At 49.7% G+C, this 142,680-nt stretch overlaps 1 protein-coding gene and 1 non-coding gene across 4 annotated transcripts; both read left to right on the forward strand.

The window, feature by feature from the left end:
• Positions 1-21,881: 21,881 nt before the first annotated feature.
• On the forward strand, positions 21,882-110,573 carry CRTC3 (CREB regulated transcription coactivator 3). Of its 3 annotated transcripts, none has more exons than XM_040969840.1 (15): positions 21,882-22,172; positions 30,081-30,179; positions 75,713-75,832; positions 86,268-86,329; positions 87,834-87,896; positions 90,374-90,474; positions 95,949-95,984; positions 99,723-99,808; positions 101,787-101,836; positions 105,292-105,509; positions 105,735-106,033; positions 107,490-107,678; positions 107,770-107,850; positions 108,205-108,310; positions 108,609-110,573. In XM_040969840.1, the coding sequence occupies exons 1-15, from the start codon at positions 22,041-22,043 to the stop codon at positions 108,815-108,817; spliced, it is 1,851 nt and encodes a 616-aa protein (XP_040825774.1). In that variant the 5' UTR covers positions 21,882-22,040; the 3' UTR covers positions 108,818-110,573. The 3 variants fall into 3 exon arrangements, with proteins under 3 accessions (XP_040825774.1, XP_040825775.1, XP_040825776.1); XM_040969841.1 differs by having other exon boundaries at positions 108,612-110,573; XM_040969842.1 differs by lacking the exon at positions 95,949-95,984.
• Positions 110,574-132,283: 21,710 nt separating this feature from the next.
• LOC121149704 lies at positions 132,284-132,408 on the forward strand. The gene has a single exon (XR_005882836.1). It is a non-coding gene; the product is annotated as a small nucleolar RNA ACA64 (small nucleolar RNA).
• The last annotated feature ends 10,272 nt before the right edge of the window (positions 132,409-142,680 follow it).

Here is a 142,680-nt window from a genome sequence, read left to right on the forward strand (position 1 = left end):
CATGGGAGGGTGAGATGACGGGTGCACAGTGAAAGGTCTCATCCTGAAATGGAGATGGTTCCATCTGCATGGTCGCTCAACCCCGCTGCATAATTTCACATTGTCTTACAAAGCAATTAGTTGCTTTCTGAGGCTGGCACTATAACTCAATTGGCTAATCCTCTGCCCACAAGCATCAGGATCCCATATGGGCACCAGTCTGTATCCCGGCTGTTCCACTTCTCTAGTTCCCTGCTTGTGGTCTAGGAAAGCAGTAGAGGTTTTTAAAAAAGTATCAAGGAAGCCAGAGAACTAAAGGGGCAGCCAGGGCAGGGAGGTAAGCGCCACGGGTGAAGCTGGCAGCTGGGACACCGCAGCGCTGCTTGGCACTGCTTGGTCCATTTAAGGCTGAAAAAAAGCTGTGAGAACTTGGGCATTGTTCTACACTAATAAATTGTGTTGAAAATTGTGCAGTGGTACTCCAAAATGTAAATGGGAAAATGAAACAAAGATTAGCTGGGCACGAAGATTTTTTTGAAATCCATATGTAGTTTTTTTCTAAAGATTTATTTTTATTGGAAAGGCAAATGTACAGAGAAGAGACAGAAAGGAAGATCTTTCATCTTTGGCTCACTCCCCAAGTGGCCACAACAGCTGGAGCTGAGCCTATCCGAAGCCAGGAGCTTCTTCCGGGTCTCCCACACAGCTGCAGGTTCCCAAGGCATTGGGCTGTCCTTGACTGCTTTCCCAGGCTACAAGCAGGTAGCTGGATGGGAAGCTGGGCTGCTGGGACACGAACTGGTGCCCATATGGGATCTCGGCGCATGCAAGGTGAGGACTTTAGCTGCTAGGCTATCTCAGTGGGCCCCGTTCATAGTTTTAAAAAATATTTGCAAGAGTAACCTAGAGGGTGACATCCTTGGTTTGGTGAAATCGGCAGCAGAACCCTCGGATAATGTACACATTGAGTCCTGGGATGATATGAGATGGTGGTTCCTCATCCCTGGGTACTGGAATGTGTGGAAAGTCATGAGTGGTTTCCTCCTTTATTTCTCCCCTTGTCCCAGTAACAACAAGAAGATATAGCCAATTGGGAAGCAATGAATTCACCCAATTTTCCCTAAACCTTGATCCTTCCCTCCCTGATCAACCCTGTAATTATAACTTTTAAACAATAATTCATTTTTTTTTTAAAGTAACAGAGGGAGAGGTGGAGAGAACTTCCATCTCCTGGTTCACCTCCCTAGTGGCCAAGTACAGCCAGGTGCATCAACAGGGGGCTGGAGCAGCAATGAAGGTGGGCCTTGATGCCAGGCACATCAGGATGGTTGTGGGCATCCAGGAACAGCTCAGCCTCGTGCCTGTCCTACAGGTTTTTCCTAAATGCATTTCCATGTATGTATCAAGGGAAAACACTATCCATTTTTAATGGTACCTGGGCCAAGTCCATTGTTAGCTGGAGCACTAAGCCAAACCCCACCCTCCTGGTGTCATTAAAATTCTAAAACATGTCCTTCTTAGGATCATTCTGTTGTAAAAGAATAATGAAATTCAAACTTGTCTTCTGGGGCCAGTGCAGTGGTATAGCACGTTAATCCCCAAAGGGATACTGGTTTGTATCCTGGCTGCTTCAATTCCCATCCAACTCCCTGCTTGTGGCCTGGGAAAGCAGCGGAGGATAGCCCAAGGCCTTGGGACCTTGCACCTGCATGGGAGATTTGGAAGAAGCTGCTGGTTTCTGGCTTCAGCCTGATTCAACTTGGCCGTTGTGGCTATTTGGGGAGTGAACCAGCAGACGCAAGATCCCACTCAGGTTCAATGGGTAAATCTTTAAAAAAAAAAAAAAAGCTTTCTGTGACTATAAGGCTATGATCAGCTCAATCCAGAAAAATATTTTGTGTCATTATCACTGTTAGTACTTATGGGATCATAATAATGTAATCTGTTGTCTTGACAAAGGATTCTAAAAGGTAACTGAAATGTATTTCTTGAGGTAAGATTTTTTTTTCAAAGTTGTAAGCAGGTGGTTGTGATACAATGGGCTGAGCTGCTGCTGCACACCGACCCCTCTGCTTTTGGTGCCCTGATCCTATAGCAGAGCGCCCGGGCACTGGTCCTGAAGCAGCTCCCTTCTGGTGCACACCCTGGGAGGCAGCAATGATGGCTGCCACCCACATGGGCGACCCTGGCTCCTGGCTCCAGCATGAGCCAGACCCAGACGCTGCATGTGTTTGGAAAGTCAAGCAAATATTTCTGTAACCAAGAGAAATTGATCTCATTCGCTCTGAATGTCAAGTGAATAAAAACAAACTTGAAAAATGGAGGTTTACAATGCTGGTGTTGTGGCATAGTGGGTTAAACCAAAGGCAGCAATACCAGCTGTTCCACTTGCAACCAGCTCCCTGCTAATACACCTGAGAAAGCAGCAGAGAATGGTCCTAGTGCTTGGGCTCCTGCATGCATGTGGGAGACCTGGACAGAGTTCAGGACCCTGATTTCAGCCTTGCCTAGCCTTGGCTGTTATAGTCATCTGGAGAGTGAACCAGAGAAAGGAAGAGCTCTCTCTCTTTCCCTCTGTAACTCTGCCTTTCAAATAACTATTTGTATAAGGTTTTTAAACATTATACATACTCTTAGTACAATGAAATAGGGCATGTGGCCAATCTTCTTTTGTATGTTTTGTAATTGTGTGAAAGGCAGAGATAAATCTGCTAGTTCACTCCCCAGAGGCTCACGGGGCCTGAATCAGACTGGAGCCAGGAGCCAGGGGCTCCTCCCAGCAGCTCACATGGGTGGCAGGGGCCCAAGGACCAGAGCCCTCACTGCTGCTTCCCAGGCACATTACCAGGAAGCTAGATGGGAATCCCACTGGAACCAGGCACTGCTGTGTGGGGTACAGGTGTCCCAGGTGGTGGCTTCCCTGTGTTGAAGCGCCTGCCCCTGCACCCCCCAGCTTTCCTGTTCAGTAGTGTACATTGTGAGAGCCCTGGAGGGTGTTGTACAGCAGTGCCAGCCATGCCCTAAGACTCCTCATTTTAATAAAGACTACAACAAAAAAACTTGTAACATGTTAGATTAGATCCTATGGTTTTACTAAAAGAAGACAATTTCCTGATTTGGAAAAGCAAGTATCACTTAAATATCAGATCATTTGCTTTCTCAGAATTTTGAAAACAAACAGGGAGCTTTGCCATCACTTTTTAAGAAGGTTTATTTATTCCCCAAGATAGGAGAGACAAATGGAGACTGTCCACTCTTGTTCACTCCCCCAGAAGGCCACAATGGTGGGAGCTGGGCTGATCCAAAGTCAGGAGGAGCTTCTAATGGAGCTCCCACATGGGTGCAGGAGCCCAAGCACTTGGTCCATCCTCCACTGCTTTCCCAGGAACATTAGCAGAGAGCTGGACCAGAAGTGGAGCAGCTGGAACTCGAACCAGCACTCCCATGGGATGCTGGTATCACAAGCAGTGACTTTATCTGCTTCCTTACAGTGCTGGCCCCTCTTACCATGACTTTTTTGCATGACTGTTATAACCCTTCGACTTTAAAAGATGTTTAACCTAAATGCCAAAAGACACTTTGAGGAAGTAGAAATATTTTACTACTCCTTTGGCCCTGTAATTTTTTTTTTTTTTTTTTACTTTTTGTTTTGTTTTCATTCTGAAACAGTTCCAGCAGGCGTGTGCAACAGAAAGATGGCTGCAATAAACTCCCTTGTGCCCACCTAACAGCCTCAATTATCCACACAGGGTCCAACTTGCTTCCCCCTCCCTCCACCCACGCGCCCCTTGGGTTATTTGGACTAATCCCAGGGCGGATGCCATTTCAACCGTAAAGACGAGGATGCATCTCAGCCCGGAGCAGAGCTGCCGCCCCGAGACATTTGGCCAGCTTTAGAACTGGGCTTTATTGGCCTGATGATGAAGGGGTAGCTGCCAGACACAATCTGCAGACCCATGCACTCTGTGAGACGTTCTCCAGCCCCCAATACTAACCATGTCTGCAAGGATACTGCTCTTCCAGGTGAGAGCTTCAGGAAAAAAAAAAAAAAAAACAAATTCCCAGCACCATGATGATAACATCTAAACAACATTCTAAGGGGCTGAGGTGGTGCAGTTTAGGGGTAGGCCGCTACTTTCAACACCAGCATCCCACAGTCCAGAGTGAGTTCGAGTCCTGGCTGCTCTGCTGATAATGTGCCCAGCTCCCCTGAGAATGTGTCTGGGAGAACAGTGAATAATGACCCACGTACGTGGCTCCTACCATCCACATGGGTGACAAGAACACAGTTCCAGGCTCCTGGCTTTGGCCTGGTCCAGTCCTGGCTATTTGGGGCTTTTGGAGAATAAAACAGTAGGTAGAAGATTTCTTTATCTCTCTCTCTCTAACTCTACCTTTCACACACATACATAAATACATACATACATACATAAATCTAAAGTGGCAACTTTATAATAAATAGATAGATCAATAGATAGATAGATAGATCTAAAGCACCAAACATGGCAGTGTTTAAACTTCCTCATTCCTCTTACAACTGCTTAAATTTTTTTATATTTAGGACTGACACCATGGCAGTACCAAGCTAATCCTTTAACTGCAGTGCTGACATCTATATGGGTACCAGATTGAGTCCTGGCTGCTCCATTCCACTTCCAATCCAGCTGTCTGCTAATGGCCTTGGAAAACAGCAGAAGATGGCTCAAGGCCTTGGGACCCTGCACCCACGTGGGAGACCCCAAAGAAGCTCATGGCTCCTGGCTTTGGATTAGCTCTGCTCTAGCCATTGCAACCACTTGGGAAGTGAACCAGTAGATGCTTCTCTCTCTGTTTCTGTCACTATTATTCTTTCAAAATCATTCAAATTAAGATAAATACATTTTTTTAAAGTTTTTATGTTTGGGGCCCGGTGTGATGGTTTAGAAGCTAAATCCTCACCTTGCAAATTCTAGGATCCCATATGGGTGCTGGTTCATGTCCTGACTGCTCCACTTCCCATCAGTCTCCCTGCTTGTGGCCTGGAAAAGTAATAGAGGACAGCCCAAGAACTTGGAACCCTACACCTGCATAGGAGACCTGGAAGAAGCTCTTGGCTCCTGGCTTTGAATCAGCTCGGTTCCAGCTATTGCCACCACTTGGGGAGTGAACGAACAGATGGAAGATAGTTTTCTCTGCAAAGCTGCCTTTCCAACAACAACAACAAAAATATTAAAAAGAAGAAGAAGCAAGTACATTTGTTTAAAAAGCAGAGATAGCTGCCATTCACCAGTTCTCCAGAGTCTGCAGCAGCTAGGGCTGGGTGGGAGCAGGAGCCTGGATCTCCATCCTGCTCTCCTATATGGGTGGCAGGATAGCCTGTGCTGTGGGCATTTCCTGCTGCCTCCCAGCATGATGAGCAGGAAACTGGATGGAAAGTGGAGTGGTTGGGATTGGAACTGGTGCTCCCACTGATATGGTGAGAGGTGTTCCAAGTAACAGCTTAACCTGTGCTGTAACACCTGCCCCAACATTTTTTTTCTCCTCATGATCGTGTAATACTTTACAGGGCATCATGTAGCAGTTCAACACGCATGTGCAGAGGGACATGATGGGGTCAGGCAGTCAGCACCTCCATTTCCTTCTCTTTGTGTTTGGAGCTAGCCAACTCTCCCCGTGGTGCAGAACGCCTGACTGGGAATAGGGGCTGCCCCCCTGCACTGTGCCCAAAGCCAACTTCTCCTAGCTGACTAGGTTTCAGATCCCTCATCCAAACTCCCTCTTCTTGCTCCTCCTACCCTGCCCTGTTTCTTGTCATTCCTATTCCAAATTCTGATGGGGACCCTGTGGCATCTGCCCCCTGTGCGTGCCTGGTTTCACTCAGTGCCCACCCTCCAGCCCAGTGAGGCCCCATTGTGTGTATGTACTGCATTTCCCTTATCCACTCCTCGTTCGGTGGAGGCCTGGGCAGAGCCCACATCTGGGCCATTGGGAAGGGTGCTGGCGTGAGCATGGCAAGGCAGGTGTTAACTCTTTGGCTTGGTTGGTTTCATTTCCTTTGGCTGTGTACCTCAATGTGGGAGAGGTGGCCACAGTTTAAGTAAAAACATTTCCTGAGTTTGTACCAAAACAATCTTAATATAGAATGTATTTACTGGAGTGGGTGCCTTGACATAGGAGGCTAAGCTTCTACCTGTGGCACTGGCATCCCATATGGGCACAATCTTAGTCCTGGCTGCTCCACTTCCCATCCAGCAAATAGCCTGGGAAAACAGTAAAGGATGGCCCAAATACTCGGGCCCCTGCCCTCATGTGGGAGACCCAGAAGAGGTTCCTGGTTCCTGGCTTCACATCAACTCAGCTCCAACCATCACAACCACTTGGGAAGTGAACCAGCACATAGAAGGTCTCTCCCTCCCTCCCTCTCTCCTTCTGTCTCTTTCTCTCTCCTTCTTCCTGTGAAATCTGCTTTTCAACTAAAAATAAACACACATTTTAAAAAAAAGAATATATTTGGTCCTGGCATGATGGCTCATTTGGCTAATCCTTCCCCTTCAAGTGCCAGAATCCCAAATGTCCCAACAGCCCTGCTTCCCATCCAGCTCCCTGCTTGTGGCCTGGGAAAGGAGCTCAAGTCCTTGGGACCATGCACCCACATGGATCCCAGAAGCTCCTGGATCCTGGCTTCAGATAAACTCATCTCTGGCATTGCAGCCACTTGGGGAGTGAACCAGCAGATGGAAGATTTTTTTCTCTCCCTCCCTAGATCTGCCTTTCCAATAGAAGGGAAAAGATCGTGTTTACTCTATGTGGTACGCTGAAAGCAAACTGACCTTCTGATTTGTAGCTTTGGCCAATTCCATGGTGTGCATACAGTGCTTTAAACTGCAGATCTGTCCACTCCATCTCTATATGCAAGAGAGATCACCTGCTTTCCTGAATAAGCACCAAACCGCTGACTTAGTCCCAAGCCAGGTGGGGAGCAGGGGATGGACCTAAAGAGTGAGAAAGGGCGAGGGGGTGGATGGGAGTTGGGGTGGAACTGGGAGGAGTGAGCTTCAGAAGCAAGCAGAATGGGGGCAGGATGAAAACAGGGTGAACTACCACTTGGGATCCTGCATGCCACATCCCAACTGTTCCACAAGTGTGAACCAGCTTCCTGCTTATGTACCTGAGAGGCAGCAGGAAATGGCCCAAGTGCCACTCATGTGGGAGACCAGGATGGCCTTCCTGGCTTTGATATGGCTTATCCCTGGCTACTGGGGGTATCTGGGGGGATGAACCAATGGATGGAAACTCTGTTAATATTTCAAACAAATAAATACACCTTTAAAGAATTAAAAAGAAGTATGTTGGGGATGGGAGTGGGGAGGCTGAGTATCTTCTATCTGTGCTGCGAGACCCAATCTCTCTCCCCTGCTCCCTGCCCCGGCCACAACTGCATTGCTCTCCAGTCTCTAGCTTCTACTTGGGTTTGGCGAATGGGAGGCATCTGCAGGAGACGCGCTGTCTGGAGGAAAGTGAAGTTAGGGTTTGTTTGTGAGCAGGCTCCTCTCTGCCTAAGGCCGGGGCTCCACAGGGGCCACTCTCTCCAAACAAGCCCTCCCCAGGGCCCAGCTCCCATGGGCCGGAACTAACAAGTCCTCCTGGAACTGGCCCCAGCCTCTTCCCTGGCTCTTAATGAGCAGCTCCTCAAATTGCTCGGATTGAGCCAGGCCCAGCAAAGATGCAGGCTTGCACCAATTAAGGTTTGTGTCAGAAATCTGCTGGCCTGGGCTGCAGAGAGGTGGTGGGTTGGGAAAGAGGTGTGGGAGTTCTAGAAATACTTAAGTGGAACTGGCTTTCTTTCCATTGGGCTAGGGCAGCCAGGAGCAGCTCTCTGCTCCAGATCCCAAGTGCTTTTGCCCACCACACAAAGCCTGAGCTGGCCATAGCAGGAGCCACCCTGCATTTTCCTAAGAGAGCAGCCCCCCCCCCCCGCCAGGTGGACACGTGGGCGGGGCAGGGTGGGGCACAGTGCTGCTTTTCGTTATTCCTTTTGCAGATCACAGGGCACACTCAAGTCCTATGGGGTCTCCTCCAGCTGAGACACCTGCTGAAACCTCCCTCCTGGCCTTTCGCAGCCTTGCTAGAGGTCCCTATTAACCAGCTAGGAAACTCACATGCTGGGAGCACACTCTGTGGAAGGCAGGAGAGAGAGGAGGCTTGAATAGAATTCGAGTTGAAGTTTCCCTTTTTATTGATTTTTATTGGAAAAGGCAAAGTTGCAGAGAGGAGAGAGAGAGTGAGAGGGAGAGAGAACGAATCAATATTCCATCTGCTGGTTCACTCCCCAAATGACTGCAATGGTCGAGGCCAGGCCAGTATGAAGGCAGGAACCAGGAATTTCTTTTCTCCCACATGAGTGCAGGGGTTCAGGCACTTGGGCCATCCTCTACTGGTTTGCCAGGTGCATTAGCCAGGACTAACCAGTACCCATATAAGATGACAGTGCTGGGCCCGGCACGATGGCACAGTGGTTAAGTCCTCGCCTTGCATGCCCGGGATCCCATATGGGTGCCGGTTCTAATCCCGGCAGCCCCGCTTCCCATCCAGCTCCCTGCTTGTGGCCTGGGAAAGCAGTCGAGGACGGCCCAAAGCTTTGAGACCCTGAACCCACGTGGGAAACCCGGAAGAGGCTCCTGGCTTCAGATTGGCTCAGCTCCAGCCGTTGCAGCCTCCTGGTGAGTGAATCATGGGATGGAAGATCTTCCTCTCTGTCTCTTCTCTCTGTATATCCGCCTTTCCAATAAAAATAAAATAAATCTTAAAAAAAAAAAAAAAGATGACAGTGCTGCAGGTAGAGACTTCACTTGCTATACCATGTCTGTAATAGTTCTCATTTGCCCAAGAATTCTGAATTCCATTCCATAGCTAGTCAGATCAGTTTGTGGAAAACTTTGGTCTTCCACTGCAGGTATTTGTTCTAATGCAATTATGCACCTGCAGCCCTATAACTGCGAACCTGAGGACTTTAGCTGCAGTGGCCCTGCATAGGAAGACCACACTCAAGGATTCTGGAGGGACAGAGACCCAGAGGACTGAGACAGAATTCGGGGGTGGGAGCTGAAGAGGCACAGCACAGGAAGACGACACAAGGAGGAGGACTCAAGAGCAGCCCTCAAGGTGGGCACTTGATCTGACAGGTGAAACCCCAGACCCTGACATCAGAGGACTTGGACCTGGCTTCTGGCTTAACTCCTGACCCTGGCCTCCATGGGCACACATCCTGGGAGGCTGCAGTGCTGGCTTGCCCCTCAGTGGCTCACAGGTGATGGCCCCTGTCACCCACACAGGACACCTAGATGGAGTTTCCAGCTCCTGGTTTTGGTCCAGCCAAGCCCTGGCCATTGCAGACATTTGGGGAGTAAACCAGCCGATGGAAGATTCTCTCTCTCCTTCTCTTTATATATAACTCATTTTTCAAATAAAATAAACTAAATCCTTTAAAAAGAGAGGATAAGGCAGATTCTCATCCTATGTCCAGTGGACTCAATCCGGAGATTACAAGTGCAGGTTTGGCCTGTGGGTCTCTACTGCTGCCCAGTGATGCCAAGGGGGTGATGTCTGGGGACCAATTCTCTGTTGTGTTGTGTTGGGCATGGGGCTCTCGGGCCTCTGGGGGTGGCCAGGTGAATAGAGGTGTTCCCTGGTATACATACAAAAGGGAGAGGGTATGGCGGCCCTGAGACGGTCTCCCAGGGAGGCAGAGCATTTCCGGAGGAACCTCTTCCTCTCACCTCGCTTTCTCTTTCAGCTGGATGTGCAGCCCCTTGCCCTGAAGATGGCAGAGCAAGGGGCTGGAGCTGTGCTTTAGTTAATTAATTAATTTTGGAAGGCAGATTTTACAGAGAAAAAGAGAGACATTCCATCCACCGGTTCACTTCCCAAATGGCTGCAAAATGACCGGAGCTGACCTAATTCAATCCAAAGACAGGAGCCAGGAACTTCTTCTGGATCTTCCACATGGGTGCAAGGATCCAAGGACTTGGGCCATCCTCTTCTGGCTCTCCCAGGCCATCACCAGGGAGCTGGATCAAAAGTCAAGACTTAAATAGAACATAGGCAGAGGATTAACTTGATAAGCCACTGGACTGGCCCTGGGGCAGTACCTTTTACATAATAGAAGAAGTGCTTTGTCTTCTGAAGGTCACGTGGGGACAGGTTTTTCTGACAGCTCTGCAAGTTGAAATGTACTCTAAGTTCTAAAGGAGATAAAGGAAGTCTCCCGCACATTGTTAACAAAACTGCAAAGTAAGCAAGGAGAAGAAGCAGGTGGCCCACAAAGGAACAAGTCAGATGGCAGGGACAAAGGTGAGGGAACAAGAGAAAAAAAAAAATCCCTGTTTGGAGTCTTGCTGAAAATGAATGAACATTACACATTTGGAGCCCATTCTCTTCCCAGCTTCATGATGAAGCATGAAAAAAATCTGAGAACAGCTTCACAGCGGACTTCAGTCAATGGGTCCCGTAAGCCCCTGGTTTTATTGGGGAGTGAACCAGCAGGCTGAAGATCTTTCTCTGTTGTCTCTCCTCTCTGTAGATATGCCTTTGCAATAAAAATGAATATTTAAGGGGAAAAATAGGAGGTGTATTTACTTTGCTTGAAAGAGTCATGGAGAGGGAGAGGGAGAAGCAGAGAAAGACCTTCAGTGTGCTGGTTCACTCCCCAAATGGCTGCAACACTGGAGTTGGGTGGGTCTGAAGCCAGGAACCAGGAGCTTCTTCCAGATGTCCCATATGGGTGCAAGGTCCCAAGGCTTTGGACCATTTTTTGCTGCTTTCCCAGGCCTCATGCAGGGAACTGGAAGGGAAGTGGAACAGCTGGATACAAACCAGCACCCTTATGGAATGCTGAATTCACAGACCAAGCATTAGCTTACTGCACCATGGTGCCAGGCCCTCCACCCTTGCCAAGCCCCACCTCTATGTCTGACTTTTTAACTTCTTTCTAGGTGGGAACTTTCCCAGAGCAGGCCCAGCCACAGCCCAATGTCAGGCAGCAAAGCAGAGGCCAGAAAACTGAAACCAAGGTGTCTGCAGCCCCCAGGATGACAACAGGAACGGCAAGCTAAGTTAACTGCACTGAAGAGCTTGGGAAAGATGATTGGGGCTGCAGAAACAGGGTGCGCAAGGCTGTGATGCAGAGGCTGCTGGGAAGATGTGCAGTGGGCAGCTGGTGGGCTGCTCGGAGCTGGGCGGCTTTCCACCCGGCGGCAGACTGCAGCCTCGCTGTGCACCAGGGTGATGGGAGGGTTCTGGACTTGGGGTGGGACAGCAGCACGCTCAGGGGAGAGAGGATCTACGAGGGAGTGCACCTGAAGGGTGGAGATGGCCCCAGCTTCTCCTCTGCTCCTGCTGGTTGCACTGCAGCCAGGATTCCTCAGACAGAAACGGACAGGAGACCTCATCTTTGGAGATGCTGATACCAGAGGTGCGTGAGGAAAAGGCTGTGCGTGCTCTTACTGAACCTGCACACAGAGCTTCCACTCAGCTGCTGAGGACTCAGTGGCTCTCTTGCTCTCTCTCATCTTTGTCTGATTTAAAAAAATAATATAGATACTTCGAAAAGCCTAGAAAAAGTGGAATTTGAAAATGTTTCTTTTGGTGCAAAACATTTCAAATCAACACATTTGTTTCATAATATACATCGTCTATGAACATTTTTTTAATACAGAAGTTTCTTTTTCCAATGATTTGTTTTATGTGAAAGTCTGAGTTACAGAGAGGAGAGAGAGAGAGAGATCTTCTATTTGTTGGTTCACACCGCCAGATGGGGCCACAACAGTTGGAGCTGAGCTAGACTGAAGCCAGGAGCCTATAGCTTATTCCAGGTCTCCCATGTGGGCACCAGGGTCCAAATCATCCTCTGCCTCATTTCCAGGCACATTAGTAAGGAGCTGGGTCAGGCGTGTAGCAGCAAAAACTGAAATTAGTGCCCACATGGGGTGCCAGCACCACAGGCAGCAGTCTAACCCACTATACACCATAATAATGCCAACCCCAGAATATTTTTGTTATCTATTTTTTTTATAGAAAAAAATTTTAAATAAAGGGGGAAAGGGGAAGGGGCCCAGCGTGGTGGCCTAGTGGCTAAAGTCATTGCCAGTTCTAATCCCAGTAGCTCCACTTCCCATCCAGCCGCCTGCTTTTGGCCTGGGAAAGCAGTTGAGGACAGCCCAAAGCCTTAGGACACTGCATCCGCATGGGAGACCCAGAAGAAGTTCCTGGCTCCTGGCTTCGGATCAGCTCAGCTCCAGCCTTTGCAGTCACTTGGGGAGTGGATGATTGGACAGCAGATCTTCCTCTCTGTCTCTTCTCTCTGTATATCTGACTTTGTAATAAAAATAAAAATAAAAAAATAGGGGGGGAGGGCGGCAGCATGGCCTAGTGGCTAAAATCCTCACCTTGAACATGCCGGGATCCCATATGGGCACTAGTTCTAATCCTGGCAGCTCCACTTCCCATCTAGCTCCCTGCTTGTGGCCTGGGAAAGTAGTCGAGGACCGCCCAAAACTTTGGGACCCTGCATCAGTGTGGGAGACCCAGAAGAGGTTCCTGGTTTCCGGCTTCGGATCGGCGAAGTGCCGGCCGTTGCGGCCTCTTGGTGAGTGAATCATCGGACGGAAGATCTTCCTCTCTGTCTCTTCTCCTCTCTGTATATCTGGCTTTTTAATAAACATAAATAAATCTTTAAAAAAAATAGAGGGGGAAGGAATGTTCCTAATTGAATCATTTCCCAAATGTTTTCCATAAACTTTATTTTTAAAATTATTTTTGCTTTTTCTTTAAACACTATTTTTAAAAGTCCTTTTAAAAAGGATTTATTTATTTGAATGGCAGAGTGACAGAAAGGAAGGAAGCCCGTGCATGCATGGGAGAGACTGCTAATTAATTCTCCAGAGGCTCACAGAAGCTGTCTGGGCCAGGCTGGAGCCAGGAGCTCTTGTATGGCAGGAACCCAAGTAGCTGAGCCACCATCTGGCATCTCCCAGGAGCATTAACAGGAAGCTAATCAGAAGCAGGGGTGGGGCCCATGCTGTGATATGGTATGTTAGGCTGCTATCTGTGGCACTGACATCCCATAGGGGCACCAGTTCAAGACCCGGCTGCTCCACTTTCAACCCAGCTCCTTACTCATGTACCTGGGAAAGAAGCAGAGGATGGCGCAAGTGCATGTGTCCCTGCACCCATGTGGGACACCTGCATTTTGGCCTGGACAGCTGGTGTGTTGTGGCTATTTGGGGAGCAAAACAGAAAAGTGTGTGTGTGTGTGTGCCCTTCTCTCTCTCTCTGTAATACTACCTTTCAATACAAATAAATAAGTAAAGAAGCAAGTGGGACTTGATCCTGGGCCCTCTGCAGTGGGATGCAGGTGTCCCAAGCAGTGGCTTATCCGCTGTACCACATTCCTATTCCCTCCATGGATTCTTTGAAGATCTCCCTCATACTTGCTTTAAAAAAAAAAAAAAAGGTGAAAAGTAATAATAATAATAAAGAAAATAACATTAAAAAAGAAAGTGAAAATGGTTAAACAAAGTGTAAGGTAGAAGACCCAAGTCTCCCATCATAACAAAGGCCACAGGTATTAGCACATCATGATGTGTTGAGAAATATGCCTCAGTACGCTAGATCTTGGCCCAGTTCCTGTGATAAACACTTCCAGCAAGGCTGATGTTTATGACTCGATCTTGGAGTCACCCAGAGACAACTGGAGGCTATGTAGGGCCACCGTCCTGGGGGCCCAGGCCCCATGGCTGCTCCTGATGTGTCACTCTCAATTCACTTTTCCTCTAATGGCTAGTATGGCTGCTTCTAATCTTGCCAACACAGCTGAATCCCAGATGGTATGAAGGCAAGAAGAGAGGAAAGAATGTTATTTTCCTTTCCCTTAAGGCCATCATCCCAAAGTTACCTGTGTTTCTACTTCTTCTTGCAGCCCATGAGGCAGGGCAAGGTCACTCACCTGCCCCTCTGTTTTAGGGACAGCAGGAAATGGTGGTCTTCAGATGGCTGTGGTTGGCCCAGATGTGCCCATCTGCTTTTGGAATTTCTCTCAGTAATGGAAGAAGATGCATCTGGATGCTAGTACCCCATGCAGCTGCTCCACTTCACATCCAGTTCCTTACTAATGCACCTAGGAAAGCAACAGTGAATGGCTCCAGTCTTTGGGTCCCTGCATGTATGTAGAAGACCCAGAAGAAGCTCCTGGCTCCTGGCTTTGTACGGCTGTTGTGGTCATTTGGGGAGTGAGCTAGCAAGTGGAAAAATCTCTTTCTTTTCTCTCCCTGTAGCTCTGCCCAATTAAATCAATTTTTTAATTTCAATTTTATTTTTAATATTGTTTATATAGTTGAGAGGGATACACACCCATGTGGGTCTCTGATTAGGGTGGGGAGGGTCAAGGTATGGAGGAAGGAGGGTGAGATAAATATTTTTTTTCCCTTTTTCTTATTCCTGTGTCTGTTGGGTGGGGGCAGGGAGGGGGCACCCCTTGCACCACCTGATGGTGAAGACAATCATTTGATGTCACCTTACAGACCCCGGTATTGGGGAAAATGTTTGAGGGTGCTGCTTGAACGGTCTTGATAATGTTGGCTTCAAAGCACCGAGGCTGAGAAAATCCTCCCAGGATTCTATTGCCTGACCAGGTCTACTTCCATGTATCCACAGACCTAGACGTTTGCTGCAAAGCCTGGCCAGGAGAGTTGTTTAACCTGCTCTGTTTTCCATCTTTTGATTAGATACTTAACATCATCTACTAGTTTAGATGAGCTGGCTGTCATCTCTTAAGTGTGCATCTGGGTATGTTCTCTATTACATGAGCGTCAGCAACTGAGGAGTCCCAGTCCTAATACATGCACTTTAAGGTCAGATCACATGTTTTGTGATCTTCCCTGTGGCCAGGGTTTGAGTCCAGCAGTGGGGAGTCCCTCAAGAAACCTCACCCAAGCTGACTTGATTTGACTCTTGGGTGTGCCAGCCAGTGCAGGATCAGGTTTGGTCTGTCACCTGCACCAGCCAATGCACATACTGGTGGATGCAGTTGCCCTGTTAGTTTGACCCCCAGCCCCATCTGTCACATGAATGGGCAGTTGCTGGTTTTTGTGTGTGCCAGCAAGTGCCGTTGCCTAGCCTGGTCCATCTGTATCCCATCTGGCTCCTGTGTGCACCATGGGTTCTGCGATTTAGCTCAGCCTATCTCACCCCTAGACCCAGCCCACATGTGTGCCAGTGGGTGCTGCAGCTTTGCCCAGCCTGGCCTACTCCTGGCCCTGGCTCTCTTATTCACCAGTGGGAGCTATAGCTTAGCAGGAAAGTCCCCAGAGTTTCCCTACCAGGTCTGCTTTCACTAGGGAGAGCTGCAGCCTTGTAGGGGAGTTCCCAGAGTTCCCCTACCAGACCCAGATCTTGAACATACCTGTTGGTTCTTCAACCCAGCCTGGCATGGCCTGCTCCAAGCCTTGGCATTCTCTGGTAGCTGCTGCAGCCTGGCATACCCAAGCTTGCCCCCAGACTCAGCTTTCCTGTGAATCGTTGACTTCTGCAACACAGCTGAGCATAGCCTACTTGCTGTCCTGAGTCTCACATGTGCCAGTAGGTGCTGCAGCCCAACCCAGCCTAGTAAGCCCCAAAACCTGCCAATGAGCACTGCAGCCTTGCCTGGCCTGGGCTTCCTATGTGTGCTGTGGCACAGGTTGACATGGTCCTCCCTCTGACCAGGTACCTACTACCAGTGGGGAATGCTAGCTAGCTCAACCCAGGTCTGCCACGTGGGTGGGTGCCTTCTGATCCAGATATGTCTTTCTGATTCCCCTTTCTAAATCACCCTGTCCCTTAGTGACCTCCTATTCTAATTATGTCCCCAAGTAATATGTAGCCCTCACATGCTGTATGGCCTGGTGTACTCTGAGGCCAAGATGGCATGCTCTAGCCTAGAACCCAGGCCCTCTGTGCCAGGCGGTACCACATAGCTCACCTGGGCTGCCCAAATCTTGAAATAATAATAATAATGGCAAGAAGGAAGAATGAGCAGCAGCCTATGCTACAGAATAGACAGTGGGGTGTATTAAAAACCATTTTAATTGTAGAACCAAGGGAACTCTACACAACCTGGTGTAGAGTTATAAATGGAGAGTCCAAAATCACTAGAACACAGGGCTGTGATGTGGTGTTGTGGGTGAAGCCACTACTTGCACTGCTGACATCTGCTGCCAGAGTGCTGGTTCCTGCTTCTGACCAGTTGCCTGTTAATGTACATGGGAGGCAGTGGATGAGGGCCCAAAAGCAGGTTGGAGCTCCTGGCTTCAGCCTGTTCCTGCTCTGGATGTTTGGGTTATTTGAGGGAGTGAACCAGTAGATGGAAACTCACTCTGTCTCTCTCCAGCTTTGGGTTTCAAATCAATGCAATCATGTAGAGGCTAGAATCTCTAAACAAACAACCACGAACTTAGAACACAGGCACACAATGGAAGGAGTGGGAAAAAAATAGAAAAATAGAAATAATTTACCCAGGAAGAAATAGCCAGGGGAAAGGACGGAGTTGTTTGAAATATGACGGGATGGCAAAACTCAAAGTCCAGCCAGAGTTGGGAGACACAGTTGAGAAAAGAAATTCTTGGGGGAACAGGACAAGGGTGGACAAAAGGAGACAGAGCAGGAGGGACACTACCAGAAAATCAGAAGGGCAATCCCAGAAGCCTAATAACCAATGGCCGGAAGTTCCAGAAAGAAAAGAAGAAAATGATGGAGACAGTGAGACGAACATGCCTGACATGGCCAAAAACAAAAGACCCACACTGAGGCGCAGGGTCATAAACCATGAGAACACCATGTCTTCAGAGAATGGGAGGAAAAGCAAAAATAAATAACAACCTTCAAAAAAATCCCACTTACCCACAAAGGAAGAGGAAAGAGAATGGAGGGGCCTGCCCAGTCACTGAGCTGGCAGTGAGGAACCTGTGAGGCCAGGGCATCTTGCCAGGCCAGCCAAGACTCGGGGTGCAGGAAAAAGGGGGCACCCCCTCAAGGGTCCCAGGCTTCTGAGATTGCACCTTTCAGACGTCCCTTTTGTACCCACAGGAGATTCATGGAGATGGTGCCCCACCTCGTGAAGACACACACAGAGCCAAAGGTGGGTGCAGGGTGATGGGATGGAGGAGACTGGGCAGAGCCAAGGCTGAGGACAGCCAGGACCAGAGGGAGCAGGCAGGCCAAGACCACTCCAGGAAAAGCCACTCTCTGGACCACTTGTCTGCAATTTCATCAGCAAGTGTGGAAAGAGGTTCAAAGTGGCTGAAGGGCAAGCTCATCCCATCAGCCATTGAGACCATCTATAGCTCCAGAAGAAAACCTGGACCAAACCACAGCTACAGTACTCTGTGTAAACATTTATTGTTGACTTAGCAAGAATGATGGTAAAGTTAGGTTGAGAGAGTGAGCGCAGAGGAAATACATTTTTGGGGGGGCTGGGGGCATAAAATAGCTCAATCATTCTCTTCCACAATGGAAAATGAGCAGTAGCGTTGATGTCTCATATTGAGATGTATCATAAAACAGCAGGACGAACATATGGTGGGGATTATTGTTCCCTAAAATGATAAATCTGGAGAACCTGCATGTGAGGCAGAAGTTCAGCTGCCACACGGCACACCCACAACCCATTATTGCGGTGCCTGGTTCGAGGCTAAGCTACTCCACTTCTGATCCAACTTCCTGCTGGGAGACAGGAGACAATGACTAACTACTTGGCTTCCTGCCACACACAAGGAAGACACAGATTGTGCGCTGGGCTTCTGGCTTTGGCCTGGCCTAGTTCAGGATGTTGTGGACATTTCAAACATATAAATTTCAATGAATAAGTAAATAACTCATTAAACCTCTAAGTCTGTAAGACTACTTCATATCTTAAGCAATTCACATCCACTGATCTCATTAAAAATGTAATTTGAAATGATCAAGTTATAGTGAGAATAGATGCAGACTCATGGATGGGGGACAAGGTCCTAGGATGCAGCCACTTTGGACGCTGAGGGACATGTGGGTGCTGTGGCCCACTATATATATTTGTTTCCTATTCATTTTACCATGTTTTTCAGCAGTTTAGTATACAATATTGTCCTTTTCAAAATATTTATTTATTTAAAAACAGAGTTACAGACACATAGAGAGAGGTGAAGAGACAGAGAGAAAGACCTCTTCCATTCGCTGTTTCACTCCCCAGATGGCTGCAAGGACCAGAGCTAGGCGAGGCCAACGCCAGGAGCCAGGAGCTTCCTCCAGGCTTCCCATGTGAATGCTGAGGCCCAGAGACTTGGGGGCCCTCCTCTGCTGCTTTCCTAGGCCATAAGCATGGAGCTGGATCAGGAGTGAAACAGTTGGGTCTTAAACTAGTGCTCATATGGGATGCTTAAGTGAATCTTAAGCTACTAAGCCACAATGCTGGTCTCTTTCTTTCCTTCTCTTCAGCCTTTTCACTTATAGGAATTTGACACATTTGAACTGCCAGCATCACTACTCCTGAGCTTTGGGGGCTATTTCTAAGTAACACAAGGGTTACTTGAAAATAAATATGAATACAACAAATATCATGGTCAGTCTAATAAAGGGCAGCACTGTGGTGTAGTGGGATACCAGCATATTTTATAGGAACCAGTTTGTGTCCTGGCTGCTCCACTTCTGATCCAGCTTCCTGCTGTGGCCCGAGAAAGCAGCAGAGGATGACTTAAGTCATTGGGTCCTGTACCATGCACATAGGAGACCTGGAGGAAGCACTTGGCTCCTGTCTTCTGGTTGGCCCAGCTCCAGCCACTGTGGCTATTAGGAGAGTGAATTAGTGGGTGAAAAAATGTCCCTCTTCTTATATCTCACTCTCTCTTACTCTGCTCTGTAACTCTGCCTATCAGATAAGTAAATATATCTTTTTTAAAAAGACTAATATGTGCCCAATTTCTATAATTTTTCATTTAATATTGTTGGAGCTCAATTGACTGCAGGCAACTGAAACCTGTGAAAGAGATTCCAGGTAAGGGAAGAGGGGCTAGTGTGTCTGAAGAGTTCAACAGCTGGTCAGTATAGATACAATTTTCCAATTCAGTAGGTAGCTTCCTGATCTTACAAGAGGTGGATGTTGCCCTAAGATGCCAGCATCTTCTATGAACCCCAGCTCAAGTCCTGGCTGCTCCACTTCCCATCCAGCTCCCTGCTAATGCATCTGGGAAAGCAGCTGAGAATGGCCCAAGTGCCTAGGTCCCTGCACCCATGTGGGAGATCTGGATGGAGTTCCTGGCTCTTGGCCATGCTCCAGTCATCACGGTCACTTAGGGAGTGACCAGGTCAATAGGAAATTACTTTGTGTCTTTGTTTCCCCCGCAAATAAATAATTAAAACTTTAAAAAGAAGAGGAGGCTCTTTGCACTGGCCCTGACCAGTCAGCTCATAGCTGGCTTCTTCAGCATGCCCCAAAGCCCTTTCACTGTTTTTATAGTCTGCACTGAGTCCTTTTACATTTGAAGTCCCTGGAATGGACTTTATTCTCGGAAACTGAACTGAGACAATATGACAGGAAAGCAGAAAATAAACTAAATAAAAAGTGTGGTAGAGCCCAGTGCAGGAGCCTAGTGGCTAAAGTTCTTGCCTTGTATGCGCTGTTGGGATCCCATGTGGGCACCAGTTCTAATCCCAGCAGCTCTGCTTCCCAAGCAGCTCTCTGCTTGTGGCCTGGGAAAGCAGTCAAGGACAGCCCAAAGCCTTAGGACACTGCATCCGCGTGGGAGACCCAGAAGAAGCTTGGGCTCCTGGCTTTGGATCAGCTCAGCTCCGGCCTTTGTGGTCACCTGGGAAGTGAATCATCTGATGGAATATCTTCCTCTCAGTCTCTCCTCCTCTGTATACCTGACTTTCCAATAGAAATAAATACATATGTTTTTTAAAGCATGGTAAATAGCACAAAATGAAACTGAAGATGGTCACTTCTAAAACAGCCTAAACTGCCTGCTCATGTGAATTCACTCTCAGAAGGCCTCAGAATAACCCAGCCTGCTGCCCCTTATCAGAAACCCACGTAAAATCTAACAAGATACCACACAGCAGCTTAAAGTCAATCAACCAACACCAGTAAGCTTCAAAACAGTCTCCACAAGTGAAAAGTTTGCAAAAAGATTATTCAACAGGATCATGAAATTTAAAGACACAGAATCTGGTGTTCTACTTGTAGTGCTGATCATATATACATATACATATACACATAAATGGTAATGATTTTCATTCACCTGAACACAGTGGCTTTTCTCTGGGCAGAAAGAAAGGTTTTCTTGGGCCCTGCACAGTGGCCTAGTGGCTAAAGCCCTCGCCTTGAACGCGCATCCCATAGGGGCACCGGTTCTAATCCCGGCAGCTCCACTCCCATGCAGTTAGTTCCCTGCTTGTGGCCTGGGAAAACAGTTGAGGACGACCCAAAGGCTTGAGTTCCTGCACCCGCGTGGGAGACCCGAAGGAAGTTCCTGGCTCCTGGCTTCGGATTGACACAGCATCAGCCCTTGCAGCCACTTGGGGAGTGAATCAACAGACAGAAGATCTTCCTCTCTGTCTTTCTTCCTCTTTGTATATCTGACTTTGCAATAAAAAGACAAATCTGTTTTTTTTAAAAAAAGGTTTTCTTGTCTAGATTTACAAACATGGAATAAGTCACAACTATTTTGAGTAAATTACAATTTATTGGAGGGGCCAGCACAATGACTCAACTGGCTAACCCTCTACATGCACCAGTATTCCATATGGGCACTGGTTTGAGTCCTAGCTGCTCCACTTCCCATCCAGCTCCTTGCTTATGGCCTGGAAAAGCAGTAGAGGATGGACCAGGTGCTTGGGTCCCTTGTACCCACATGGGAGATCCAGAAGAGGCTTTCTGGCTTCAGACCAGTTCAGCTCCAGCACTGAACTGGCAGATGGAAGAGCTCTTGGTCTCTCTGCCTCTCCTCTCTGTAAATCTGATTTGCCTTTCCAATAAAAATAAATCTTAAAAAAAAAATATTGGAGATTGCCAAGAGACACAGAGAGGGAGAACAGGGTGCTTGCTTTCTTTTTGGGTTCACACTCCAAAGACCAGAAAAGGCTGCAGCTGAGCTAGGCTGAAGCTTGGAGCCTGGAACGAAGCCAGGTTGAAGCGAGCTCAGGCACCCCCAGCATGGGAGTCCGCCCCCAGCAGCGTGTTGTGATAAGGTTTAATCTTGATCGTGTGTGGGGTGTTATGAATGTCACTTCATGTTCACGTCTCCACCGTGATTCCTGTTTCCTAATGGACTCGAAGGGAAAAGCTCCTGAAGCTGCCTGGCTGGTTTTAAAAGATGAGGTGGCCCCTTGCTGAAGGTGGGGTTCCGAGAGGCCGTCCCCCACCCCCAGGGGAGGTCTGGAAGACGGGTCGGGGCTGTGTGGCCATGAGGTTGCCCAGAACTTCAGTGCGTTATCTCCAGCCGGTGCCAAACAGGACCGTTTAAAACTGGGCTCCAAGTGTAGGTCCTCTGGGCAGGGGTGGGGGGAAGACCTGCAAGGAGCAGCTGGGCCCAAGTGACGGCCCCGAGGCGCCGTCTTCGGCCCTGAAGCAAATCGCCGCAGCCCGGAGGGGGCGGGGGCGCGAGCCGAGCCAGGGTCGCGCTGAGGCCGCGGCCGCGTCCCTCAGACCGGGCGACAAACCAGCTCCTCGTCCGGCCGCCGGGCCCTCCCGCTCAGCCGACCGTCTTCCTCCGGACCCCGACGCCCGGGCTCTGGCCCCGGGCCGGTTCCGGGGAGCCTCCGGCCCTCAGAGCCTCCCCCGCGGGCCGGCCGGGCGGGCCGTGCCGAGACCGGGGCGGGGCCGGGCGCGGGGGCGGACCTCGGCGCGCTCCCGGCCGCTCGCTGCCGCTGGGGCCGCCGCGGCTCCTCTGCCGGGTCGCGCCGGACGACGGGGCTTCGGGCGGCGGCCTGGGCGGCCTGAGGACCGACGGCTGGGCCGAGACGCAGGCCCCCCACGCCTGCCGTCTCCCCGGTGCTGCCAGCGCCGGGCCTGCGCCATGGCCGCCTCGCCAGGCTCCGGCAGCGCCAACCCGCGGAAGTTCAGTGAGAAGATCGCGCTACACACGCAGCGGCAGGCCGAGGAGACGCGGGCCTTCGAGCAGCTCATGACCGACCTCACCCTGTCGCGGGTGAGGACGCGGGCCGGGGCCGGGGCCGGGGTTGGGGGTGGCCGAGTGGCGGGCAGGACCCGCGATAGCGGCGGCGGATGAGAGAGGTCGCCGGGCCCCAGCGATGGCGGGGCCGGGCCAGGGCGGCGCCCCGGGGACCAGAGCCCGGGAGCGGGGCCGCAGCGGCCGCGGCCTCGACGCTCCCCACTGTCTTCCCACACCCGCTGACCGTTTGCCCACCTGGTAGAGATGGGAGGGTCTCCGCCCCCGGGTGTGCGAGGTGGCCTTACCGTGAGCACCCACAGCGGGGAGGCCAGACGGAGCCGCTCGGCGAGCCCAGGCAGTGCTGCTTCTCGTGGCTCGGGACACCCGCCCCCGGCGAGCCCTTCGGGGCTGCACGGAAGGCCGCGGGCGCTGCAACGGAGAGCTTGGCCCCGGCGTGGCTTGGCGTCTGTGGAGGAGCTCGGTGGCACGAGGCGATTGCATGTTGAGGGCCAGACTTTCCTCCCTGCCCTGCTTGGAGGTGCTGTCTCGGGTCCAGTTGACTTGGCTGGCTCAACTCCCGACGTGTCTTGTTGGGAACTGACAAGGTGCTGCAGGGTCGCTGGCGACCGAGGGCGCCAGCAGGGGACTGGCACCTGGCGAGGTCGGGCCAACTGCTGAGCAAGGCGATTGGAGGATGGAGCGCCCGTGGCAGTGGCCGCCGGGGCTGCCGCGTTGCGAGGGTCGGCGCGGGCTGGGCAGGCCTTGAGACACCCCCGAAGGCTGACCTTGAAGGACCATGGAGGAGCGTGGGAGGGTGGAGGAGGCTCCACCGGCCGGGAGACAGACAGGGAGCTAAGAGCTGAGGTCCCCTCCGCCGCCGAGCGGCAGACACGTTGTGGCTTGGCCATTGCAGACTTAGGAAAACTTTCTCGAATCTGTTGCAAGTAGAATTTCTTAATTGGGAGACATTGACGGAACCTCCAACTTTACACATTTGCTTGTTTATCTTAAGAGTCTGAGACCCGGTGGCATGCTCATCCTAAATTCCCGTTGGCCCGTTGGCGAGAGCGTTAAGTTTCCTGAGCAGAGCTTGTTTCTGTCCCCCACCCTGAGGCTAGGGCAGTCATTCTCTATGTACTGATTCAAGCTGGTGGCATTGAGAAAGTAGAGGGGGCAGTAAAAGGTTTATGGCTCCGTCACACGAGGGGGGAAGGGGAGGGGGGAATACGCAGAGATAAAAATAACTGAAGATTTCAAGAAAATGTTTTTTGCCCTCACCAGCTTCACTCATTCATCACCTGCTGCCATCCACATTGGCTTTCATGACCTTGATTAAGGCCAAGGAACTGATTGGCGAAATGGCCAACTAATATTGGGGGCCTGAGCTGCTGGGTATTGTTTAGATGCAATCGTTGTTTACACACATTTGTATGAGCTGTATAGGGTCTATCTTGAGTTGATCTGGTCTCGCCTAATTCATGAATCCCTTATAAAATAAGCTCTGCCAGGTGAGGGTGTGAGTAAAGTGCAAACTCTCTCAAAGATTTATTTTAAAGATTTATTTGATTGGAAAGGCAGAGTTACAGAGAGAACGCGAAACAGAAAAAGATCTTCAGTTTGCTGGTTCACTCCCCAAATGGTTGCAGTGGCCAGAGCTGGATCAATCTGAAGCAAGGAGCCCAAGGTTTGGGCCATTCTCTACTGTTTTCCCAGGCCATCTATTCCCAGGGAATGGAATGGGAAGTGGAGCAGCTGGGACAGTAACCTGCATCCATATGGAATGCCAGCACTTGCAAGTGGAGGATTAGACTATTGAATCATGGAGCTAGCCCCATGCAAAAGGGCAGAAAGGTTCACATAGGGTAAAGGTTCCAAGTGCTTGACCCGTGTAAACCGAAAGACGTGTGGAGGCTAAGCCCAAAGTTACAGATACAGGGAATACAACCGAATGTGTGCATTTGAACCGGGCAAATGCTGTTGAAGTGAATGGAGGTCCAGTGTAACTGGTACCGTGTGCCAGAGCTCAGTTTCTCCGAGCTTAGTGCAGTTCCTCCACAGCAGCCATAAAATGATGCAGTTGCTTACTTTACTCTGATTACTACAGAATATTCAGGTCCTCATGCTGCTTGCTTAGTGCAGGGAGGACATTTGCATGTTCCTTCCACCCACTTTTTTTTCTCCCAGGTCAATTGCAGGAACATTGATACTGTTGGGCTCCACTGTGCTCATAAACACGTATGAAATGATGACGTTGTATTTTGCTCACTAATGTTTGCTTGTTTAAGCATTCGAAGAGATCTTTTGGAACGTAAAGCATAAAATTCAAACACTTCTTGTAGGAAAAGCTCCCTCCAGGCATACAGGCGTGGGTGGCTGGAAGATGCTGGCAGAAGATCCCATTTACCTCTCGGAGGTAGCTGAGTGGCCCAGCACTGATGGCCTAGCAGGCCCCTCAGGCATGCTGACTGATGGCATAGATGTGGGTCATTGGTCTAGGCTGCCTGTTCTCCCTGTGACCACAGAGCCCTTTAGCGCTGTGAGTGAAATTCCTTCTGCCTGGTAATTAGAATGGGACTAGATTATGGAGAATTTTTCACTCTGGCTTTCAGAGATTCCTGAGGCAGTGGGAAAGCATAGAGAAGCCGGTGCTGGGAGGTTGTGTCGGGTCACAGTGCCTGAGACGGACAAGAGAAAGAAAAAAGTGAATGCGGGGATGTGTGTGTGTTTAGCTCTTGGACCACGCTCGAAGGCTTGTCATGTAGGCAGCAGATGGGAACTTGTGGGTAGCGGAGGGTGAAGGTGCTCTTTAAAGATTTTGTGAATGTGGTAAATACTTACTCAGTGTCCAGTATGTTAGGATGGACACTTGGGCATAGAGTAGTGACCAAGCAAAGCCCAGTCTCCCAAAAGGCTTTAGGGTTTAATGGAGAAGATGTTGGTATAACGAGTGAGGACATGTTTTTGGTGAATGTCCCAACAACAGAGTTCTGGGCATGTTTAGCCTCCTCTGGTAGCCTGAGGGTTTTGGTGGGAGTGGAAGAGACCTAAGAGGGCATCTGTGTGGGGGAGGGCACTGAGAACAGAGGTCAGCCGGGGTGGGGAATACGGGAGCCAGCCGAGCTCACCAGGATAAGGCTCAGAGGCAGGATTTGGGACTTGGTTGGAGGGACAATGGAAAGTCATTGAAGGGGCTGGACTGGGGGAGGGTGTGTGTGATATTTGCGTTTTGAGAAGATCCCTCTAACTGAGAAACAGGGTGGAGACTCTCAGGGAGAGTGTAGGGTATGGGGTGTTAACTAGGGAAGTAGCAACCAAGAGGCCTTGGTGTGAACAGGCTGATACTTGGCAGGTGTAGGGTATCAGAAAAGGGGGCATCAGGGGCCTGCTGGAGTGAGACCCTGGCAGGAGTGGGGGCTTGGCTGCGGGGATGTCAGGTTTCAGGTGCCTGTAAGGCATGCGGATTGAGGAGATGCTGCAGGCAGTCCTTGGAGCTCAGGAGGAAAGGCTGTGTCAACAGTATCAGTGTGGGGGTGTTTTATGTATAAACCACAGAAGTAGATTCGAGGGGGCCTTGGGAAGTTATGGAACAGATATTGCAGATTGGTGATCTGTGTTCTGTATTTGGCCCTCAGATGTGTGTTTTGGTGTTTGGCCTGGAATTAAAAAAAAAAAAAAAAGACGTAGGGCCCTCCATGGGGAGGAAGACTACTCCATCACAACCTGGACTGTGAGTTCTCCTGAAGAACCAGGTCGCCTGGCAGCTCTTACCCTGCTGGGCATGTAACTGGCCTTCAGGTCTCCACAGTCCGCAGGGTTCCTCACCCGGAGGCAAGGCCGATTTCGCTTACTTGTCTTCCCTATTCCACAACAGTTGGCATTTGCGTTCATGGTCCCTCCCAGAAAGCAAAAGGTGAAAGAGGGCCTGGGAGAAACCCAAGAAGTTCTGCTATTCCCAGGGGAGGGGAGAAGGGGGGTGCTGGTGAAGAAGACCAACTGACAAGCAGGGAGGCTGGGGAAAAGCCGGCGGGATATGAGGAGGAAGGAATGTGAACCCACCGAGCTCAGTGCTGCTGCCTGGCCAGACATGAGAAGGCTGTGTTCTTTGTTCTGGTCCTCTGGGGGTTCTTGGTAACCTTGGTAAACACAACACTGTCTTCATGGGGTGCTGGGGAGAGGGAAGGTTTGGGGCTTTGAGGGTGCATAGGAGGAAAAGGAGGCAGGGCCGGAAGCTGTTCCAGAAGTTTGGCCGTGATGGACAACCCATGTTGAGAAGCCACAGGATTGTTAGCCTGGAGGTTCATTTGGCTTGAACCAAATGGGCTTGGAAAACATCCATTATTTTTATTTAAAAATAGATGCAGAGTAGATATGTTACAGAACAGGGCCCCTGAGAGAAGCAGAGAGAGAGAGAGACTTCTAGAAAGACTAGATTGACGCTGTCCCTTTACAGGTGTTATCTAATGTGGTCCTCAGAATGAGCCCAGTGGCTGGTGACCCCACTGGCTGGATATGTAGAAGCTCCTTCACGTAACAGAGTGCAGGCTGGGGCTCCGACAGGCATGGTGATTTGCTGGAAGTTGGAGTTGGAGTTTGAATCGGGCTGTCAAGCCAAATGTCTGCATGCTAGCCCAACTTTTTTTCCATTAAGAAATCCCATTGTATCAGCAGCGTTTGTTGAAAAGACTTTTCTTTCCCTCTTGAGTTGCTATGGCATTATTGTTGAAAATCGGTCGGCTGTGTATGTGTGCATCCATTAATCTACACACTGCTGTTTTCGGCAGCAGCACCGTGCCCAAATTACCCTAGCTTCATGAAAGTCTTAAAGTCAAGTAGCAAGTCCACAAATTTAGTGCTGTGTGTGTGTGTAACTTGCTCTGGCTACTCCAGATGTTTTGCACACTCACATAATTTGGAATCATCTTGTTAATTTATGGTATAACACCTGCTAGAATTTTGACTGGATTTGTGTTCACTATTGTGTGAGCCTTTCCAAGAGGAATTAGTGAGTCATGGGTATCATTTCATAGTGGCATTGAAGAAATTCCACTAAGGTGTGTGATAGCTGGCTGAAGCTTCAGGGTGAGACCTGTGAGTGGAGGGGCTGGGATTAGATGATAAATGGCAGCTGACTTGGGCAGGTGAGAGAACTGAAGGCTTGTTGAAGAGTCAACCGCTTCTCTGCCCCACTCAGTATGGCTGTAGGAGAGCAGGCATTCAGTATGTTCAATCAAGAGAAGCTGGAATCCTAGGTTTTTATGTAAAGCTTTCCTCTCTCTCTTAAGCTTCTGAGGCAGAGGACAGGAAGAAAGAAAAAAAGATATGAAGGGGGAAGGGACTGCTCATCTGGCCTAAGCTGGGAGCCCACATGGGTAATTGGTACCTGGTTACTTGCACCATCCTTGCTGCCTTCCAGTATCTGCATTAGCAAGAAGCCGGAGGCAGGTATCAAATCCAGATTCTTCGAGAAAGGACATGAGCATCTTAACTACTAAGACAAATGCGCAACCATCATCTCCTACTTCTTAAAATTGAAATTTATCTTTGTTAAAAGAAGGTTAATTTTTATTTGGGAGACAGAGTTACAGAGAGAAGGTGAGGCAGACAGAAACCTTCATCTGCAAATGGCCGTAACAGCCGGAACATTTTTGGCCAATCCAAAGCCAGGGAGTCAGAAGCTTCTTCCGGGGTTTTCCATGCAGGGACAGGGTCCCAAAGCCTTGGGTCATCTTCTGCTGCTTTCCCAGGCCATAAGCAGGGAGCTGGATTGGAAGTGAAGCAGCCTGGACATGAACCTGCACCCATACAGGATGCCAATGTCATAGGCAGAGGCTTGGTTTACTATATCATGATGCCATCCACTAAAATTGAAATGTGAAACATTGAGTGGATCATTATCTTGTGGGCCAGAGCTGTCTGGAGGTCCCATGTGCCCCATGGGCTGCCTGTCTGTGCCCTATGCCCTAGGTTGTTCACTTGTTGGTACTCATTTTTATCTTCTGTAAATGTGAAGGTATGGAAGAAGGCTCAACTCTATTTCTGGTTCAATAATTCTGAATTTCTTGGAAGGAAAAGAAGTATTATAAGGTTTTTAGAGGTCTTTGAGAATACTCACCGTAAGGGTCATACCTGGAGACATTGTCCACAGCTTTCTCTTTCATCTGTCATTGGTGTGTTTGTTCATTCTTGATCCCTTATGCTGAGAGAAATGTGTCCAGCCATGTGAGAGTTCCAGTCACAGAGCCGGGCTTTTGATTTTAAATCTGGTGTCCTTCTGACTCTGCAGTCTCTGAAAGCTCCTTAAAGGGGGGCTTTGGTGAGGCGAGCAGTTCTAGGGCATTCCAACTTCACCTCCCTGGAGGTGGAGCCCTCTCTGTAACTGGTGCTTCTCCCAGTTGAAATAACAAAGCCTGCAGGTGAGCATGGAAGAAGCCCTGAAGGCAAGATCTCCAATTTGCACTCATCCTCGCTGGTGCCTGGCACACTCCTGACCAGCATCTGAGTTTGCGTGTAACAGAGTTGGTGTATGGGCTGCTGCTGGCCAGCAGTTTTGTCGAGAGAACTTCAAGACCAGAGTGTGAAATGCTGCTAAATGCTTTCAGAATGTTTTGATGGAAGGTGAAGACTCTTTTGGTTACTCCTCTTGGAGCTGGGGAAAATACCCCACATTCTCCTTCTCTCACACTGGACTCTGAGCTGTGGGGTTTGGTGACCAGGGAAGAATCGTGTCCCAAGATGATGTGTTTGAGAAATCAATGCTGCAGGGCTAAGGAAGTTGAGGCCTCCAAACAGATGGAGTCTGTTTAAGTGGGGGTGCTATGGTACTGTGGCACAGCACTTGGGTGCTGTGAAGAGGAATCAAGATTGAGCCAAAGTTGGAAATCATTGAACCCGGCAGAGGATGTGGGATTTCATGTTTGTGTCTCCTTTGCATGTATCGGGGATCTCCCACTCCCCCCCAGGAATAAATGTAAAAACCAAACAAAATCAGAGAGCTTTCTAGGCTTAGCAATGCATCTGTTCCACCAGCCTGAACTTTTTGTTGAGATCTCTGAGGAGAATTGGAGCAAAGGAAAAAGAATACAGCAAAAGTAGGAATGTGAGCCGAGAGCAGGACAGACAAGTGAGCTGTATGACTTTGTGCAAGTCACTGACCGTCTGTGCATCAGGGTCTCCAGGGTCTCGCGTGGCCAGGGGGCTGCATGGCCATAGTAAGCATCTGAGAACAGCACCTGGCCCAGAGCCTGAGAGAAGTGAGCAGGTGAAGATGAGCCTCTGAGATGAGTCTTTCCTCATGTGTAACCTTGAAGTTCATTTATTGATCCAGGAACAAAACTCATAAGGACCAGATTGGACCTCTTTGGGGGTCTACAAGACCTGTAGTCATATTTACTGCCTTTGGAAAGCTGCCATCAGGAAGAACTTCCCCAGGAAAAGGCAGATGGAAACAGCGGGGTGCCCTTTATAGTACTGGGGTGCTATATCCATATTCAGTGATCTCTCTTTGAAATACATTTTTTTTAAAGATTTAATTATTTTTATTGGAAAGGCAGAGTCGCAGAGAGAAGGAGACAAAGATCTTCCATCTGCTGATTCACTTCTCAAATGGCCACAACAGCCAGAGCTGAGCCAATCTAAAGCCAGGAGCCAGGAAGTTCTTCTAGGTCTCCGATGCTGGGTGCAGGGTCCCAAGGCTCTGGGCCATCCTCGACTGCTTTCCCAGGCCACAGGCATGGAGCTGTATGGGAAGTGGAGCACCTGGGACACGAACTGGCACCCGTATGGGATACCTGTGCTTGCAAGGGGGAGAATTAGCCAATTGAACTATTGTGCTGAGTTCAGAACTAAGACTGGCTCTTGGCCAAATCTGCTACTACAAAGTACTCTTTGATGCTCTTTGAGATCTTTGCTATCATCACTCAATGTTCTTGAAATGACTGTTTCTAGGTTCAATTCCAGAAGCTTCAGCAACTGCGCCTTACCCAGTACCACGGAGGATCCCTCCCCAATGTGAGTCAGCTGCGGAGCAACGCACCCGAGTTCCAGGTACTGCCACGTGTGTGCTTACTGAAGGCTGAATGCAGAGTGACAAAACAGCCAGCAAGTGTCCCCCCCACCCCACCCCCTGGTCCCCCAGCATCAGCCTCAGCATCAGGCCTCCCAGGATAAGCCGGTCTGAGGGAAGCTCAGTGGCTCAGGAAGTTCATGCGTATTCTGTGTCATGCTTCCTTCAGCACAGTGTTGTGCTTTTACCAGGCCAGCTGTGAACTAACACAACATAAGACACAGAGGTCATTGAGAATTTTCTAGTAGCCTTAGTAAAGAACATTAAACAGATGGAATTCACTTTAATAGCAATTAAATAATTTTAAAAATTGTTTGTGATCAACATAAGAAACATAATGAGCTACTTCACACACTTTTGTTGGCAACTTGGTTCATCTTGGTGACCCTGTGCTTTAAAAATACTCTCTCCTTCCTCAGCCTTAGAAACTGGGGTTCCTTGCTTGATGATGCCATTCTTTACACTGGAGACTTTGATTTTGAGAGTGCTCATAGGAACCATTACTGCAGGAGAGGTTAGGAAAAAGTAAAGTAGCAAAATACTTGTACCCGCCTACACTGGAATCTTGTCTGTAATGTAGTGGCGTTGAAATCTTACACAGTACTGCCCGTGTAAGAGATACCTTTGTAGACGAAGCAGTCTGTATATCGGCCAGTGGGACATTCAGTACAGTTTTGCTTTACATTGGATTTCATGCTTTGGAAGACAGGATGCCACTGTGGGTGTTGGTGTGGGGTAAGCTACCACTGGAGATGTCCACAGCCTATACGGCAGTGCCAGTTCCAGCCTCAGATCCTGTGTTGGGCCTCTTGTCCATCTTCCTGCTAAATGCATTCTGGGAGGCAGATGAGAATAGCTCAGGTGCTTGGGGTCCTGCCATGCAAATAAGGAACCCTGATGAAATTCTGTTCTGGCTTCAGCCCGGCCTGGCTCGGATTACAGGAGGCATTTGGGGAAATGAGAAATAACACATGGGGGATAGAAAATCTCCGTCTTTGTCTGTTTCTCTCTACCCCTCCTCTCTTTCGGTTGCTGTGACTTTCAAGTATGTGAAAATAAACATTAAAAAAGAAGAGGACATATTCTTGGTTTGCTGTGTTTAAGATGCCAGTTTTGCAATACTTTATTGTTATCTTTAGGAACATTTATTGTGATTCCCTCCCTGCTATTATGATGGGGAATGGAAGAAATTGATATTTCTTGGTTTTGCCAGGATTCTTTTTATTTTTTCCACAGGTTGAACATCCCTAATCCAAAAAAATGTAAACCCTGAAATGCTCTGAAATCCATTAGAGTGGCATTTCAAATTTTAAACTTTCAGTTCTAGTTACTCAACTGGTGAAGTCTATACAAATTTTCCAGAATCTGAAAAACTCTCAACTATGGGGTCACTTATGGTCTCAAGGCATTTTGGATGAGGGATACTCTGCCTTCACTGTTGACCTTGAATCAATCCCCAGGCCCACAGGGAAGTTGGTTGTATGACCCACGTAGCTTTCTTTTCCCTTGAGAGTAGGTGACTGGCCTGATGCCCTGGAGCCCCCACATATTGCAAGGAGCTTGCTGGCAGCCGACCCAAGGAGAGTATAGACATCAAGCGGGGAGCTGTTGACTCCCGCCCCTCTCCTTCCAGTGTCACCAAATGTCCCTCAATGGTGTCAAGAATTGCCTGTGGTTGGTCCCTTTCCACTTGGGATAGTTCCCGAGTCTCTTTTGACCCTATGATCTTGCCAATTTTGAGGATGATAGGCTGGTTGTATGTGCCCTGTACCTCAGGAGAGCTGCGTGGTGTATTTTCATGCTGGGATTCAGGAATAACACAGATGCAGTGTTTGCCTCTGTGTCCCGTCGGCTGTGTGCTGTTGACGTGGCCTGGTCCTGCTGGTGTTCCCCTTGCCGTTCAGTTGGCAGCTCAGTCCTAAGTGAAGGTTTGGTGAGGAAGAACTTTATTTTGACCTGCAGTAAATTTTCAGTTTCTACAATCTTTACTCACCTCTGTCCTTGGTTTTTATGGTTCCTGTTTAATTCAATGGGGTATACTGTATAGTCATTCTTTTTATTTCGTTGCTAACATTATCTCTGGTTATGCCATCTGAACTGAGGGGGGAAAAAACAAATCCTAGAAGCCACATTTTTAAAAAAGATTTTATTTTTTATTTGAAAGGTAGTTATAGAGACAGAAGGAGAAGCAGAAAGGGATCTCTCTCACCTACTAGTTCATTCCCTAAATGGCTGCCAGCAGCTGGGTCTGAATCAGGCCAAAGCCAGGAAACCTGGAACTGTATCTGCAACTCCCACGTGGCTGGCAGGGGGCCAGGCTCCTGGGCCTTCTTGGTCTTTCATTGCTTTCCCAGGCACATCAGCCAGCGGGGAGCTGGTTTAGAAGCAGAGCAGCTGGGACTCCAACCAGTGCTCATATGGGATGCTGGTGTCACAGGCAGTGCCACAACCTGGTGCACTACAACACTAGCACAGATATTTATTTTTAGATTTAATTTGCATAGCCTACATGTTAGGTTGTTCAGGCATGCAGCTGCATGCAATCACTGCTGCAATGCAGATCCAGGACTATTCCAACAGCCGAGAGAGTTTTCTTATGTCCCTTTGTAGGGGGTCTCCATCCTACTGCAGCCTCTGTAAAGCACTAATGTGTAGTTTTGCCCTCATCTGGAGTGTCCAGCATATGGACTTCCAAATATGTAGTCTCTGAGTTCTTCTCTTACTTAGCCCATCTCATCTGAGATGCATCTGCATTGTCCCAGGTCCCTTGCTGTGGGGACCCCCACATGCTCCGAGGCTCACCACAGACTTGCTTTCTGGGTTCTGAGCCCAGGAGTCTGAAACCAGGAGTTCCCCTCCACCTCTTCCCATTCTGTTATTCTGTCGCTGCTGGCAGGCCTTTGCTCCCAGCCCTGTTCTACCTCCCCTGCTCTTTTCACGGTTTGACCTTCCTCCCTGTTTGCATTTGTATCCAAATACCCCATCCCTTCTCTCTTTTAAGAAAATTTTGTTTTCACTCTTACTTGAAAGGTAAAGGGATAGAGAGAGCTCCCATTTGCTGATTCACTCCCTGAATGCCATGGCTCCAGACTGGGCCAAGCTGAAGCCAGACACAGGGAACTTACTGCAGATCTCCCACACGAGTGGCAGGGGCCCAACTCCTGGAACCATGGTGTGCTGCCTCCCAAGGTGCTCATTCGTGGGGAGCTAGATCAGAAGCGGAGCTTCTACACTGACCCTCACCACTACTCGCCCGCCTCCCCCCAGACCCTCCCTCTCTTACTCTAAGCTAACTCATGGTGATTGCCTTTGCCAAGATTCTTTTTCCAAATGAAGTTCACAATTTCTGGGAGTTGAGAACTGGAAAACCTCTTTCTAGGGGCACAAAATTCAACCTGTCCCATTGTATTTCCAGTAGTTCATTCCTCTTTATTGCTGAGTTGTGTTCCTGTGTATAGTGTATTTAATTGGTTCATGTGTTACGGGATCACTTGTTGGGAGCTTGGATTGTTTCCGCTTGGTGAATATTATGAATCAAGATGTGGCAAACATTCGCATGCAGTTTTTGTGCAGATACTTAGTGGTGGGATTGTTGGATTATATGATACATGTTGACTTAATTCCAACTTAATAAGAAACTTCCAAACTGTTTTCAAAAGTGGCTGTGCCATTTCCCACCAGCTAAGCATGAGAATTCCACAACGCCTAGCATTTGATATTTCAGACTTGTTGGTTTTAACATTTGTGGCTGAAACACACACACACACACACACACACACACACACACACACACGGTCAAACTTATGGTCTTTTTTTTTTTTAGGATTTTATTTATTTTTTATTGCAAAGTCAGATATACAGAGAAGAGGAGAGACAGAGAGAAGATCTTCCGTCTGATGATTCACTCCCCAAGTGACTGCTGGTGCTGCGCCGATCCGAAGCCAGGAGCCAGAAGTTTCTCCGGGTCTCCCATGTGGGTGCAGGGTGCCAAGGCTTTGGGCTGTCCTTGACTGCTTTCCCAGGCCACAAGCAGGGAGCTGGATGGGAATTGGAACTGCTGGGATACGAACTGGTGCCCATATGGGATCCTGGCACATTCAAGGCGAGGGCTTTAGCCACTAGGCCATCGCGCCAGGCCCCAAATTTATGGTCTTAACCCTTTTTATATACCCTGTTCAGTAGCATTAAGTACATTCACATTGCTGTGTGGCCAATTCCCAGGACTTTGTTACCTTGCAGAGCTCAAACTGGAGCCATTAAACAAAAATGCCCCATTTCCTTGTCTTGCAATGGCAAGCAGCCCCGTTTCATTCTCCATATCTATGAGTTTGTCTGCTATTGGTGCCTCTCCTAAATATAACAGCACATCGTTTATCTTTCTGTGACTGGCTCGTTTCTGTTAGTGTGGTGTCCCCAAGGGTCGTGCATGTTATAGTCTGTGACAGATCGTATATATGTTATGTACCACACTTTTGTGTCCACTCCCCCAGGAACTTGTGCTGCTTTTTCCCATAGGCTCTTGGGTATCAGGCTACCATGAATCTGATGCAGATATCTCTTCACGTCTCACTTGCAGGGTCTGGTGTGTGTTTTGGTGCATGCCTGCAGGGCCACACAGACATTCGGTTTTGAGGGGTGGACCTCTGCCATGCTGTTCTCGTGTTCCCACTAATAAGGCACCAGAATTCTGCCTTCCCCACAGCCTTACCAGCCCTTGTTATCTTATCTTTTAGGCATCCTAATGAGTGTGAGGTGGTGGTATTTCAAGCTTAAAAAGTGTTTGTCATCCTAGTACAGTTGTAACAATAGCCCAGTGGGATGTTAACTTGCATTCTCCCACTCATGTTGAGCATCTTCTTGTATGCTTACTGACATTGTTTTTATGTCTTCCTCAATGTATTCTTCCTCTGTATTCTTCTAAAGGTGTTAGAGTTGCAGGGTTTCCACTTACAGAAGTTTTTAAAAATATGGTGCCAAGTGTGGGTTCAAGGCCCATGTCTTTTTTCAGAGGAATTTTGGATTGTTCCAGAACCATGTGTTGGAAAGCCCGGCCTTTCCCTACTGACTGACTTCCCTGAAGCGTTTGTGGAAAACCAGTCGACCATGAATATGTAGATGTGTTTCTGGACCCTGTCTTCTGTTCCTTAGGTCTGTTAGTCTGTCATTTTGCTAAAACCAGCCTGTCCTGGAAGATTTGGAATCGGGTGATGAGAGCCCTCTTTTTTTTTTTTTTTTTTTTTCGAAAGTTGCTTCTGTTATGCATAAAACTTGAATTAGCATTTTGGACATTTAAACAGACTTGACTCCATGGATAGGTTGAGAATTAGCATCTTTCTAATATGGAGGCTTCTAACCCATCATCATGGCGTAGGGGCACAGATTTTGATTCAAGTTAAGTAATCCTCCCCCATTGTATGTTTTTCCTTTATGTGTTTTTAATTGACAAAATTCTATGTTTATTTATGACAAGTAACATAATGATTTATATACGTGGAGTTCTTCAAACATTCATGGAAAATGGAATTCAGAGGTAGGTGTATTTTGGTGCAAATGTTTGAAAGCCATACATAGTTTTCTCATGATACACATTTTTCATGAATGTTTAATAGATCCTTCCTATGGGGACCCTGTGTGATAGCTGACTCAGGCCAATTAACAAATGTCTTACCTCGTAGCCTCTGAGAGAGAGAGAGAGAGAGAGAGAGAGAGAGAGAGGGAGAGAGAGAAAGTAAGTGTGGTGAGAACCGAGGCTTTCTGGAACACAGTATTCTGTTACTAGCTATGTAATGACTGTGCTGTGCAAAAAGAATCTATTCTTCCTGTGTATTCCTTTTATGTTTTTAGATCAATGTGGAGTTTGTAAAAAAATGTTTCCACATCTGTCCTTTCGCTTAAGCCTTTTTGTGACACGGGTTGCAAAGTATAGAAGTGCTGTAATGGGGTAGGGACCAATTTTCTATCCTAGTGGAGAATCTCAAAGCACATTCTTTTCATCTAACTCAGTGAGGCCTTGTGCAGTGAATGCCACAGACTTTATCAGATGGGCAAACGCTAGCCAGCTTTTCAGGCTGCCTCTTGGTAATCCTCTGTGAGGGGGTGGGTTCTCCTTTCCGAGAAGGTGAGGAGGGCTGCAGGCCCCCTCACGTGTCAGGGCAATGCCTAGCACGTGGACCCCAGAGGCTGGGAGGAGGAAATGGGTTCATCTTCTTCTCTGAGGGCTGGGACTAGCTGATTCCAGGGCTGCATTGACAGTCACTGAGAGAGGGACTGATTATGACTTTTAAAATCCTATCATGCTAATCATGCTTGTTACATCTCGGAATTGCTACCTGATAGCAAAGTTGCATTGTCTTGTTTATAACCCAGGGTTTGTAAATTTAACCAATTTAGGAAACAGTCATGTGGCTGAGAGAGAAAGGCTTGTTGCATCACAGGCAAGGAAGGCCTGGAGGTGGGGCCAAAAGGGCCACTTTATCACAATACGAGTATATAGAACTGGATACAGTTTGTATGGCAAGTGGGTTAGAGAATCAGAACTTAGAAATCAAATGCTTGACTCCTTCTTCAATTTCAGTGGCTTTCCTTAGTGGCATATCCTTTTATATCTTCATATAATTCTTTTGAAGAATGATCGAAAGGTCACTTAACCAGAAACTACAAGTAGCAATATACACTCCAAGATATAACTACTACTAGCGAGCATTTATTGAGTTCATGTTATGTGCTAGACATCATGTCAAACTATATGGATTACTTAGTCTTAACACAGACCCCTTAGGGTTGGTATATGTAGCTGATGACATCACAAATTGTTTGACTTTATGTGATAAACTATTTTATCACATAATAACATATGTCAAAAAACCCAAAAGCCTATAGTAACCAAGAATGTAACAACAAGACAGCTGTGGGTTTTCAATTCACTATGATAGCTGAATCAATATTCAAAACAAAAATAACAGTGTTACATGAACAAGTCAGGAAAGTTACCAGATACAATTTATACTCTAAGATGGTAAATACCTTTTAAGATATTTACAAATGCTTGAAACTTTTTTTCTATTTAGGAATTTGATGCTTTCTTATTAGAGACAATAGTAGTATCTTTGCTTCATATTTTGTCTTTTCCTTTGGCTACTTTTGCCATGACTTAATATCGTGAACATCACTATCATTTTATGTGTGATTTAGTGGCTTCCTTTTTTGTTATCATGAGCATGTGTTTACGTGATCTAGGAGCATTGTATAGTGAATACACAGTAGTGTAGCACATAGTTATACCATTGCTTAAAGATTTGTTTATTTTTATTGGAAAGGCAGATTTACAGAGAGAAGGAGAGACAGATATAAACATCTCCCTTCCATGGTTCACTCTCCAAGTAGCTACAACAGCTGCAGCTGAGCCAATCTGAAGCCAGGAGCTTCTTTTGGGTCTCCCGTGCAGGTTCAGGGTCCCCAGGTTTTGAGCCATCCTCTGGTGCTTTCCCAGGTGTCATAGCAGGGAGCTGGAAGGGAAATGGAGCAACTAGGACATGAACTAGTGGCCCATATGGGATGCCAGCACTTGAAGGTGGATAGTTAAGCTATCATGCTGGCTCTACTATCACTTATTTAATTGCTCCTTTAGTGCTAGACAGGTCGGTTGTGTTCAGTATTTGTTCATTTTGTGTGTATATAAATTGACTGTTTACTAGGCTGAAGAGTCTCAATTAAAAAAGGGAAAATGGGTTCCGGTGCAGTAGCCTAGCAGCTAAAGTCCTCACTTTGAATGCGCCGGGATTCCATATAGCTGCCAGTTCTAATCCTGGTGGCCCTACTTCCCTTCAAGCTCCCTGTTTGTGGCCTGGGAAAGCAGTAGAGGACGGCTCAAAACCTTGGGACCCTGCACTTGCATGGGAGACCAGAGAAGGCTCCTGGCTCCTGACTTTGGATTGGCTCGACTCTGGTTGTTGTAGTCTCTTGTGGAGTGAGTCAGTGGGTGGAAGATCTTCCTCTCTTGTCTCACCTCTCAGTATATCTGGCTTTCCAATGAAAATAAATTTTTTTTTTTAAAAAAAGGTAAAATTAAATTTGAATTTAATTGATAAGATTATATTCAGTAACTAAATTAAAAACTAACCATTTGAAAATAACATCTTTCATCTTAAAAAAAAGAAAACCTATGACATGTTACCAATGGCCAGTCAGACTATCTAAAGCAGTTTGCATTTACCATGGCTTATGTGTTGATACCAAATATCAAATATGTAATACAAATACATGTAATATCTAATACATATTAACATATAGGTTTATTGTAAAACACTTGTTTGGCTTAGGAAACTTAGGAGAAATGCCTGGAAAATGGAGATTAGGTAAGGGGAGCAGGAGCAGGTTGCCAGGGACCCAAGCTCTGTGTACCCCCAGCCCAGCGAGCTGAGCTCACATGGGCGAGACCCTTGAGGCAGTATCAGAGAGACTGATCCTGGGATGGTGTAGGGCAGAGCCGGGGTGGACACAATCCTGGGCCATCTGTCCCTTTTCTGAAAGGAAGAGGTGCATTCCCTTGATGCCAGTCTGGCCAGCTTTGGCGTCAGTGACTGCCCCCACCTTCTACCCAGTCTCTTTAAGCAGATCCCAGCATTCTCTGAACCCCGTCTGTGAGTGATGGGGTGCCAGTTGCCTACTTAATCGGGATGTCATAAGGATCTAGTGAATGCAGATCACTCAAATATAGACATGAATATAGATTGATGTGAATCTATACGTAGCTATAGATTTCTTGCAAACCAAAGTGCTAAGCAAAAGTCAGCAGTGCTTAACCAATTGTAGTTATCCAAATGTATATTCATTACGGTTAAATATGGGGGCTGCTACAGTGGTATAGCAGGCTAATCTTTCTGCAGCACTTGCATCCCATATAGGCACTGGCTCCCTTCCTGGCTGTTCCACTTCTGATTCAGCTGCCTGCTTGTGGCCTGAGAAAGCAGTGGAGGATGGCCCAAGTCCTTGGGTCCCTGCACCAAGACTTGGAAGAGGCTCCTGGCTTCCTACAGGAAGCTCTGGCTGATGTGGCCTTTTGGAGAGTGAACCAGCAGATGAAGGGCCCTCTCTCTCTGACCCTCTGCTTCTCTGTAAATCTTTCAAGCAAAATAAACAAATCTTTCAAAAAAAAAAAGAGATTGAAAGCACGGAAGGTTTCAGTTCCTTGGTTGCATAGAGCACACGCCAAGGTCCCCATGGGCACATGTGGCTGGAGGCTGCCCTGCTTGCGGGGCCTTCTGCTGCTGCTGCACTCTGCTTCCCGATTTCAGCGCCTGTTGCGGCCTCACCTTCCCCTAGCAGCTTGGCTCTTTAAAGTCATCTTCCCCTCCCTTATCAGCCAGCCAAATTTTGGTGTCTTGGCTCAAGTGCTTAGTGGAATGATGAGAAAAGCACTTTGATTACATTTCCCAGCAGAGACTTCTGGCATCCATCAAACTGCTGTGAGGTACACGCATCTCCATGGATGGCATGTCAGTATAGACAGTGGCGGTGACTTGGAAATGCAGGTGGCAATGCTCATGGTCATCAGATGACAGCAGGCACCACTAAGGCCGTGTCTGACTGGATAAGGCCCACTGTGGCCTGGCTTTCTTCTGGTCTACTGACTGCTTCCCCTCTCTGGGAGGAGTTAACTTGCTAGTGGATAATCCAATAAACTCAGCCAGCTTTCCTAAGCAGCTACTGTAGTGACCTCTGCAGTAGGTGTAGGAAACACGGAAGGGAGCAAGACCACAGCCCCTCGGTCCCTGTGCGACACCAACAGCCTCGTGTCCGCAGCCCGGTCATTCCCTGTGCAACACAAGCAGAGGCCTCGTGTCCACAGCCCCTCAGTCCCTGTGTGACACAAGCAGAGGCCTTGTGTCCATAGCCCGGTCATTCCCTGTGCGACACAAGCAGAGGCCTCGTGTCCATAGCCCGGTCATTCCCTGTGCGACACAAGCAGAGGCCTTGTGTCCACAGCCCCTCAGTCCCTGTGTGACACAAGCAGAGGCCTTGTGTCCACAGCCCGGTCATTCCCTGTGCGACACAAGCAGAGGCCTTGTGTCCACAGCCCCTCAGTCCCTGTGCGACTCAAGCAGAGGCCTCGTGTCCACAGCCCGGTCATTCCCTGTGTGACACAAGCAGAGGCCTCATGTCCATAGCCCGGTCATTCCCTGTGCGACACAAGCAGAGGCCTTGTGTCCACAGCCCCTCAGTCCCTGTGTGACACAAGCAGAGGCCTTGTGTCCACAGCCCGGTCATTCCCTGTGCGACACAAGCAGAGGCCTTGTGTCCACAGCCCCTCAGTCCCTGTGTGACACAAGCAGAGGCCTTGTGTCCATAGCCCGGTCATTCCCTGTGCAACACAAGCAGAGGCCTCGTGTCCATAGCCCGGTCATTCCCTGTGCGACACAAGCAGAGGCCTTGTGTCCACAGCCCCTCAGTCCCTGTGTGACACAAGCAGAGGCCTTGTGTCCACAGCCCGGTCATTCCCTGTGCGACACAAGCAGAGGCCTTGTGTCCACAGCCCCTCAGTCCCTGTGCGACACAAGCAGAGGCCTCGTGTCCACAGCCCGGTCATTCCCTGTGTGACACAAGCAGAGGCCTCGGTCTCCTGCATCCGGCGAATGCCCTCGCTGAGGCTGGGCTGGGCTGCTGGAAGCCAGGAACGACCTTGCAGCTGCAGAAATGTTCCCACGTGCTTCTGTCTTGAGTCACAGATGAGAGGCTCCTGGAAATCTTGGAGTATGTTCTTGTGCTGTCGAAAGATCTTCCCAAATATCTCTGTCTTCAAGGCCATCTCTCGACGACTCCTTCTGCTAGACCTTCACTCTGGCTTCTGCCCGCTGATCCATGGGAAGCCTCTGTTTCCTCGGGCTCTGCCTGGGATGAGCTAGTGCCTGGTTGCCTAAAGGGGCCTGGGTTTGGGTCCTGCCGCTGCCACCCTTTTGATCTGGGACATTTTCTCAGCTTTCTCACAGCCGTGATAAAATAGTTATCCATGAGATAATCAGAGACATTGACCAAGGGTTTTGGGAACTAAGGTGTGTTAAAGGAACTATGGTGTAAAGATAACCAATTCCTTCCCAAGCCAGTGACTGCGTTCTGTTTGTGTGTGTTCGTTCATCATAGCCTGTGGCTTTTGTGGCCTAGTCATCTGCTCAAAACTTAAAAGCAAGAGGGAATTTTGTTCTCAAGGTCATCAACCTTAGCCAGCCCTACTCTTGGTACAGTCTGCTCTCTGCCAGCCCTGACACAATCTGGCTTCATCCCAGTACTGTTAGATAGAATGAGATAGGGCCGTGGCCTTGGGATCCTGCTTGGGATTTGGAAGATCACATTTAGAAATTATTTGAGCATGAACTATTTCCAGGAAAACTTCCCACTGATTGCTAGTATTGGTGGTGCTGCACGTTGCATCTTGTTTTCTTTTTCAGAGGATGACCTTGTTGTGACTTTGTCCATACCTCCCACACAACATGCACTTTGTGGCTGTGACTTTTTGCTCCGTGCTGGCTGACATGCCTGTGATGTTTGTCTTCCAGCAGTGTGTTCTTCTCTTCTGCCTAAGGAACTGACGAGAAGCACAGAAAGTTAGTGGGTGACTTCATAATTCTGGAATGTGCATCTGCCCCAAAATAGGAACTGTGACCAAGAATACGGTTGTTGTATTTTCAAATACAGATTTGAATTGTACTGTTTTCCCTTCCTTTTCATCTAACCACATGTGTTGAATAGACGACGTATCGCAAGAGGGAGGGAGGGAGGGAAGGGCAGCTTGTGAATCTCTGGAGTGAAGTCTTTGTTTGAAATCATAGAAGGGGTAAGACCACGTGTTACCCATGTACTGAAAGAAGCACAGCCGTGTTCACGAGAACTTGAACTTGAGTAGAGAATGAGGGTCTTGCCATTTCCATGTTGCCTTCTGCGTGCCTCCCTGCTGTGCGCACAGAGACCAGGGACCAGTGGAGGGATGCCTGAGGTCCCTAAATTCTGGTCTCTAAGAACGCTTCGGCAGATTGAGCTGTGCTCCTGCAATTCAGCGTTTTTGGGCCAGAGATGCCAGGTGAGATGGGCATTCCTGAGAGGCTTGTCCTGGGGCGGGGTGGGGGAGGACCAGGACCTTTTGGAAAAGAAATTCCATAAGGACCCAACGGACAACATTGGTTTTGCCTTAAACAAGAAGCTTTCGGGTAGCCTTGTGGTTTCAATGGGAAGAAGCTAGACCCTGAATTCCGACACAGCCTTGGTCACTTTCCAGCTATGTGACCTCGAGAGGTCACTGCACAGCTCCTTGCCTCAGTTTCCCCACCTTAAAGCAGAAATAGTTCTTTTAGCATCTTTGTTCTGTTGTGAGGTATACATTGTAGATAATACCCTGAGAATCCTGGGCTCATCCCTCTCCTTATCTTTACTATAACTGCTACCCCCACGGCCCTCCTTGCCACCTCTGCCCCAGCCTGGGTTTAAGTGCCACATATGTCGCTACTTTTCAGCAGGCTAAACCTTCCATTGGGCATTTGTAATGTAGCAGACATTAGTAACTCGTACTAACTGCTTTGTTCTCTGGGGAACTGTGTCACAAGTAATTTGTTCTTACTAATGGAGTGTCAGCAATAGAGAATTACATTTTAAAAAATAATTGGAGCTTTGGGCTCTGTGATGGCTCAATTGGCTAATCCTCCACCTGCCAGTGCCAGCAACCCATATAGGGCATCAGTTTGTGTCCTGGCTGTTCCATTTCCCCATTCAGCTCCCTGCTTATGACCTGGAAAGGTAGTAGAAGATGGCCCAAGTCAATGAGACCCTGTACCTCTGTGGGAGACCCAGAAGAAGCTTCTGGCTCCTAGCTTCCGATTGGCTCAGGTCTGGCCATTGTGGCCATTTGGGGAGTAAACCAGTAGATGAAAGATCTTTCTTGGGCCTGGCGTGGTGGCCTAGTGGCTAAAGTCATTGCTTTGAATGCGCCAGGATCCCGGAAGGGTTCCAGTTCTAATCTGGCAGCCCCACTTCCCATGCAGCTTCCTGCTTGAGGCCTGGGAAAGCAGGGGAGGACAGCCCAAAGCCTTGGGACCTTGCAGCCACGTGGAGACCCAGAAAAACCTTCTGGCTCCTGGCTTCAGATCAGCACAGCACTGGTCATTGTGGTCACTTGGGGATTGAATCATCGGATGGAAGATATTTCTCTCTGTCTCTCCTCCTCTCTCTATATATGTGACTTTGCAATAAAAATAAATAAATGTATTTGTTTAAAAGACCTTTCTCTCTGTCTCTCTTGCTCTCCATAAATCTTACTTGCCTTTCCAATGAAAATAAATAAGCCTTTTTAAAAAATAATTGAAGCTAATGCAGGGCTGCTCCCCCTCACCACCACCGTTTGCTTACATTTTGAGAAGTAGAGAATCCAGGAGGAGATAGGTGTGAGCCCCCACGACTAGGCATACACTGACCTGGCCTGAGGGGACCCAGGACCTTGAGCGTGAAGTGCCTGTGTTTTGTATGGGGACAGGAAACAAGTTTGAGAGTGGCTGGCCAGCAGGTGCAGTTGTTCTCCCGCTGGGTACCACCTGTGCCCTACATGTCCATACCCTTTTGTGGTCATGCCCTTCCACATGCCAGCTTGTGTGCTTTCTCAATGTGGACCCAGATGCCCTGGTCCCCAAGACTCCAGCTGTTCTTTTGCTGTCCAAAGCACTTGGGACTGTTCAGGTTGACTCTGTCACACCAACAGCAAGTGTAGCCTGTCCTGAATGTATTCATTAACAGACACATATTGAGAGCCTGCTATGTTATTTGGTTCATGATCATTCTGAGAATTGCCATTTGTTTAAGAAGCTTAATGAACTGTGATGGATCTGGCATGTACACAGTAGCTATTGACAAAACCATGGACTCTAAGGTTCTTTTTTCATGTTCAGCTTCCACTTTTTAGACTTGTGTATTTAGGAAAAACAGTACATTGTGTGTGTGCTTGTAGCTTTTATTCTTTGTTCTTCATTATAAAAAATAATACATGTCTATGATATACTATTTAGAAAATATGTCAAAATTTTTAAAAGATACATTTCATCAAGTAGATATTACCATTTAATTTTCATTGTGTTTTATTGCTTCATGTGCCTTTCTACAGTTGATATCACTCTTCATAGTCATATCCTGGATTCTTTTTTTTTTTTCTGTTGTTATATACTAACTGTTTCTCCATGTCATTGAAATACTTTTTAAGTATAACTGTAATGACTACGTAATATTCCATTGTATATGACTTACCATTTAAGGCCATTCCCCAAATGGCAAACATTTTTGTTGATTCTGCTTTTTCTATATTATTAATTATATAGAAACAAACATCTTACTATTATGAATCATAGATTTCTGTGAGTAGAATTACTCACAGGAGAACAATTTCTTTTTTAAATTTAAAGGCAGAGTTAAGGGCCTGGCAAAGTAACCTAGTGGCTAAAGTCCTCACCTTGCACATGCCAGGGTCCCATATAGGCGACGGTTCTAATCCCAATGACTCCACTTCCCATCTAGCTCCCTGCTTGTGGTGTGGGAAAGCAGTTGAGGACGGCCCAAAGCCTTGGGACCCTGCACCCACGTGGGAGACCCCAAAGAAGCTCATGGCTCCTGGCTTCGGATTGGCTCAGCTCCAGCCGTTGTAGCTGCTTGGGAAGTAAATCAATGGAAGAAAAACTTCCTCTCTGTCTCTCTTCCTCTCCGTATATCTGACTTTCCAATAAAAATAAAATAAATCTTAAAAGAAAAAAGGCAGAGATAAAAAACCAGCCCCTATCATGTGGGTTTACTTCCTAGATGCCTGCAACAGTTAGGGTTGTTTCAGGCCTAAACTGGAAGGAAGTAATTCAGGCCATTACCAGGAAGCTGGATCAGAAATGGAGCAGCCATGACATGAACCATATGTCCATGAGGGATGCAGCCATTGCAGTCTGCTGCTTAAGCCATTGTGCTACAGTGTTAGTCTCTGGAAGGGAGTAACTCAGTGCAGGTTTCCCACAGGAGTGGTAGGATCGAACTATTTGAGTATACCAGGGTTTGCATGAACAGTTAGCACCTAGCCACTCCTGTGCAGGACATGGGCATTCTAACTGGTGGCTCAGTCACTAAGCCAAATGCCTCGTATCAAAGAGTAGAAATATGTGTTGGCCATCCACAGGTGGTTTTATTGCTTTCTGGCAGTGATATTTAATGTAAAAAAAAAAATCTCACACTGATTGTTTTGAATGTTTATTACCTGAACTACAAGAGAACCTTAGTCTTTTCAAATCTAACATTCCAAGCATGTGTTGAGCGTTCAAGAATAACTCCAAAGTTCATCACGTAAAATAGTTTGTATTTTTACTGAAGCTTAGAATTAAATCAGCCACACAGCTGATGAGTGACCGCAGCTGCCTGGCAGGTGTTTCACCGGGGTCTCACGGCTTCCTAAGCAAGGCTTCTCATGTATTGACTTGGTAGCTTAGTATTTCTGAGTATAGAGAACTGGGTGAATATTGAAATCTGTGACTATCAGAGAAACAGGACTCAAGCAAGAGATAATAAAGTAGTGTGTATGGTTACATCTCTATTAAAAGCAAAGGTTTGCAAATGTCCACTGTTCTTTAGCTGCTTTATAATATCTGTCATTTCTAGAAACTAAATCACATTTGATTTTTAGCTCCAACTAAAAGAATTATCATTATGATAACATGTGGGAAGCAGATACGTTCAAGGACCTTGTCAGATAGCCAGCTGCTAGAGATGTCATCCCCCAGTGGCTTTTTCAATCCGTTCTTTGTACCTCGGTGGAAATGTCTTATCCTTTAGCTGGAAAAAAGTGTATGGAAAACAGTTTAATCAGTGTCTGGGGAGTCTGAGAACAAGTGACCCCCAGAGACCTCCATCACAAGTTTGCTGTAACGTCTGTCTCACCTGCTCTTCTAAGCAGCCCCACCCACTCTCCAGCTCCCTAACCCCACAGCAGGTTCTCCTTCTCCACTGGGTGCCTTGTCTTCCCTTACTTGTGGAGAGATGGTGGTAACTACAGTTACCACGCATCTGGACTGCACATCATTTTTTGTTTTCTCTCTCAGCTGCCCGGCAAAGTGGCAGCCCATCCCTTCTAATGGCAGACCTGCCTGCTTCCCACTCAGACACACTGAGACCTCCGCTGCTGCCTGTCTGGACTCTTCGTAGTGACCCGACAAGGGCATCATCTCGATGGGAGGGCCGAGGACTGCAGCTGCAGGCGGAGTCAGCCTTTCTGCTCTTTGGCTTCTGCTGTCACCGCCTTCCCAAGCACAGGACCACTGTAATCCTGTCAAGGCCAGCCTTTCCAATCCTCTAGATCCCAGCCTGGTCTAAGGCAGAAGGATGGAGGCCACTTCCCACCCTGTCACTTGGCCTCATTTCACCGTTGGCCTTGTGCCTCGGCTCTGATAATTGGACCTTTGTTTGCTCCCGGGTGCCAGGATCCTATGGTAACTTGTTGGAGTTCACTGTGCCTTGTTTTTTCTCTTATTTTTTTAAAATCCGCCTCCCTCCCAGGGACTGAAGTTCTGCCCTGAAATGCCAACTGTCAGGCCTGTCTGATCAGGGAGGGAGGAACCAGGGTGGGAAGGGGGTCCTGCTCTGGGGGCTCACCACCAGGCTCCGCCAGGAGCCTGTGTCCTGGATGCATAACTCAGAAAATAGACTCCCCTGGGACTAACACCTTGGTTTCACCCTTCTCTCCCCACCCAGCCTGGATGTACAGTGGATTCAACTGCCCTGGGCTCTCCTGCCACCATCCTGGCCCTCCTCAGGCTCCTGGTGGAAGAGTGCTTCCCCTTTCTGTGTGTCCCTTGAAATGGGAGCAGGTGGGATGGCTTCTCTCAGCCGGGGGCCACTGTCTGGGCTCTCACCTGGGGTGGCGCAGTGTCTGCAGCCTTCCCCCCTCACCTCACCCCAGCCACACTGGCCCTTTTCTCTGTTCCTCTTTGCCTGGCACGCTCTTCCTCCATACTTCCTCATTTGCCCTAGCTCTCCGTCTAGGCTCACCCATCCGTGAGGCCTCCCCTCTCTGAAACCACGTCCTCCCACCTTTCCTGCTTCATTTCTCTCCTTATCACTGATCATCGTCCAGTCTTCTATGGATTTTTGTTTATTTCTGTTCTCTCTCCTCCATGAGACTAAGAAAGCACTGCCAACATCTAGGAAGTCCCTGTCCAGGGTTTGAATTCAGCCACTTTCTGTTGAGTGGTTGTGTCAGATGGTGATTTGGTGCCAAGTCAGCAGCATTCCAAGCATTTTATGTGCATTACTGGATTCTAACAGTCATCTTATATGACAGTACTCATTGTGGTTCCCATTTTACCGATGTGCAAACTGAGCCTTAGAGAGGCTTGAGTCTTAAAGTCTTTGCCCTGGGGGACCTGTCTGAGCCAGCAGACGGACACTGAGACAGGAAACCATGTCAGCATGGACGAAAGGTTGCTGTTGAAACAGTCACATTCAGATTTGGGTGACTAAATCTATCTACATTTCAATCTCCTCTGCTACAAACACAGACTGTGAGTCCACCTCCCAGGTTGTTGAAAGAGTTAATGAAGCAGTGGGTGTGTTGTTTTTTTGTGTCTTATCTTCTTGATGGCTGGTGAGGTTGAGTTTGAGCCTTTGCTCAGTTTTCTTTTCCTCCCTTCGTTCTGTCCTTCCTTCCTTTCTTCCTTCTGTTCTTCCTTCCCTCCATTCCTTCCCTCCCTCCATCCCTCCCTCCCTCCCTCCCTCCCTGTCTCTTTGTTCCCTTCTTCTTTTCTCTCTTCCTCTCTCACTCCTGTGAAGTTGTAGGAGTTTATACCCATTGCCTTCTCATTATTAATAATGAAATACTTGAGAACACTAACTTCTTAGAGGGAGAAGGTTTATTTGGCTAACAGTTTTGGAAGTTCAGGTACAAGATCAGGCTGACCCACTGGTTTGGTTCTGACAGGGATCAGTGGTGGACCAAGGAGCCTGTGCAGGGGTCACATGACAGGCCAGGAAGTTGGAAAGCTGAACCCCCTCAGGCTTTCCTAAGCAGCCCTCTCAGGGAGCTGCTTTCAGAGGACCCATCCCGTGGCCACAGGACCTCTGGAGGCCTGCCTTCAAAACACCACAATCAGATGAAGTTTCCACTTTCTCAGAATTTAACTTGCAGGGCCCGGCAGTGTGGTCTAGTGGCTAAAGTCCTTGCTTTGCACGCCGGGATCCCAGATGGGTGCCAGTTCTAATCCTGGCAGCTCCACTTCCCATCCAGCTCCCTGCTTGTGGCCTGGGAAAGCAGTCGAGGATGGCCCAAAGCTTTGGGACCCTGCACCCACATGGGAGACCTGGAAGAGGTTCCTGGTTCCTGGATCGACCGTTGCGGTCACTTGGGGAGTAAATCACCGGGGGAAGATCTTCCTCTCTGTCTCTCCTCCTCTCTGTACATCTGTCTTTCCAATAAAAATAAATAAATCTTTGAAAGAAAAAAGAATTTAACTTGCAACTTTTTAGTTTAAGTCCTCTGTGAGTTTGGAAACCAAATCATATTCAAATTGCACTCATGGCTCTTTGAATGTTAGAGAAGCGTGCTTTCTTACAAATAGTTTTCCTCACTTCACCTGTTTTTGCTTGATGGTGTTTCCGGAATCCTCTTTCATCCATCCGGTGTTAGTGACTGATGGTGTGGATGAGAAGACGGATGGGTTCATGCCACATGTGTTCCTGGAGGACATGTCCTGCAGGATAGCTCTGAACCCTGCCTGCCAGTTCCTGTCACCTGTGGGGGCTCTCTGCTTTGGTTTTAGCAAATTCTTGAATAGGAGCATGTCTTGGAACCAAGTAGACCCAAACATATCCCAAACTTTGGCCATAGAATCAGAAATTTCAGAGGAGTTCTCGAACACATGGGCATGGCTCCCAGCTCTCAGACCTATGTTGTCCTTATAGATAGCCTACCTTCTACTTGCTCCACCCTCTGCACCATGTGGCACAGAGCGGCCAATGTGGAGGACTACAGATGTCCCCTTAGCAAATGTCAGACCCTCAATGCTCAGCAGGATAGCCAACTTGGCCCGGGTTCTGCAGGTGCTGGGGTCCTCTGCCTGAGCCACAGATCTTGTTTGGTGCTGAACAATGCATCCAGGCCCAAAAATGAAGTGTGATGGCTCTCATTCTCACTTTTTCAGTTCAAATGTCTTGTGTGGAAACATCCCACAAAGAAACTGTCCTTAAGCCATTCAACAAAATGGCTCTCAGAGGCCTTTAATATCACACACTTCTCATCCCTAATAAAGCAGCTTCAGCAAGTGTCCCCAGTAAATCTCTGCATCCCGCCATCCAGTACATTAAGGCGAACAAGGTGCCCACACCCTGCCCTGGCATGTCAGTTTGAGGGTCAAGGCATTGTCCCTGGACTCATACAACAGGGAAGTGTTAGCTGACTTTCTGCCGCCCAGCTCCATGACTGGAGTCGGAAACCTCAGCCCTCTGGCCCATGAGCTGTAGCTGCCTGTGGTACCCAGTTACAACCATGGGGAATAGAACAGTGAATGTGTGTCCATCCTTAGAGTGGCCTGCACATGGAAGTGGCTCAGTGAATGCCATGTAGTTCCTGGTACAGGCTCTTGGGCTGAGTGAAGTGGTGGAGGCTGGACCCACCTGCCACTGCCTGTGGCTCGGTGAATTGTGGCCTGCCTTTCCCCATGTCCCTGGTAAGACTTTACCTAGGGCTAGAGGACTATAATTTTGCAGGTCATTTTCATCCTAGTAGCTCTCCCTGATGGGCAGAAACACTCTTGCTGAGGTCTTAAACCAACCCGTCCTGAGGTCAGCCAGGCCTTAGGTTACTGCCCTGACCTAGCACAGACTCCCTGCTGGGCCCAGTCACTTCCCCAGATGCTACACATTTTGAACACATGTGAAATCCAGTCTGTTCATGACCTGCCACCAAGTGCTTGGGTCCCTGGCGTGAGGGAAGAGGTAGCACGCTGAAAGCAAGTGGTTGTGTCCAGTGAAGTCTTTAACATTCCCACGTGTTTTGGCCACAAAATCAGCCAAAGTTTTGTTCCAGTTCCCTACAAAATTTCACAATAGTCGGGTGTTAGAATTTGTCCCAGTGTTATGAAACAGTCCATTTTTATACTTTAAACTTAAAATGAAGCTGTAGTTGTTTATTAAGACTCTGGGCACTTTCCAGGAGTCAGAATCGCATCTGTGGAAGATTCTGTCTAGGGCCTTGGTGCCCAGAGGCTGCCAAGAACACCTTTCCCATTGGAAGACAGGAGTCTGTGTTTCAGGGAACTCCCTGGGTGTGCAAATCGGCCACCTTGACGACAACCAACGTGCACCTCCGCACCATCCCCCTAGGGGGAAACTCCAGAATGCTCTTCCCTCCCCAACTTCTGCCCTGATCTCTTCCCAGCCAGTCACCATGGTAATCACCACACTTCCCTGCAGACCTAAATAGGAGGCCAGGGACAGGGGCTGCACAGGGAAGCACTGAGGACCCCATGTACCTGTGCCCAGGGTCATACATGTGTCAAGTGGCAAGTTCATCTTTCCCAGGCTTTTGTTCTCATTGAGAAGATTAAACAAATAGAGATACAAAATCAATTTGTGTTAAGTGAAGAGATGTGTGTTAGTCTTCCCTTTTCTCACCCCGGGTAGATGTCCTTTTCTTCTTCCCACCCCTACTCTCACTGGGCTGTCCATTGCCCAATTGAGAGCCATATTTGCTGATTTTTTTTTAAGATTTTTTTTTTTTATTGCAAAGTCAGATATACAGAGAGGAGGAGAGATCTGTCTGATGATTCACTCTCCAAGTGACCACAACTGTTGGTGCTGTGCCAATCCGGAGCCAGAGCCAGGAACTTCTTCCAAATTTCCCACATGGGTGCAGGGTCCCAAAGTCTTGGGCCGTCCTCGACTGCTTTCCCAGGCCACAAGCAGGGAGCTGGATGGGAAGTGGAGCTGCCAGGACTAGAACCGGCCCTCACATGGGATCCCAGTGCTTTCAAGGCGACGACTTTAACTGCTATGCTATCACACTGGACCCTTGCTCATTTTTTTTTTTTAAGATTTATTTATTCTCATTGGAAAGGCAGATTTACAGAGATAAGGTGAGGCAGTGAAAAAGATCTTCCATCTGCTGATTCACTTCCCAAATGGCCTAAACAGCTGGAACTGAGCTGATCTGAAGCTGGGAGCCAGGAACTTCTTTTGAGTTTCCCAAGCAGGTGCAGGGCCCCAGCACTTTGGGTCATCATCCACTGCTTTCCCAGGCCATTATTAGGCAGCTAGATGAAAAGTGGAGCAGCCGGGACATGAACCAGCACCATATGGGATGCTGCACTTGGAGGTGGAGGATTAGCCAGTTGTTGAGCCAACACACTAGCCCTGTTGATGATTCCTTCTTAGAATACAATGTGGTTTCTTCACTCTCCCAGCCACCTGAGTTTTCTCTTTTGCCAATTTAACCCTACAGCCATCCAACACATGCTTCCCTTCGCTTTCCCTGGCTGCCAAGCCAACCAGTCTTTGGTCTAGACTTGCCCCTGGTCAGAGGGCTCCATACTGGAATTTGGTCAGGAAAGGCCAGAACCAGGAGGGGACAGGCCAGACCTGGAGGCAAGCTGGGTCCCAAGGGAGCAGACTGCCAGCAAGACGGGGGTTGGGGGTGGCCGGGGTTGTCGGCAGGAGGCGGCCACACAGGTCGGGAGGCTTCCCGGTTATCTGGCAATGACGTTCTTCTCTCTGTGCTTATCTCTGCTCTCCATCTCCCACCCCACCATCTTATCGTTTATGAAATTGCCCAAGAGGGCTTTCCACCAGTCAGGGCCTGTTTTGTCTCTAAAGTGGCTTTTTATTTTATTTATTTAGTTAGTTGGTTAGTTTTGGTGGTGATGGGATGGAGTTGATTTTGGATTACTTTAGAGCTATCATTTAACACACTACAAGCAGCATATAGTTTGACCTGTAACTCAGAACAAATCCAAAAGAAGACGATTACAAGGGAAATGAGTATTGGTATGCCGACTGCCTACCCTGGCACACAAATCAGAATTTGTAGGACCAGATGGAGCCTGGAGCTCTTCTGATGCAGCACTCCCACTGGAGAGGCCAGGAACCAGAAAGGATGATTGGGTGGTTCATGTGGAAGCTCCCCAGCTGGTGTGCAGCAAGTGCTAGCAGCAAATTCTGTTGGACTTGGTCTGAAGTTTTCAGCTGCTCCATCCCATGTGACCACCATCATCTGCCTTGCTTCTGAATGCATTGTGCCTTCTCTCCATTCCTTCCTCCTTCCCTCTTTCTTCTTGCCTCCCCTTCTCTCTCTCCTCTCCTTCCCTCTGTTCCTCCCTCTCACTCCCTCCCTCATTTCCCTCCTTCTCCTTTCACTCTTCTCTCTTTTTCCCCTCCCTCCCCCATTTTCCTCCCACCCTCCCTCCCTCCCCTTATCTTTCTCTTTTTCTCTCCCTTCCTCCCTCCTCTCTCTTCCTTCCTTCCTTTCAGGCAAGGTTTCTGTCATTAGCTTCAAGAACTGCTGTCACTTCTGTCATCACAACACTTGGCCAGTGTGTGTCATGGATGGGCCCTCTGCATGCGGGGTCAGTGCGGGCGGAGGGGGCAGACCTACAGCCCTAAGTAGGGAAACCCAATGGCAGCCTGGGCACTGTGATGACTGAGTCGGCGCTTGTGGCTGCATTACTGAAGCAGAGCTGTCTGTTCTGAAGGCAGAAGTTGAAACCTGTTGCGGAAACTCAACCAGAGTTGAGTTTCTTGAAGCAAAAAAAAAAAAAAAAAAAAAAAAAAAAAAAAAAAAAAAGACACCATTTCCTGATTTCTTCATTGCTTAACCGTATGACATCACCAGGGCGAGTGCTGGCTGTTCCCGTGCCCTCACACAGAGAACAAGGCAGAGGCAGCTTTTAGGAACGTCTGTAGCTGTTTGCAGGTGGGGATTCACCTTGCTTTGATTTTCTGCACCTCAGGTCTGGCTCTTCAAGCCTGAGGAGCTCACCATCCCAGCCAGCTGGGGTGGGGGAGGGACAGGCTGCCCGGGCCTTGGCACCAGGGCCTGCAGTTAGTGTCTCAATCCAGCCCTTCGTCCTGACCTGCTTTCACTGCAAACCATCTCTGTCTTGCCTTTTGTCCAAAACCTGTGCTTTTAAGCTGCCTCTGACCCTGGGGGTTTATTTGGATTTGCCATGGACAGAAAGAGAAGCATTAGAGAGTATGCTTGTGGTCACTGTAAACAGTTCCGTGTGGATTAAAGCCCGCAAGCACACAGGTCAGAGGTGGGCCCGTTTCCACCCAGCATGAACTTGGCACTCCCGGGCTGGAGCTTTGCAAGTCTGTTTCCTTGTCTGTAACTTGGGGCTGCTGCTGGTACCACCTCGGAGGAGCAAGCAAGATATTTGTAGGTGCGGAGTTTCAGAATTCCTAGCACTGTGCCTGCAGCATTATAAATGCAAATCCAGGTGTCATCCTGACGCTGTCTGACCCATCATGTCAGGGAGGAGTTTTTGAGCTGGTAATATTGGAGAGAGTGTTCTTCACCATCCTTTAGTACAGGCACTGGGAGGTGATATGTATCTTCCTGGAAGCAGCCTGGAAGCACATCTGAAGAACGTTAAGCTGTTTGTGCTCTTTGATGGTGCCTTGAGCCTCAGAGGGTGAGGGATGGGGTAGGGCTTGGAGGCCCCCAAGAATTCACTTGTGTCTTCTGTAGGTTTGCTCTGTGATTCTCTGTTTGGCCTCATTGTAGAGACTCAGGAAGAGCCCTGCTTCCTTACATCCACGAGGAACGTGGGAGCAGTGGTCTCAGTGATATGGGCACTGTACCGATTTCTAGTCACACTCCTTTATAATGATTGTGGGAGGAGATAATTTAAAAAAAAATTAAGCCACTGACACAATTGAATGTAAATGGAATCATTATTTTGTTGTTGTTTTTGTGAGGCAGAGATGGCACTCCCAACTGCTTGTCCACTCCTCCCTAGACATCTGTAATGGCTGAGGCTGAGCTGAGCCAAAGCTGGAAGCCAGGAACCCAGTCCAGGCTCCCACGTGTAAGGCAGGGACCCAGCTCCTTGAGCCCTCGCCTGCTGCCCCGCCTCCCTCTGGAGTCTCCTGTTAACAGGAAGCTGGAAGCAGGAGCAGATCCAGGATTCCCATCCAGACACTTTGGCATGGGCTGTGGGCATCCTAACTGTCTTCCTCACTGCTAGGTCAAATGCTCACCCCTCATTACGTTTTCAAAACTAGAGAAGCAATCCATCCTCTTAGTGAAGAACAGAGTGAAAGTCCCCAGGAAAGAGAGAGAGGTTAGTGACATGCAGGGGTCTGGAATGCCTGTGGCCTGCTGTACATAGTCCTTGCTAATGGAAACAGTGGGCCACTCTGCTGGGGCTTACAAAAGGCCCATGCTCTGACAGGGTGCAACACAATGGTCCCTGACTGAACAGCTGTGTCCCAAAAAGGCTTTGCTGAAATGCCCAGCACAGGAGCAAAACCCCTGAATGCCAAGAGTGGTTGTGTGTGGATGGGACGCTCAGAACCCAACCACCCTTTTGTATGTTCCTAAATTGTCTATAATGCACTTACACTTTTGTTCATCAGTGAAAGTGTGTTCAACTAGTATTTCTTGAATACTGGCTCTGTGCCAATCCCTGAACTTGATGCCAGAGATATGACGATCACCCAGGCAGGTAGGGCATCAGTACAGGGAGGGACACAGAGGGTTTTTCTAGTCATGGTGACATTGTGGGATGAGCCTGTGGCTGTTGGAGTGAAGCTTGAGCCCAACAGCGTGGGTGAATGCCAGGAAGGCTTCCTCGGGGAAAAGGTGTATGAAGGTTGGAATGGGAAAAAGGAACAGCCTTGAACCAAACTGGAAGGCCAAAGAAACTGCAATGTGTCTGAGGAACTGAAAGTTTGGGGAGTATGAGGCGGGAGTGGTAAGAGGTGAGAGGAGGGAACCAGATCACAAGGGATGCGACTGACTGGCTTCTCAGGGGATGCGATTTGTCCCGCAGGCAGGGGATCCGCTGTGGGAACAGCATGACTTCCTTCCCTGTCTCCTTGTTTATTCATTCCTCCCAGGTTTTTGTATAAGATACACAGTTGCTTTTACAAAACAAAAAGCCTCAAACAATTTTGGAAGCATGATAAAGTGAACTTGGAGGCCTCCTTGTCTGTCCTGCACAGCCTGCTGGGGCCCTGACCCCCAGCAGGTTGCCCTGGGTACCCAGCGTTGTCCGTATTTTCTCTTCACGTGGAATTGCACCATAGAGAGCAGATTGGTACCTTACAGACAGGACGCGGCCATCTCAGCCCTCTGCCCTCATCTGTCTGTGACGTATGGTCTTTTCTAACAGCAGTGGCACCGTGTACTGCCTGCCTACAGGGCTAGCTTCAAAAGGCTCATGGAGGAGACAGACTGTGAAGACCCATACCGGGTAGTTAGCTTTTTGTTCTGTTTTCCCGTGGACTTCTTGGGGTGCCCCTGCAAGCTCTCGATTTTTTCCGAAGTGAACATCAGTGAACATTCATATTACAATGGTTTCTGGGTATTTATATAAGTGATTCCATGGAAGAGATTCCCTGAAGTAAAATGGCTAGGTAAGAGACTTGTACTTTTTTCAAACCGAGGTCAAAGTTTTCCAACACAGTAGGAGTGTCTGCCTCTTCATATCATCTTCACCCCTGGATAGATCCAGTTCTTAAAAATCTTGGTAAACGATGTAGCTTAAAATGGACCAGTTTTATTATTGCAAGTGCACAGTTCAGCAGTGTTGAGAATATACACATTGTTGTGCAGAAGGGATTTCCAGGACCCAGGACATGTTCACCTTACGAAATAGAAACTCGGTAGCCAGGAAACCACTGCCTCTCACCTGCAGCTTCAGCAGCCTCCTTTCTACTTTCTGTTTCTGTGAATCTTGCTGATCTGTTGAGGTGCCTTCAATCAGGGAAATGATAGGCTTTCTGTCTTTTCATGAGCAGCTGACTTCACATAGCTGCAAGTCCTCAAGGTTCGTCCCAGCCGCAGCATGTGACAGGATTTCCTTCCTTGGAGGCTCAGTGGTATTCCATTGTCTGCGTGCTCCACATTTGCTTTACCCATTCAGCAGCTGACGGACACTTGGGTGACTTCCACGTCTCCCACCCCTCCTCCACCCACTGCCCTGAATCACGCAGCTATGAACATGGGCATATACAAAACCTCTCGGGGACTCTGCTAAAATTCTTTCTTATTAAAGAAATGTATTAACTTATTTGTTTGTAAGGCAGTGTGGGTGACAGAGAAAAGATAGAGATCTTCCATTTGCTGGTTTGTTTCCTAAATGTCTGTGACAGCTAGGACTGGGCCTGGTTGAAGCCAGGAGCAAGAAGCTCGATCCAAATCTCCTGTGTGGGTATTAGGGACTCAAGAAGTTGAACGTTCCCAGGCATGTTAGCAGGAAACTAGGTTAGAAATCGAGTGGCCAGGACTTGAACCATTTGAACACCTCCCGTGTGAGTTGGAAACATCCCACACAGCAGCTTAATGAGCTGTGCTGCGATACCCTCCCCTGCTTTCAATTATTTTGGGCTGATACCTAGAATTAGGAGTGCTGGACTGCATTGCTGTTGCCACATTTCACATTCCCACCAGAAATGCACACACAGGCTGCTGCTGCTGCTGTTTATTTTAATAAATTTTATTTTTTTAAAAATGATTCCATGGTTGATCGGGGTGGGAACACACAGGCTTCTGATCTCTCATTATGCTCATTCACTATTATTTTCTTGTTTTTGCTAAAGAGCAGCCATTCTGATCGATCTGAGATGATACTTTGTTGTGGTTTTGATGTGGAATGCAGGCATCTTAATTGACATCCGAAAGTGCTAAGCCAAGCCCCCATCCCCTGGAATTAATTTTGACATGAGATTTGAGACAGAGATCCCACTTTTTTCTCCCTCTCTGTGACCAACTGTTATCTCAGTTCTTACTTTTTTTTTTTAATGTGTTTTGCCAGTTTCTTTTTCAGTTACTCCACCAATATAGCTCCACTTCCCTGTGAGTGTTTTTCTGTTGTTTTGTAACATGTCCTTTATTTCCGTTTCAGTGACTTGGTTTTTGGAGAGCTAGAGGTGAGCTCATATTCGTGTGGTTGGACTGTGTACAGTGTGGAGCATGCACCCCACCACCCCGTCCTGCCACCCGGCTCACCCCACAGGCAGCAGAGTTGCGGCCCTTGCTTGTCCTTTCAGGGGTGGCTTGTGTCCAGGTGGGTCACCGTGCCCCTGCCTGGGTGCTGGGGGACAGTATCGCTTCTACACTCTGCTTTTCTCACCTGATATGTTTCCCAAAAGCACCCTTAGCTTCCATATTCCGTAAGTCCACAGTATTGTTTATGTGTTTACTATAGTTTATTTAACTAGGTCCCTGTGTGCAGATTTTCCCAAGAAGTATAAACTGTGCTGTGGTGAACAGCATGCAGTGTCCAGTGTACACACACAGAGCTATCACTGCAGAGAGAGCTTCTGGAAGTGGATGGCTGCTGCCACAGCATGCTCGTCTGGTGTTTCGGTGGATGTTGTCAGTTCACCCCCCTAGAACCCACATTGGCTTACAGCCCTACCTGCTTGTCCCCATCCTTCCCAGCTCTGGAGTTTGTCAAGTCTTGTGATCTTTGTTAGTGTTACAGATAAAAAAAAATTCTGTCTCTGAATGGTTTTACTTTACATTTCTGTTACAAGTGGAGTATGTTGACACATCTGTTCAAATCTTTTCTTTTGAGCTGTTTCTTTTTCTTACTGATTTTCAAGGCATCTTCAATGAATATATTAGAAAAATAAGTCAGTTATCTGAACTGAGTGGGAAATACTCTCCCAGTTTGCCAGTTACCATTTGGCTTTATGATGGAATTTTCAAAATGCAGGCTTTAAGTTTTTTTGCATGTATATCAAAATTTAATGTCTTTTTACAATGTTTCTAGTTTTCTCATAGGAGGTTGTCTAGTTAGAAAGCTGTCTGCTGTTTCTTGTGAGACTTTTTGCTTTTGTTTTTAAATTTTAAATTTCTGGGGCCTGGCACAATGGCACAGTGGTTAAGGTCCTCGCCTTGCACGCCGGGATCCCATATGGGCACCGGTTCTAAACCTGGCAGCCCCACTTCCCATCCAGCTTCCTGCCTGTGGCCCGGGAAAGCAGTCGAGGACTGCCCAAAGCTTTGGAACCCTGCACCCGTGTGGGAGACCTGGAAGAGGCTCCTGGCTTCGGATTGGCTCAGCTCTAGCCGTGGCGGCCACCGGGAGAGTGAATCATGGGACGGAAGATCTTCCTCTCTGTCTCTTCTCTCTGTATATCTGCCTTTCCAATAAAAATAAAATAAATCTTTAAAAAAATTTAAAATTTCTTATCCATTAGAATTTTATGCTAATGTGAGATGTGCACTGTGGATCTGACTTAGGGGTTTCTCTCTCTCTCTTTTTTAATCTTTTTTTCATATTTTTTCTTTATTTTTGACATTCTTTACATAGTTATCAGGGCAAAAAGGTTCAAGGGCTACTGGAAAGTGGGTAACACTATTATTTCCACATTGTTTCTGTCATGTGTCTGAGGTAAAGGTGGAGATAAAAGGGAGAAGCCCCACCCAGTCTCCTACCCACCCCAGGTACCAGATGTGGGGCATGCTCCGAGGAATCTGCTCAAGTGGTTTTGATAGTTCAACAGTTATGATTTGCTGCCAGTTTTGCCATTCCAAGCACGATGAGGTCAGTAAAGAGTCCACTGATTGACATAGTACATCTTAGAGTCTCTGTTTGCCCAATTTTTCACTGCCAACATGTGGCTGAGGTAGTTGACTAACTTATTCTGTCCTCCGACTTTTCATGGTTAGGGTCCTAAGTCCGGCAGTTTGACTAGGGAGATCTCTAAAGAAACTGTCTGAGGTGTTCCCAGACCAGATTCAGGTGTTCCCAGACTTGTGTACTTTCAAGTACAGGGCCCGGTACAATCCATTGCCCCGATCAGCTGGTGGTTGCAATTACTGGGTTGGTTCTGTTTCCAATGCTGTCTTCCACTGGAACCAATGGGTGTTGCAGACAGGCCTGGTTCTGCCCAGTATACACTCGGCCCTCACATAAACCAGTAGGAGCTGTAGCCCAGTCAGAATGACCCACAATAACCCCCACCAGGCCCGCCCCCTATCCTGGTTTGCCAGTATGTGTGGCAGACTGCTCCAGTCTGTCCTACATCCCATTCAGCTCTCATACATGTCAATGGGCATTGAAGCCTAGTTCAACCCAACCAGCCCCACTATCCAGCCCACACACATGCTGATGGGTGCCTTTCTGTCTAGACACCCCAGCCCCAATCCTGGTTTTCATGCTCTCCAGTGGGAGTGGTAACCCAAGAGGGAGGAGCCCACTATTTCCCTTCTAGGCCTCTCTCACTCCCAGATTATGCACTCTCCAGGTGGTTCTGTAGTGTAACTTGACAGAACTAGCCCCCAGTGCCAACTTCGGCCAGCTGATGCTGAGGCTAAGCTCAGACAACCCTCATCCACTCTAATTTTTGTTTGCGCCAGGAGAAACAATCAGCCCAGCCTGGCTTTTCCCTGATCTAGTCCACATGAGGTCCACAGGTGTTGTAGCCCTGCCTAGTCTGGTCTGCCCCCATCCCAGCTCACACTGTCCAGTGGGAGTAGCTGTCCAGCAGGGGGGACCCCAAATTCCCCTTGCCAGGTCCACCCTCCCTCCCTGGTTCTCAAATGTGCTGGTTGGGTGCTGCAGTCACAAACAGGACAGTTCACTTCACCTTGGCCTTCCATAATGTGCACTGGTTTTTTGTTGCGACTGAACCTGGCCCAACCCACACTCTGTTCTGGTGCTCGTATTCTCCAGTGGGTGATGTGAACTGATTCAGCCTGGTCTGCTCCTGACCCATGCCAAATGTATGCCAGTGGGAAGCTTTCCATGGCCTGTTCTGGGCTATTTCCTATCATGTTTCTTGTGCTTACCTGCAGGGACAATGTCCTGCCAGAGGAGTTGCCCAGGCTCCTCCATCAGAACCTCTCCCAATGCCAGATTTTGCACATACCAGTGGGTCCATGAGCCAGCCCTACTCAGTTCACCTCCTGTCCTAGCAGGAATAGTGGCTTTTTCTGACTGGCCTTCAACCCAATCTGGTTCTTGCTATTGGATGTTTCAGCCCAGCCATGGCTCGTCCGTACCCACATACGGCTCACACATTGCTCAGCAGTGGCTGAGACCTAGCCTAGTCCGTCCCACATCTACCATGGTCCTCCAGAGCACCAGATGGTGTTGGAGTCTAGCCCAGCATGGTACGTCCAGTCCTAGCCCAAACTTGTGCCAAGGGAGACTACAACCGTATCCTGATTAGAACGCAGCCCCCATTCCAGTCCACATGTCCCTTGGTGGGAACCTCAACCCAGCTAGGGTGTCCTCTTAGCTCCCCATCTGGGCCTGTTCCCAGCCATAGATCACACGCATGCCAGTGGTTGCTCTGACTCAGCTTGGCACAGCCCCTCACCTGTCCCGACCCCTGCCTTAGACACTGTGGCTTAGCATCCCTGGCTTGGCTCACGCAGACCAGTAGGCCTAGCTCAGCATGACCTGTGCTCCATCCTGGTTTCTGTTTTTGCTTGTGTACTAAGGTTTGCTCAGTCCTGCCTGATTTACCCCATTCCATTACCAATTCACACATTAACCAACCATTGGAGCTACTTTGCCCAGCTTGTCCGACCCCCAGGTCTGGACCACATGTTGACCAGTTTGAGCTATGACTCGCCAGGAGAGTTTCCCAAGTTCCTCCACTTGATCCACTCCCAGACCCAGTTCTCATATATGCCATTGGGTTTTAGGCCAGTTCCCGTTGTAGTCTGGCTTTCCATTTGGCCTTATGTGAGCTGGTGAATGTTGCAGCCCATCGTACCTCACACCCTATTTAGGATGCACATTCAGGTGCTGCTGCCTTGACCAGTCCAGACTGTTGTTGGTTCCTTTACCTGTGATTGATGGCAGGCTCCTTGGTCACACCTAGCTTAGTCAATCACCACCCCAATTCTTCTTCTTTTTTTTTTTTTTAAAAAAAGATTTATTTATTTATTTATTGGAAAGTCAGATATACAGAGAGGAGGAGAGACAGGAAGATCTTCCGATGATTCAGTCCCCAAGTGAGTGCAATGGCCGATGCTATGCTGATCCTAAGCCAGGATCCAGGAACTTCTTCCGGGTATCCCACCTGGGTGCAGGGTCCCAAAGCTTTGGGCCGTCCTCGACTGCTTTCCCAAGCAACAAACAGGGAGCTGGATGGGAAGTGGAGCTGCTGGGATTAGGACCGGTGCCCATATGGGATCCTGGCGCATTCAAGGCGAGGAATTTAGCCACTAGGCCACGCTGCTGGGCCCACCACCCCAACTCTTTTTTTTTTTTTTTTTTTTTTTTTATTGGAAAGACAGATATATAGAGAGGAGAGACAGAGAGGAAGATCTTCCGTCCGATGATTCACTCCCCAAGTGAGCGCAACGGGCCGATACTATGCCGATCCGAAGCCAGGAGCCTCTTCCGGGTCTCCCACGCGGGTGCAGGGTCCCAAAGCTTTGGGCCGTCCTCGACTGCTTTCCCAGGCCACAGGCAGGGAGCTGGAAGGGAAGCGGGGCTGCCGGGATTAGAACCGGCGCCCATATGGGATCCCGGGCGTGCAAGGCGAGGACTTAACCACTTGCGCCACTGCGCCGGGCCCCACCACCCCTACTCTTGAGCTAACCAATGGGGCTAGAATTTCCACAGGGTTTGGCCCACACATCCCCTACAGAATCTAGCCCCAGATATGGTTCTCTGCTGTGCTAGTTAATGTCATGACCCTGCTTAATGAATCCTGTCTCCTGATCCATCATCATATCAGGTAATAGGATATGATCATGCTAAACAAGCCCTGAGCCTTAGCTTTTGCAAGGACTGGTGTTCGCTGGTCAGCATTGTTCAGTAATTACAAGTTCTACACAGGATTGATAGGAGGTTGGTGTATCAGACTTTTCCATAAAGACCATCTGGTCCCTCTCCTCAAACCTATCAGTTCTCATTAGCCTTGCTTACCTTCAAAGGAAAAGTTATTCTGTCGTTGGGGGTCTTTAGGATTGATTGACATCCCAGAAGTACAATGGGCTTAACATGGAGCTACCTAAGCAACAATTCAAAGCCCCAAAACCCCAGAAATGGCCGCCGGGCAGCCAGCAGGCAGAGCCTGGCACCAAATGGCACACTATCCGCCTGGGACAGGTCACTGCGTGTACTCGGTGGCTGGAATCAGGGCTCCAAGCATGGAGACAATCCTGGCCTGGCACCCACCAGCAGCCAATAGGCTGCTGGAAGTTTTAATTCCCATACCCCATCTCTCTCTATTTTTCATCCATTGTGCTTGTCAGGTGCTCCAGTACTATTTATTGAATTAGTATCTTCTCTCCATTGACTTAAAATGCTGCTTTAATCATACACTAAATTCTGACAAGGATTTGATTGTGTTTTGGGACTTCCTCTTCTGTCTATATGTGTGTCTTTTCCTGTATCATTGCCACATTATTTGAGTTACTGTAGCTTTATATTACATTTAAGGATCTGATAGGGCTGAGTCACTCATTTCCCTAGTGATTTTTCTAGGCTCCACTTGTGTTTGATTTTTCCAGAGGAACTTTAGTTTTAAAAATATCTTTTAAAGATGTCTTTATTTATTTGATAGGTAGAGTTAGTGGGAGAAACAGAGAGAGATCTTCCATTCACTAATTTAGTCCCCAAATGGCCGCAGCAGCCAAACACATAGTGGAAGCCAGGAGCTTCTTCTCAAATGAATTTTTTATTTTTAAGATTTATTTATACTTAAAAATCAGAATTATATAGAGAGAGTGAAAGGGAGAGAGAACAAGAGAGAGAGAGGCCCAGTGCTGGGCCCAGCTCAAAGCTGGGAGCCAAGAGCTTCTACCATGTCTCTCACATGGGTGCAGAGGCCCAAGGACATGAACATGCTCCACTGCTTTCCCAGACAGTTACCAGGGAGCTGGATCGGAAATGGAGCAGCCAAGACTCAAACCAGTGTCCATATGGGATGCTGGTGCTGCGGGTAGAGGATTCGCTTGCTTGCCACTTTGCCCCTTCCCAGATGGATTTTAAAATTGTTTCATTATGGTCTTATTGTGTTCTGCACAGCTAAGTGGTGTGGTCAGATCTGGGTGTGAATATTTCTCTGACTGGTGTGGGGATTTGATTGGTGAAGCCTAGACCAAAGGACCAGTGACCACGTTATTAGAGTGGCTCCAGGGGAGCAGTGGATAAGGAGATTAGGGGGAGAGATTGGAGATCTCTTAGGGAGATTGGAGGAGTTAAAGGGTTCAGGAGATGGCAGTGACCAGGCCTGGTGACTGGGAAGGAGAGAGCATCCAAGGATGACCACCAAACTGTCTAGTCTGGTCAGTGGGGTGGTGACTCTCCAGGGACTCCAAATGCAGAGATGGGCTAGTTCGGGAGCTTCCGACAGCGAGCCAGTGGCTTTTCTAGTGCCTATGGGCAGCACTGGGGGGGGGAAGGAGCCTGGTGTGAGACATAGTTTTCATGGGACAGCCTTGAGGACCATGACATTGAAAGGACAGTCAGGCGCTCTGGGCTTTGATGTAGTAGGTTACACACCTGCGGCAGCAGGGCATCCAATAAGGGCACCAGTTTATGTTTCAGCTGCTTTACTTCTAATCCAGCTCCTCATGTATGGCCTGGGAATGCAGCAGAGGATGGCCCCAAGGCCTGGGGACCTTGCACCGATCACCAGGTGAGTGTGGGCTGAGCTGAGCCTCTGGAGGGGTACAGAAAGAGGACCGGGCAATCTAAGCAGGGCAGAAGGGGCAGCAAGGGTTGCAGGCTTCCTCATCACTGTCCATCTTTTCATTTGTTAGACAGTTTCACAGGTTACTTGTTCAGATAATTGGGTCTCAGTTGCTTGGCTATCTTTACAAGTAGGATTCCAGCAGGGCCTGGATCTCCCCAGTGACCGAGGGCGCTCAGGACCTGTGACTCGCCCGTCCTGTGCCTGTGAACCACTGACTTGGAAGCCCCTTGCCTTGTGTCTGTGGGGCAGATCGCGCCTGTCTCCACTCTCTCCAACTGGGTCCCACTGGGACCAGTGGTCTGGGGGAGCAAATGATGGCCTGGAAGGTTGGGGACTTCAAAGGAAGTAAGGATCAGGGGGCAGTCACTGGCCAGGCCCAGGCAAGAACTTCACATGGCTCTCCCCTTCCAGTATGGCACATCCCGGAAGCAGCCTTGCTTTTTTCAGTCCCTTCATTACCATTATGAATTATTTCCAGAAATTACAGAAATTTTGGTGTTTCCCCCAAGAAGAGGTAAAATACACAGAAAAAGGAAAAAATTCTTCAGGATTTATTAGGAAGTTTCATTATGGGTTTATAGCAAATACCTGAATTTTTTAAAATGTTATATATTTGAAGATCAAAGTGGCAGAGAAAGGGAGAGGGGCAAAAGGGAGTAAAGAGAGATCTTCCCTCCAATGGCTTTCTCCCTAGATGGCTATAATAGCCAGCATTGGACAATCTGGAGCCAGGAACCCCATCCAGGTCTCCCACGTGTGTGTGGCTCCAAGTACTTGGACCATCTTCTGCTGCTTTCCCAGGCACATTAGCAGAGAGCTGAATCAGAAGAACCAGCACCCATATGGGAAGCCTAGTATACTACACCATAGCACCAGTCCCCTGTTTTTTTGTTTGTTTGCTTGTTTTAAGTAAAGAGTTATTTATTTAAAAGTCAGAGTTATAGAGCAAGGGGAGAGGCAGATCTTCCATCCAGTGATTCACAACCTACATGGCCACAACAGTTAACACTGGGCCAGATCAAAACCAAAAGCTTCATCTAGGTTTCCTACATGAGTGGCAGGGTTCCAGGACATTATCCACTGCATTTCTCAGACCATTATCGGAGAGTTGGATTGGAAATGGAGCAGTCAGGACACAAATCAGCACCCAGATGGAATGCTGCCATTGCAGCCAGCAGCTTTACCCATAATGTCAGAACACCCACTGAATATCCAAATTATTGCACTGATTAAACATAAGCTACTTTCAGTCTTTCAGTTTGTATTCTATATTGATTGCACCCCCTCCATCACAGTGAATCATCAGAGGAAATTTAAAAACCTTAGGATTTTGAAATTCTACAAATATAATAAAATTCACTAATGATAATTCTGCCTTTTCATTATTTAGAGTGGTAAGTTGAGTTTTTGCCCTGATTAGTGGAATATATTTAGCCAGGACTGAGTTAATTTAGCCTAACCTGAGTTCGGGTTTCATATCACTGATGAAAGTTCTCACGGAACATGTGGTGTAGCATTAGGAGATGTCTGGATCCTGTGTTGCAGTGCCTGGACCGAGGTTTCACCTGTGGTCTCATCCCGGCTTCGTGGTCATGTCCTCCCTGGGAAGAAGCAGCAGGTAGCTCGAGTGGTTGAATGTCTGCCACAGTGTAGGAGGTCTGAATAAAGTTCCAGACTGCTAGTCTCAGCCTGGCCCAGCCCTGCCTGTTGCAGGCATCTGGGGAGTGAACCAGTGGTTGGAAGATCTATCTCTTAGATTAAGAAAAAAAAAAAAAAAAGAAGAAGAAAAGAAAAAGAAAAGAAATAAAGGAAAGAAGTTATCCCACTTCTTCTGGAGGGCTGAGGAGTCTGGCTAATTGCCATGGTCGGTACCATCTGGGCCTGTAGCACAGTAACCCATCCTGAAAAGGTGCTGCTGGGCATGGCAGCTGTTCCTGGTTTGCCACTTGGCCCAAATTGTGCCCTCTCGTGTGTACACCAAGGATGGTGGGCCGGGGAGACTTGCATGTCAAAAGAGGCTTCTTTGTGTGAGACCTGCTTTTTCTGTTTGTTTGACAAAAGGAATGCCAAACCAACTTAGCTCAGCGTCTCCTGCAAGCCGCCAGATATCCAGATACGCTTGGAGTTTTAACTCAAGTGCAGATGAGCGCCTGGTCCCACGCCCCGTTCTGCCTCAGAAGCCCGGTGTTCCTAATGCATTTTTAGCAGATTGCCTCAGGAGACAGAGTGATCTGAGGACAGTGCACAGCATGGCCTAAGGAAGAACATGCCAGAACATGGCTGCATGGGAAAGGAGTCGGCTTGCCTGGGAAAGCAGTCTGTTCCCGTGCTCCGAGCGGCCTAGCAGATGGCCATAGTTGGATTGGCTGACCCGTGAGATCCTGCTTAGCTCTGAGACTGTGTGAATCAGATGAGCAGGACACTGCATTTCCCTGGCATGGTTAGGGAGTCTGAGGAGGAAAAGCATCCTTTGCTCTTTCTCATCAAAAACAGAATGTGTCTTTAAATGCCTTGTTTAGGACTGACCCGTGCTGTTATAACTAACTAAAATATTACAGCTTAGTTTATTCTTCCCAGACAGATTTTTCTCTTCTCTTAAACTTTTCTGATTGCTTTGTGAAATTACATACTTTTTAAAGGTTTACTTATCTATTTGAAAGTCAACGTTACACAGAGATAGGAAGAGAGAGAGAGAGATCCACTTACTGGTTCATTCCCTGTGTGGCCACAATAGCCAGGGCTGGGCCAGGCCAAAGCCAGGAGTCTGGAGCTTCTCTGAATTTCCCATATGGGTGCAGGGGCCCAAGCACTTGACCCACTGGATCTGATCTTTCCCAGGTGCGTTGAGAGAGCTAATGGGAAGTAGAGCAGCCAGAACTGAAACTGGTACTCATATGGGATGCCAGTGCCATAAGTAGAGATTTAGCTGGCTCCAAATGAAAATGTTTAAATGTCATCAGTAGTGTGGAAACAAAGTCTTTTATTCTGCTGACTGTGGTAGAAAACTTGGTCATCTTCCCCTTTTTGGCATATACATAGTTATTGAGTCTGAAAAAGGCACCCCTAATCTATTAGTGTCAAATTTTAATTAAATAGCTAAGCTGTTTATTTGGAAATTAAAAATATACCGAAAAGTAGGAAAGAGAAGGAAGAACCTCTATTTGCTTTTCACCAGTTCCAGTATTTCCCACATTTGCCACTCATTTATTTATTTATTTGAAAAACAGAGACAGAATGAGAGAGAGCGAGAGAGAGCAAGTGCTCCTGTTCTTTGGTTTGCAGTAGCCAGGACTGGCCAAGCTGAAGTCCGGGCCCAGAACTAAATCCAGAACTGCCATGAAGGTGGCAGGGACTTAGCTAATTGAGACATCACTGCTGCCCCCCAGGGTACACTTAGTTAGGAAGCCTGTGTCAGGAGTCAGATTTGGGATTGGAACCCAGGCCCTCTGCCATGGGTTGCATCTTAACTGTACCAGATGCCTGCCCCACATTCTACCACTCGTTTCATGAATTTCCGTTAATTCCATAAATTCCACATTACAGAGCTTCTCTAAATGCAATGAGGCATCTGCCCAAGTTCAGTGATGGTGATAATGTGGTGTGATTCAGAGCGCAGCTAGGCTGAGTGGTGGGGTGGGGCAGGCAGGCCGGGCTAGTATGACTTTCTCTGTCAGCTGGTTCTTATGTGTATGTCCTACTTCCCACCTGGACCTGAAGAGCCTTCAAGGACATCTGTGGCCATACTGTATGGACCAGTTCCTTCCTTCCCAACCTGCTCTAGTATGAATTCATCAAAAACCAGCTCTCCCCATTCCAGTCCCTTCCATCACTGCCAGGCTGGTCTGCTTCCACTGAATCTGATCCCAGGGAAGTGGAAGGCACTTCCCTGGTCGTTGCTGTATTAGCATTACAGTGTCACCCCTCCATGCACAGCAGGCCAAGAGAGGGGCTTGGCGCTGCCATATGTGTGGGGCTGGGCAGCGTGTGACCTGAAAAATCGCGATCTACATTCAGCCATCCTGAGAAGCTGAGACTCTGCATGTGATTATGAAAAATCCTGGAAGCCGATAGATAAGCACCACAAATACAAAACCAGCAAGTGCACAACTGTTTTCCCTGATACCATGTACTTGCCCTCTGCACTCCCTGGTGCACACATGCTCTACTTTGTGGCCTCATTATTTGGAAAATTCAACAAAAATATATCAGAAGCCACTCTGTGTGTGGAGGATGCTGTAGGTGCTAGAGAGCAGAGGTCACTCCCATAGCTTCATGGGAGCCCATCACCTCCACCTGCACAGGAGCACACAGCCTGCACTTGAGATTTCATATTCTGGCCGTGTTTTATGGTTTACTGTTGTTTCTTCTTCAGCAGATTATTTTGCCTGGCCCTCTGTAATCATTCAGATTGGTATGATTCTTTTGTGTGTGTTGACCTTAGCTGCCCTAAAAACAAACAGCTACAGGGCCCGGCATGATAGTGTAGTGGGTAAGGTCCTCGCCTTGCACGTGCTGGGATCCCATATGGTCGCCAGTTCTAGTCCCGGCGGCCCTGCCTCCCATCCAGCTCCCTGCTTGTGGCCTGGGAAAGCAGTTGAAGATGGCCAAATCCTGGAAGAAGCTCTCGGCTCCTGGCTTCGGTATGGCTCAGCTCCAGCTGTTGCGGTCACTTGGGGAGTGAACCATCAGACGGAAGATCTTCCTCTCTGTCTCTCTTCCTCTGTATATCCACCTTTCCAATAAAAATAAATTAAAAAAAAAAAAAACTACAATGACTGGGGCTGATCCAGGCCCAGGACTTGATTCGCATCTCCCACATGGGTGGAGGAGCCCCAGGTACTTGGGCCATTTTCCTCTGCCTTCCTATGTTAGCATTAAGCTGGATTGGAAGTAGAGCAATCAAGGTTCAGACTACTTTTCTGATATGGTATATGGTCACTTAACCCACTATGCCACAATGCTGACCGTGGGAAAAATATCTTAATAAAATTGTTTTTATTTTCTTCTGTATATTGCAGGGGAAAAAAGCCCACTCAAACTCTCAAAACTCATTGATTTTACATAGGCCATTTATCAAGGAAGGTGAAGGGGCAAAAGGAAGAGGGCCCATAGTGAAGCTTAGGATCCAAGTTCAAGTTCACAGGCTGGTGCTTATTACCTGTGGGACCTTGAGAAAAATCCTCTCATCTCTCCAGTTCTTGGGTTGTCATCCGTAAAGAAAGAGAGGACCTGAGATTCCCGTGTGGCCAGCGGGCCTCCTTGTTTGTATTCCTTCCTTTGCCTGCCTTCACCTTATTTTCACCTGCCGAGGGCTGGAGGATGAGAGGACCTGGTTTGTTTTGCCTGTGTAAGGAATCAGGGAGAGCCTGGAGGGGAGCAGGCCCTCCCAAATGCCCTATTTCTGTTTTGGGACGGTTTCTTTATTTTTTGTTTGCCGAGATTGTGGCAGTTGCCTCACAAGAAACCCTTGGTTCAGGCTGGCATGTTGGGCACACAGCGCAAAGTAGTAATGACATCACACTGCTCTGTATTAGCAAGGCATGTGTTTCCAGTGTGGACAGTGAGGTTGTAGAAAAGTATTCATTGCTTTCACAGACATTGAATCAGTCTCTCCTGATCTCTGGTTGTCATGTCTATAAGCAAAGCTGTTGAGAGCTGTTTGGTGTAGAATTGCCCTGTTTGAGTACCCTTTTTAAAGTTGCTACAGTTGGAGCACTTTGAATCTAGTTTCAGAGGAACCATCTGTGTGCTTGTCCTTGGTCTTTCTGCATGGTTTGCATATACTTTTCAGAACTCGCTAGAACTTCAGAATGCAAGAGTGAGTTTGATCATTTTATTGGCATGAAGAAAACTGTGTTTCTCTTGGAGGTGTTCACAAGCCAACCTTTCTCCTGTTTTAAATAACTGCACTCAAAAGTTCAGTCATAAGCTGTCTTTGACTTTTCTGTTTTGCTGCAGAGAAAAGCATGTGTCTTGGTTGTTTATGCATAAATAATATGCTGCAGTGCATGTGTTTTTAATAAGGATCCCCCCTTTTGAGGAGATAACAACCAGCTGTCCAGCTGTCACACTTCACCTTGTTTGATAACTACACATGGGCTCAGAAGGAATTGGCTTCTGCTTTGCCAGTCAAATGAGAAAGCTATGTGGTAGCCTACTTAAAAGCTATGCGGTAGCTATGTGGTAGCCTACTTAAAAGAGTTAATGCAAATGTAGTCACATTGATAGAACAGAACCGGATTAGAGGGGAATTTCCCCCATACAGGCAAGGAGATCCCGCTGTAGTGTTTTAGCCATTTATTCCAGGATGCAGCTGTTAGACATGCTGTAGTGTGGGCACCCGTGTGCCAGGACCTGCGGGTGGATGCTGCGCACAGGGCTGGCCAGCTCTGCTTCATGTCCAACTCCTATTTGATTTCAGAGATGATGGGTCCTGCCGACCATGTTAGTCACAGCGTCACTGTGCTGCTCTGCCTATGGGGTGGATTGAGGCCCAGTTGGTTTCACTCTCCATTGAGTCTGGGTCTTATGTTCTGAAACAAAGCCCGAGTGAGTGTACAACCCTTAAGAACCTGGAGAGGGGCCAGTGCTGTGAGACAGTCAGCAAAGCTATCATCTGTAACCTCAACATCCCATCCAGGCACCCCTTCAAGTTGCAGCTGCTCCTCTTCCCATTCAGCCTCTGCTGATGTACCTGGGAAAGCAGTGGAGGATGGCCCAAGTGGGGTTCTGTACCCACATGGGAGACCTAAAAGAAGCTCCTGGCTTCAGTTTGGCCCAGACCATTGTGGCCATTTGGGGAATGAACCAACAGATGGACAATCTCTCTCTAATTATTCATTACAAACAAATAAATACACACCCCCCCCAAACACACACACACACACGTACCCATTTGTGGGCTCTGACTCCCTGCTGCATTTCAGGAATAGCGGCCTCTCCCCCGCTGCTAGTCAGCTCTGCATAGTTAGTCCAGAGCCTCTTCAACAAATACTTGTGTTCTATCTATCCTTCAACTTGTTGTTTTTAAGGATTTACTTATTTATTTGAAAGGCAGAGTTACAGATAGAGCAAGAGAGTGACACAGAGACAGAGAGAGATCTTTCATCTACCAGTTGACTCAACAAATGGTCATGTCGACCAGGGCTAGATCAGGTTGGATCCAAGAGTCAGAAGCTTCATCCGGATCTTCCACTGGAAGCAGAGTTTCATTGCCTTCCCAGGCACATTAGCAAGGTGCTGGATTGGTAGAGGAGCAGCTGGGACATGAGCTGGAGGATTAGCCGGCTATACCACAGCACCAGCCCCTCCCATTCTTGAGAGTGTGTGGCTTTTCCTCATTTGTCTTCTGCAATGGGCATCCCCCTCTGTGGACCATGATGCATTGTAGCAGCAGGAAAAGCAGGTGAGAGTTTCAGTTTTGACAAGATGAACCTCACATCTGCTCATAAGTTGTTGGCCAAAGCAAGTCTCCTGCCCAGCAACTCCCCTTGCCCATCCCTGCAACCTGCCCTTGCTGGTCCCAGACCTCAGCTGTCCAGGGTGGCATGGGACAACAGGTGGGAGGCTTTGGAAAGCTCAGGGCACTAGAGAAGTCCCTGACTTAAAAAAAACCTCTGCAGGGGGGGCCCCACCTCCAACCTGAGGCTCCCCTGCCCACACCCCCTCGGCGTCCATTACTTTCTATACCCTTCCAGTGCCCAGGCGAGACCACTCACTCCCATGAAATCCAATGTTGTGCTTCCCAGCAATTACCATCACCTTCATTTCTACTTTTAGGAATAAGGAAGATGAAGCAGCTTGTCAGTAAGTGCAGAATCCTGAACTTGAACTGTTTCTCTGACTAAATCCTGTGTTCTTGGAGCCCCAATCTGGAATGTTAGCCCCACGAACACTAGAAGTGAAATATTGTGCACTTGTTGAGTGAATAAACATAAGGATTATGTAACATGAAAAATTGTTTATGAAATAATGCTAAGTGCAAAAAATAGATCACAGAAACATATGTTCTGTGGGCCCAACCCTGTAAAAACTATATATGGATAAAACTTATGAAGCAACAACAACAACAACAACAAAAAGAAGTTCTTGGCCTGAAGGATTCAGAGTATTATGTTTGTGTTTGAAAGTAGACTTTATAAATGCATCTTGAAATAACAGAATTTTAGCCCTCATCAGGCAGATTGGATGAATTATCTGGGAGTATTTGGGGACCCAGAGACAGGGGCACTGCCAGGTGCCCACTCTGCCAGGCACCTGCTGCTTCAGGGGCTTCTGCAGGCTTCAGCCTCCCACAGCCCCACAGCTTCCCTGCCAGACAAACAGCTCCAGCCCATTTGAGGAGCGAAGCGAGACCATGGAAATTGAGAAGTCTGATGCCAAATATCATATAGACGAACAGCAGCCGCTGCAGGCACAGAGCACTGAGCTTTAACTATGGAGGGAAAGAAAAGAGAGTATCGAGTGTCAGCAGAGGTTATTCTCCCAAAGCTGAGACTAGGGCTAAGCAGTCATACAGTGTTTGGGCCAGCAGAAGCTAATGCAAAAGAGGCAGCTCGTATGTGGAAAATAAAGATGCACCAGCAAGTCTGGAAGATGTTTCAAGAACTTTCTGACTTGGGGAACCCCTTCGACAGATTCTCAACACCTTGGTTTGGTGATGGCTGAGCCCTAAGACACCTGGAAGAAAACTTTGTTTCAAGTACGTTACATTCACCTTGGAGCCAAGGCATCTAGATTGTCTGTTAGGGTTGTTTCTATTTGTGATAGCCAAAGGATCTGATAATACAATGTGCTAGAGAAGGCCAGTGGTTTGCCTAGTGGGTAAAATGTCCATGTCCCATGTTACAGTGCCTGGGTTCAGTACCTAAGAGCCCTGTCTCCAGCTTCCTGCTAATACAGACCCTGGGAGGCTGCGGATGATGGCTGAGGGGACTGAATCCCTGACAAGCACGTGGGAACCCCAGCTGAATTCCTGGCTCCTAGCATCAACCTGACTTAGACCCAGTCATCATGGGCATTTGAGGTATAGAAAGCCAGCAGATGTAAGTGGTCTTCTTTCCCACAGAAGAAAAATAAAACTTTAGGAAGTGTGCTATGAGGACAGTACTCTTGAATATCAATGGGTTTTTTTTTTTCCATTTATTTATCTTTGTACTCTTAGTAGCTGCTTAGACATATTTTTGTTCAAGTTCTATTTCCTGAATGGATGGACATAATTAAGAATCATTTAAGATGAGCAGGCGTTAAAGTATAGTACATAAAGCCACAGCCTGTGATGCCTATATTCTGTATGGACACTGATTTGATTTCCAGATGCTCTGTTTCTGATCCAGTTCCCTGCTGATGTACCTGGGAAGGCAGCAAAAGATGGCCCAGGTGTTGGGGCCCCTGCACAGGTGAGAGACCCAGATGGAGTAAGCTGACTTTAGCCTGGACCAGCCCTGGGTGTTGCCATCAATTAGAGAGTGAATGAACTCTCTCCCTCCCTCCCTCCCTCCCTTCCTTTCTCTTCTCTCTCTCTGTCTCTCTCTTGCTCACTATTACTCAGCATTCCAAATAAAAGTAAGTAAGTCTTAAAAAGAAAACCTTTAGAGTCCATATTATAGGTTTTACTGGAGTCTCTCAGAACTAGAATTATAATAGATTTAATTTTATGTAGAAGGATCATCCAAAATTGCGTATTAATTTTTCTCAGCCAATAATGTTGTGTTTTTAAAGTTAATTTAAAAAGTAACAAATGGTGATCCTGTTTTTAGATGTTTTTAGCAAGTCCAGCTGTCAGAGGCCTGCATTCACTTCTGTGCCTTTCATCATATTTTCAACTTGTAAATGTTTTATTTTGAGAAATGTCTGACTGCAAGAATAGAACAATGAGTTTGTGTACACCCTCTCACCCTAATTCACTACTTGTTACTATTTTGCCACATTTCCCTCTCCTTTCCTTCCTTCCATTTATTTGAAATGTCCTCAGTAACCAGGGCTAGGGCAGGCCAAAGCTGGGAAACCCATCTGGATCTCTCACACAGGTGGCAGGGACAGGACTTGAGCCATCACCTGGTGCTGGAGAGAGAGCTGGAACTAGGAGCAGCTCTGGGACCCTCACACAACTGCTCTCTTACAGGATGTGGGCATCCCAAGCTGCTGCTTAATTACTGTGCCACATGCCCACCCCAATATTTTTTAGTTACTTCGATTATTGCCTAGAATAGCAGACTCTTATCTAGTAGAGATAGAATCCAGCTTACTACTCAGAAGACCCAGAAGTCACTCCTTCTTAGAATCTTTTTATGAGTTTATAGATATGGATTATAAAAGTAGATTAGAGGGCCCGATGTGATAGCTCAGTGAATAAAATCCTTGTCTTGCACACACTGGGATCCCATATAGGTGCCAGTTGATGTCCCAGCTGCTCCACTTCCCTTCCAGCAGCCCCCTGCTTGTGGCCTAAGAAAGCAGTAAAAGATAGCCCAAAGCATTGGGACCCTACACCTGCTTGGGAGACCCAGAAGAAGCTCCTGGTTCCTGGCTTCGGATCAGCTCAGTTCAGCCCATTGCAGCTACTTGGGGAATGAACTAGCAGATGGAAGATCTTTCTCTGTGTCTCTCCTTCTGTTTGTAAATCTGCCTTTCCAACAAAAATCATACTTTTTTTAATAGATTAAAAAATAGATTTGACTGTCCTGCGACCCCCATTAGGAGAAAGGAGAGTTAATTCCCAAAGCTCAGTGTCAGAAAATCCACGTGTTTGGGGTTTGTTGGCTGTGACTGTCTTGTATGTGCTTATACTCTGGTTGTATCTTTTGGGGAATAGCAACTTGTATGTCACCCATATGCATTCATGTCATATCCTTTTTTCCCTTTAACTCAAACTTCGACATGGTGAGCCAATGGAGTGTTTAAGTATAAGGATTAAAAGTGAGAGGGAAGGGGTCGGTGTTGTATATAGCACGTAAAGCCATCATCTGCAATGCTGGCATTCCATATAGGCACCACTTTATGTCCCAGCTGCTGCTCTCCTGGTCTGGCTTCCTACTAATGTCCTCAGGGGGAGAAAGCTGAAAATATTCCCCAGTGTTTGAGTCCCTGCTACCTCTGTGTGAGGCCTGGATGGAGCTCAACCAGCCCAGGCCATTGCATGGGGAGTGAATCTGTGGATGGAAGGTGTCTCTGTTTCTCCCTCTCTCTCTGTAACTCTGACTTACAAATGAGTAAATAAGTATGTAAAAACAAGAAAGGTGGCTGATGTGGACTGAGGTGGCCAGAATGCTCTGTTTTGTTGAAGTGTCAGATGCGCTTGGTTAGGTGGGTGTGTGGTCACAGCTGGCTGCCCTGTTGCCTGTCAGTGTGTTCCTGTGTTGAACAGCTCTGTCATGGTTTGGCTTAACTTCCTAGTTTGGGGTTTGGGGATAGGAATCTGGAACCCCCCAATTCTCCAAACTGAACTAGTTCATCTCAGCACCCTCATTGTTCTGTGATTACATAAAGCAGCTCCTGTACTGTTTGCCCTGCCACATGAACACCTGGTGATAACGATCAGTCTTTTCGCCCATTGCTGCCAGCAGCCACTGCGCTGGTGGTTGGATGAAGATTCCGTGACCCGAGGCTGACTCTCCTTCCCTTCTCTCTACAGCCATCGCTCCACCAGGCGGACAGCATCCGGGGAACCCGCCACCACGGCCTGGTGGAGAGGCCGTCAAGGAGCCGTTTCCACCCGCTGCACCGGAGGCCCGGGGACAAGCCCGGCCGGCAGATATCCTTTGTCCCTAATGGTGAGCGAATGTCTCGTTTACAAGGTTCGGGGATTTATCTTCCTGCAGTCCTCCTTTGGCTTATGCATCTTCTCTTCTAGTTGATGAATGGAGACAGTTAAAGTGAGGGAGTTAGAGACCAGAAGCACCTCTGTGGCCAACTGGGCAGCACCGCGATGGGTGTTGCCAAAGGGAGCTGCGTTTAGTGACATCACTGAACACAAACGTGCTGTCGCCCAGCCCCTCTGCAGGGGCAGTCTCAGCATTCTCTTCCGAAATCAACAGCGAAAACAGGCGGGCAGCCCAGTGCTTCCTTGTGCTTCTGCTGACCCGCTGACCTGCTTTTGGCACTTGAGAAATTTTATACGCTCTTCTACCTGTAGGAGTTTCAAATGTGATAAATGATGGCCAAAATACAGACCTGGTGTTTTGGAAGATTCCCAGGCAGCAATGCTTGCTCACACTCAGTGCTGTGGCTATGATTATGAGGAAGGAGGAGAAGGAGATGTCGGGACATTGTAGGGACTCAGTGGCCAGTGCTGTGCTGAAGCCTCAGGGCTACAAATGGAGCTGAGCCCTGGGGGAGAGGCCAGAGAAAAAGTGTGCCAGGACGGCCTCCACGGTCACTGACCTAGCGGGGAGTAGGGCTGGGTGGGGAGAGCCGCGTGCTGGATTCCTGGCAGTGATGTGGAGCTGGCCTCACAGGCCTAGAAACCAGGAAGTGGGGGGAGGGCCCTGTGTTTACTGAGCACCTACCCCTGCCAGGCTGTGCAGCGCAATCTACATGTCATTCTGTCCTCAGCTCACTAAGGCCTTTATTTTGTTAACCCCTGTTTCCCCATAAGGAAGTTGAGTGCCAAAGCCACCTGCCTAGGCCTGATCACGGTGCTGAGGCAGAAGGCCCCAGCACTGTGGCTTGCTCTGAGGACCTTAAGCTTCTTGTGGTTTTGCATCTTTCTGGAGGTGAGGGTGATGCCTCCGGGAGATGCTGGTTTCTCTTCTGGGAATGCATCCCCCGGGGGCCACAGAGGTTCCCTGACTGCTGGGTCTGAGGTGTGGCCATCCTCTGTCAGTGGGATAGTGAAGGTAAGTTGTCCTGGGATTCTGACAGGAACCAAGTGATAACCAGAGTGCAGAACACAGGAACCTGTGATGACCTTGGCACCAAGTGCAGATGGTGGTGTGATTCACAGGTGTTGGGTTGGATGGGTACATCGAGCCACTTCCACGTTGCCTGCAGTTTTCAAACAGAGGAATTGAATTAACAATATCTTTAAAATCAAAGCAAGGGCCTGGCGAGGTGGCCTAATAGCTCAAGTCCTCGCCTTGCATGTGCCAGGATCCCATATGGGCGTCGGTTCTAATCCTGTAGCCCCACTTCCCATCCAGCTCCCTGCTTCTGGCCTGGGAAAGCAGTTGAGGACAGCCCAAGGCCCAAAACTTTGGGACCCTGCACACATGTGGGAGGCCTGGAAGAGGCTCCAGGTTCCTGGCTTCGGATTGGTGCAGCTCTGGCCATTGCAGTCACTTGGGGATTATATCATTGGACGGAAGATCTTCCTGTCCGTCTCTCCTCCTCCTTATATATCTGACTGTCCAATAAAAATAAAATAAATCTTTAAAAAAAAAAAGCAAAACAGTTTCAATTCCCTCTCCTCTTGCCAGTGCTCTCTATATTGTATCATATATACTGTACTATAAACTTGAGGGTACTTAAAAAAGTTCATGGAAAATGGAATCAAGGTGAGCTTATTGGGGTGGCTATCTAGCCTGGTGGTTAAGACACTGGTTAAGGATGCCTACGTCCCACAGGATGCTACCTGGGTTTTATTCCCAGCTCCTGCTGTTGACCCCACTTTCTGGGCATGCAGCTCCCAAGGTGCAGTCTGGTAACTCAAGTGGTTGGGTTCCTGTCACTCCCTGGAAGACCTGCATTGAGTTCCTCACCACTGGCCCAGGCTTGGCCATTCTGAGCATCTGGGGAGTGGACCCATGAGTGGGAGATTCATCTCTCTGTCTCCCAAGTAAATCAAATATTTTTTTCAGAAAGATAAACTTATTTTGGGGCAAAGTCATTTTTGAAATCCACACATAATTGTTTTATAGTATGCATTTCCAAGAACTCGTCAGAGACCACCTGTATATATCTTCACACTTAAAGCTGCTTCAGATATATTTAAAAAAAAAGATTTTTTTTTATTAGAAATCAGATTTACACAGAGAAAGATCTTCCATCTACTGTTTCACTCCCCAAGTGGCCGCAATGACCTGAGCTGAATTGATCTAAAGCCAAGAGCCAGGAACTTCTTCCAGGTTTCCCAAATGGGTGCAGGGTCCCAAGGGTTGGGGCCATCTTTGACTGCTTTCCCAATCTGTAAATAGGGAGCTAGATGGGAAGTAGAGCAGCTGGGATATAAACTGGCACCCATATGGGATCCTGGTGGGTGCAAGGTGAGGGCTTTAGCCACTAGGCTACCACACTGGGCCCTCACATGCATTTTGATCCAAGTACAGCCTAAATAGATTTGAACATTGGAAATTATTCATTCCTTAAAGCTGATTGAAGAATCTTCTGGTGGTCAGGTCCCATTAGATGCTAACAGTGTCCCTGGTTTCAGGTTGCTTGCAGTATAGTTACACAGGAAGCTGAGCAGGCAGACACCCTCCCTGCAGCTGGGAACTGTAGCAGAGTAAGCACAGAAGCCGACTCAGCAAGGGCAGTAGGATGGAGTCCTGGAGGCAATTAGAGGAAGATGTATTCATTGGTTCAGCACATAACTGCAGAGCCCTTCCTCCACACCAGGCATGCTCTCAGCAGTCAAGACCCCAGGATGAATGAGAGGGCCAGCCTGTGTCAACTGGAGTCTGCAGTCCTGTAGGAGCTGGCACACAGCAGCAGGTACACACAATCAGGGGGAGTGACTGCAGACGGTCCTGTGGTCACAGACAACATGTGGGAGAGCAGAGTGACCAGGGTGACAGTGCTACAGGTGCAGGGACTAGGGCAAGCCAGGTCCCAGGAGGGGAGAAGACACAGTGTGACATGTCAGAGGGCCTGACCTGACTCCACAGGAGTCTCCTTGTGAGAGCATCAGCAAAGCTAGTCAATCTGTCTCTAAGGGAAGAAGAAGCAAATGCCAAATTCACAGAGAGCTCAATGAAGTTGGTCACCAACCAGCCCAAATCAGAGCCTCCGTTTGCAAGCCATCTCTCTGTGGTCTCCTGGAAGCTCCTAATTGGGTCCTGGGCCTGGATATCTGAAAGGCGGAATAACAGAAACAGAGTGCACAAGCCCAGGGCTCCATGTGGGTCTTCCATGTAGGTGGCAGGGGCTCAAGTACTCCAGCCATCTTCTACTGCCTTTCTAGGTACATTAGCAAGAAGCATGATTAAAACCAGAGCAGCGGGCCTGACACGATAGTGTAGTGGTTAAGGTCCTCACCTTGCACGTGCCAGGATTCCATATGGGCGACAGTTCTAATCCCAGCGGCCCCGCTTCCCATCCAGCTCCCTGCTTCTGGCCTAGGAAAGCAGTCGAGGACAGCCCAAATCCTTGGGACCCTGCACCCATGTGGGAGACCCGGAGGAGCTCCTGGCTTCTGGCTTCGGATTGGCTCAGCTCCAGCTGTTGCAGCTGCTTAGGGAGTGAACCATCGGACAGAAGATCTTCCTCTCTGTCTCTCCTCCTCTTTGTATATCCGCCTTTCCAATAAAAATAAATAAATCTTTAAAAAAAAAAAAAAAACAGCAGCCAGACGCTTCAATATTGGATGCTGGTGTTGCAGCTGACAGCTTAATTGACTGCACCATAATGATAACCTCAGGAACGTGGTTCTGTGTCACATGCATCAGTCTATTTGAGATCTCAGAGTAGGGCTGGCCTTGTGAAATAATTTGCTTAAAATTTTTGCCTTTCACATTAGTATATTGCCTCTCCAATGGAGTTTTCTTTATCACTTAGCAGATATAAAAACTGGTTTGAATTTGATCAGAATAACCAATGTGCTCTGAATTCTCTTACTGCTGCTTGTTTTTGGACTTGGGCATTCTTTCGGGATGGGCAGGATGGCTTAGACAGGGCACAGGCCTGTGAGGCAGCAGTTGCAAATAAAGCAGGCATTGTTGGCCAGCGGTCCTGGCTTCCCTGCGGAGTGGGCAGCCTGGCAAGCAGAGCCCTGGCGCAGGAGATTCCTCCTGCCGTGGGTGCCTGGGGCTGCAAGCAAGCTGAGAGCAGCAGGCTCACTATGGGCACCTGTGGCTGCCCCAGTAAAGAGCTAGCTGGACTCTCACGAGCCCACGCAAGTCTTATGACAAACTTGCTGCAGCTGAAATTCCTTCCTATTGACTCTGAATGCCCAGCATGAATTTTTGAGCCAGTGGGTAACAGACTGAACAAGAGCCTAACACGAGAACCTCCTAGAAAATGATGTGGGTCTTGTTGAAAGCAGGTGGATCACAAGCCCAGAAAATCCCGAACTTGAGTCATTTGCAGAGGACTTGCCAGAGTGAGAGGGACTCGCCTTTGGGGGAACCTTGCCCAGTGACAGCTGAGAAAGCAAGGACATGACCTCCCAACAAACACATGGCCTGTGAAACCCACGATGCCTTGTGTGACAATCCCTCCACAGCTCTTGCTGTGGCCACTCCCCCTGCGTAATAGAGCCACTCTGAGAAGCCCTGCAGTTGGGAAACTTGCCCTGTTCAACCTTGTGCTTTCCTAGATTATGGCACTGCAGGACTCAGGCATTTTTATTTTCTTAAGACTTGTTTATTTTTACTTGAACGAGTAACAGCGAGAAAGTGGGGAGAGACAGAGACATGTTCCATCTGCTGGTTCACTCCCCAAATGGGCACAGTAGCCAAAGCTAGGCTTGGCCAAAGCTGAGAACCAGGAACCTCCTTCAGGTCTCCCATGTGGGTACAGGATCCCAAGGCTTTAAGCCATCCTCCACTGCTTTCCCAGAGCTTTAGCAGGGAGTTAGATGGGAAGTGGAACAGCTGGGACTTGAACTGGCATCCATACAAAATGCTAGCACCAGAGGTGAAGGATTAACTCCTATACCACACCATTACCCTAGAACTCAGTTTTTACCCAATCCTCCTATTACCTCCAAGGACACAGACACTTGGGTCCTCTGATGTTTTCAGAGGAAAATAGTCCAACTGCAGAATCCCACCTGCAGCTTGTTTACCATTCATAAGCTGGAGGAGACAGAAAGATGCACGTGTCAGAGCTCAGGGCGATCCCATCCTTGTTACCTCCTTCAGATTGGCCCTGAAGACCTGGCAGGACGAAGATGGACAGGATGATAGCAAAGACACTAGGGCCAGAGGGGACCACAGTGTGACTGGCTCTCTGTAGTACTTGTGGCCCTGCCCATAGACTGTGTCCCTAGCAGGTGCAGCAGAGCAAATGACCAGTCTCCTGAGCCCCACCCTAGGTGCCCTTGCCCCACTGGAGCAGGAAGCCGGAATAGAACCCAGCCCCACTTACCCTGGCGGGCCAGGTGGCACCTGGAAGGCCAGGGTAGGACTTGTTTTGCACTTCAGTGGCTCTGTAGCCCCTCCCCCTGGTAAAGGGGCCAGCAGATGGCCTCTCTTATCAGCGGAAAGAAGAGCTGCCCCCCTTCCTCTGGGGAAGAGTGACTCAGAGCCGGTCCCTCTGACACACCCATGCGGAGAGGGGAGGAGTCCCAGATTGTTTGCTGAGGCAGGGGCCAGAGTATAGAGGGACAGGCTAAGATGGCTCTGACTCACTCACACCCCCGCATGGAGGGGCTGAGGGGCCACCAAATTGGATATGGGGATGAGATATGAAGTGTCCTGGGTTCTTTTTGGTGGAGAACCTAGTAGACAATTGGAAATGTGGAACAATTAGAAATGTGGACTCAAAGCTCCCAACTGGGAGCTGAAAGTGTGGATTCGGAAAGGTCTGGGCTATGTGTGATTGCTGGAACCCGTGCAAGAATGGGGTTGACCATTGTAACAGGGAATACAGCACTGTCCACCGGAGACAAGCAGGGGCCAGATTCCCCTGGGCTGTGCTTCCTGAAGCCTGCGCTCCCTACCTCCCCACACTCAGTGATCCTGAGTCCCCTCTTGCCATCCCCTCCCTGGGTAAGCAGTGCCCACAGGTGTGGCCCCAGAGGACACCAAGATGGAAGACAATGGCAACCAGTGGCAAGAAGCACAGGACAACTGGGGAAAAACGTCCATGAGGGTGTAGGGGGTGTTTTCTTTTTCTAAGGATTTACTTTTAGGTGAAAGGTAAAGTGAGGGACAGAGAGAGAAAAATCTTCCTTCTGCTGACTCACTCCCCAAATGCCTGCAACAGCTGGATCTGGGCGAGGCTGATGCCAGGAACCAGGAACCCCATCCGGGTCTCGCACGTGGGTGGCAGGGGCCCAAGTACGTGATCATCATCTGCCATCTCCCAGGCACATTAGCAGGAAGCTGAACCGGAAGCAGGGGGGGGCTGGGGTGCTAGCAGGCACTCTCATATGGGATATATGGGCATCCCACGTTGTGGCCTCACCTACTAAGCCACAATGTTCACCCCATGGAGATGTTTTCAAAGCTTAGTTCCTGTTATCATTGTAACCACTTCCCCTCTTGCTTATCTTTTCATTACCTCTCCTTTCTAAGGGGGAAATACTGTGAGCCAGAGACTTACCTGGTTTACTTAGATGGGGAGGTGACCTGGGAAGAGCTGCTGTGACTTGTGGAACCCAAAGCTGGCTCTCGTCACAGGTTCACAGCTGGCAACCAGCAGACCCTCCAGAGATGCAAGTTTGCAAACACACCTATTTTCTGTATTAAGGTTGTTCTTTCAGGCATATCAAAGTTGGCAAATAATTAAAATCTCCCAAATGAAGTTTTCTGAAGTATTCAAAGAAACCTGTGTGGTTTAGTGCCTCAGCTCTCCAGTTTTTTAAATATCCATCACATTATAGGGCTGGTCCCAGGTTAAGCTGCTGCTATATGAACATTGATTCAAGACTCAACGGCTCCACTTTCAATCCAGCTCCCTGCTGTTGTACCTGGGAAAGCAGCAGCAGAAGATGGCCTAAGAGCTTAGGGTTTGCACCCACTTGGGAGACCCAGAAAGAGTTCCAGATTCCTGGCTTTGGCCTGGCTCAGCAGTGCCCTTTGTGGCCATTTTGGGGGATTAACCAGCTGTTAGAAGATCTTTCTCTCTCTCTCTCTCTACCTTTCAAATAAGAAAAACAAAAATTTTTTTAAGTTCTATTTATTTTTATTGTATAGGCAGACTTACAGAAAGGAGGAGATACAAAGAGAATGATCTTCCGTTCACTGGTTCAATCCCCAAGTGGCCATATGGCCAAAGCAGAGCAAATCCTAAGCCAGGAGCCAGGAATTTCTGGGTCTCCCATACAGATGCAGGGTCCCAAGGCTTTGGACCATTCTCTACTGTTTTCCCAAGTGCAATACAAGGAGCTGGATGGAAGTGGAGCATCTGGGACACGAACTGCACCTATATGAGATCCCAGCATGTGTAAGGCAAGGATTTGGCGACTGAGTCAATGCACCGGGCCCAAGTAAAAGAAATCTTAAAAAAAAATATTTATGGGCCCGGCGCGGTGGCACAAGTGGTTAAAGGTCCTCACCTTGCACGCCCGGGATCCCATATGGGCGCCGGTTCTAATCCCGGCAGCCCCGCTTCCCTTCCAGCTCCCTGCCTGTGGCCTGGGAAAGCAGTCGAGGACGGCCCAAAGCTTTGGGAACCTGCACCCGCGTGGGAGACCCAGAAGAGGCTCCTGGCTTCGGATCGGCATAGTATCGGCCCGTTGTGCTCACTTGGGGAGTGAATCATCGGACGGAAGATCTTCCTCTCTGTCTCTCCTCTCTGTATATCTGCCTTTCCAATGAAAAAATAATAAAAATAAATCTTTAAAAAAAAATATGTATTCAATTAGGCAGAACAAAATTAATAGGAATTCAATGGGCACATCTTTTAGTTTCTGTTGTCTTAGCCTAATCATACCAATAGTTCTAGGAATTTTCCACGTTTTCCTGTCGTTTAGGATGTGTGGAAGATTCTTCAGCATTGAAGTAGCAAGCACATGGTCATAATGTCTCTGGAACAGCACAGCATTATGGTCAGTGCTGTGTAATTGGATTTAATGACCAACCTTATGAGCATCAGAGCCAGAGAAGGACGACAGCGCTATGTCATGAACTGAATCCCTTCCAAACAGAGTTGGACCCAGGCTTGCAGAAAAGAGGCAGAAGCACGCAGGCTGGGTGAGACTTGGGGCCTTCTCCCTAATGGCTCTGCCAGATGAAGCACAAAGGCCTCTGCTCTCTCAGGTCTGCTTCCTCCCCCAACAACCCCATCCCTTCCCATGGACTATGCGATCTGAACACCTAGCCTGATAACAAAGGGTGGAGAAATCCCTCTCTTGGAAGTAGCTCTGCTTTATTATATTGGTTCAGGGTCAGATTTTTTTTAAATTTAAATTCTTTTTGATTTATTTGGGAGGGAGAGACTAGCTGAGAGACAGAGATCATCCATCTGCAGGTTCTCCCCCCAAATGTCTACAACAGTCAGAACTGGGCCAGGCTGAAGCATGCAGCCAGGAATTCAGTCTGGGTCTCCCATGTGGGTGGCAGGGACCCAGGTCCTTGGGGCTGTTACTGTCGCCTCCCAGAGTACGTCAGCAGGAAGACAGAATCTCAAGTGGAACCAGGACCCAAACCCAAGCACTAAAGAGTGGGTGACTGGTGTCCCAAGAAGCAGCTCACCTGCTCTGTCAAATGCCTGTCCCAGGGTCAGATTAAGAAATAAAGAAACAGGGCCCTGCTATGATGGCTCAATGGCTAAATCCTTGCCTTGCACATGCTAGGATCCCTTATAGGCACTGGTTTGTGTCCTAGCTGTTCCACTTCCAACCCAGCTCCCTTCTTGTGGCCTCCGAAAGTGATGGAACATGGCCCAAAGTCTTGGGATCTTGCACTAGTGTGGAAGACTGGAAGAAGCTCCTGGCTCCTGGCTTAAGATCAGCTCAGCTCAGGTCATTGCAGCCACTTGGGAAGTGAACCAGCGGATGGAAGATCTTTCTCTCTGTCCTAGGTGGGCCAGAGAGTCACTTGTAAAGAGAGAGCATGACAAGAGGCTAGTGAAGGATCCAGAAGCCAAAGGCAAAAAAGCATCTGCAAACTTTTTGAAGTTCCCACACATCACTGCTTTCTGGGATTGTTAGGGTTGAACGAATGTGAACTCACCGCTTGGCATAGGCCTGACACAGATCACTCCCAAATGTCCAACATCTTCACATATATTTCTTATCTCATTTGTGACATTCATCTTGAGAAAGAGAGGTCTGGCATCAGAAGTGTAATTGGTAACTGCTAAAGAGAATCAGTGATACAGGAGACAAACCAGTGGGCATGAACTTGGTGGGTGACCAGGCAGCTGTGTGCCACCTGGGAGAGAGGTGGCCCTGTCTGAGACAGAGGGCGGGAGGTACAGGGTGTAGTGTGGAGCCCAGGCAGCCACAGTATCTGCACACTGCCTGCAGAGTCCAGGAGGAGAGTCACTGTGCGCTCTCCAGCAGGAGAACATCGCGATGGGACCTCACTGAGGATTACCCAGGTAGTTATGCTAACACAAATGGCTCTACTTCAGTCAATGTGAACAAGGGTTCTTCAAAAAGGTGATAGAAAAGGAGGTTGAGTTTTTCTTGTCACAATAATTTTTTTCAAAGCCATGTGTAGCTTGTATTTGGGGAGGGTGAGGGCCTTGCATGTCTCTTTGTTAGAGTGCCACATCTCAGGTGTGTTCCTGTGCAGTGGGCATGTAGGTGCAGAGCTACTGACTTCCCCACAGCTTCAACAGTAAGGACCAGGGACCTCTGTGACCCAGATAAAGTCCCGTTGCTGGTTGTGTCACTGCAAGCACAAGGGCTGGGTCAAGAGGGCCACAGAATGTCCTGAGCCTGTACCCCTGGATGGGCCTCATGCTCCCCATGGAAACCCCAGGTTCCCCATGAGGCAGTTCCTCTTCTCCTTCCAAGGCCCCCTACCTGGCCCTTCATGTGTCACGAGCCCAACCTGAGCCAATCACCATTTCCGGGGGAACAAGCTGCCCGCCCTGAGAATCCCCAAGTCCTTTGCTGGACCCAGGAGGCCTACAGGGTATGGCAGTGTCAGTAGGTGTGTGCCAGCTGTGGAGAGTATTCTCAAAAGCAAGATGCTGGGCAGATGAAACAAATCAAACATCATTCTGTTGCATGTCACAAAGAAGCCTGATGGATGCCTGCGTCGGGGGTGCCACGAATGCCAAAAGAGCTAGAACCATCAGGCATGGGGGGATGGTTGGCAAGGAAGACTGCTGTTGAGCCCCCACAGCTCCAGCAGTTCCCATCCTGCTGCAGCCTCCCATGACTTTTACTTTTCCTTTATTCGAAATTCCACTTTGATGGCAGCACTTCAGGAGCCAATTACTCTTCGCAGCCCCTGGACGAGAGCTGGCCAAGGTAAGCCGGGTTTCCAGAGGTGTGGTGAGCATGGACATTGCTAGGTGACCTCACTCTGTGTGGTCTACCTCAGATGTTTCAGACAATTCTAATATAAAACACAGCTCTTGTTTTTGCTTAAAAAAGAAAAAAAAAAGTCCAACATTTCCATGTGTAATCATAGGCTTGTATGAAAGTTATGTAAGGGACTCTTCATACCTAAAACCAAGTAGAATCACAGTGCATTTACCAACAAATGCCCTGGTCTGATATTCCTCCATGGGAGACATGGACAAATCAATGCAATGAGTTTTCTTCTGGGATCTTGTCATATTCTGTCAAGGGCCTCTGAGTCCTTCTAAACACAAGAGAGAGAGTGGCCCATGCGAAATTGATTGGAGGGACTGCCAAGGCCAAGGTCAAGGTGTGGGTGGTTTCTTTCCCTTTGGGAAGACAGCACACACTTAGAACCTGGAGTTGAAGTCTGCCCCTGTCAGTTCCCTTGGTACTTTACTGTGGATGACAGGGCTGGGAAGGGAATTTAAGATTGGGAGCAGCTTCAGCCACCTTCAAGATTCCTGGAATCCGAGCTTTTAGGTCAAATACAGTGTTTTGTTTTAAAGCCATCTCCAAACTGATTATTTTCTTAGGTGTATCCAAGAGCAAATGTCTTATACTTTCCAGAGCTCCAGGATTAGTGTAATGAATGTTTTGGTTTTGAACATTTATTTATCTGAAAGGCAAAGTTACAAAGCAGGAAGGACAGATCCAGTGTTTGCTGATTCACTCCCCAAATGGCCGCAACAGTGAGGGCTGGGCCAGGCTCAAGGCAGGAGCTCTGGATCTCTCACTTGGGTGGCAGGGGCTCAAGCATTTGAGCCATCTTCCATTTCTTTTCAGGGAGCTGAGTCGGAAGTGGAGTAGGAAGTCAGGATCCAAACTGGTGCTCATCTGGGATGCTGGCAGCATCACAGGCAGTGGTTTAACTTGTTGCACCACATTGCAAGCTCCTGAACTACCATTTTTGTTACCTGGATACCTGTAACTGTCATATTCCTCTTCAGTGGCTGTCCATAACCAACACAAGAGTGTTGTGCGTGTGGGGTTCCCAGCACACCACCTACACCTACACATACACACTCACACTCAAATTTACTCACTATAAGTGCGCATCTGCAGAGGCTGCCGTGCCCTGGAGAGGAGTCAGACATCCAGCGATGCAAAAGGCATGCAGAGGTCCTGCTGGCCTGTTTTAAGTCCTGTGCCTAGCACGAACCCTGCTTTGTGAGTTTGCAGTAGTTTTTATCTGGAAATCAGAGACATAGAAACCAGGGAGTTCATTCTGTCTGACCTCGTTTGAACAATGATGAGCAAGTTGGGTGAGGCAGGGGGTTTTTGTGGGTGTCTGTCAGCGTATATAGCAAGTGACTGGAAGGTCAGCGCTCATCAACCCAGACCCGGGGTTCTCCTTTTCTCCCTGAGGATTAAACAACTTTTCTTTTTGATGTTGCCCTGGTTTTTAAAGGCAGCAGCCTCCTTGGAAAGAAGAAAAGCATCCAGGCTTCAGGCTGACAGCTGCGCTGAACAGGTAAATGGGCTATTTCCCAGTCCAAGTTAAGTTGGAAGGAAGAGACCAGGTAACTCGATTGTCTTGCTGTTCTCTACATAGTATTTGCTTGCCAGATGATGCTAAAAAACCACCACCACCACAACCATCAGGTCCACCATGGAGTGAAGCCAGGGTGAAGCCAGGAGCCCCAAACTCCATCTGGGTCTTCCACATGCATGACAAGGACCTGAGTATTTGAGCCTTTTACCAGCTGCCTCACAAGATAAGCATTAGCAGGAGATTGGAGTTGTAGCAGAGCCCTGGCTTAAACCCAGGCACTTGGACAGGAGATGCAGATGTTGCAAATGACACCTCACTACTGCACCAGACTCTCAGCCTCAAGTCACTTTCTCAATGTTCACAAAACTGCAAAAATGAATATTATTTTCTATCCTAAGAAGTGAGATGATATCCAAGGTCCCTTAGTGAATATGCAAAGGGACTGGGATTTCAAAAAAATTTTTAAAATAGTAAAAATCCTTTTTGTAATGCAAAATCCCAAACAGACACAAAGGAGAGAGTAGTCTTGAACCTTGTGCCTGTCCTTCAGCCTCAGTGCACTGTCATGTGTGCCAGCACAGTTTCTTGGCCTCATCACCTTCATTCTGTGGCCCTCTGGATATCTCTTATTTTATCCATAAATATCATGATAGACACCTTTTAAAAACTATAGCTGCAATACCATTATTACCATGCTTAACAAAGTGAGCAGTGGCTCCTGGAGCGATCAGTTGTCCAGTCTCTTTGCCTTCTCCCAGTTGCCCCATATGTTTGATGGACTGCCCTGGAATGTCTCTGGGTGTATGAAGGAGCTGGACTTGGCTCCCAGAGCCAGAGATGCACTGTACTCCCTGATTGGCCTCGTCCCTTCTCCGAGGACCACAGAAACACTTCTGAGGCTCATTTGAAATGGTTTGTTTTTGTTTTTGTTTTTGGATAATGGCAATTTGATCTTCAGATGAGATAAATAGTTGCCTCTGAGAGCCATACTGTGTATAAATAGGAGCTGTGTAGGAGAGGAATTTGCCCTAGACCAGTGGTTTCCAGACTTAAAAAATAATTTTTTTGAGAGTTAGATGGAGGAAGAGAGAGAGAGAGATAAACTGAGGCCTGACCAGGGCGTCCCCAAATGCCCATGATAGCTGGAGATAACTTGGGGCAGGAGCTGGGGGCCAGGAGCTCATGTCAGGTCTCCCACGTGGGTAGCAGGAAGATAGTTACTTGAGCCACCACCACTGACTCTCAAGGTGTGCATTGACAGGGCTGGGTGTGAGAACCCCTCCAACAGGAATGTGAGCATTTTAATCAGCAGCTGAACTACAGGGCTAAATGCCTGCTCTCAGACTTCCTGTCTCGAGATGCCCTCTCCCCCCAAAAATCACTAAAACCCTTGAAGAGCATTTGTTTATATGATCTATTAATATTTACCAAGATAAGAAAAATTAAACAGATTTTTAAGAGACTTACTAATCAATTGAAAATAAGAAACTCATTGCCTAGAACTTAAGTGATATCTTTGTTGAAGGAGTCACAGTTATATTTTCCAAGACAAATATATATATATATATGTCTATTACAAAATAGACATATATATAACTGAGGGAGGAGGGTAGAAAGAGGTTGAAAAGTGGAAACTCCCCACACATGGTCTGACGAAGGCAGCAAGGTGCAGTGCCACGTGCACAGCAGGGTGACTATGAGCCCCATTAATGTGCCGCAGGCCACACGCAGACTAACAGTGGAAAGGCTGGCTGTCAGGGCTGACCCATCCATGCTGTGTGTATCTGTTGATATACTGCACTGTGCTCCATAAAAACATACAGGCATCACATGTTTCTAAAAATAAAAGTAGAATAAGTTGAAAGTGTTTCCATTTTACAATGGAAGCAGTATAACATGGTTTTTTTTTTAATGAAACACGAGTTCAGTGGGAAAACATCTGCAGAGACCAGAGCTGCACCTCCTGCAAAACTCATGGAACCACTGGTATTGCAGTACCATCAGTCCAGGGTGTGGGCTGGCCCTGGGGCCCGCACCCCTGCACAGAGGAAAAGGCAGAGTGCACTTCAGTGCTGCTTTGGGAGGCCTCTCAACTTTGCAAGCTCCCTGGAGGCCTTGGCAACCTGGGCTCCAGGTGACTGCTCTGCCGGCCAGGCCAGACCTCCTAGTCCCAGCCACCACCTGTGCAGGTGCAGGGGTGAGAGGTGGTGGATTGCTACATCCTCTGCCTCCATGTGTTGCTGTGTGTGTGCCAATGGAGGGCTTTCCAGCCTGGGTGATCCCCTACCCCCGATGTAAGGGGCTCCAGGTAGGTCCGACCTCTCAATGTGTAGGCAGCAGTCAGCCGTGTTTTTCTGCCTGGCTTTCCTGTTGGTAATGTTCAGCCAAGAACTGTGCACTTTGATCAAGGAAAAAAAATAATAATTTTCAGCACGACTCTCTCCTCCCCTCCTTAGGACCAATTCTGACTCTGCTCTTCACACAAGTGCTCTGAGCACCAAGCCCCAGGACCCCTACGGAGGAGGGGCCCAGTCAGCCTGGCCTGCCCCGTGCATGGGTAAGACCTGCAGGCCCCTGCTCGCAGTGCTGTGCTTGCCCTTGGGCCCTGAAGGAGCTGGGGGAGTTGTTTCCCCGGGTGTACCTGTGCTGCACCTGGCGCCCCAAGCAGAAGCATGGCAGGTGTGGGTTTGCATCCCCACCATTCCCGGGCAGCTCTTGGCTCTAGTATCTCCTTCCCTTTTCCCAGTGCGCCGTCTTTGCCATGGACAGTGACCGTGATTTCCCAACTGGTCTCCCATCAGCTGTCAGGTCTGGTTTTGTGCCAAGTTCCCCGGGGACCTCTTTTCCCACCCAGGACCTAAATAAGTAAGACCAGAAGTAACTGATGGAGCTAATTAGCAGCTGGTTCACTGATCAGCCCTAGGAGGAGGAAGTGGCTTCTCTCCACGAGTCCTGGGGCTGTGACAGCTGAACCCCAGAATGAGACACACACATGCACACCATGCCCCAGTGGTCAGCAGCACTTGCCCAAGTGTCCCCTGTCCCCGGGAGCAGAGGAGAAGGCGTACTCCCCAAGGAGGAGCCCCGTCAGGGCCGGACGGGCCTGCCCAGCTAGACCTCATGTTGCCGGTCAGATCTCCAGCGTAATGGAGTGGAGAGGCCCATGTGAGCCTGCCATATGCTTAGAACTCTCGGTGCTACTCCTCAGCTTAGGCAGGGCCAGTACCCAGATCTGCCCACCTTTTCCCAATTGCCCACCCCCAGCCTCACACAGCAGGTCAGCCATGACACCTCCTGGGGGATCCAGTGCTTCCTCGCCCTCTCTTCTGTATGCCTGTTCCCCCTAGTCATCACCTGTCTATCTGGAAGCTTCAGCTGCATGCCCTTCTCTGAGGAGTAGTCCTCGGCCTTCCTGCCTTGCACCCAACACCCCAGTACCCTACATCCTCCTGGCTTCCCAGAGCTCCCAGAACAGTGCCTGCACAGTAGGATGCCCTGGTGGAAAAGTGAGAAGAGGTCACTTGTTCCCATGCCATGAGACCATTCTCTGAGCACTAACATCTGAGGCTTCCTCACTCAGACCTGCTCCGTGCCTGCCCTTCAATACTGTTCCAAGGAGAACGTTCCTGTTCTTAGTTCCTTGTATATGGTAGGAATAGGATTGAATAATTGTTGCTAAATTTCTTCTCCAATTAGAAAAGACTCCATTTGCCCAAAGAAGTGTTTGCCTCTCAAGGGGGAGAACTCTGGCAACTGGTTAGGGTCATCCACCTGTGTTTCCACACCAGGAACGCAAAGATGAAGTTGGTAGGGACATTAGATTGGACACGGGTCCAGCGCTGCTCCCTGTTTGGAGAATTGGGCCACGTGAGAAGCTGAGGAGCTCAGCTTCCAGAGAGGTGGAGACTGAGATAGGTAAACAGCCTTAAGACAGCAGTGGAAACCATCTGCACAGGGCCTGTGCGTGCAGCCAGGCCTGAGCCTCAGACCTGGCAATGACAAGATGGAGAGATCTTTGTCCTGTAGCACTTGCCTTTCTGCCCCTGCCAAGCCTCCGTGTGTCCTCTGCACAAAGTGTATGCTTCTCTGTGAAGGGCCAAAGATCCAGAGGGAATGAAAGAGCTGTAGGCAATCCAAGGAAAGAGTTTTCATGTCTTGCATGCAGAGAAGAAAGTAGAGAGAATGATGACTGGGCCTGAAGCATTTGTACCTGTGAGGGGAAGGGGTAAGCGAGGGTGGGTTGGATTGGCACAGGAGTGGACAAAGCAAGAGGACAGCAGGGAGAAGGGCAGCCCTGCAGCAGTGTGCTCAGGTGGGCTATGGAGCACTCCAGTTTCTCAGGTCTGCAGGCTGTGAGAGGGGCAGACCTCCAGCATGGCTGCCTGCTGGCGCGCCCACACCCACCCTTGCCCTGTGAGTGCAGCAGAACTCAGAAACACATCCAAATATGGGCGTGTTTACACGGGCAAGCCAGTATGTTTAAAATCTTAGTCCAGTCTCCAAGGATGGGAATTATTTCTGGAGAATTATATTTGTTGGTGGGAGCTATCTAAAATAGTCCCACGTATTTTCCTTCTGTAATTCATTAAAAGTTTTTCATTTTCTTTCCTTCCGAGTTTTAAAAATATCCACTAGCTTTATGAAAAAGGTATTTCTTGTAATAGGGTCCAACCAAATAAAGTCAAGATCAGGGCTAGGACCAGGAGCATGCAAGTGTAGCCCTGCAAGGGGCCGAGCCACTCCCTTCCCTGGGAATCTCCCTGAGCAGAGAGACCCAGCCCTGGAACCCGCACGCGTCTGTTGCTATTGTTGTCACAAAGGGGATATGTGAGCACCTGCTCACAGCTTAACTGTGCGAGCAACAAACTGCTGCATTCGTGAGCTATGTCCCCAAAGCCAGTAGTCCGAGCCCTGACCACTCACTTTCACCATGGTTACAGGCTGCCTGACAGTTGGGCATAAGTGATAAGCAGTTGTAAATGACAGATATAAACTTTGACGCAACCAAGCGAGATTATATTTTATAGTTTCTTCATTCTCATCTAATTATTCAGAATCTATAAAGAGTGACACTGATGGCCCTGACCCTTGGCTGTGCCACTGTGTGCACATAAAATAGGCAGACAGGCAAGCTCAGGGCAGTCCCCACCCAATCCCTACCTCCTACCCCATCAAGTCATTGCTCCTCAGGGAGTGGTCCAGAGCTGAGGAGCTGAGGGCATAGCAAGTGTGAGAGGGGTCATCTGCATGCCCAGGGGAGATGCTGTATGTCACCATCTTTTTGAGGGGATGTTGGGCAGATGCTTTCGGTCCCAGTGACCTTTAAACCCACAATATGTTCTGAGCTGCAGAGTTAATGAAAGGGCTCCAAATGCGGTAGCCTGAAACATGAAAGTCCACCCTGACACTTGATCACCTTCCAGGGCTACCAGGAAGTGAAAGGAAACTCACCTAGGAGGTGGAGGGGGTCCTGCTGCAGATGCCTCCTGGACCAGGCACTGCCCCCTCTCCTCCCAGCTGCTCTACACGTCGGAATGCGGGGGTGGGAGAGAAAGTTATTCTGGACCACTGGGCCTGGGAATGCCAGAAGCAGTGAGGCCTGAGCCCCACATGGTCCGGGAGGTCAGTTGGCCATGGCTCAGGTCACAGGCTTCCTGGAACTAAGATGCAACTGTGGCCATCCTTGTCCTGCACCCTGAGGGACTGGTGCAATTATTTCCTCTGCCTCCTATATCCAGCCATAGCTCGGGCCTTTATTTGTAACACTTTATTTGTGCTGGTAGCTTGTTATTTTTCATTACTGTTGGCTTTTTTTTTCTTAAGATTTATTTGTTTTTAATTGGAAAGGCAGATTAACAAGGTTAACAGAGAAAGAGGAAAAGATCTTCCATCTACTGGTTCATTTCCCAGTGTCCTCAACAGCCAGAACTGACCCAATCTGAACGAGCCAGGAGCTTCTTCTGTTTCTTCCACATGGGTACGGGCTCCCAAGGCTTTGAGCCGTCCTCCACTGCTTTCTCAAGTAACAACCAGGGAGCTGGATGGGAAGTGGAATAGTCAGGACACTGATCTATGCCATATGGGATCCTGGTACTTTCAAGAGGAGGATTAGCCAATTGAACCATTGCACTAGGCCCTTACATGTTTTTTAAGGTGCTCATCATCACCATCAGTATCCTTCTAGTCACCTGTGGGTAAAACCCACACAATGTGCCTAACGAGCTCCATTCCCCTGCCTTCGCCACCCATTCAGCAGCCGAGCTCTTCCTAAGCTTTCAGCACTTGCCAGGTGTCTCCAGTTCACACTTCTTTTCTGTCACTGTGGTCAGCACACTGCTTCACCACTCTTGTCCAAACCTCTTGGTGGTTTTCTTCTCCTGATCTGTCTGCAGGGGGCTTCTTCCTGAGAGCCATCTTGTGGTTTGCCATGCCTCTCCCTGCACCCCTCCTCCCGCCCAGCCTATTCTCCCATCCTCCCATCTTATGCCCTTCCCCACACATTTCTTCCCTCTTCCTTCCCACTAAGAGGTATATTTGCACAGCAGCCCCCTCAGTCAAGACTTGAAGCACCAGGGGCATGCTGGCCCTGGTAACCCATGGTAGTTAAACCCCAGGTGGTGTAGATATATTTCACCATAGCCCACCAGGTGCACAGGTAGAATAGAGCTCGGGTTTTCATTTTGAATTGGTTGACCACGTTTTGGGGATGAAATGATAAAGGTCCCTGCCCTTTCCCATATGAGGGTCCTTGAGAGCATCATCATGGAATCAGACACTGCCTGCTTTCCATCTGACAGTGTGTTGCCTTGCTGCTCTCTCATTTTTTTTTTAATGATTTTTTATTGGAAAGGCAGATATACAGAGAGGAGAGACAGAGAGGAAGATCTTCCATCCCATGATTCACTCCCCAAGTGAGCACAACGGCCGATGCTATGCCGATCCGAAGCCAGGAGCCTCTTGCGGGTCTCGCACGTGGGTGCAGGGTCCCAAGGCTTTGGGCCATCCTCGACTGCTTTCCCAGGCCACAGGCAGGGAGCTGGATGGGAAGTGAGGCTGCCGGGATTAGAACTGGTGCCCATATGGGATCCCAGGCGTGTAAGGCGAGGACCTTAACCACTTGCGCCACCGTGCCGGGCCTGCTCTCTCATTTTCTAATGTTCTTCTGTTCATGTGGCCTTCCCCTGGACGTATTTCATCATTGGTTGAGTAAGTTGCCACCGACCAAGTCTCAAAGGGCAGGACCTAGCACCATCTGCAATAGAATCCTGAGATGATGCTTAAAAAATACAGATTTAGCAGCCAGTTCTCGCACCACCCTCCAAATCAAAACCTTCAAATGGATGGCCCAGAAATTTGTATTTTGACAAAGCTTACCCAAGTGGTCTTTAATGTACACTGATATGCATCCCTAGTCACTGTATTAGGTTCTGTGGGAAGTTCTGTCTTGGTGAGCGTGGTTAAGCTTGGGGACCTCTCTGTGCTCCTGAGGTCCCTAGTGTTGGCCTGACCCAGGTGCTGCCACTGGTGTCACAGGATTTGCTGCCACGGTCTGTTTCTGACTGCACGCCATCACCCGGCCCCACCTAGCACCTGATGCAGGAGCTGAAAAAGCCAGTGTCAAATGGATGGTTGTGAGGCATTGTGCTGAAGTTTTATGGAGTAATCAGGTCAGCATAGATCCACCTTATCCAGAAACTGAGTGAACTCTAGGTAAGGGCTTGAGGCACACAAACGTGTCCGCATTCTGTGGTAGAACTTCACCTTGATGTATCTGATTGCTCCAAGGAGAATGGTTATATTCTTGGCCTAGTGTTTTAGTTTTAGCTTGGAACAATTGGGAATCCTATTCTTTGCCATCTACAACATACTAAGATATGAAGGAGTCAAGAGTAATTTACTCAGCCAGAATTTATTCCAACTTAGAAGTTTAAAAACTTCATGGAGCACTTTCACATACACTCTTTGAGGATTGCAGGATTCTGTTCCCACTGGGAGTGTTGCACTAAGAGTTTCCTGTGCTTTCTTCCTCAGGTTTCTGTGATGGCGAGCATGATGGGCATGGGGAAGGTAGGAATGCTTTGTGCCTCTCTGGCTATTCTTACTGCCTTCTCTCAACATTGCTAGCTCGTTGCCACTCAAAATTCTAGCTCACCACAGAATGTTGACAACCACCTGGTTTACTTTTCTGAGATACTCCAGAAAGTTATGGCCATGCTCCAGTCCATGCGTGTGGTCAGACCCCAGAGGCCCAGCGATCCCCCAAGTCACTCATCACTTGCAAACGTGAATGAGTCCTTCATGTCTTTCCTCCTCAACACCAGCCGAGTCTGTTCCAAAGATTTAGGGAGCTGGCCATCCAAACTGGAAATGCACAACACCAGGGAAATAAATGCACATTGGCTGCAACATGCAATTTTGAATTTCCCAGAAGAGGCTGTGCTTCATGGAGCTAAGTAAAATAATGTTAGAGAACCCTGCAAACAATGCTTAAGGTCATGGACAAGCACAGTCCATTCATTCATTCAGTAACCACAGCCCCCTTGAATCCTCTGTAATCTGAAGTTTCGTTTTCGTAGTCTGAGAATTAACAACAGTTAGGTTTCTGTTCATACATCAGGGAGCTAAGAGTCCTGAGACAAGGGACAGATGGGGAGCATCTTGTACCAGGACACAGTTCCCTGGCACCCTCCCCACTGGCTGCTTTTCCGGGTGAGCCACGCACGGAAAGGCCATGAAAACAATCAGGTGACGTTGACACATCAGTGAGCAGATGATCCGTGTGGACAGAAGTGAAGACATAGCTGCAAGGTTGTTTTATCCTTTCCCTGCTCCCCACCCCGTGAATTCTTTAAAGAATCCCCTGCAAAACCTGGATACAGAAAGCAATGGAAAAACCTGTGAATGTGTCAGAAAACAGCCCCTATATGGGCTAAGCTGTAACCCCCACTAGCACGAGCTGAAATTAGTGATGGGTCAGTCCCAGCCAGACTACAGCACCCACTGGAAATTGCCAAGGTGAGGCAGGCCATGCCAGACTGGGCCACAGCACCCAACCAGCACATGTGGGACCCAGCGGGGAAGGGGCAAAGCTAGTAGGGGGCTGTGTGGGGCTCCCATGCTGGACTACCATTCCCACTGGAGAGCATTGAGAGTTGGGATGGGGGCAACAACATCTGTTGGCCTCATGTGAGCTAGATTAGGGGAAAACCAGGCTGGGTTGACCGTTTCTACTGGTGCATGCATAAGCCAGAGTGAGTGTGGGTTGGTTGGTCTTTGCCGCAGCATCAACTGGCAGATACTAGCACTGGGGGCTAATTCTGTCAAGCCAAGCTGCAGAACTACCTGCAGAGTATAGGATCCAAGAGAGGGAATGGGCCCAGTAGGAAACAGTAGGCACCTCCCTCTAGGATTACCACTCTCACTGGTGAGCATGAGAACCAGGACTGGGGCAGGCATGACTAGACAGAGAGTGGCATCTGCCAGCAGGTATGTGGCCTGGATAGTGGGGCTGGTTGGATTGGACTAGGCTTCAGTGCACATTGACATGTATGAGTGCTGAATGGGATGTGGGACAGACTGGAGCAGTCTGCTGTACATACTGGCAGGCACAGGAACCAGTTCAGGGGGTAGGACTCATAGGGGTTATTAGAGGTCACTCTGACTAGGCTTCAGCTCCCACTGGTTTATGTGAAGGCCAAGTCTGTGGTGGGCAGGATTGGGCTGGGCTCCAACACCCATTGGTTTATGTAGAAGACAGGGCAGAACTGACTATGTGTGCATAAGCTGATTGGACAACAGACTGTACCAGATCCTGTATTGACAAGCACACAAGAACCAGGTTTGGGATCACTTCAGATGAAGTTTATTTGGGGATCCCCCCAACTGAATCACTGGACTCAGAGCCCAGTCCATGAAGAAAATTACAAATTCCATGGTCTGACCAAGGAGTGCATGTGTCAAAGCTGAGCTTCCTAAGGCTTAGAGCAGTGGGCAGCATATCCAGGTGCACATGGATGGAGGATATGGCAGTCCATTGGAGTCTGCATAGGAGACCTGATACCATGACAGAGGACAGAACAAATTGATCAACTACCCCAGCTAAGTGTTAGCAGTGATTATCTGAGAAAATGGAGACTATAGTGTGGACTATGTCAACCAGTGGATTCTGGAGTGATTTCATCATACTTGGAGTGGCAAGATCAGCAGTAATTCAGAACTGTTGAACTGTCAAAACCTCTTGAGCAGTGCCCTCAACATGACCCACATCAGGGACCCTGGGATGGTATCTAGTAGCTGTCCTCCATCTCAGGGTGCAGAGGTGTTTGGGAGGCTGGCTGTGGCTTCTGTGCTTGTCCCCTTCCCCCTCCCCCAGATACAGGAAGGAAAAAAAAAGAATGTGGAAATGGTGATCTCACCCACCTTCCTGTAGCCCTTGACCTCTATCACCCTAACCTACTATTATCAAAAATAAATATAAGTAATAAAGAAAAAAAGAAAACAGCCCCTGCCAAGACTCCTGGAGAGGGGCTGCACTTCTTTGCTCAGCCCCTGGGCCTGCCCTGGCCTCCAGCAGCCATGAGCACCCATGCTTACCTCCTGCAGTCAGCCAGTATGTCCCAGGCACTGCCCTTGCTGGCCACCTAGGAAACAAAGGCTTGTTTCCCTTTACCACCCAGGAGACATCTGAAGGAAAGATCAGTAAGTCATGGGCATGGAAGCTCTTGCAAAGACAGTGACTTGGGGATCAAGACTAAGAGCAAGTGACCTGCCAGTGACACACTGAAAAAGCCTGGGCTGCTGTGGTGGACATGCTGGTCCGTGCCTGCCTAGAGCACCAGTTCAGGCACACTCCAGCCCCATCTGTGCTTCATTTTATCCCCGTTGCCTGCAGCAGAACAGTGACCATACTGTGAGGCTTGCTTTGCACCCCCTGTTGTACCATCTACTCAGACCCACTGACATCTCCCTCGGCTCCCCACCCTTGGGTGAGCAGGCTAAGACAGGAAGCTGTTCAGGAGCTCCCCGGGGCCTCGTGACATTCCTGGTCTTGAGCCGTCACAGGTGACGAGCCCCTTCCTTCCTTCCTGACATCAGGTCAGGTCAGGTCAGGTTTGTTAATTCCTGAGGGCTGATCCTTGTCTCAGGGCCTGGAAGTCCTCCCTGGCTTTGTGGTTCAGCCTTTTTGTCTGCACACTGGGCTGGCTCAGGGTGTGGGAGCAGAAAGCCCTGAGGTAGTCCCTAGGGGTTGTCTCACAGAGGGTTTCAAGGCCAGTAGGGACTCAGGGAGCCTCAGCTGCCCAGTCTCAAGTCCTCAGGTTGCAGAGGCCCAGCACAGCTGGTCTCTCCCAGCTATTTGTGTCTCCTTGGCCTCCCCCTTTCACTCTCTCCTCCAAGCTGGCATGGAGGTCCCTGAGCTGGCCTCAGCTTTCCCCACATCAGTCCCTGCCCTTGCCCTCTGCTCAGGTGCCCCCAGTACCCACAGGGCTGCTTCCCCTGCCCTTGTTCCTAGCAGCTTCCTGGCTGCTTCCCTCCTACCAGGCAGTAGCTCTGTGCCCCATGGTGCTCTTATGGGCTCCCCTCCTTGAGGCAGGTCCCACCCTGCCCCACAATCGGTTTCTCAGGTTGAACTTGAGTGTCACTGGTCTCTGCTGCCGCCACACTAATACTTCAAAGCACCTTCCCCATTAGACAGACCATAAGTATTTCTTCAGTAAGTCATTTGTTTACAAAGAAGATTTAGCGAAAGGTAACACGGCTGCCTTCTAATGTAATCAATGTGCTGTTTTCCGCTCCTCTGTCTTGTAGTTGCGTCTTTTCCCAGCCCATTGAAAGAAGAGAATCTGTTAAATGTTCCAAAGCCACTGCCTAAACAGGTGTGGGAGACCAAGGAGGTGAGTGGGTAGTGGGCTGTGTGCTGCCACTGACCTCTGACACTCAGGAGCCGAAACAAGAGGGGGACAAGGAATGACACTTCCAGGGAGAAGTACCACAGTGGTGTTGATGAATTAGCATCCCAACCTGGCGACCTCCCCTTCCCATGAGGGATTACTCATCTGAAAAGCCCTCCCTCTCTCCCATGGCCTTGATGTTGCCCTGAGTTCTGAACTCTGCATACGTGTGTCACATCAATTTCTCTGCCCTCCAGAACTATTGCTGTACCAGATAACCCTTTTACACATTATTTATTTTTTAAAAGTTTATTCATTTTCTATAATATTTGGGAAACAGATCTTCCATCCACTGATTGACTCCCCCGCCACAAGTGGTCCCAACAGCCAGGGCTGGCCAGGCGGAAGCCAGCAGCCTGGAGCTGTCCTTCATGTGGGCAGCAGGGGGCTCTTGGTGCTCAGCTCAGCCTTTCTGCCCATAGAAGGGTGATTGTGACTTTGAGGGGAAGTGGAGCCATTCCAAACCTTCAGCTTATGTCACCGCCAGGCTGCTTAGGACTTAGGACCTGCGTCAGGCTCCTGTGTTAGTTCTCATTAGTGCAAAGGGCATCTGAGAAGTTGTGGGTTTCGTATTTGTTTTAGACAAGAGGTACACAGTGTTTAAGCTTTTGATGGGAGGTGAAGGGGGGATGGCAACACGAGAGGACCCACCGCACTGTGAGAGACACAGGGGCCTTCTATCAAAGGCAACTCTGACTTGTCCAGCCAAGAGGCTGATGCCCGACGGGTGCTAACCTCCCCAGGATGAGGTGGCTTGTGCAGCACAATCCAACCTTCCTGGTGCCTGTCCTCGCACAGAAGTACTTGCTGCCTTCTGGCATTCGCTCCTGGTTGACTCCTCCTGTTTTGTTTCCCATCTCCTTCCCTTCCCCTCAGACAGGTGCACAAGGCCCCTGGGCCACCCGTGTCCCACATGAATGCTTGGGCTCCACTCCCAACTCCAGCTTCCTGTTAACACAGACCCTATTTAGAAGATTGTGAGTTTTTGGTTTGTGTTTTGCGCTAAATTAAGCTTAGCTTTTTAAAAGTAGATATTTATTTGAAAGACATAGTTTGGGCCCACAATGGTCCTCACCTTGCATACATGGAGATATCATATAGGTATCAGTTCATGTCCTGGCTGCTCCACTTACCATCCAGCTCTCTGCTTGTGGCCTGGGAAACCCATGTAGGATGGCCTAAAGCCTTGGGATTCTGCACCCATGTGGGAGACCCAGAAGAAGCTCCTGGCTTCAGATCAGCTTAGATTTCACCATTGTGACCACTTGGGGAGTGAACCAGTTGGTGGAAGAGCTTTGTCCTCTCTGTAAATCTGCCTTTTCAATAAAAATAAATTGGAAGGAAGGAACGCACAAAGAAAGACAGACAAGCAGTTACACAGAGAGAGGGGTAGACACAGAGAAAGATCTTCCAAATGCTGATTCACTCCCCAGGTGGTCATAATGACTGGATTTGGCTGATCCAAAACCAGAAGACAGGAGCTTCCTCTGGAGCTTCTGTGTGGGTGCAGGGTCCAAGGACTTGGGGCATTCTCCACTGTCTTCCCAACCCATTAGCAGGTAGATGGATCAGAAGAATAGCAGCCAGGATTTGAAGCCTTAAGGAATGTCAGAGCCACAAGTGGCAGCCTGACCATAGCACCACTCCCAATAAACTTACTGCTTAATTCCATTTTTCCATGAGCTTTTTAAAGTACAGTAGTACTTTAAAATAGTTCCATGTGTAAAACATTGGCCTTGTGGAAGGAAATAATACATACCACCTAAAAGACGCATGAATGAAATATCAAAATAAGAGAGCTGATTGCCGTGAGGCCTCCCTGACACCCAGGAAGTGTTCAGCCACTCTGTGGCACGGGCTGGCGCTACTGGGACTTTCCACCTTCCCAGTGAGTGAGGCCGGCTCTCTTCTCTCTTCGCAGATTCAGTCGCTGTCAGGGCGGCCTCGGTCCTGCGACGTGGGAGGCGGCAAGTAAGTGATGCTGCGTCTGGCTGTGTTGTGGGGGCGGGGGAGTTCTGAAGGCTTCATGTCACCGCACAGCTCTGCAGAAACCCAAGGCACCGCATTTCCATGTGGAACACCAGATTGGCCCTTGAGTTTCCTCAGTTTAAAATCACAAAACTACTGCAGTCACAAAGCTACTGCCTAGCGGCCAGGCACATGGAAGTGACATCAGAGAGCAACACTCAACTGTGCACTTAAGCGTGGTCAGCATGGTGAACGCTAGGGTATGTGTGTTGTACACCGTCACTTAGAAATGGAAGATGAGGAAATAAGGAAATGGGCAGCATAGTTTCTAGGAAAACATTCATTAATTAATGCAGTTAATGGTAGTATCCAGCTTCAGTCCCTGAGACATTTGAAAAATGAGAACACATCTTGCACAAAAATGGAGGCTAAGGAAGGCCAGGCAGTAATTCCACAGGAGGAGAGGATGCCCTGGGCACCGAGTCAGATGCAGAGGTTGGACAGGGCAGCTACTCCTGGCCACCAACTACCCTGGGGGGAACATTCCCTGCCTCAGAGGAGATTCAGTGCTCATGTCAGCAGAGGGTGACGGTGGCTGGTCCAGGACCTCGTCAGGCATGCTTGCTGGTGAGCAAGCAGGCTTTCGTTGGGCAGGCGTTTTCTTTCCACTGCACAGTGCTCCTTCACCCTCCTTTCCACACCTTCAATCCCCCGATATCAGCCCTACTGACCCGTGTCCCTAGCACAGAACCCAACTGATCTCAGAGTGGGCAGCTCTGAGGTCTCAACTTCTTTTCCTAATTTGACGTTTCATTTTAGTAAGCCTAATCCATAAATATGGCATCTGAAAGATAAAGCTCACATCCACTTTTTCTGTGACAGTCAGCTTGCTTCCACAGTTCACCCCATCCACATCCTGATTTTCCCATCAAGAACGAACTATCCTGGACCTCCATCTCCCATTGCAGGTGGGGATGCTCCCCCAGTCCCTGCCCTGTCTGGGGTCTGCCGCCTCTACCCATGGCCTTCTTTGCGGCTTTGGAATCCTTAGCCACGGCTGTTTCCAAAATGACTTCTGGCCTTATTTGAAAAGCAGGGAGACAGAGACAGACAAATGCCAAGGGAGCTGAAACTGATAGGCAGGACCCCTACCCAGGTCTCCTATGAGGACGACTGGAGCCCCAGTTCCTTGGCCATCAGCTGCTACCTCAACAGGTCTTCATGGACAGGGAGACAGACTAGAAGCCTTGCTGAGACTCAAACCCAGAAACTGTGATATCAGATTCAGACAACTCGAGCAGTCTCAACTGCCGCACTGAACACTGCCCTCAGCCGCACCTGCAGGAAGAACATTTCCTCTTAAGGCCTTCCCACCCCTTGTCTACATCTTGGCCTGGTCTCTACCTCTACCAGGCCCGTGGAACTGTCTGGAACATCACTGACAACCTCCAGGACCCCATTGGATGGGTGACATTCCTGCCGCATGTCAACCCATGTGACAGAGATCCCAGGGGTCTAGAGTGGAGTTCACCATCTTGGCCCTCCCCTGGCCTGCCCCCTAATCTGCTCATTTCCCTCCTGGGTCGTTGTCTTGTAGTGGCCCCGCCAGTCTCCATGCCAAACCCCAGGTGTCCTCCTAGGTTCCATCCCCTTGGGCCTGGCTGTGCATCCAACAGCAGCATAGCTCATTGCTCTGCCTCCAGACATCCTCCCCTTTCTGAGAAGGACAGAGCTGTCCTTCGCTGCTACCTGCCTTCCCCCATGTTCTCAATGTGTCTCTACAGCCCCACCTCTCTCCTTCACCCTCTCCTCCTAAGCTTGCCCCTGTCAGGGCCTCATGGTTCCCAGGGTGTGGTGTGGCTTCACACTTGGCTGCTCCTGCCCTGCCATGAACTCTGCCCACAGTGAGCTTGCCTGCCCAGGTCACCTGAGTTCTGCCTTCAGCTTGGCGAGGACATCCCCCAGGAAAGCCCACTGGTCAGTCCCTTCATGCTGGACACATCCAGCTTTTGTCCAGGGCCTGCTTGGTGGCACTGCACCATGAGTTACCTTCTTGTAGCTCAGTCATGGCTCTGTTGCAGCTCCACTAAGCCTGTGTATTAAATAAATAATAAGCTTTCATTGGAAAAATGCATACAGAGGAGAGACAAAAGATATTTCACCCACTGGTTCATTCCCCAAGTAGCTGCAACAACTAGAGCTGAACTAATCTTAAACCAAGAGCCAGGAGCTTCTACTTTGTCTCCCAAGAGAGTACAGGGTGCCAAGGTTTTGGGCCATCCTCTACTGCTTTCCCAAGCCACAAGCAGGGAGCTGGATCATAAATGAAGGAGCCAGGATTTGAACAAGTGCCCATATAGAATGCTGGCACTACAAGCAGAGGATTAGCTTGTTATCCCATGGGGCCGGCCCTTCTGTCAAGCCTCTGGAAGCCAGTGGCTAGCACCTGCAGCATGTGCCAAATTGGGGAAGCTGTCCTCAGTCTCGTTCATTCATCAGCTCCCACGTCTCAAGCCAACGAGCCTTCTCAGTCATTCTCTTCTACAGTCACTCTGCACTTGGCCCAGCACAGGCCTGGGGACCGCAGGAGACACTGCTGCCTGGGCTGCCCTCCACCCTGACCACAGCGGCATTGCTAAGAGCCATCCTCCAGCCCTCCAGCTTGCCCTGCACAGTAGCGGCCTCCTCCCTGTGTTCCTTCCCTCCCCTGTCTCCCTGTCTCACCCCTGTGCCCCTCACTTCCCTTGTTCCTAGCCCTGACACTGGTGCCAGCCTCCTTACTGTGCTGGATACTCGACCAAGCCTTCCCTCCGCAGCCCACCCTGATGTGGACAATTTGGGCTATGGGGCCCCCAGGGCCACTTGTACCTGCTGGCTGTACCCAGCTCTTCCCGGCCTTGACATGGAGGGCTTCCAGCTGGGTTGCATCTGTAGGCTCACCCCGAATATCACACCTGCCTTGCAGTGAGCTCCACTCCCTGGGTTCTGCCCTTTCCAGCTGCCATGGGATATGAGGGTCAGAGGAGCTGCCACCTGTGCACTCTCTCAGGGTCTCAGGGATGGCTGGGGGTGACACAGGCCTGCACTGTCCCTTATGTGTAGGTACACTCATTGAAAATAGTAATAATAGTAATGTATCCTGAAATTGAAGAACATCTATTCCCCCAGAGAGAAATTTATTCTTGGTAGGAAAATCGGGGCCCAGAGAACCCTCATGAGCATAAAACGGTGGCTTGCATCTTATAATTTGTAATTTTCAAAGTGCTCTGGCATCCCTCCCCTAATCTGGCCTTCTCCTAACCTGGCTGGGCACAGGTGGCCTCACCCACGTAATGTGAAAGGAAAGGAGATGTCACACCAGAGCTCTGAGCATGGGGGTCAGGGCGAGGTGCTTTGCGGGGCCTGTTCCCAGCTGCCAGGTGCACCTTGGAACGGGATGCTCGCCTGTCTCCTTGCAGTGCTTTTCCACATAACGGTCAGAACATGGGGCTCTCGCCCTTCCTGGGGACTCTGAACACAGGCGGCTCCCTCCCGGATCTCACCAACTTGCACTACACGGCGCCCCTGCCAGCCTCCCTGGATGCCAGCGACCATCTGTTGGGCAGCACCAGCATGGGCAACAGTGTGGGCAATCTGCCCGCTGCAATGACCCACCTGGGGATACGAAGCTCATCTGGTAAGTACCCCCTGCTGGAGGCCCCCAGTTAGGTGAACAAGAAAGGGACCCTGAGCTAGCAGATAGGGGGATGTGAAAGGATGTCCCCTCCTGTCACTTTGTGTACACCTTGGGTCTTTAAAGTAGTGAGCCAGAGGCAGGAGGGAGTCCTTTGTCATCTTGAGGCCCAGGAGATGGGGCTTAGCATTCCCAGCTAACATTCGGAATGTGCTTCCTGTCTTGCAGGGCTCCAGAGTTCCCGGAGTAACCCCTCCATCCAGACAACGCTCAACAAGATGGCACTGGCCTCGCCCCTCAACAGCCATCCGCAGCCCTCAGCCACCAACACTTCCACCCTCCACCCTTCACTCCGGCTTTTCTCCCTCAGCAACCCATCTTTGCCCACTACAAACCTGAGTGGCCCCTCCCGGCGCCGGCAGCCACCTGTCAGCCCCCTCACACTCTCTCCAGGCCCAGAAGCACATCCCAGCTTCGGCAGACAGCTCTCTTCCAGCAGCCCACTGAACCCCTACCCTGCCTCTCAGGTACACCCCGCCCCAGCCACTTATAGTGAGACCCCAGGCCGTTGTGGCTTCACTCTGTGTGCTCGTGCACAGTCCGTTCCCTTAACACCAAACCCAAGGGAGAAGAGGACTGGGCTGGGTAGAGGGCTGCAGTAACTTCTACACAGTGCAAGGCTGTGTATTCATGGCAGTGTGCATGGACTTGCAAGTCTGGATTTGGGAGCAAGGGCAGCCTGCAGACTGTGCAACTCAGGTTCGTGCAGACTAGGCAACAAGTCAGGGAAGGCTTGGAAAAGCAGAGGCTCTGTAAATAGTAAGGTCTAGGAGCCCACAGGATATTCCACCCCTATTCCACAGGGAGCCCAGGGCCTCCCTGTGATGGTAGAAGGGCCAAGACCATGTTCTGCCTGTCCCCAAGGCAGGAGGTGTGAGGAGTGTATGTGTACAGGGGTCAGACAAGCCTACTTAGCATGGCTGCTTTCAGAGATCCAGAGTGAACACATTATATTCTGATGCACTTTGTTTTGTACATTTTTAACCTGCTGGTCCCTCCCTGGGTACAGTGTAACATCATTAACCACTCCTCCAAATGAGCAGTGAGGTGGAGCAGAGGAGTTAATGGAAGCCTGTGAGAAGCCAGAGAGGACTCTGTCAATCACCTGTCCCCTCTGGGAGCGGCTGGCCGTGTAGCTCATAACTTCCCCCTGGCCTTGGTCACCGTGCTGCCTTCATTTCTGCTTGTGTGATTGGGATGTCGAGGCCCAGGAGCTCTTCCCTACTCACTGTATGTGAAGGCGCCTTAAGAGGTTGAAAACAATCACTGCTCTTCCTGCATATGTGTTCCGTCTTCCTGAAGGGCTTATTCTGAAACAGCAGCTGCCTTCTCTCGGCTCTATTTCTCTTCCCACTACCCTGAGGGGCCGCTTGGAGCCTTTCTAGCTGATCTCCTTGGGATGACCGTACTAGTTAAATATCTGCTCTAGATTGTTGGTCAGCCATCATCTGGTCATGGGTCCTGATACCCTGCAACTTTCCCACAACCCCCACCTCTCTCTCTCTCTCTCTCTCTCTCTCTCTCTCTCTCTCTTTCTCTCTCTCTTACACACACACACACACACCTACACCTACATGTTTTCATTTCTTAAGATTCATTTTATTTATTTCAAGAGTGAGGAAGGGACAGAGAGCAATATCTTCCATCAGCTGATTCACTCCCAAGGCGGCCACAACAGTTAGAGCTGGGATGGTCTAAAGCCAGGAGCTAGCAACTTCCTCTAGGTCTCCCATGTGGGTGCAGAGACCCAAGGCCTTGGACTGCCCTCAACTGCTTTCCCAGGCCACAAGCAGGGTGCTGGATGGGAAGTGGAGCATCTTCACCATGATGAGGAGGAGGTCTGGTTTCACCCATCTTGCTGCTTCCTGTCCTGAAAGGACTCAGACCTGACTGTGCCACATGTGTATGTGTGTTTGCCCACAGATGTTGTCTCCCGATCGAGGCCCACTTGCCTTCCTGCCCACAGAAGCGCCAGCCCAAGTGTCCCCGCCACCCCCTTACCCCACAGCCCATGAGCTGCCCCAACCTGTCCTGCAGCAACCCCCTACCCAGGAGCCCCCTGTTCAGCAGCCCCAGGCAGCATCGTCAGACTTCCAGCTTCTCCAACCCCAGGTGGGTCCCAGCATGGGGCGTCAGCAAGGAGTGAGTGGGTTTGGCATATGCTGAGGTCCAAGCTAACACCTCTGTTTCCTGTCCCCCAAAGGGCTCATCTTTAACCAGCTTCTTCCCTGACGTGGGCTTCGACCAACACTCCCTTAGGCCAGCCACAGCCTTCGCTCAGCAGGTGCTTGTTCTGACACCCCTCCTACCCACCTCAGCACACATACTGCACTGTGGGTAGAACTTGAGTACAGTATCCTGGGCACCCCATGACCCTGCTGTGTGTTCTGGGGCTCCAACAACCTTGAGTTCTCCCTGATCCTCAAATGCAGTGCCCCCACCTGCCACAGCAACCAGGTAGTGACGCCCAGGAGCATGGGTGGGGGGCCTTGGACAGGGACGGGGCCCCTCTTCCCCACCCCATGGAGCTGCTCCACCCACACTCAGTGTCCACCTGCCTGTATTCCCACAATGGCCCCTAGGGCTGCAGGCAGGTGGGATTCAGTACTCAACAGGTGCCTGCCCTCCATGTCCCCAGGTGCCCCTGGTGCAACAAGGTCCCCGAGGAGAACCGCAGGACACGTTCCAGCTGAGGTCAGCCTTGTACTCCAGCTGCGGGAGCTTCCCGCCCACCCTGCTGACGGGTGAGTGGTGAGTGTGGGTCACGCCCCACTACTCCCTGCATGTCCCCACCCTGACCCACAGATACCCCTGTGAGAGCTTATCCCATGTGGCCTCTGTACGGCTCCTGTTAGAGAGGCAGCTGCCCGCCCCAGGGAGTGGTGCAGCTGCTGCCAGGATAGTCAATCATAGGTGATTGGCAGCCCTTCAGAGGGACACGCCCTGCAGAGCTGGATCCTGGTCCACGAGGCTGGGGGACTGGGCCCTGGGGGTCTCTAGGTCCTCGAGCCACCTCATCTGCCCTCTCATCACCCCTTCCAGAAGACTCGGGCTCCAGCCTGTTCAAAGAGCTTGGCAGCACCCTGACCGGGATGCCCGAGGTCAACCTGAATGTGGACGCACCCTTTCCCTTGGAGGAGGAGCTGCAGATTGAGCCCCTGAGCCTGGACGGACTCAGCATGCTGAGTGACTCCAGCATGGGCCTGCTGGACCCCGCCGTGGAGGAAACCTTTCGGACTGACCGCCTGTGAGCCACCCACCTACCCGTCTGCCTGCCTGCCTGCCAGGGCTGGGAGCCTGCCAGCAACGGGACTGCGGCCCCTCGGCCTGTAGCTCCCTGCTTCCAGATGGGCTGCATCCCAGGCCCTGTCGTAGGCTGCAGCGGCGCACACTGTGCCTTCATCTCTGTGACCTCCCGTCTCTTCTCGCCGTCCAGTACAGAGCCCAGGAGTCTGGGTCATGCTCAGAGCCTGCCATCTCTATCAGCATGGAGGAAGGGCCCAGGGTAGGGGGCAGGCGGGGGCTGCTGCCCATGGCACAGGCTCAGTGGGAAGCCCCAGGCTCTAGCCTGAGCCCGTGCCTCCCAATTGAATGATCGACCTTCACAGTTGGAGGCTTTGCAGGGCTCAACTGGTAATGGGGCTCCGTGCTTGCTGGGGAAAGCTCAGCCCTGGCACAGGGACTCAGTTCCCAGCCCCTGGCTCCCAGCCCCTTTTCTGCTGCTTAGCCCACCTCTCCCTGGTCCCAGGGGGGAAAAAACAGTTCTTCTCAGTCAGCAAGAAAGGCCCTGGGTGCCCCATGCTCACTCCCAGCAGCCCACAGCCTCCCTTGTGCCAACTGTACATTCACAGCTCCCCCACCCCCAGCGTGTCCTACAGGCCCACAGCCCCACTTGGGGACCCCAGCTGCCTACCAGGCCGGCGCTTGGCGACAGACTCACTGGGAGCTGGCCTGTCCCATGCTGGGTCTTCTCAGAGCCTCAGCTGCCTCTTACTGCCCTTCTAACACCAGGGGATTGCGTCTGTGCCCCAGCCCTGTCGCCCCTCCCCAGGCCTACCTGCAACCCTTCCCACTCAGGTTTCTCTGGAGACTAGCTTTGCACAAACACAAAGGCCTGATTGCTGGGACCCCCATGAACCCTAAGATTGGCCCTCGAACAGGAAGCGTGAAGGGGACAAAGCCTGCCAGGCCCATGAGGCCAGGGTCTGGGCAAAGATCAGGTAGCTGGGGATGGAGAGAACCCTTCAGAAGGCAAGGAAGGTGCTGAAAGCTTCGCGGGAACAGCCACTGGCCTGCCAGGGGCTCCGAGGTGGTCACCAAGGGTTGCCCAGCTGCTGCCCTCAGAACTGCACCCTGATTTCCGGTGAGGCTGACAGGCACCTCCGCCCTCTCCCAAACTCCAATACCAGGGTTTCTCCAACTCTCCGCAGCCAGCCCAGCACCCTCACAGCCAGACTTTGGAGAAGACCCCCACCTGCGTTAGGCCCCCTGCCTCCCAATCCTTGTGGAGGTCCCAAAAGGCTGACTAGGTGACAAGGATTGTGAGGGAGTCAGCCCCTTCTCTCTGTCTCCCCCTACCCCGGTCAGAGGTCCCCAGTCCCTGCTTGGCTTCTCAGGATCCAGCGGCAGTGTTCTTGTCCTGCCGTGGCAGCCTTTGCCTAGTGCCTTACCTGTGGGGACCCCTGCACCTGCCCACACAACAAGGGGCTCCACTGCCAGCATATACTGATTCTGCCCAGGTCTGCTCCGTCCTGGGCACCTGCAGCCCTCCTGCCCATGCCAGCTGACTTGTCACTGTACTCATATACCCGGCAGCTACACAGCGTGGGGCCACAGCCCAGGACCAGGGTGCTGGGCCTCCCATCTGTGGGCACCCCCACCAGACCCCCGCCAGTGCCCTAACTCCCGGGCCCATGGAGCAATATTTAAAGATTGGACTTTGTATAAAGTAGCTTCCAGGTTTTGTAACGCGTCATTTTACATCTTTCGTAATTAAAGGCAGCACCAGAAGGTCGTATGCACTGGGTGTCTTCCTCAGCCTGGGCGATGTGAGCAGGGGAAGGGAGCACCCCCACTGCAGTTGTGGTCCCCAGCCCAGCAGCAGACCTCTGGGGCTGGCCCTGCCATGTGCCTGCTGTGGTCAGCACCCCTCTGAGTCCAAGACCTCTTGACATCCCTGCCCACCCCGGTCCTGTCTCAGAGATGACCCCCACCTCACCCTTCTTAGCAGCAGCCACGGGCACCCTGCCACCAGGCTCCACTCTTCAGGCCTCAGCTCATCCCCCAGGAGCCGACGCCTGGCACCCATGCCCCCTTATCCTTCATGCCCTGCCTGCCCACCACCTGCCTGGTCCACCTTCCTACCCTCATCTCTCAATCTCCCCACCCCAAGCACATGACTGGCCTCAGCTTGCGGCTCTCCCTTCTTGCAAGGGCACCTGCCCCTCCACTGTCCTGCCTTGGAGCCACCAGCCCTGGAGTCACTTCCGTGGTGCTGACTCTGTGAGCACCTGAGCCCTGTCTGCGGGGAAGCAGTACTTAAGCCAGCACCTGCAGGTGTGGGTGCTTCCAACATCCAGGCCTGCGGATCTACTCACCTCTGTCTATACCCTACCCTGCTGACCCATCCGTCTGTCTATACCCTACCCTGCTGACCTGTCTGTCTGCACCTTGTCTTTGGATTCTGAGCTCTTAAGGCAGGGGCACTTCTCCTTCTAAGTGTCCCTGGATGCCAGGAGGGAGCAGTCGGTCCCTCTTCACCGCCTGGGAATACTCCTCCTGCCCTGGTCCTGGATACAGCCTCAGGCATGCTCAGGTGTAGCCATTCTCCCACCTCCCCCTGCTGGCTCTCCATCCACTCTGGGTCCCCAGCCAGGCTGACACCTCTTGGCTGATGCTACAGTGCCCCTCCCCCACTCTACAGCCCTTGGATCCCCAGCCCTTAGCAGAACCTGAAGGTCTCTTGCTCTCTGCTCTGCGGCACCCTCCGTGCATTAAATGTCAACGCATGTCTCTACAAGACATTTTTTTTTAGATTTTTTTTTTTTTGTAAAATCAGATATACAGAGAAGGAGGAGAGACAGAGGAGAATCTTTTGTCCGATGATTCACTCCCCAAGTGACCGCAACAGCCAGTGCAGTACCAATCTGAAGCCAGAAGCCAGGAACTGTCTCCAGGTCTCCCATGCCGGTGTGGGGTCCCAAGGCTTTGGGCAGTCCTTGACTGCTTTCCCAGGCCACCAGCAAGGAGCTAGATGGGAAGTGGGCTGCTGGGATTAGAACCGGTGGCCCATATGGGATCCCGGCACGTTCCAGGCAAGGACTTTAGCAGCCACTAGGCCACCAAGCTGGCACCCAGGCCACCTACAAGACATGTTTTAAAAGACTTTACAAGCACTGAGTCGGCACAACACCTGATTTTGAGACACCACATCACTGCCCCAGGAGAAAGGTTCTAGATCCTTCTGGGGCTCCTGTGACTTTCTCAAGCACCGCACAAGCCAGCTGTGTGTAGCTGTGCCCCCTGTGGGCACTAGATGGCACTGAGAGCCCAAAGTTGCCTGCCTGTGGCTCAGTAGGACCTTGTCCTGCACAGCCCAGAGGCCGGGTGGGCTGCTGGGTGGGTTCTGAAGAATTCTGTCAGCAGGGGGGGAGCAGGGGAAGTGTCCACGCAGCCCCTCACGGACCACCAGACCCCTCACACTGCCAGGCAGCCCTGACAGGTGAGATGAGGGTGGACAGATGGGCTGGGGTACCATTCCTACGTCACCCTGAGGGCCTGGACTGCCTGGCCTGCAGAGGAGGCTCTGAGCAGCCCCCCACCCAGAGGTGATCCCAGGGTCCAAGACCCCATCCCATCCCATTCTCTGCTCTCATGGGAATTTGGGGTTCAGTAATAACGATGTGTCCTCATTGTAGAGAAACTGCAGACATAAGGGACCCCAAAGCAGCACTGGGACTGGCCCAGAGCCCCAAGACCCCTGGGCATCTGCGGAGACAGCTCCATCCTTGGGTTGAGGGGGACAGTACGTGCTGTTTTAGAAACAGGGTTTAAATCCAGCACACCAAGCAGAGAGCATGCCTATCCGCGGACGCGGATCCTCCACGCCTTCTGTCATTTCTCTAAGGGATTCCTCGCTCCACCTGCAGGGGGCGTCTCCTCACAGCCTGCCACCGGCGTGGGAAATGAGCTCACCCAGCCTGCCCCAGATCCTGGTGCGTTCCTATTTTACATTGTGAAGGGCTATCCTGGCCACACCCTGTCCGGAACCCTCGTTCCCATGATTGTTTGGTGTGTTTGGTCCGTATGTGGGGACCCTCTGCTCTCTGCCGGTCGAGGTTCCCAATGTTCCCGCTCTCCAGCCTGGATCTGGCCTCAATGGACAAGACCTTTCCTGGAGGGCTGAGCTGGAGGCAGGTGCTGGCTTGGAGTGAAACTCGGACATCGAGTGCAAGCCTTGTGCCCTCCAGCATGAGTGCTTGCTGAAAGCAGCATCTTCGACTTGAATTTGGGCATGCACAGCGTGAGTTTCAGAATTTGAAAATGAAGAAAATGACCGGGATGTGATTAGAAGTCCAGAGATGACTGTGTTCAAAGAGATTGTTCCATGGTAGATGCACCCCCCTACTCTAGTGGGCCCTTTCCACACACACACACAAACACATGGAAACACATACACAAATATACACAAGCATACATACTGGCATGCCTATACAAACACATGTAAATACACAGGGCACATGTACACACATACACACAGTTATCTACACATCCACATTCACACATGAGTACATGTACACACGTACATACATAAGCACATGTGTGCCACACATGCACACACACTGCATCCGTCCCATCCCCCAGGCCTAGATTAGACGACACCTCCTCTGAGCAGCCCTGTTTGGCCGACAGCTGCCCCTCCACCCAACCCTGCCCTGCCTTGTGACAGGAGTGAAGCTCCAGGTCCTCTCCTATTAAACAAGATTTTCCCACAATGCCTCTGGCTGCCCACTCTGCTCCCTTGGACCCCCAGTGCAGACGGAGGCACCTGCAGGCCCCAAGGGGCCATGCTATGGGATGCACTTGGCCAGAAAGATTATTGGAGTGATGCCTCCACCAAGTTTGCGGGTGCCACTCTGCTTCCTGTGCTCCTGCTATACCAGAGCTGTGCTTCCCGTGGGAGCTCAGGAGGCAGTCCAGATCTCAACTAATCCCACACTGAGAACCAAGCCAGCCAGACTCAGGGGAACCGACAGGGCCACTGGCTAACCTGCAGACATGCAGCTGGAACGCCAGGCTTGTCCCACCTCACACCCTGGGGGTGCAGGCAGTTTGAACCCCAGCATGGCGGGACATGTGTCAGGAGGTGGCTGTGGCACCTATGTCCTCCTCAGCCCTCTTTTGCTTCCAGAGATTTACCGTGTTGAGTGTAGGGGCTGATGTGGGGGTCGATGCAAATCAGTGAAAGGAAGCAGGGAAAAGACCTCGCCCCCACCACAGGCTCTCGGACGCCTGAAACAGCGGGAACAGCGAGCCCTGTCCACATTTTCTCTGCCCCTATGTGCAGACCTGTGCTGAAATAGAACTCAACTCCCACAACAAGGAGAGGAGCAGCGAAGATGCTACTAATAACAGAAAACCACAGAGCCACAAACTGTTTCAAGCCTGTGCTGTTTATTTCTGGAACTTCCCACATACTATTTTCACACTATGGTTGACCACAGGAAGCAGAACCACGGGACGACAGGCAAGGGGGACTGTGTGCACACACGGGGCTGGCAGCCGGGAGAATGCATGGCTGTTTGTGCAAACTGAAACAGGAAGCCGGAGGTGACAGGAATCACTTTGCGAGGCATTCACATAGCTAAGGCAAGAAGACCCCCAGCAGCGCTGACCTGCCTGGGAGACGAGCTCTGGATGCTGGGATTCTGGGACCATGAGGAGCAGCAGTCAAGCCCAGGGTTCCACACATCCCAGTCCCACCTCAAGGATTTTGGCTCCACACACCTGTCAAAATTATTATCCAAACTGAAAACCTTGTTTTGTTTGTCTGTTTGTTGAATGCATAAGTAGCTGCTGAAGCCAACTTCGGGAGTTCCAGGGAAGCTTAGCTAATCCTATCTGGGAATATCTATTCCCCCTCCCCTTGCCCCCAAGGTTCCTGCAGCAGCTGGGACTGAGCCAGGCTGAAGCCCAGCCGGTACTGGGCACTCCATCCAGGGCTCCCAAGTGAGTGCCAGAAACACAGCTCCTGGAGTGAGGCCCCACTGCCTCCCAGGATGTGTCATAGCAGGAAGCAGAATCAAGAGCGGGGCCAGGACTCTAACACAGGACATGAGTGTTCATCAGGGCCACTTTTCAGACACCGGGGTCAATAGGTGCAGGCCTGCACAGTTACGTCTTCCCCAAGCACTGATGCTCCAGGGCAGAGAGCTTTGTCCATTTCCTTCCCTAAAGCAGACCTGGAAATACTCCATCAGCTTTTGCTGAATAAAAGAATCAAAGATTGTAAAGCAAACTGCAGCAGATCATATCGTACCAATCATGGAGAACGAGCCTGACCGTAAGACACATGCGAAGGACATAAACAGTAAGCCTCCACAATTGCTAACAGTAAAAGAAACTTAGAAGAGTCTCAAAAATCTTAATCATACGGCCAATGCAGTGACCCAATAGGCTAATCCTCCACCTGCAATGTGCCAGCATCCCATATGGATGCCAGTTCGTGTTCCAGCTACTCCACTTCCCATCCAGGTCCCTACTGATCTGGGAAAGCAGCGGAGGATGGTCCAGGTCCAGGGGACCCTGCACCCATGTGAGAGACCTACTTTCCCAAGTCCCTGCTCCAGCTGAAGAGGATCACCACCTGGGCATGTCCAGGCCAGCCCACACCACCATGCTGGTGGTTGGTCCCACCAATGCCCACAGCCCGGAGTTTGGGGCAGTGGCCCATGCTCAATATTGGCAGCCTGGCTGCTAAGAAGAGAGGCTCCCCTTTGCAGAGGTCCTGGGTCTTGGTGTGCAAGGACCCAGATCTCCTCCAGTGAGTGAGAGCATAAGCACTGGGCCATCCTGTGCTGCTTCCTCAGGTGCATTAGCAGGGAGCTAGATGGGAAGTGGAGCAGCCGGGACATGAACTTTGCCCATGTGGGATGCTAGTGCCACAGGTAGAGGCTTAGTTTGCAACACCACTGCACCAGCTCCACAACTAAGACTCTTAAGCTCTCCAACTGGGACGTGGGCAATACAACTGGTGTCGTGGCTGCTAGACAAAGTGCCAACCCTGGGACTTTTTTTTTTTTTTAAATCACAGCCTCTATGTGGGGCAGCGGAGTCTCTGTGGGTGACACAATGATGGATGATGGCGGATGTACTTGCCTGAACATTAGCAGTGCACCCTTACACAGACTGCTCAGTGCACGTGAACCAGGCAGCTTGGGAGGTTGCCGATGACCAGGGAGGCCATGTGTGGGGGAACAGGGGGAGATGGAAATCTCCGTATCTTCCTCTCCACTTTTTGCTGTAAGCTGAAAATGATCTCAAGTTAGTCTTCAAGCAGGTATTGCCACACCCCGTTCCTTATCAGAACACCAGCTCTGGGTCTGACTACTCTGCTTCTGACCCAGCCCCCTGCAGATGTGCCTGGGAAGCAAGGAATGAAGGCTCGAGTGCTTCAGTCGTTCTGACCCAAGTGGAAGACCTAGATGGAGTGTTTGGCTCCTGGCTGCCATGTGACCCAGGCGCAGCTGTCCTGGTCACTCGGGAGAGTCAATCAGTGGAAGGAAAATCTTTCTCTGTTTTTTCCTCTGTCACTCTGCCTTTCAAATAAGTACATAAATCTTTGTTTATATATGTTAAAACTACACTAACTAAGGCTTTCTAAAGCCAGATTCCACCTGTAGCTGTGAAATGTGGTACTCACAGGCGCCCTTGTTGTACACAACTTGGTCTAGAAGGCTTCCAGATGCGGTAGTCTGGATTGGCCTCTTCCTGATTCAGACACGGTAATGATACAAGGACAGCACAAAAAGCTGTAGGAACTGGCCCCCCAGAGAGCCTGATCAACACACATCGCTTCTTTGACTTGCCCACACCTTGTCTCCAAACTTGTGGCGGAGCTCAGATGCAGCTAGGGCCTGATATCCAGCCATGCCCAGCAGAGGGCACTCTGGAGCCTGAGCGAGGTGGGAAGTGTGGGTCCATCCTAAGCCTTCCCAGCAGTCGGGCATGCTGCTGCTTAGGGGTCTCACACCTGCAGATTCATGCTCATGGAAGAAGCTTCCTGCGGCAGAGGTGCTGAACCATGGTCATGGCCACTGGACAGAAGGTGAGCAAGAAAGAAAGAGTGAGTGGCCAGGAGACCTGAGTACAGGGCCTTCGGCAGATCCTGGTAGCCCCCAAGCACACTGTGACCGTGACCCTGAAGGGAGCTGAGGCTGGGGTCCCAGAGCCCACTCGGGAGACAGCTTTCACGGGGTGGGGAAGAGCCCAAAACCTCCAGGGCACAGGGCCCCCCCATCCCCGAGTTAGTGACTCTAGGCTGATGGGGCGTGGGGTTCCCTGGCTACGATGGAGGGAAGAAGGAGGCAGAGCCCAGCCAAGGGGGCAGGGGCAGGCGTCTCAAGGCAGAAGGTCCCCCGCAATGGCCAGGGGTGCTGGAAGCCAAGAAGGATGAGGATCCCTGGCGACAGGGAATGAGCATACCAGTCCCCATGTTGTGTCCCTCCTTCCAAAATCAAGTGACACTGTGAGCAGCGACACAGCCTGGAAGTGAGCAGGTCCTGCCAGGGGAGCCCTAAACAATGGGACATGCCAGGGACTGGTGCTCTGCCCCCTAGAAGGACACAGGGAGTACCCAGCATCTGTACCTCGGCCTTGGGTGAAGCTCACAGGGCTGTGAGCCAGTTCCCTGTTAATGTGCAACCAGGAACTAACAGGTGACGGCCCAAGTGCTCCAGGCCCTGCCACCTGCAGGGGAGACCGGTATGGAGTTCCTGCCTCCCACCTTCTGCATGCCCTGGCCCTGGCTATGGCAGCTGTTTGGGGAGTGAGCCAGCAGATGAAAGCTCTCTCTCTCTCTCTCTGTATGCCTTTCAAATAAATACAGAAACAAACAAGCCAAAAACCCTAGGCAGTAAGAAGGAAAAGCAGAGTTTAGACAAAACTTTTCAGAAGTTTGATTGTAGCAGTGATCCAGGATTGGTCTACTTCAGGGGATCAGGTGACCAGAGACACCATAAACAAATTGGCTGAATCTGGTGCAGTGGCGTAGCAAGTTAAGCCACTGTTTGTGGTACCAGCATCCCATAGGTGCACCAGTTCATGTCCCGGCGGCGCTGCTTCCCATCCAGCTCCCTGCTTGTGGCCTGGGAAAGCAGTCTAGGACAGCCTAGACTGGGACCCTGCACCTGCGTGGGAGACCCGGAAGAAGCTCCTGGCTCCTGGCTTTTGATCAGCTCAGCTCCAACCATTGAGGCTGCTTAGGGAGTGAACCATCGGACAGAAGATATTTCTCTCTCTCCCTCTCTCTCTTCCTCTCTGTATATCTGCCTTTCCAATAAAAATAAATAAATCTTTTTTTTAAAAAAAAAAAAAAGATCTTTCTCTTCCTTCTATCTTGGTAATTCTCTCTTCCAAATAAATAAATAAATCTTTAAAAAATCTCCAGGCATGGAGATCCTGTTCCCCCTGGATTCTCCCTTGGAGTTCAAGAAAGAAGTGGATGGAAACCAGGGCAAAAAGAAGAAGAAGCAGAAGAAGATCTGTGGGCCATGGTGAGGAACCAGGAGCAAACAGAACCAATTCTTGTGGGATCTGGTCTCTGGGTCTCTCGGCATCTTTGATCATTCTATCTTTTTTCTTATTTTAAAGGATTTTTTAAAATCTATTTTGAAACGTAGAGTTACACAGAGGAAAGGACAGAGAGAGAGGGGGAGCTTCCACCTGCTGCTCACTCCCCAATGGCCACAATGGCCCCAGCTGGACAGATCTGAAGTCAAGAGCCAGGAGCTTCTTCCAGGTCTGACACATGGGTAACAAGAGCCCAACTGCTTCAGTCACCCTCTGCTGCTTTGCAGGTGTATTATCAAGGAGCTGGAGGGGAAGTGTAGCAGCCGGGACTCAAACCAGCATTCATGTGGGATGCTGGTGTCACAGACAGCACTTCACCTGCTATGCCACAACACCAGACCATTAAGGGAATCTAAGATGCAGAGTAGGGCATTCCTCTGGGTGCTAAAGGGAAGCAGAGTGATAGAACGGTGCTAGGAGGGGCGGAGGGGCTCCAGGGAGGCACCCTTTGTTCTATGGCTGCAGGTGGCACGCAGACCTCAGGAGGTGGGCTGGCCAGGGAGAACAGAATGAGTGTGAAGGAACATTGAGCTCCCGCACAAGGTCACGACAGAAAGTGCTGGGTGGCCGGCCTAGGGTGTGCCCCTGTCCCATGGTTGTTCCTAATCTCTCTGAGTCTCTGCATTGCAGCAGAGCAGCCTGCAAGGTCCCTTCTTGCCCGGCTGCTGTGAACAGAGGGGCACACGGGCAGGCTGCAACGCCCAGTGTGGAAGGTAGCGGTCCACAAGGAAGGGCTCTTCTGGGACTCCAACTCTTCCCATAGTATATCATTAGACATGGGCATTTGTTTTATTCTTTGCACCTTTTCATATCCTATTTAGAGTAGATGCTTTGAAATAATGATAACGGGAAGATGTTTTCTACTTCATACATATTTTTAAGATCTTATTTATTTTTATTTGAAAGGCTGATTTACAGGGAGGAGAGTCAGAGAAAGATCTTCCATCTGTTCACTTCCCAAGGGACACAAGGGCCCGAGCTGAGCCAATCCGAAGCCAGTAGCTAAGACCTTCCTCCGGGTCTCCCACACGGGTGCAGGGTTCCAACGCTTTGGGTTATCCTCTGCTGTCCTCCCAGGCCACAAGCAGGGAGCTGGATGGGAAGTGGAGCTGTCGGGACAAGAACTGGTGCCCATATGGAATGATGGTGCTTGCAGGCCCCCCACCCCAGGCAGGTGTTTACCTAACAATTAAGATGCTGGTGAAGACGAATGTCTGGGTGGCACCATTCCTGGCTCCAGCTCAGCGCTAAGAGGCAGCTCAAGCGATAGTAGGGTTCCCGCCACCCCACAGCCAGCTGAATCCTGACCCAGCAGATAGGAGCTCTCTCTGCCTGGAAGGAGGGACCACCTTGATCCTGGAGTGTGTCCTTCCTGTGCCCTGCTCCCATGGTAGCCTGAGGATGAGGCCCTGGTAGGGGGTATCACAGCATTGCAGGGATAAAGAGATCACAGAAAAACAAGCAAAAAAGAAACACTGTAGCACCAAAATACAAACAATTAGGAACGGAAAGCTGTCATGGACACTTTCACCCTAACAAGAGCCTGGTGGCGGACACGACCTTGACAAGGTCAGGAACTTTGGCTTAAGCTTGATCCCTTCTGAGCTGCTCCTGGCCAAAGTGACCCAAGACTATCCTTGTTTAAAGGCAGGTGGTTGGGGATTTGCTGGCTGGTCCATTGAAACCTGTTCATTATGTGGATTGGGTTTTTTTTTCTCTTTTCCTAACAATCCAATGCTCAGATGGGCCTGCCCACCAGGGTCATGTTTGGATCAGGAAAATAAAGTCCCACAGAATTGTCGGGAGTCTTGGAGCTCTCACGAAAGGACAGATGGATGTGAGGCTGGTGGCTGACATTCAGTTGCAGATCCAAATTTGTACAAGGTCTGCTTGCAGCATGTCCACAGCAGCCAGCAGGCAGACTAGACCCAATCTAGTCTGGGGAGCAGCCCAATCCTGCATGGCCCCCCACTGACTGGGACCATGCCACCTGCAGCAGCCCCCTGTTCAATCTCTAGCCAGTGCCTTTGTTCCTAGGGTGGGCTACATGGTATGCATGTGCCCAGAATGCCGTGGACCCCTGCTCTAACAGTGTGCATCATGGCAGGTGGAGAGAACCCACAGTGAGGTCCTGGCCAGTGAGGCCTTCTTCCTGGGTTTGTGTGTCGTAAGAGAGCGTGGCTCTGGTGCCCCGTTTGTCTTATAGAGAGACCCCCAACACTATTGGATCTTGGGCTCCACGCTGACCACCTCACTTAGCCTAAGGAAGCCCAGAAGGCACCATCTTGAAATGCGAGAAAATCATCGTCCCTGACAAATGAAGAGATGATAAGGGGTCAAGGCTTCAGGATTGCACAGCTCAGGCCATAGCATGGGCTCTGCTCTAGCTCTACAACTCAGCCGGAAGAGAGGTGAGCAAATCTCGCAGATGTGTTTTACACACTCTGTGTGCGGGGTGGCTACAGAGCGCGGGTGAGGGGTGTGTGTGTGGGATAATTGTGCAAGTTGTATACCTAAGGTTTGGGTACTTGACTCGGTGCCTGAATTGGGATTTTCCAAAAGAGCAGAGAGAAAGAGACCAGTGAAATCTGTGAAGTCTTCGTAAGTGAAGACTGTGGCACTCAGTGTCTGCGCTGAGATGAGATCAAGAATTTGACCCACAGGGAGGAGAGAACTTACCGCCTCCCAAGCCTTTGACCAGCCAGGGCAGTGGATGCCCTACAGCATCCTCCTGCTGAAGTCGGGCGGGAAGTGGCCTACGTGCAGCCCAGAGAGTCTGAAGCTTGGCCTGCAAAGGGACAGGAACTCAGGGCGTCCCTCATCCCTGGGGGCCTCTCTCGTTCCCTCACTTGTGCACAATTTGGTTGTTTTGGATTTGAGAATTCTTGTTTTTATTTGTTTGTTTGTTTTTTAATTTAAAGATTAGTTTATTTGGAGTGAAGAGAGAAGTGACAGAGAGATATTCTATCTGCTGGTTCCCTCCTCAAGCACATCACACCAGACAGAGCTTCAAGCTAGAAGCCTGAACTCAGTCAGGGTCTCCCATGCAGGTGGCAGGAGCCCAAGCACCTGGGCTGTCCTCTGCAGACTCCCAGGCTGTACATCCTGTACCCCACCCGGCTCCTCACCGTTCACAGGTCTGCCTGGGCCTGACTGCTTCCAGCATGGTGGCCATGGAACCTTTCAATTTCAGTCTCACCAGAAGAGCTTTGACTGGCTCCAGGACAAAGCGGCTGCCCCGGAGGCTATGGTGACTTAGTTTCTTTTTATTTAAAAGGTGAGATCACAGGTCCCTGGGAAGTATTTATGAAGGGAAGGGTGAAGGAAAGGGTGCTTTCCCTCCATGTCAACAGGAAGAGATGGCCCCTCTGTGTTGGAGTCTACCTGGGGTCTTGGGAGGGGAAGTACCCCCAGGGGGCGGAGTCACAGATGGGCGGAAAGGAGGGTGGGGGTTACAAAGAACAGGGAGGGTTGTGGCTTTCAGCTGGTGACCAGAAGCCTGGGACTCCACTGGGGTCACCCATGTGGGTGACAGGGGCTGCAATACTTGGGCCATCATCTCCTTCAGAAATACAGGCGGGCCTCGAACCCAAGCATGAAGCTCACGGACATGGCTGCCCTAAGTGGCTTCCTCATGGCTACCACCTCTTTCCTAAGTTTATTTATTTTTAACTGGAAGAATTTCAGAGGGGGTAGAGGGCAGGGGGAAAGGTCTTTAATCCCTAAATGGCCTGAGTGGCCGGAGTGGAGCTAATCCAAAGGCAGAAGCTTTCTCTAGGTCTCCAATGTGGGTGCAGGGTCCCAACATTTTGGGCCATCCTCTACTGCTTTCCAGGCTACAAACAAGGAACTGGATGGTAAGTTGAGCAGCCGGGATTAGAACCAGTGGGATGCCTTTGTTGCAGGCATACGATTACCTTTCTATGCCACCACATGAGGGGGCAGAGCGGGACTGGGGGCGGGGGTCGTCCTTTCTTTTTGATCAAGGAAGGTTTCTGGAAACTGCACGGTTTTGAGGTTCGTTTTTGGCTCACAAATGCCTCTTTCAGTTTTGGATTTTAGGGTCTTTGTATTTAGCCAGTGTGTGTGCTGCTTTGTGGTTCTCTTAGGTGGTCAAAGCACGCCCGCCCTTCCTGGTGGCTCTTGGGGTCCCTCCTCGGCCCTGGTGGTTGGGGACACCTGCCTGGGAAGGTTCCCATTGATGTCCCCAACACCACAATGGCACAGTGTCCCTGGCTTGTCTCCAACCAGCGGGGAGGCCTCTCCATGAACTAAGGCAGCAGCCTGCCAGCCGCCGCGCCGCAGGGGGCCCCGCTTGCATGGGATTGAGTTTCTCAATGCTTGTCCCCCGGCCCTGGGGACTGGGGAGCTTGTTTGTTGTGGGTTGGCCTCCCCAGCTGCAGTCATCAGAAACGCCTGCAGACACCCCCTCTGCCCAATGTCCCCTGGGGGCTGCCACAGTGTGCTTCCGGGCTGCGTGGGGAAAACCCTGCGGAAGAGGGCATGTGATGCCGCGTGTGCAGCAGCTTCCTTTCTGCCTGTGGCCTTGAGGAGGGTGGCTCTGGCCAGGGGTCACGGGCGGGCCAGGCGGTGGGGAGGGGGGCGGGGCGGGGCAGCTGGAGCCACGTGGGACCCTAGTGAGGCCTGGGGATTGCTCAAGGGCTTGTGCTCACATGGGGCCCATTGGTGGTGCTGGCCCTGCTTCCGACCCTGGCATTCTTCAGTCAAGTGAGTGGTCTGGAAGGCAGGCTACAGCATCCCAAAGCCAAACAATGTTTTTCTTTCTTTTGTTCCTGCAAAAACAGTGATTGAAATAGTGCCTTGCCCTTTTAGGAAAAAAACAATGTCTCAAGTTTCACGGGATCCTGTGTCAGATGCTAGGCCGATGCTCAGTGAGTTCGGAGGAGTGACCCTGTGGGGCCAACATGTGTGGACACCAGTGAAGGAGACCAGAACCCCTGGACAGGGCTGGGGGTTCTGGCCACCTCCTGAGGACAGCCAAGAAACAGGCACTTCCCAGAGAAGCAGAGGCAGCCCGGGGCCTGTGGACTCTACTTGCTTTTGTCCTGCCTCCTGCCCGTGGGTGTGAGAACCAGGTCAGACTTGGGGAGGAGCATGCAGGGAGACAGAGCAGTGGGCCCACCCAGGCACTGGGACTTGGAGTTTGCCTTCAAAGAGGAGGGCAGGTGGGCGAACACATCCTGCACTGTGGCCTGACAGTGACCGGAAGCCTGGGACCTGCATCCTGCCCCCACTCCTACCCTCCCTGTCCAGGCTCTGCCATGTCCCTCCATCTCATTGAGGTGGGGTTCCATGTCATCCAGAGACATCCATCACTTTCCACCTGGCACGCAGTTGGTCACTTCTGAGGGTGGCAGTTCCTTGCCTCCCCCTAGCCCCTGTACCTTGTCCCTTGGAGGAGGTGACACTGCATGTGCAAACTGGAGCTCTCCCCCTGCAGAGGATGACTCGGGGCACTGGACACTGCTGGCCCCCTGCAGTCACTGTTGCCACCAAGCAACACGTGGGCCAGTAAGGGACACCAACCTGGGCCTAGGGGCAGCCAAGGCTGACAGCCCCAGGAGGAGACCATCAGTCTCCCTGCTTCCCCTGATGGCGCCCCGGGAATCAGGCAGGCTGTCCCCACGACTCAGTTACCCTGTTGGTCCATGTTGACTTCATCCTCTCAAACAGGCAAGGCTTCCCAGCTGTGCACCCCCGCCCCAGCCCCAGCCCTGTGCCCAGCAGGTGAGCCGCTGATTCCTCAGCAAACACTGCCCTCCATGACTTCACCCGGAGTAGGGTAGTGAGGAGGCTTCAACTTCCAACCTCTCCCCCTCTGCAGCACCTCCCAACCTCCTCAACTCTGCCTACTCACAGACTCCCGCTGGGCCACCTGCCAGCCGTTTCTTCACCTGGGAGACCCTCGCATTTGAGTAACCCTCTTGTGCCAAAGGCCTGGGTTCCCTAGCCTGGGGAATGGGGGTGGGGTAACCCTTACCAATCTGTATACAGCACCCTCCCCATTGCCTGAAGCAGCAGGAGCAAATGGCACAGCCCAGACCCTGAAACCTGCCTCCTAGTCCCCACCACCGAGATCACCAAGGTGGGTGGCCAGCCCATAGGCTGCATTCCCAAGGTCCCCCCTTAGGTGACTCAGCCTCCCACCCATCCCCAGGGCTGGCTGGGAGATGGGTGGAATCCCGCCTCCTCTTGGGGACTCCACTCCACTCCGATTGATCCCCATGTCTCTCCCCCTAACTAGAACCTTCTACCAACATTTAAACAAGCTGAAATTCCTGCCCAGTTCCCACATCTTACAGCGGCCACCCTCATTCTCTTCTTCAGAGCCAAGCCGAATGTGTGAAACAGCCGTCTGCACCCACACCCTCCTTTTTTCTCACCTCCCACGTGCTCCAGTCTGGCTTCCACCCACATACATCCCCCCTCCCCCTGCCGGCCCTGCCCAGGCTCTCTCCACCGCGGTGGTTGATGGTCTCCCAGCAGCTACACTGGGTCTGAGCAGGCGCACCCCACACACCCCAGGAAGGGGTAAGGCAACAGCCGTGTCACCCCAGGTCAGGAGGCCCTGCCCAGGGCTTTATGGAACTTGAGAGCAGTTCCAGATTCCTCAGCCTCCAGCCCTGTTCCATCTTCATCCCTGGGGGGATTCTTGTGAGGACACAGGTGGGGCTAGACTCCCAGGCAGGGCCAGCCCCCTTACCTAGTGGAGCCATGGTCCAAATCAAGAAGACACAACATGAGGTCCCAAGCTGTGTGACCGGGTCCCAGTGCTTGGGGGCCGACCTGACCTGGATGGCCTGGGAGCTGGTGGGAGCGGGGTGGGGAGCCCTTGAGGGGTAGATGATGGGGGCAGACGCTGTGTAGGCTAAGCTGTACATTACAGTCCTGGCCACTCTACTTTTGATCCAGCCCCCACTCCTGCTAGTGCATGTGGGAAAGCAGCTCAGGGTGGACCAAGTGGCTGGGCACCTGCAGCCACATGGGGATGTCCTGGTTCCTGGGTTCAGCCTGACCCAGCCCTGGGTGTCACAGTCATTCAGGGAGTGAACCAGCCAACAGAAGATTTCTTTCTTTTTCACTGTCACTTTGCCTTTCAAATAAGTAAGTAAATCCTTTTTTAAAAAACTTATTTGAAAAGTGACACACAGGGCCCGGCATGGTGGCCTAGTGGCTAAAGTCCTTGCCTTGAATGTGCCAGGATCCCATATGGGTGCCGGTTCTAATCCCGGCGACTCCGCTTCCCACCCAGCTCCCTGCTTGTGGCCTGGGAAAGCAATCGAGGACAGCCCAAACACTTGGGACCCTGCACCCGCGTGGGAGACTGGGAGGAGGTTCCTGGCTCCTGGCTCCAAATTGGCACAGTACCGGCCATTGCGCTCACTTGGGGAATGAATCATGGGACGGAAGATCTTCCTCTCTGTCTCTCCTCCTCTCTGTATATCTGACTTTGTAATAAAAATAAATAAATCTTTAAAAAAAAAAGAAAGAAAAAAGAAAAGTGACACACAGAGAGGTAGAGATCTTCCATCTACTGGTTCGCTCCCCCAAGTGGCCACAATAATGGGGACCCAAGCCAGGATCCTGAAACTCCATCTGGTCGCCCACATGGGTGCAGGGGCCCAAGCACTTGGACCATCTTCCATTGCTTTCCCAGCCACATTAGCAAGGAGCTGGGTCAGAAGTGGAGCAGCCAGGACACGAACCAGTGCCCATATGGGCATCATACGCAGTCGCTTAACCCTCTGTGCCATAATGCAAACGCCAACAATTTTTTAAGAAGGCTAATCCCCTCAGAGTCAGGGAAGTGGGAAGGACTGTTTGCTGCAGGGAGTGGTGAGAGGAGTCAGGTGGGGGGGATGATGCTTTTTCTGCCCACCATACCCTCTATGCCCTGCCTTTCCCCTGCTGGCCTGCGAGGGGCGCCACCCTTCCACCTGCTCCACCCAGGGCTGTGGGTGCCTTCCAGAGCCCGGATGTGAGTGCTGCCCAAATCCCACCCAGGCCTTCTCCTTCCACCTTGGGCCATCACTCTGCCAGACGCCCAGTTCCAGAGTGCTGCCCGAGATCCAGGCTGACGCACCCGGATGCTCAAAGATCTTTCTTTCACCCCAACTCGGTTTCAACGGGGCTCAGCGGAGCCTGGGAATCTTGCCAGGAGCCCAAGTCCTTGACCCGGGCCTGTGAAAGCGGGTGCAGGTGGCCCGTCATCCACAACCCCTCCTCGTGCCGTTGAGGGGAACTGAAATGAAACAAAGAGCTTTGATTAGCTGACGAGTCAAGTTGAAGCTGCTCCCAGTAAATTTAACGAAAGCTTTGCTCTAGATCCCAAAACTGCATATGTGCTGTTTTATAAGTGCAGCCAGCTCAGCGTACGCGGATGCTTCACGCATATGATGGGTGTGTGGGACGTTGTTGACACCATTCTTGGGTGCATGTGTGCAGTTTCCTAATTCATCTGAAAAAAAGAACTCACCTGCCGTTCGTTGTTTCCTTCTTTTTCCTGTCGCCAGTCCGCCTGCGTCCCTCCTGCGTCCCTCCTGCGCCCTGCCTGCGTCCCCGGGGCCAGCAGGTACTTATCTGCAGCATGGATCTGTAGCTCCCTATTTGGGAAGGATGGGCCAACCCCGGGAAGTTTGCCTGGGGTGGGAAGTCAGGGGATGCAAGGTGTGGAACTGGGTTCTGAGGTTGCAAAAAAACCTCATCCAGGACTACTTTTTTTTTCTTTTTTGCTCCTTTTCTTTGTTCTTCTAACCATCTGTGTGTGTGTGTGTGTGTGTGTGTGTGTGTGTGTGTGTGTGTGTGTGCAGCTTGTGTGAGCAGGAAGTGGTTCAATCTGCTAGCCTCCCAGCAGCTGCTGGCTCTTAAAAGAAAGAAGTGGGTCGGCCTGCTCTCTGATTCAGAGCAACGTTAGACTTGCTCTCCTCCATGGCGTCTAAATTTAAATGCCTGTCTTCACGTGTACATTGGAGCCTCTTCCTCTCCATACCTGCGTTCCTTATGTAAAATTGTGTGTGCTGCTTAGTTTATGGTGCAAGCCAAGAGACAATGGTAACTGTGAGAGGCGCCAAGGCAGGATCACAAACTCCCCAGTGCACAACTCAGCAAATCCCATGGGACTAAAAGACTCTGAGTGACAGTGGTGGCCGTCAGGGCCCTGGACAAGGTGGTCCGAGCACCCAAAGGCCTAGCCCACTATCCCTGCCAGTGTATTTCCATTCCTTCCCACATTTCTCTTGTCTCTGTGCAACACTCAGCAGAACTAAACCCTGTCTTGGGGCCAGAATGGGAGCCCTGCAGCAGGATCCTTTTGCACTTTCCCCGCACCATGTTTAAACCTGGGCAGAGACCCTGCAGGTAAAGTCATTGCCATGTCACTCTGGCTCTGCCCCACGTTCAGGCTTCTTGCTCACTGAGTCTTCCTGAGCTGTGTCAATTCTACTCATCTTTTTACAGAATTAAATTTTGATTTTTTTCTGCTTTTTTTTTTTTTACCTTTTTGATAAGTTTTCTGTTCCATTATTTCCTTTCTTCTTGTCCTTTGCAGTTGAATTTGCTCCTTTTCTAGCTCCTGAAGGTGGGGGATTCAGAATGTTGATTTGATACTTCTTTTACAATGCGAGGATTGAAAGCTATAAATTTTCCTTCAAACACAGATATGCCCGCACGCTATGAATTTTGATACATTATTATCATCTGCAAGTTCAATATGTTTAAATTTCTCTGGTATTTCTTCCTTGTCCCAAGAGTTGCTTAGTATTGTGTTGTGTAATGGCCAAATACAGATTTTTTTTTAAGATTTATTTTTATTATTTTTTATTGGAAAGGCAGATATACAGAGAGGAGAGACAGAGAGGAAGATCTTCCGTCCCATGATTCACTCCCCAAGTGAGCTGCAACGGGCCGATGCTATGCCGATCCAAAGCCAGGAGACTCTTCCGGGTCTCCCACGCGGGTGCAGGTTCCCAAAGCTTTGGGCCATCCTGGACTGCCTTCCCAGGCCACAGGCAGGGAGCTGGAAGGGAAGCGGGGCTGCTGGGATTAGAACCGGCGCCCATATGGGATCCCGGGCGTGCAAGGCGAGGACTTAACCACTTGCGCCACTGCGCTGGGCCCGCAGATTTTTTTTTTAATACATGTTTTTGAGACCATTCCATTCACTCATTTTTTCACACGTACTTATACCCAGTCCTGGGCAGGAAGGTGACCGTCACCTGGGAAACGTGCAGTTACTGGGCAGCGCGTATTATGGATGATAATCAGGTCCAGTTGGTTCATAGGATCATTCACATCTTCCTCACTGACTTATTTTTCTTGGTCCATCCATCGCTAAGAGACCTGTAAAAGATTCCAGGCAGGGCTGTGGGTTTGTCTAGAGTTCTCCATTCAGTCTGCTTCTGATTCTGTCCCTGTTTGGATTGTGCTGTGTCTTCCTCCAAAATCCATAACCCTGCGAACCTCCGACTGTGGCCGTCTTTGTAGGCAGGGAGTTCACAGAGATGGTTAAGGTAATAAAACGATGGGCGGTAGGATGGGCTCTGATGGGAGCAACGCCCTCCGCCCTCTGCAAGAAGTGGGAATTTGGTCTCAGACACACACAGCAGGAAGGTCTGTGGAGGGATAGGCGGATGGTGTCTTCGGGGAACTAGCGCTGCTGGGGTCTACACTCCAGAGCTGTGAGCAGGTGGATTGCTCCCATTCACACCATTATTAGGACTGCTGGGTCTTCCTTCTGAAGCCATCTTGTCTCAAATTCACTGTCTGGTGCCAGTGTAACAACACCAGAGTTCTTATCTGTTCTTATTCTTAAACAAAATTCTCTTTTTAATTATTTAGAGAGAGAGAGATCTTCCAGCCACTGGCTCACTCCCTAAGTGGCCTCAACAGCCAGATCTGAACCAAGCCAAAAGTCAGGAGCTTGAAAGCGTCTCCCATGCAGATGTAGCGGCCCCAGCACGTGCATCATTTTCTGAGGGTTTCCAAGGAACTTGAACAGAGAGCTGGATCAGATGTGGAACAGCTGGGACTTGAACCAGCGCCCTTGTGGGATGCTGCTGTCACAGGTGATGGCTTAACCAGAAGTACCACAGTGCTGGCCCTTTGTATTTCTTGTCTGCACTGTGCCTGAAGGACTCGAGCACACCCTTCTCTGCCCCTTTGTCTTGCCTGTATCTGCCTCTCGAAGCGACACAGACGGGTCATCCTGCTTGCACTGCAGCCTGTTTACAATGATCATAGCAGTTAATGTGATTGGGTGACATCCATCACCAGGCTGTGCATTTCCTGTTTGTTCCACGGTTCTTGTGTCCCTTCTTTCCTGTCTTCAACTAAACAGATGTTTTCTGTTGATTTTTAGTTCCTCTCAATTGTTTTGCTCCACCTCTGGATAACATTACTAGCTCAGCTCCAGGTGACTTCTTTAATTACCCTTCTGCTCACAATTAATTTACACTAATTTTCATAAAACTTATCACTTAATAAGACAGTAGTTTCATTTGTCCTGTGCTATCATCATAAATATGTTACATTTTCAAGTTCAAAGCCCTAAATTAGCGATTATCATTTTTGATTGAAACAATCCATTGTCTTTCCAAGAAATCATTAAAAAAAAAAAAAGCAAATGTAGCCTGTTGTATTTCCCTGTGCACTGTGCTTGCCTGCCTTCCTGCAGGTCCCAGTTTTTATCTGAAATCCTTGTTTTTAAACTTGATGAACAATGCTTAGCTTTTTTTTCTTTTTTTTAAAGATACATTTACTAGGCCTGGTGTAGTAACCTAGTGGCTAAAGTCTTCACCTTGCATGTGCCAGGATCCCATATAGGTGCCAGTTTGTATCCCAGCTGCTCCACTTCCCATCCAGCTCCCTGCTTGCGGCCTGGGGAAGCAGTAGAGGACAGCCCAAAGCCTTGGGACCCTGCGCGGGCATGGGAGACCCAAAGGAAGCTCTTGGCTCCTGGCTTTGGATTGGCTCATCTCCAGCCGTTGTGGCAGTGAACCAGTGGATGGAGGATCTCTTCTCTCTGTGTTTCCTCCTCTCTGTGAATCTGACTTTCCAACTTAAAAAAAAATAGATGAATCTTTGTGAAGATAGATTCATTTGAAAATCAGTTACAGAACGAGAGAGAAAGATGGAAGGAGATCTTCTGCCTACTGGTTCATTCCCCAGATGGCTACAATGACCAGGACAAGGTCAGGTTGAAGCCAGGAGCCAGGAACATCACCCACCTGTCTTCTACATGGGTCCAGGGGTCCAGGAACTTGAGCCGTTCTCTGTTGTTCTTCCAGATGACAGGTCCCCTGTGAGCACAGACCACCAGACAAGACACCGCGTTCATGTCCACAGTGCACTTCAGTGTCCAGTAGTGAGAGAACCACTCTTTTTCCAGCTAAGTCAGTGGCCAGTCTACAGGGGCAGGGAGGCTTGGGCAAACATGTTCAGATCGGCAAGATAACTTTGCTTAGCGCCTGCTTCTCCAGCTGCACCAGGCGCCTTCCTGGAGCGTTGCAGGGGCGAGGCTGCAGGCATAGGCGCTCCCCCGACGCCTGTGCTGTTAGAGCACCTGTCCAAAGTGACCGGAACACGGACGCCCCCTAGCGTCAGCCTGATTGAATGAGGTTTTCCTCCGGGTCGGCTTTGCCGGACGTCCAGTTTGCAGCAGTCGGGCCAGCCTTGCGGTGCAGTGGATTAGGTCACTTGCTAGAGGCCCATATCGGAGTGCCGGATCGAGTCCCTGTTGCTCTGCTTCCGGTCCAGTTCTCTGCTAATGCACCTGGGAAAGCAGTGGAAGGTGGGCCAAGTGTTTGGACCCCTGTACCCACGTGAGAGACCTGGAAGAGGCTCCTGGCTCCTGGCTTTGGACGAGCCCAGCCATGGCCATTGTCGCCCCTGGAAGCATCAGGTGACGGCTCAAGTCACTGGGCCTCTGCCATCCTTTCGAGAGATACATCTGGTTCCCAGCTTTAACCCATCCAGGAACTACTGCAGACATCTGAGGAGTTTAGCCAGTGGGTGGGAGGGTTTTTTTTTTCTATCACATGAAATTTTAAAAATATTTTTAACATGAAAATTCCAGGGCACAGCAAATTAAGCCACCAGCTGTAACACCAGCATCCCATATGAGCATCAGTTCAAGTTCTGGCTGCTCCACTTCCAATCCAACTCCCTGCTAACGTTCCTGGGAAAGCCGTAGAAAATAACCCAATTGCTGGAGCCCGGCACACATGTAGGAGACTTGGAAGAATCTCCTAGCTGCTGGCTTTAACCCGCCCAGCCCTGGCTATTGTGGCCATTTAGGGAATGAACCAGAGGGTGGAAGATCTTTCTCCAATCCCCTCCCTTACTCAAATAACTAAAATAAATCTTTTTCCAAAAAGTGAGACAACAAAGACTCTCGGACGCCCTCAAGTGGCCACCTGGGGAATTTATCTAAGATAACCTCCGTGGAAGTCCAGGGGCGGGAATGGACCAGAATCGAGCCGAATCTTGCAGCCAAGGAAACCTTGAAGTTGTCAGACTCGGTTGGAGGGTGAGGCTGAACACAAAGTCTTGGTCAAAGAGCAGAGAAGGGGGCCCGGCGCGGTGGCAGCAGCTAGTGTCCTCGCGTTGGGCACACTGCGATCCCATATGGGCGCTGGTTTTGGAGCCCATCCAGCTCCCTGCTTATGACATGGGGAAGCAGTCAAGGACAACCCAAAGTCATGGGACCCTGCACCCGCGTGGGAGACCTAGAGGAGCTCCTGGCTTCTGGTCGGTGTGGCGGCCATTGCCGTCTCTTGGGGGATGAATCATCGGACAGATTTTTCTCTGAGTATATTTGACTTTGTAATAAAAATAAATATCTTTATGGCGCTGGTTGAAAATTGCCCTGGCTTTGGCCATAGCCATGGGTGAGATTCAGCGCCAAGAGCCACCAGGAGCCTCAGCTCATCTCCCACTGCCTGTGTGGAAAGGTGAGACCCAGGCCCCGACAGGCGCAAAACAGTAAACGACAAGCAGGTGTAAAAAGAAAACCAGAGTCTTCCAGCCTCTGCATGGTGGCTGGAAGGCCCCGGGACGAGTAGCATCTCATGCGTGGATCGCACTTGCCGCTACCATGTGCGCGTCCGGAGCCGGTATTGGGCTTGCTGGAGCACCGTGGACTATCCACGGAGCTCTGTGTAGCGGGTCCGACTGCTTCACTGCTCGCTGCGGGCTTGAACTGGGGGCAGGACCGGGAGGGGGTGGAGCTTGAACCTGGGGAAGTAGTCTCCCAACCACCGCATGGGGGCTGGAAGGCCCCGGGACAAGTAGTGTCCCATGCCTGGATCACACGTGGTCACAACCATGCACGCGTCCGGAACCGGTATCGGGCAGCCAGTGCGCCATTTGGCAGTAGGCTCTGCCTGCTGGTCGCCCGGCCAGGGAGTTCTGGGATTTGGTTTCTATGATTGCTGCTTAGAAAGCTCCATGATGAACCCTCAGGACTTTGGGTACATGAATCAACCCTAAAGATTCCCAATGATGTAAATCTCCCCCGATGGACCTCTACCTAATATGGTCTCAACCCATGTGTTTTTAAAATTGTATAACCAAATATATTTTCAAAACCTTTTACTACTCAGAAATTGGGCGGGAGAGCAAAGAAACCTTCCATCTCCTGTGAACGTGTGAGGAAGCCGTGTAGTGTAACCTCTCAGGCACATAACAGGTAACTTGTAGACAATAGATTCAAGACAACATTAGACAACAGTAAAACTACAAAGATATATAGGGGGAGTCAAGAGCGGCCCTGACAACCTATTAACGGGAGGTCATGTGCACAGAGCATTGGGGGACCACAGAGTGGAGCAGGTGGACAGGAGGAGGCTTCTATCCCAAACCTGGAGTCTCCCGGATCCCCACCAAGGGCTGTCAGTGCGGGCGCCAAGGACCACATCCCAACTGCCAAAGAGACCACGGGGAACTGGAGTGCCTTCGGAGGCCGAGAACTCAGAGGACATCCCCACCCCCTTTGGACCTACCACACGGGATGGAAGAAGCTGAATCCTTCATCATAGGATCCAAGGCCATCAGAACAACAGCCAGAAGACCTGAGCGGTCTTCAAAGACAGAAGAACAGTAAACTCCCTTCAGGACTAGGGAGAGGAGCTATCTCTGGTTCTTACTTAGCTCCACCCTTCAGGTCCCCACCCTCTCTGCAATGACCATGAGGGACACTCCAGAGCCCCCCCCCCAACACACACACACACACACACACACACACACACACACACACACTCAAATTGGAATGGATAGGCAGAGAACAACTAGGAAGGCTTGGTCAGCATGGACTCACACACGCCTTACTGGGTGGGACACGGGGATTAAGTGCTCCTCACCAAGGTATGGAAGATTTCTCTGCACACCCTTCCTAAAACTATTTCGCACCTCAGTTGTTGAAATGTCATTGAAATAGTCACAGGAAGTTGTTAAGACCATGCATCCAATTTTGACAAATTGGTTACTCAATACTTTGTCAATTTATCCCTTTACGTTATATATTGTTGCTGATGTTATGTTGGGGCTTTTAGTTGACCGGGATTCTACTCTGTTGGCTCTGCCTTCGGACCGGGGAGGGTCTCCCCAGGAAGCCGCTGAACTTGACCGGACAATGAGATGCTGGACTCTATGCTTGGTGTATGCTTGCAATGGGGGAATCTCAACTGAACCTGAACTGTGGCTGCGCAGTGGGGGGGGAGGAGCCCAACATGGGGGGAGGGTTGGGAAAGGGGTGGGGGGAATCCCAGTGCCTATATAGAACTGTGTCACATAATACAATGTAATTTTAAAAATATATATAAATAAATAATTTCTTAATAAAAAGAATTGCTTAATTATTTTTACTTGAAAAAAAGAATCAAAGAGGGAGAGACAGACATATCTGTCATCCACTGATTCATGACCCAGGTGGCCACTACTTTGGGAAGTTTTCTGTATATATTTTGGATAATGTTCCCTCTTCCGTTTTTTGAAATTGTTTCCCCTCAGTCTATGCTGTTTTCCCACTCTCTTTTCAGTGTCTTTCGCACAGTAGGGAAATCTCCATCTGAATGGAGTCTGCTTCTTAGTTCTCTCAGAAGTCACCACCAAACCTGAGCTAACACCTTTGTGATCTCACGGGAGTTTTTTTCAGAAGGTTGGCTGCAGATCAGCCTTGCAGACACCGGAGATCTGTTTCCCCCGTTGTTTCCTCATAAACAAACAACCCAATATTGGTGCAATGATAAGTTCTCTCCGCCTGTCCAATCCCCTCGGGTCTCGCTGGCTGGACTTGTATCCTGTGTTCCGGATGGACGCATCCCTCTCCAGGGCAGTTATGTGCCCCTTCACGGGAGCACCAAGCCAAAGCTTCTTCTCCAAGAAAAGAAGGGAGCGGGTATGTGTGAAAGTCATGTGAAGGCAGAGAGGTGTGATGTTGTGCCCAGATTTTGCGATCCCAGAAATCATCAGGAGTTTGAAGTCAATGCAAACACATAAAGGCGGTTTATTCAAACTAACCTAGCTCCCCAGCCCAGCAGGACCGGGGAGCAGCAGTTGCTGCTGCGGCCATGGCCGAAACAGGTAAAGCTGCAGCAGAAAGGGCAGAAGAATGCCCAGAACAAAAACAGAGAGCGAGCTTCGACAGCTCAGGGTTTTTATACATTTCAGGCCAATTCCATAGAATTAGACAGCCATGATTGGTCAGTTTATCTGTTAACTTTTAAAAAGAGCACGTTGGCAGGCTTCTGTTGGTGGGTTTGAAGCAAGCAACTTTCAAAAAGTACAAACTGACGGGCTATAGGGCAGTGGGTCTTATCTAACGCCAGGGACCTCCTTCCTGAGGCGTGCTCCGCCTACGTGACCTGCCTGGTGTCCTGTCGGGTGTCACATAGACTGTCAGGCCTGGAGTTCACTCAGCCCCCAGCCAAGCAAGCAAGGCAGAAATCACAAAAGCAGAAAACATCAAGGTTTTTCATGAGAAAAACCACAAGACAAAGAACAGGCTTTTAGCAGATTGAAGTGGGCTGTAGTGATGCTGGGTGTATGGGAGAGATGTGCAGCCAGGTCCCTAGACCAGCAGAGAGAAGAAAATCACGGTGTTCACAGACCTAGATGGTAGTTTCTTGTTTTTAGGACACCTGTCTCCAGGGGGGCAGCCCTCTAGAAGCGAATAGGAGATGCAGGTTGGACCCAAAACACCAGTGGGCGCTGGGTGTGGGCACCTGCTGACCCGCAGAGGTGTTAGAGCAGGCGGCAGGGGAGCTGTGTCCCGTAAGCCAGGCCTAGACAATTCAGGGCTGTTGGATTTTGTGGCTAGGAAGCAACGAAGTGTTTACAGGTCCTGTTGAAGAGAAGAAAAAAGCATGTTAGAAAAAAAGAAAAAGCCTGTTAGTGTTGAACCCTGCGCTGATCACGGAACACAGGCAGGGTGAGAGGTGGCGATGAAGGCTTGGCGTTCAAGGCCGGTGTTAACACAGACTGTTGGTGCAGGCCGTGCGGGCCCCAAAAGGCAGGCGTCTGTGGGGCTGTGCTGAGACTGGGTGCCCCCTGGGGTCAGCAAGAAGAAAGTGACCATCTGTCTCTCTCCCTCTGATGTGTCATGTGCAAGTCATGGGCTCAGGCCAGGCATAATTATAATGTACTGCAGCAGCTTCATGGTCCCCTAGGGCACAAGAAGAAAGGGAGATGAAGAAATGAGTTGGGAGGCCTTTGAGGAGTGGGGAGGCCGGCAGCAAGGCTGTTAGCTGGCTGGGAACACGGCTTCCAGGAAGTGCCCTGTTGCTGACAGCACTTTAAAGAGTTAGGGAGTAAAAGTACAAACTGCCGATTACACACACACACACACACACACACACTTCTGGATTCATTCCTTCTAAACCCCCACTAAATAAGAGGAAAGTGCTCTTGTCTTTTAAACCAAAAAAATGCAATAAATCAACAAGGAAACGGAAAAGAGAAGAAAAGAAAGGCAGCCCATGTTTGGAAGCTGGAAAGTGGAAGGGCTGGTAGCGGAGCAGACAAGAGAAACAGCAGATGAGAGAGAACGTGGCCCTGTCTCCAGGCTAGCCATGTGATGTCTCATTTTAAGCAGCCATCCCCTGTGACACCCACATTCCCTGTGGACACTGGTTCGAGCCCTAGCTGCTCCACCTCTCATCCAGTCCCCCTGAGCAAACAGCACCTGAGAAAACAGCACCTGACCCCAGTGCTTGGGCCTCTGTCACTCCTGGGAGGCCCGGGTGGGAGCTCCAGGCTCCCAGCTGCCGTAAGCGTTTGGAGAGGGAACCACCCAATAGAAAATCACTTTGTCACTCTGCCTGAAGCCTTTATTTATTTTAAGATTTATTTTTATTGGAAAGTCAGATTGACAGAGAGAGAAGGGGAGACTGCTGGTTCACTCCCCTAGTGACTGCAACAGCCTGAGCTCAGCTAATCCAAAGCCAAGAGCCAGGATCTTCTTCCTGGTCTCCCACACGGGTACAAGGTCCCAAGGCTTTGGGCCGTCCTCCACTGCTTTTCCAGGTCACAAGCACGGAGCTGCATGAATTGAAAGTGGAGCAGCTGGGACACAAATTGGCGCTCATGTGGGATGCTGATGCTTAGAGATAGAGGATTTGCCATTTGAGCCAATGTGCCGTGCCGGAGACCAGCTCCAACTGATTGAGAGCTTGCAAAGGATGCGTGGATCGGCGAGATGATAGGAAGAGATAAGACTCGGACCACTACGGCATGATGCCCATAATGGACAACTCAGAAAAGTTGCCTTCTTTATTTATACAGAAATCATCACAAGCTTTTGCACAACATCCAATTGTTTCATTTTTCATTACATCATGGTTATGAAAACGCAAGAAACAATCCTAAAAAATATTTTTCTATTTCAAAGGAAACATTTTTAGCAAGCCATTACTCATTGAAACCTGCAGTCACCTGGCTGAAGCCAGGAACTCCACGGTTGGCAGCGCATGCGATTACATAGTGACAAACAGTTTACTTATACTCAAAATCAATTTTTATTAAACACAATCAAACTAACATTGCCTGAAATGCTAAGAGTACAGAATTAAAAGATCATAAATGAAAGGGTTTTATAAAAGCATATAACATAGATTCTTTGCTAAATCTTGTAATCAAATCATGCATTAATTACCGTCACCTTCACCTAGTGCTGATTCAATTGTTTTTTGCTCTTTTGTTAAAGGGCAGTGAAAGGGATCAAGGCAGCTCAGCCAATCTACAAACAGAGGGCCTTTACAGGAAACTTTCTTTTATCTTTATACACTGTTTTCTTTCCTTAAATGTAATTGCCAATATAAGATGGAGATTTTAAGCCATTTTGAGGGGGTTCACATCTATTTCCTTATAAAAGATGCCCCATATACTTTTGCTTTCTGTTGTGAAAAACTAAAATGCGTCATTTCATGTGTTGTTCGAGGCACATGGTAAACAAACTCTTTGTACCTCCATGATTGCCATCGGTTCCAAGATATTATCAAGCCATTTCTTAAGGAAAACATTACTTATACTAGGGCAAACTTCAGGGCAAAAGCGGGCATATAACAGGATATTTGGAAACATTGTGGGCTCAATTGTACTATTGTATGCTTTCAGCTGTGTGTCATAGCCTTACGTCACTAAAGATGTTTTTATCATAACATGATTAATCAATTTGAGGTGTTATACCAGTTACAGGAATTACTTCACATTAGCAGAAAAACAACAACAACACCCTCAGAAGAATTCTATGAAACATCAGAGAGGTGATTGAGTGTCCATACAATGGAGCAATGAGGTGACCGGAGACATTCTGCCGGGCCTTGCACGCAGTCAGAGACTCCTCACAGCCTTGCTGACCGAGGAGCGGTGCTCATCACACAGCCATGTCATCCGACCCAACTGCACGGCTCCCCACAGTGCTGAGCTTGAGATAACTAGATCTAAGGGTGTGATAGAGGTACCACACTATGATCACACGGTGAGTTTATCTACATAATTTAAACAAGCTACCTTTAGTTTCCTACAACAATATTTGAGGTTAGATAGATATTATTTTCTAAACAGACATTTAACAGAACTCTGTAGTTAACATTGCGCTTGTGAGGGGTGACTCAAATATCGGCCCCAAGATTGATAAGACCCCCACCATTTTAGACCTGGTGACATTTTAAATATGTGCCTCCTTGAGGTTTCGGTTTCCTTAAATTTCACTTCTGTAAATTGCACGCTTTTAGGTTTGAATTTTGTTCTCTGCCAATCCGCTGTAACTTTGTAGCCCTATGTAATCCTGCTCTCCACCAATCCACTGTAACCTTGTAGCCCTGTTCTTCACCAATCTGTAACCTCGTGGAACCAAACTCGATGGCCTTATTCACCAATCCCTCCTGACCTGGTATCCCGAGTGCCTGCCTACAGCGGATTGCTTGCTGTTGGCCCTGATGCGTCATGGCCCTGTAGCTCTGAAACCTGCCCCCTTGCTGTAAGAGCACACTCCCTCGTGTAGTCTCTCTCTGGTTTGTCTCTTCCCCATGGCTGCTTTCTTGCTAGAATACAGACCTGTGTCTGGTGTTTTGGGTTTATCATAAAAATTCCTAACAATGATCTCTTTTGGCCTCTAGTTTGGATATTTTCTTTTCTTTTTAAAGATTTATTTATTTTTATTGGGAAGTCAGATATACACAGAGGAGGAGAGACAGAGAAGAAGATCTTCCATTTGCTGTTTCACTCCCCAAGCGGCCGCAACTGGCAGATCTGAGCCAATCAAAAGGCAGGACCCAGGAGCTTCTTCTGGAACTCCCATGCCCCTGCAGGGTCCCAATGCTTTGGGTCATCCTCGTCTGCTTTCCCAGGCCACAAGCAGGAACTGGATGGGAAGTGGAGCAGCTGGAATACAAACTGGAACCTATATGGGATCCTGACACATTCAAGGTAAGGATTTTAGCCACTAGGCTACTGCCCCGGGCTATTCCTTCTTTTCTTTCTTTTCTTTCTTTCTTTCTTTTTCTGGGCCACTTTGAACTGGACCCAGGTTCCTGGGGTCTTCCAACACAGGTGACAAGCCCAAGTGCAAAGGTCCATCAACTGTTCCGTTGCCAGGTGCATTAGCAGCGAGCAGGGTGGGAAGCGCAGCTGTCAGGACTCTAATCAGTACTGCACCGCAACATCGGCCCCGGGGTTTGGGTGCGTTCTGCTGGCTCCGCCAACTTCACCTGTCCATTGCCTCTGCTGTGTCCCATCTTGTTGCTGGGCTCAGCAAATTCTTTATGATATATCTGTCAGTTTTTGAACATTCGCTTGATTGTTTTAATGCTTCCATTCTTTGATTTTTTAATAATCAAAGTTTCTGTTAAAATCCTCCTTTCTGAGGCCTGGAATGGTGCCTACTGGCTAAAGACCTCGCCTTGTAAGTGCTGGGATCCCTTATGGGCACCGGTTCTAATCCTAGTGACTCCATTTCCCTTCCAGCTCCCTGCTTGTGGCCTGGGTAAGCAGTGGAGGATGGCCCAAGGTCTTGGGACCCTGCAGCCACATGGGAAACCCGAAAGTTCCTGCTCAGCTCCGGCCATTGCAGCCTCTTGGGAAGTGAATCATTGAGCGGAAGATCTTCCTCTCTGTCTCTTCTCTCTGTATATCTGCCTTTCCAATAAAAAAGTAAATCTTTTTTTTTTTTTTAGATTTTTTTAAATTATTTTTTTATTGGAAAGGCGGATATACAGAAAAGACAAGAGAAAATCTTTCCGTCCGATGATTCACTCCCAAGTGAGGCAACAGCCGATGCTAGCCGCCGAAGCCAAGCCTCTTCTGGTCTCCCATGCGGTGCAGGGCGCCGGGATTAGAACTGGCGCCCATAATATCCTGCTCAAGGCTGGAGCTTAACCACTGTGCCACCACGCCGGGCCCAAAAAAGTAAATCTTTAAAAATAAATTCCTCTTCCTCCAGCAGTTTACTCATTGCTCCTCCTATTTTCTCTAACATTTTGAGGTGCAGTCAGCAGTGTAGCACAGTGGGTTAGCCACCAGCTATGATGTTGGCATCCCATATCAGAGCTCTGGTCTAAGTCTCAGATGCTCTGCTTCCAACCCAACTCCCTGCTAATGCATCTGGGAAAGCAACAGCAGATGGCTCAAGTGACCGATCCCCTGCCACTCATGTGAGATACCTGGATGGAGTTCCAGGCTCCTGACTTGTGCCGGGCTCAACCCCAGCAGTTTCAGTTACTGGAGGAACAAACTAAGAGATAGATTTCTCTCTTGCTTTCCATTTCCATTACTCTGTCTTTCAAACAAATGACTAAGTAAACACAATTTTAAAATATAAAATTCTTGGTTCTGTCAAAGCTCTTGACATTGGATGTAGGTTTGCTTCTATGGTCTTATTCCCCTCTTGTGGTCACATTTTTCTGTGTCTTAGTTCCTTTTATTGCTCTGACATGTACCCACAAACGTAGTGGTCTAAGACAATACAACATGATTGTCTGGAGTCCAAGGGCAGACTCCTGGGGTGAAAGTCAAGGTAGCCAGGGCTGCTTCCTTCCAGAAGCTCCAGGGGGAACATTTGTTTCCTTGTCACTTGCAGCTTCTTTCAGATGCCACCTGCGTGCCCCGTGTTGTGGCCCCTTCTTGTGGGTGCGTGACTTCTGCCTCTGTCCTCAACATTCCGCACCCCCCCCCCCTTCAGTGGACTCTGAGCCACCTGCCAGCCCTTTGCCAGGACCCTGGTGACTGTATGGGGCCTGTGAGGATAAAGAAGGCACTCCTCCATTCCGAGGTCCCTCATGTAACCACATCTGCGAATTCTCATCACCACAGGAGGTCACATGTGGACTGACCTACTTGCAAGAGTATTATTTAGTCTTCTGCACTTGCATTTTGCTACGACGTTTAATTATTGTATGCTAAATCAGGGTCTTCAGAAAGTTTATGGAAAGATTCATATTATGAAAAACTATGCAAGAATTCCAATGTTTTGCATCAAAATAAACTTGATCTTTAAATTCTACATTGTAAGAAATACTCATTTATGTATTTACTTATTTTGAAAGTCAGAGTTTCAGAAAGGGAGATACAAAGAGATTTTCTACCCATTGATTCATTCCCCAGCTAGCTGCAACTGCCAGAGCTGGACCAGGCTGAAACCAGGAGCCAGGAGGTCTCTCCAGGCTTCCCCCATGAGTGGCAGCAACTAACTCTGACCATTGTCCCAGCTTTTTCCAACCAATACAGACCAATCAACCAAAGCAGAAGGGGCACAGAACCAGCATCACAGGCTGTGGTTTTACTTGCTATGTCACAACACCAGTCCTTAAATTTTATTTTGACAAGCATGTTTATTTGAATGGCAGAGCGACAAGGAGAGATGGGAGACAGAGAGATCTTCCACTCACTGGTTTCCTCCTCCCAAAAATTGCACAAAGCCAGACTGTCCATGCTAAAGCCAAGACACGACATGCCATCCTGTCTATAACATAATACATATCCAATTCTGGTCATCAGTTGCTGCCTGCACAGGTATAATAGCAGGAAGCTTGATAGGAAACAGTTGCCAAGGCTTGAACCTGTATTGTGTCACATTGATGGCTTCTTAAGTTACATTTTTTCCTGGGACTATTTTGAAGTATCCTCACCTTGTATATAAATTAAGTGAGTCACATTTTCTGCTTCCTGTGCCCAGTAGGTATGGATGACACGAAGTTGAAAGAACAGCTCCCCTCTTTTGCAGCCCTGGAGCATTTACAGCTTTTGCAGGCCCTGCGATTTCTCACTGACCACCTTGATGCAGTCTCACCCCCTTTTGCATACACTCAACCACCCCACAAAATTCTGCAATCTATCGGCATAGTTTTGCCCCTGTAGATGGCTTTTACAACCAAATGACTTAAAAGTTAATGTTACAGATTAATTCTTGTGAGTGGGTCCTTTAATGATCCGAGAGTACAATCAAAGCCCATGCTGTTTCCAGACCACCTTAATTGTGTGCCTACCCATTGCTCTTAGATCCTGGCCCAAATATTTAGCATACTTTCTGGAAATGCCTGATAAAGTTTCACAAACTAAATGGAATGATAGAAGGGTTGAAAAGTGCTATGACAAAAAATATAGCTATCCTTTACTGGACCCTAAAGGCATCCTGTTTATAATTACTTGTAACCCCAAAAGGCCACCTGTCTATGGCAAAAGTATAGTTAACTGTGATTCCAAAAGCATCCTGGCTACGGCACAATAATAAGCTACAGTACCTTCAAGGTTTACC

The sequence above is a fragment of the Ochotona curzoniae genome, unplaced genomic scaffold (genome assembly GCF_017591425.1).
Source record: "Ochotona curzoniae isolate NIBS_2020 unplaced genomic scaffold, NIBS_Ocur_1.0 scaffold_4701, whole genome shotgun sequence".
NCBI classification, from domain to species: Eukaryota; Metazoa; Chordata; class Mammalia; order Lagomorpha; family Ochotonidae; genus Ochotona; species Ochotona curzoniae.

Excerpts from the sequence above, each read along its gene's own strand:
- CRTC3 (XM_040969840.1), top strand. The coding sequence starts at position 22,041 with ATGGCCGCCTCGCCAGGCTCCGGCAGCGCCAACCCGCGGAAGTTCAGT. Across the intron at positions 95,985-99,722 it reads GCATGATGGGCATGGGGAAG|TTGCGTCTTTTCCCAGCCCA; the intron begins GTAGGAATGCTT and ends TCTGTCTTGTAG. Across the intron at positions 108,311-108,608 it reads CCCGCCCACCCTGCTGACGG|AAGACTCGGGCTCCAGCCTG; the intron begins GTGAGTGGTGAG and ends CACCCCTTCCAG.